At 38.7% G+C, this 137,166-nt stretch overlaps 1 protein-coding gene across 2 annotated transcripts; it reads left to right on the top strand.

The window, feature by feature from the left end:
• Window positions 1-31,823: 31,823 nt before the first annotated feature.
• On the top strand, window positions 31,824-123,109 carry LOC124394864 (roundabout homolog 2-like). Of its 2 annotated transcripts, none has more exons than XM_046863346.1 (27): window positions 31,824-32,384; window positions 38,927-39,253; window positions 70,659-70,816; window positions 71,212-71,332; window positions 71,451-71,589; window positions 72,332-72,459; window positions 82,272-82,396; window positions 90,290-90,461; window positions 92,358-92,563; window positions 96,982-97,063; window positions 97,689-97,857; window positions 106,679-106,845; window positions 109,524-109,645; window positions 109,734-109,950; window positions 110,634-110,752; window positions 110,860-111,037; window positions 113,258-113,473; window positions 113,825-113,867; window positions 113,949-114,088; window positions 115,231-115,470; window positions 115,889-115,991; window positions 117,554-117,766; window positions 120,868-121,016; window positions 121,139-121,282; window positions 121,384-121,521; window positions 121,761-121,891; window positions 122,352-123,109. In XM_046863346.1, the coding sequence occupies exons 1-27, from the start codon at window positions 32,324-32,326 to the stop codon at window positions 122,361-122,363; spliced, it is 4,020 nt and encodes a 1,339-aa protein (XP_046719302.1). In that variant the 5' UTR covers window positions 31,824-32,323; the 3' UTR covers window positions 122,364-123,109. The 2 variants fall into 2 exon arrangements, with proteins under 2 accessions (XP_046719302.1, XP_046719303.1); XM_046863347.1 differs by having other exon boundaries at window positions 31,825-32,384; window positions 121,139-121,255.
• The last annotated feature ends 14,057 nt before the right edge of the window (window positions 123,110-137,166 follow it).

Here is a 137,166-nt window from a genome sequence, read left to right as displayed (position 1 = left end):
TCTGTATCTTCTACTTAAGTAAAGGATGTGTGTACTTTTGCCAACTCTGCAAATTTCACAAAAATCCAGTCTAAAGTCAGAAATAAAATAAATACTTACTGTGTGTTGCTGTCTGTGTTGCTGCTTGTTTGGTGTCTGAGTCAGCATAAAGAACTCACAAATGATATGTGTAAAATTATATGTTTAAAATGAAAAGAAGATGTGCATAAGGTCCGAATTATGCTCTTTGTCATTCTTATTAGATAGACAGACAGACAGACAGATGATCTATTCAAACCCTTCCAACCAGGAAGTGGGAAATTTCCAGTTCCCTCTTGGTTAAAACGTAGCAATAAATGAAGCAGAAACGTTTATATATTCTTTATTACAGTATGTGTCCCTTACTAGTTTTTATTCAACATATTTCACGCCACCATTTTTACCATTTTAGATTTTGACCAGTAGATGGCAGGCAAGTGTTCTGGTTGACTGTTGAATTATTTAGCAGCAGACACATGATGACTTTGGATGTTGTGATTTGTGGTGAGAGTAGGGAGCAGGCTAAGGTGAGCCTGGATAGGTGGAGGTACACACTGGAGAGAAGGGAAATGAAAGTCAGTAGGAGTAAGACCGAGTACATGTGTGTGAATGAGATGGAGGGCAGTGGAGTGGTGTGGTTGCAAGGGGTAGAGGTGGTAAAGGTGGATGGGTTTATGTAACTGTGCAGAGTAATGGAGAGTGTGTTAGAGAAAAGAAGAAATGAGTGCAGGCAGGGTGGAGTGGGTGGAGAAGAGTGGCAGGAGTGATTTGGGATAGAAGGGTATCTGCAAGGGTGAAAAGGGAAAGTTTCAAAGACTGTGGTGGGACCTGCTATGTTGATGGTATAGAGATAGAGGCATTGACCAAAAAAATTGTTTTTCTTACCCCTAGGTAACATGTCCCTACCATTGGTAATATAATTTTTATAACAGAAAACTAATTTGAAGTCAGAATCAGGAGCCATTATATTGTTCTGTGGTGGTAAGGGTCTGAGAAGTGTAGAAAGAGTGATGGTGGTACATGCCAGCTCACTGTCATCCTGTTGTCTAAAACAAAGTAAGCACTGGTGAGCATTCAGACCTGTCTTGGTTTCTGCCGAATAGAAAGAGAAACAGGTTGCCTGAAGTTTAAACTTTTACACTTTTCTGGATTCTCAAGGAGGGTGAGGAGCTGCCACTGTCATCAGAGGAGACCAGCGGTGTGCAGGTTTGGTGCCTCACCCCATGAACATGTGCTCCTGTGTTATTCACAACAACAGGGGTGTTGAAGTGGCATTGCCATTGAGTCCCAGATGATAATCATGTAAGAAATGTGTGAAGAGTTGCAGACCCACTTCACACTGGTCTGGTAATGTTAAATACAAAATGTCTCACCATGATAATACAGTGATTCAAAAAGTATTTAGATTTTTTTTTTTTTTGCACATTTTACACCAGTCTGTTTTTCGTGCCATAAAATGATAAAACAAAGACCAAAACTTGACTTTTGCAAAAAAAAAATGTACTTAGAAATTGCATCACATAGAAATGACTTGAATATTCATTTGGGTCAGCCTTGAGATGTTTTTTTTACATTTTGAGTCTGCCTGTGACTGTATGAGGCTAACAGCTGAAAATACATATTAGAGCAAATACCAAGCCATTAGGTCAAAACTGAACCGAAGGTAAAAAAATAAAACACTGACCCTGATCATTTCTCTGAAATAAAGACTAGTTTCCTCATGACAAGAGGGAATTTATTTCTTTGACCTTATTATACATCTCCTACAAAATGTACCATGTTTATTTTAATCCACCTCAAGCTCTAAAATGTGCTTTTTATTCTTGTTATTCACCCGTAGTGTCAACTTACACACTGTAATTTTAAAGAGCTTCAGGTGGTATATTTTTAGGTTTTGAATCTCTTGGTAGTTGTGATAGAAACGCAGCATCTGTCACATTTTCAGCTGTCCAGCTAGACTCAACCTTTTGACTTCGGTTAGTTCTGCGTCCCACTTTACTGAAACAGACTGATTATTGTGTAGTCTGTTCATAAATCTTTCTTTTATTGAAGTGAACACTGCTGAAATTAAAATGAATCAACACAGTTTAAATCTGTTAGTGGTGCACATTTCTTCTCGTTTTATTTATAGACATGGATAGCTGTGATCATTGCTAAAGCACAGAACAAACATTCTGAAAACAGCGCTAGGTTTAACAGTGTTTCATGTTAAGTATTATTCATTTTTGGTACTTGTATCAACAAAGCTGTAAGCTTGGGTTTTCAGTGTTTTTCTATGATTCAATAAGATCTTTTAAATGACAAAAGAATATTTTTTATTGTCTTAGATTTAATGGGACATTGTGTAGCTCTAATAGTAAATGCCCAAATCTATATTGAACATTATATACAAATATAACTATAACCAAATATTAACAATATGCAAAACAAATGTAAATTCTTTAGTGATCATGTACTAATAAATAGCAGCTTATTTGGCCAGAAGATTTCTATAAATTCATATACAGTTTATTTTTTTAAAAACAATATCACTGTACTATACAAAATAGTCAAAAAGGTCATGTCATTAGGAACACAAGAAGAAGTAGAAGATGAACAAGAAAAATATAAAGTGAAAATCAGTGATTTACCTTTTCAACTGTTTTTCATTTGTATGCAGTTCAAAAAACACCACTATACCTTCAGAATTTTTGACAGACTAATATTACTAACATCTTTTCATCATCATCATCTGAAATACTAAAACAAGGGATTTAACCATAGAGTTTAGTTCTAATTTGTTTAAGGAGTGTGAGACATTGGATAAATTCAAGGCAGAAGAAACAGCAACACAACACAATACTTTCACACCATCCTCAATATGGCATAATAAAATCTCTTGAACTCACTGCTAATTAACTTTGGTCTTTGCTTAAAAAAACATGCCAGTTTAACTAATTAAACCTCATAACACGCTGGAAAGTAGCAATGATAATTAAAGATCATTTCTGCCAGAGCATCCCAATATCAGAAAATAACACAAGTGAGAATTTAGGATGTTTTCTCTGCCAAATCTATTATCAGCCTTCAGCTACACAGAGTAATCTTGTAAATGTTTAGAGTCATACAGTATCATAACTTGCATTAACAACTCTGTGTGTCGTTATGTTGGGTGAAATAGAATTCTGTTACTATTTTTGTTACTAATTCTAGTTATATTACTCTTTTTTGCTTGGATATTGAGACTTTACTGTTTGGAAATCACATTACCTGCAGCATTGTGTGTAGTTGTGTATTTATTGGTAATTTAATACTTTAAAACCAACAATATCTAATTCATGATTTATCTATTTTCTACCAGTTTAGTCAAAACAAGAATACTTCCCAAACCAAACACTGGGAAAATAAAATAAGGCCTCATTTCTAGTATCAATAATTTCTAATATGGCCTATTTAGACCAAAGTTAATAGTTGAATGGGCAGCACATTAGTCATATCTAACATTTGGCAACTGCTATGAAAGAAGAATTATTTTAATATATTTAATTTTGAGTACAGTACATAACAGATTATATGAATTATTTAGCTACTTATATACCTTATACTACACATGCTATATGCAAGTTTGACATACTATTTAGTAAGAAAAGACGTTTCTGTATGCAGATGGAGCTCTAGAGCTGGACAGTCAATTGTCATAGAAACACATGTGGTTTAGAAGTCTGCTCATTAGGATTCCTTAATTACTATGTACTGAAAAAAAAGAAGGATAAAGCATACAGTAAGTGTAAGTGGTCTAGTTGATTAGGCGCTAGCCTGTAGAATTTATTTTTATATAGGGAGTATATTGGTAAGACTGATTTCGTCATACCTTGCAGAATGTTGTACAAAACAGTACTTTGACCCAAGATTTTCCAACAGACATTTGCCCAGGGCATCACCATCCAGCAGTTTGCCCTATTCCCATAGTTATAATTTCTTTCCCAGGTTCCCTCCTCACCATACATTAGTAGCTGAGTTTACTACCGCTTTTGTGGCTGAATAAATCTCACAAATCTCTACAAGCACACCTCAAAATCTAGTGAAACATCTTCCCAGAATAGTGCAGGTTACATAAAAAATAGTGCAGCAAACAAGGACTAAATGAAAATGGTAAAAAAAAAAAAGTGCATATATATATATATATATATATATATATATATATATATATATATATATATATATATATATATATATAGTGCATATATATATATATATATATATATATATATATATATATATATATATATATATATATATTTGCTATATATTTATATTTAATCGTAACTTAATCGCACATATTTATCTGTTCCACGTCCCATATCTTAAATTAATACTTTGCAAGTTTTTAATACTCTAATTAACATGGAAATGGACAATGGATGCTTAATGCAAATGTATGTTTAATATTAGCCAAACCAAACTCAACATAGCATGAAGACAAAATATTCTTGTAAATGTTTCAAAGGAATTATGGTGTTTAAAATGTTGTAAATCATCAGGACACCAAACTGGACCTTTGCTATGTTTCCACGCGGACGGTTTATGAGGTGATACCAGACAACCATTGATTTTGTGTATGGTCAAGTTAGAGTACATCTGAATTTTCTCCCACATCTTTCTCTCACTCCCACTAGGAAAATCTGCTGCCCATGGCCACACTGAATAATTCATCTGCAGTGCTTGACCTAGTGAGAAAAACTCTCTACAGTCCAGGGTTGGCGTAATTTCCTCACTCAATCTTGCTAGCACATACAAACCATTTCTCGTTCGAAAAATTGCACACAAACAGTTATCATATACAGTATTGTAATGTATGAAATAATATTAAAAAATATAACTTAACTATTTTAATATATTGCTATAGAATGTATATTCTTCCTATCTTAACTCGATCTAAAGCTGCATCACAGACAACTAAGAGAGATACTGTTCAATTAAGCTACTGTATATTCACTTTTTTTGAATCTTGAGGTCTACTTCTCACAGATTAATGAATGGCGTTGTCTTTCTGTCACACACAAGTCTGTCCTGCCATCTAGTGGTATTTTATTAATTTTTTCTCTTACTATTTACATACAATAACTTTTTAGATAAAGGGGACTTGATGTCCAAAGGAAAATAATATCCATATCTAATTAAAAAGAAATTCAGCACCACTATGCATGTATATAACATCTGTGATCATCATTATATCTGAAAATAGATTACTCATTACAGATTACAAAGCTCGAAGGTCTTTTTTTTCTCATCTAGCTAATGACCTTATTCTACAGTGCCCATCACTACCATTAGCACCCTTAGTAAATATAAGAAAAAAAAAATAAATGGCTGGGGAAAAAATGGTCTTTTGTTAAATAAATTCACAGAAATACTCTAATGGCTATCAAATAATTGCAAATACAAAACAGTCTTATAAGTTTTATGTGTGCGCCACACGGGCGTTCCTCCGAGACCTGAGAGATCACCACGTGCTAGTCCGTGTGGACAGCATGTCGGTGGTCTCGTACATCAACCGCCAGGGGGTCTCTGATCTCGCTCCCTGTACATGCTGGCGCGCCAGATCCTTCTGTGGTCCCAGGGGAAACTCCTCTCACTGAGAGCAGTTCACAATTGGAGAGCAGACGCCCTTTTGAGGCAAGGGCCAAGGCCCAGGGAATGGATGCTCGAATGGACCCCGAAGTGGTGGAGCAGATATGGCAGAGATATTACAGAGCCAGGTAGATCTGTTTGTGTCTCAGGAGACCTCGCACTGTCCCTTTTGGTTCTCTCCCTCTCACCCAGCCCCACTGTACACCTCCCCTTCCACCTTGACTTGCCTATTGGCCGGATTTTACACATGATTCAGAGCATGGACAACACGGTGCATTCCCAAAGCGTTTCGTCACAGCGTCTCATTCCCTCAGGGAAATAGGGTTACATACATAACCTAGAGACGTACTTTTCAAACATTGTTTTACTTCTGATTAATTCTTTTACCAACTTTGTGAGCGCTAACGTGCCCGGGATGCGTACGACAAGCAAATTACCAGAGAAGGAAATGTGTTCTGACAAAATAGCCTAGTTGCTTATAACAGTTTTAGATTTTGTGTAATTATGTATAATTTCTCAGGACCTTTTCTAACTCTGGTAATGTTGAGGATCTCATTGTTCAGGGCATTATTGTTACAAGAAAAACCCACAGAAAGATCCTTAAACTGCAGGACATAATATTGGTGAAATACAAAATGCTACAAGAAGAGAATTAAAAGTAACTCTTGAATGCCAGCACCATGGTTGCTGAAAAAGATGTTTTCTGGATCAACAAGGCAGGAGGATCACTGGATCATTGATTTTTGCTCTTGTCAATTGTGCACAGAGATTTCTCCAGATTCTTTGACATTTTTTTATTATATTATGTACTGAGATATTCAATTGTTTTGCAATTTGATGTTAAGGAACATTATTCTGAAATTGTTTTACAATTTATAGACAGTCTTTCACAGATTTGTGAAACTCTGCCCATCTTTACTTCTGAGAGTCTGTGCACCTCTGTTAGGCGGAAGTGATACAGGCAGAAGCCGAATCACCAGCAAACAATGTTTAATGAAAACTTCAGCAGACTTCAAACACACAAAGTCCAACAAAGACAATAACGGATGCTGGAGGGGAGCGAGTGAGTTGTTTATATAATTGTGCGCGTAATGAGGGACAGGTGTGTGAAATCAGTATGATGGCGAGGAGCTTTGGACGGGCGGGGCGCACGGGAGAAAAAGCAGGGTGCTTTCTGACACCACCCCCTCCCCCAGGGGTGGCAACAGACGCCCTGACCAGGCCACGCGGCCAGGGCGACGCAGCCAGGGCGCCAGGCAGCGTGGATGCGAGGCATGGAACTCCACCAGCAGCGCCGGGTCCAGCACGCCCTGCCACCCATGACCACTCCTCCTGACCATACCCCTCCCAGTCCACCAGGTACTCGAGGCGACCCCTGCGCCGTCTGAAATCAGGTCCTTGGTGGACAGCCACACCAGGTACCTGGGACGGAAGTGTGGAGAGTCCAGCCATCGTGCATCAGCGTGTTGGCGGGTGTTGCGGAGGGCCCGACGGGTGTGTGCCGATTCCCAAACCAGACTGCTCTCCCGGAAAAAAAATCCACTGGGGGCACATTGCTTGGCTCATCTGACCAGGGAAACAGGAGTGGCTGAAACCCCAGCACGCACTGAAACGGGGTGAGTCCTGTAGAGTCCTGGCGAAGAGTTCTGAGCATACTCGGCCCAAGGCAGGAACCGACACCACTCCCCTTGGTCCTGGCCACAATAGGTTCTCAGGTAGCGGCTCAACTCCTGGATCTTATGCTCTGCTTGGCCATTGGACTGCGGGTGGTAACCCAACGTCAGATTCACCGACACCCCCAGGAGTTTAAAGAAGGCTCTCCAGACCCGAGACGTGAACTGAGGGCCCCGGTCTGAGACAATCTCCTCCGTGAGTCCGAAGTTCCGGAAGTCGTGATGGAACAGGGCTTCTGCTGTCTCGAGGGTGGTGGGCAGGCTCTTCATGGGGATGAAGGGGCTTTAGAAAAGCGGTCCACCACCACCAGAGTGCAGGTGTGGCCCTCCGACCTGGGCAGATCCGTCACAAAGTAGATTTCCAGGTGGGACCAGGTGCGCTGAGGAATGGGGAGCTGCATCAGCTTGCCCACAGGCAGGTGGCGCAGGGCCTTGGACACAGCGCAGGTTGGACACTCCTGCACGTAGTGCCTGACCTCCTCCGTCATTCCTGGCCACCAGTATTGTGCTTTGATGAGCTGGACCATCCGTTTCTCCCCTGGGTGACCCGTGCACGGTCCCTCGTGGACTGACCTGATGAGTCTGTGCTGGCAGGAGGTCAGGACAAAAGGTACGCCCCTCTGGGCACCCCGCAGGAGCGGCCTCTTGGCATGCTGCTGTGCGTATCTCCCGGTCATTCTCCCAAATTAGGGTGCTCGGCTCCCTCCAGCCAGTGTCTCCACTCATCCAAGGCCAGCTTGATGGCCAGGAGCTCGCGGTTGCCGATGTCGTAGTTCTGCTCAGCGGCGGAGAGCTTGTGTGTGTAGAAGGCACACGGGTGGAGCTGGGGAGGTGTTCCCGACTGCTGGGAGAGAGTGGCCCCTACCCCGGTTGAGGAGGCGTTAACCTCGACCACGAAAGGCTTCCGGGGTCGGGGTGACGGAGAACAGGGGCGCTACAGAAACGTCAGCGGAGCTCGTGGAAGGCTTTCTGAGCCTCCTTGTTCCACCTCAGGGTTCGTGCCTTAACCCTGAGGAGCCAGGTGAGGGGGGCGGTGATCCTGCTGAACCCTGGATGAACCTGCAATAGAAGTTCGTGAAACCCAGGAAACGCTGGAGCTCCTTGATTGACTCAGGGACGGGCCATTCCCTCACCGCCTTAACCTCCCTGTCGTCCATCTGGATCCCATCCGCACTGATGATGTAACCCAGGAAGTGGACCGTTGGGTGGAGGAACTCGCACTTCGAGAGGTTCAGGTAGAGCCGGTGAGAACGAAGTACTTTCAGGATGGCACGCACGTGTCTCAGGTGTTCCTCCAGATCTCGTGAGTAGATCATGATGTTGTCTATGTAGACCATGACGAACTTCTGGAGGTAGGGCCGAAGTACTTCATTCATGAGAAAGATGGAGAGGCCATACGGCATGACCCGGTACTCATAGTGCCCCGAGGGCGTGATGAAGGCCGTTTTCCACTCGTCTCCCTTCCTGATGCACGTATTCCTCCATTGCTCAATCCTCAGGAGCGGAACGGCCCTTGGGTAGCTTATTGACCAGGGAGCAGGTCAATGCAGCAGTCCCAGGGTCGATGAGGGGGGAGACGGGTGGTGGCCTGCGCACTGAACACGTCCTCGAAGGCCCGGTACTCTTTAGGGATATCCACCTACGTTGTGGTCTCCTCCACCTGGGTGTCGCCTATCTAGTTGAGAGAGACAGTGCTCCTTACAGTGGGGACTCCACTCCAGGATGTCACAGGGATCCCAGGAACACGTGTCTTTGTAACCATGGTCTCCCCAGGATCACTCTGACGGTGGAACTCTCCAGGACCAGGAACCGGATCTCCTCTCGATGAAATAACCCCACTTGTAGCGTCACCACCGGCGTGCAGTACTTCACCCAAACCGCACCCAGTGGGCGTCCCTGGATGGTTTGAACTGCTAGGCACTGAGTGACGGAGTGCCCCTGTGACCAGCAGTATAGGCCCTTTCTTCTCCTGGACAGCCCTTGTGAGCCCAGCTGCATTGGTTCGACATTCGGGGCAGTCGTTGCGCCTTGCAAAGCTTCTGGTCGAGGTGGAGTTGGGTGACATGCTGCCAAGCGCTGGGAGAGCCCGATGGATTTTTGTATAAAGCTCTCCAATCCCACTGTGTCCTCATGCACCGCTGGTGAACGTGGGGGAGGGTATTGCCGAGCTGCCGCGGACAGGAAATCTGCTTCGAAGCGCGGCGATGAGGTCCCAAACCGAATCGGATGCCGCACTGGGTTGCTGATCCATCGCGAGGCAAGAGCCGAGTAGATTCTCTCTCTTGTCGCTTTTCTTTTTTTTCTTTTCTTTCTCTTTTTTTTCGGTCCGTTATTCTGTTAGGCGGGAGTGATGGAGGCAGAAGCTGAATCACCAGCAAACTTCAGCAGAGCAAACACACAAAGTCCAACAAAGACAATAACGGACGCTGGAGTTGAGCGAGTGAGGTGTTTATATATGTGCGCATAACGAGGGACAGGTGTGTGAAATCATTATGATGGCGAGGAGCTTCGGGCAGGCGGGGCGCGCGCGGGAGAAGAAGCGGGGTGCTCCCTGACATCCTCTAAAATACACTATTTATAACCAATCATATTACTGTCCTATTGTTAAATAACCTAATTAGTTGTTAAATATTTCTTCAAACGTTTGGAGGTAATTTTAATAATTTTAATTAAATACTTTTTTTGCCCTGTCCTAACATTTTTGAGACCTATTGCAGTCATCAAATTCAAAATGACCCTATTGGTACATTTCCTTAATTTAAACATATTGATATATTTTCTGTGGTCAGTTGTGAATAAAATGTGGGTTTATTAAATCATTTAATTCTGTTTTTCTTTACAGTTTACACAGTGTCCCAGCTTTTTTTTTAAATTGGGGTTGTACAATAATTTAGTTAATAAACCTGAAACAAGGATTTCGTTTAAAATGTTCTATTTTAGTTTGATCCTCTGGCAATCTTAGATAAATATGGGTATAGAAAACTTCAATTTCTCCTTGTTGCAGGTGTGCTATCCTCAAATTTACAACTTTCATACCATAGTATATAATTAATGCCTTTAACTTATTTTTCTAAAGTAAACATATGCTACTTGTGTGCTTTATAACAACCTAGACCCTTCTGGGAATGGCATTTCGGTACAACTGTATGATTTATTAGTTTGTCTCAGGAGTTTAGAGTTGACCCCCAGAAGTTTGATGGCAAGGTGTTATATAGGTACTTTTTAAACTGCATATTACGGTACATAATTAATATACATAAAATCTGTATGTACCATCCAGTAAACAGAGTTATCTGTGTATATAAAATACTATAATAGAGCAATTTCCTCTTCAACAAGAAAAATCTCTCTAGAAAAAAAGACTATACCCTTGCTATTAAACGCTGCTCCCTTTGTCTCTTTGTGTTCACCCCATGACTGGGTTCCCATATGCCACATTCAAATAAATTATATGAACACCACTTGCTCCAATTTGAACACAATAGCAGCAGGTGTAAGAGCAAACACAGACAGAAAAGAGTGAGTGGTTATCTCCATGAGGAATGTGCTTGTATTCTCTCACTTGAAGATGAAAAAGACGATTAACATGGATAAACCTAAAGAAGTTATTTTCTGACACAATCTTCAACATAATGATGATAAATGAGTCCGTTCAATATGTACAGAGACATGTTTGTGTACAGATAAACATGCACTTCAGTTACATACTTCCACTGCAGTCAGTGCAATCGTAATGGTAGATTTGTGTTTAAAGAAAGTGTTTTGGCTTGTATATACAGGAATAAAGAGAAAACAACACCTGGTTATGTTTCTTACAGAAAGTCTAACATTCATCTGCTCGTGGTGCAATTTTTCCCCCATTAATTTCTGTTGATGGCTTTCTGGCAAAATAATTATGCCGGCATGATTGTAGCCAATAATTTAAAGACTTCACTGAAACAAGTCTTAGGCTCAGTCTGGAAATGTGTAAATCGATATCTTCAAACAGCCTGCAGGAAGAAGTGCTCTTTGATTGAATTTCGAAAGATCAGGCGTAAGACATTGACGAGTGGAAAAGCCAATCTATCTACAACAGTGTGCTTTATCGACTCCTGTGATTGACTAATGAGTAACCAATAGACTTTAAATTGCGGGGGAGCAAAAAGCATATTAGCTACAAATAACAATAAAACAAACCTCTGTTTTATTTTATTTTATTTCTATCTGTTTAGTTTTTAGCTTGGTTTTAATCTACGTTTAAGCTGTCGGTCCAGAGAACAGGAGAGTGATACAGTAAGTGGAACACACAGATATAATGATTAAGAACCAATTAGTTGACCTTATTAATACTGTATGACCTTTCTGGTTTATTTGGATTGTATGACTAAAAACCAAAAGACAGTTTTACTCAACTATGAACATTGCACCCAATTTTATATTTGTATCTATTTTAAGTGACCAAGATGGTACACAGATGGCTGCCTCGTTGTGTTGGTGCGCTACTATATTGCAACCCTGCACCTTGGACTTATACAGAAAAGGATAATTTCACTACCTCATTTACATTATTATTTGCACTATTGTCTCATTTTACACACCCTGCACAAACTATATAGTTAATGTCTTTATATTTGTTTATTATTATAGCATTTTTATTTTCTTAGTTTTTTATATTTTTATAGGACCAGCACATCATGGCAGATTTCTTGTACATGCAACCTATGGTACTTGCCAATAAAGAGTATTCTTTATTATGGGACAAAAGAAAAGGTCGAAATCTAGAAGAGAAGAGAGCCATTGTCCAAAGTTGCTCAGATTTAATTAGTGAACTCATTGGAGGAGTCTGGATCTCCACATGTATGTACAGTATATACAGTAGTATCTGTTCTTATACTTCACTTTGTGAAAGTCTTTTAATGAAGCAATATCTGCCTTTTCACATTTATATTATTCAGAATATCGCCCAAGTTGTAGATCGTGAAACGTTACTGACACCAGCCTTGTCAGCGCTCACTTAACAAAACAAGGGAGGGTTTACATTGAGAAAGAAACTAGCTTTTTTATTTATTTGACCTTCTCCTTATTGCATTTGAATCTACCACATACTTCTAAATGATCTCTGACAGACATATTATACAACTGATGATTGATAAACAATTGTTGATTTTCCCTCACTTATGCAAGATTTTTAATGGACCTGAAACTGAGACAGCAGCAAAGATTTAGTGGTGTGATGTTTTGGATTGGATTTACCTTTGCTACCTGGTGAGTTCATGAAGGGTGTAAAATTAACAGCAGATGCTTCTTTTGAAAAACATAACTATGCATAATATGCACTTGTAAGCATCTGGCAGAATGATGAACGGGTTCCATGGAGGGCATGGTCGCTTAGTGGCACTATTACCTCACACCTCCGAGGTTGGGGGTACAAATCCTGTCTTCGCCTTGTGTGCATGTTGTTCTCTGGGTATTCAAGCTTTTTTCACCTAGGCAACTAGGCAAACTTTTCCAAATATACTAGACAATTCAAGCTACTATGTCCTAGCAAAGTTAACTAACTGTTTTTTTATTGTAACATCATCCCAATAAATTGTCCAAAGCATCAAACACTGTCCATCAAAATTCAAATGACCTAAACCAAAATTGTCAAATCCAAAGATATGCACCTATTGTGGAAAGTGGGTATCTTGGTAAATTGCAAATATCACTCATAACATTGCATGGAATGCCTCATTATGTTCAAATTATAGTTCACTTTAACTGATATATATATATATATATATATATATATATAAATATATATATTCACAATTTTTAGTGAAGTTGGATTTACTAGCTTGACATGCACTCAATGTGGCACCACATATTCTAGCATTCTTAATGAATAAAGCAAATAATGATTAATGGGTGACAGAAACAAGCAATTTGCATGCCACTCTATAAGATGTTACATAACATGAATCAGCTATTCCTTTAAAACACATTTCCCCTGCCAAGTTTCAACGCTTTCGATTACTGTACAAAAAATAAAAATAAACACTGTAAAGTCAACACCGTTGAGCCAAACGTGAAAAACATAGATATTTTTGAAGAAAATCAATTAATCCATTCTTGTTTACTGTTGCACTTAAATGCTTATCAAGTCCACAAAAGCCTTAGCTCATTTCATCCCTGGGATAAAAGAAGCCATTGTTGGAGTGATTTATTTTGCCTTCAGACGATCGTCTTCTCCTCATTTGTTTTAAGTTATTAAACTCGTAAGACTAAAATTCCTCTCATAATTCCTCCTAACACCTTTCCTAATACTGAATAATTCATAATAGTAAGAGAGAAAGAAACTGTTGATCATTTAAGGGGCTAAGCTTTTCTGACAGATCGTCCTTTTCCTTACATTGATATGTGGATTGTAGGTACAGCTCTGTAAGAAACTGTATCTCCAACTCATCATTATTGCATGTTGATTTACTCAAATTCACTTAAATTGACAAAAAAGTGTCACAGTGAATGTCCCTTTAAGTCTTCTGCACCTTATAAATATGAATGAACTATATTCAGTGTGTGCTCCTCTGCTGTCAGGGCTCATTACATTACTCGAGAGAGGTAGCGAGTGAGACAGTGAAGTGATTTAGATAGATAAAGACAGAGATAATAAAGGAATAAAATCCTTTCACAATGTGTTTCTTTTGCAAAATAAAAAAAACGCTTTAATCAGTTCAGTCATTCTACGTTTTTTTTTAGCTGAGCTTTGACAGTTTGACAATTTTGGTTTTGGTCATTTGAATTTTGATGGACAGTGTTTGATGCTGTGGATAATTTATTAGGATGACATTACAATAAAAAACAGTTAGCTAACTTTGCTAGGACATAGTAGCTTGAATTGTGTAGTATATTTGAAAAAGTTTGCCTAGTTGTCATGTCACCACTGAACCAGTGCAAACCAGGCCTGAACAGTTTATTGAACATGAATGAATGATATAAATTTGCATAATTCAACAATTCAGTGCACTTTTCGAGTCTGGTTACATTCCTTTAAGTTTTCTTTCCTTACGTCATCTCAGTGACTTCTTCCTGTTTTTGTGACAATTTGAAATGCAGTATAAAAATTTTATAAATTGAATTCAATATTCTATATAATTAAATATATATAATATGAATTCAAAATATAATAAGTGCTTTGGTTTACATTGAACCAAATGTTTAGATGTACGGTATTTCTTTTCTATTTTTATACGGATAATCCACATGCACAACCTTCTGTACTGTACTGGTAGGCGCTACAGTGTCTGTGCATTTACTGTTTTTGACAGTTACTGTGTATACTGTATCCTCGTCTCAAGTTTTCTTTTGATTTTTTTACTAAATGTTGTACACTTTGTGTTCTTAGTTTGTACTTCTGTGTAGTTCTGTGTTAGTTGTTAATTTAAGTTATCTGATGTAGAACCTTGGTCCTGGGGAAACATTGTTTAGTTTCACAGTGTACTACACTGTATATGGTTGGAATGGCAATAAAGCCCAAGTTTACTTGTCCATACAAGAAGCAAATAACATTTACCAGGCAGCCTGTAATAACGTTCGAAAGAAGAACGAGTGAGTACAGCATACACATTTAAATAGCATTGAATAAGTCCACAGTGGAATGGTGTAGCAGGAAGTCCTGGGTTCAATCCTGGAAAAAGCACTTATTATATTTTGAAATGTTTCCCTAGTTGTCATGTCAACGCTGAATTCGGCATCAGACTCTATTTCTCAGAATACACCTCCGCACACAACTGGACTCAGTCAACACCACCATAACACACAATACTCAAGCACACTCAGTGCACACAGGCTTTTCACATTTGCTCGTTTTGGTTTTGACCCACTTTTTTTGTCTCCTTGTTTATTGATCATAGGAGTGTCTTTAGAATAGCTGTTCATTCATCGTCTGACCTTTTGGATTTTTACTTGGATTTGTTTGTGCTTGCCAGTCTCTATTTTTAATAAAAGCATTCACTTCTACCACTGGCGTCTTTTCTAAAGCATCTCATGCAGTTTTTTCACCACCTTTATACAAAACCTGCTTCTAAGACTAAAATATTAGGAAAAAAATGATATAAAAGGAAAAAATCCAATTATTTTCCATATTATCAAATGGAATATAATATAACATAAAAGCAAGTGACAACTAAAAATAATAGATTATAAAATACAGATTATTATAGTGACATGAGAATGTGATTATAGCAAGAGATCAAATTATTAAAATGTGATATATTTCCTGTATTGCTAAATAAATTCCAAATGCCTAATTCTAACTACTGTATAATTTGTTGAACATTTGGTTTCATTTTGCAACATTATTCAGAAGATTATAAAAAGGTGATAAAAATCCATGATATGAATTTGTATTCCACAGCTTGCTACAAGTCACATTTGTGTTTACAGTCTTATCCATAAACAATTTAATTCAATTGATGTTATTAATTGAAGCAGCTTGACAGAATGAAATAGATGATAATATAGCATTTTTAAATTAGTCCGTATTATAAGTTTATAGGGACTAATTTCCACTGGCATGGAAAAACTCCAGATGGTATGAAAAGGACTGAGATGGTATGAGAGGGAAACCTTTAAAGAAACCAGACTCATTCATTATATATTCATCAATATTAAATTCTCAGGATAAAGAATTTGATTTACATGTCCATATTAGAAATAAAACCCTGTAAATTGATGGCAATATGAATTTCATTAAGTCATTTTATTATTTTGATCGTATTTATGTATTTTATACTAGCCACAAATGGTATTTCCGACTGTACTGTTTGTTAAGTGTATTTACAACCCAAATCCAGCATGGTGTTTTGTGGTTACATCACACTGTCATCATCCATTGCTGCTGGACTCAACGCTTCTCCTCACTAGAGCTGAATCAAGTTTGAGTTTATTTATATTGCGCTTTTTACAATGTACATTGCCTTAAAGCAGCTTTACAGAACAAAAGAACAAACATTTTTTATATGTGTGAATTATGTGTGTTTAACCCTGATGAGCAAGTCAGTGGCAACTGCAACAAAGAGAAGGTCCCTGAGATGTCATGAGGAAGAAAACTTGAGAGAAACTAGACTCAAAAGGAGAACCCATCCTCATCAGAGTGACATCAAATGTCCATTCATTACTGTTCCTTCATTGTTTAGGTGCAATGTGCATTGATAGGTGCTTAAATACAGAATTCTTCATGCAACATGAGCGTTCTGAGCCTTTGTAGTAGACTGTTGATATTAATTACAGTCCAAATCCATTCTCAAAGTTCTTGAGTTGCTCAATAATTTCATGGATCTTTAGGCTGTTGATGTTTAGACAGTTAGTACTGTTTGCCTTCACTTTATTTTCAACGTTTTGATTTTCCATTTTAATGGTGAGCCCAGTAGAATTGTGGGCACCTTTGCTACCTCATAGCTCCAGGGTTAGGTTTGATTCTGAGGTCAGGTTCTCTGTATGCAAACTTTCACATCTTCTTTCCCTGTTTACAGTACATTAGTTTTATACAGATTCTCAGGTTTTCTTCAAAAAGCCTTGTGAATTGTCTACATTGTTGATTTGACTATGGTAGCTGAGTAGATAAGATATTGGTCTTCTGACAGGAAGTTTGCAAGTTTAAATGTGCCAAGCTGAGTAACTATTATCTTTAAATGTAAATTATATTTAGAAATGAATGATTCTGTGAATGTGTGTGCATTACCTTTGTGTGCATTAAAAAAATCAACATGTACTATTTTTTATTCTATTCTAGTCTTTAAGAGCTTTTATTTATCCATACATGAAGTAAACAACGTTTACAAGTTTTAATTACAAATTGGAAAGCAGCAGAAACATTAAAAAAAACACTAAAAAGCATTGAATAATTCCATGATGCAGTGGTGTAGCATGTTCTCCAAGTTCCTACTTGTGGTCTACTACGTTTCCTTCCCATTCTCTTATTCCCTCCCAAAAACCTGCCAGTAGGTGGGAAGCCAGTAAAGAAGGAAACATTTTTATTCATGTTTGACTGGTCTTACACAAAATGCTGCTGCTGTCAGGCACAATGACATGTTTTTGGTATGCATGAACAACCACAAACTATTGCTTATAATGACACCTTCACAAACTGTGAAAGCTGCCATGCCGTTGCTATGGCAGCAACAGAGACATAGCCTGACAGGCTGATACGTGAGAGGAAATACCTGCGAGTCATTTGTAAACAGCCACAGGAGTCACAAAGGAAATAGCTTTATCTTACCTGGTTATATACTTTACCAGATTGTTGTCATGTCTCCTCATTACAAGTGCTTGATACTAAACCAAACGTGTTTCCAGACACATCCTCAAAATGATGGTATGTGTCAAAGTACATCTAATCTATATTAGTGACAGCATTTGCAGGGTTTTTTTTTTTTTTTCAGATTTAGCTTTGGGTTTGCTTATAAGAATCAGAGGTATTTTTATATCCATCCCATTTCAGGGGATTATAAGTAAGAGGATAGTTGTGAGGTTTCACCCTGATAAGAATGATTTCCCTTTTAAATCTGGTTCTTTTAAAGTTTTTTTCAGTTTTTTCTTGCCAACATCGCCTCCAGATTATTCATTAGGGATGACATTTAATTGAAAAAGTCTATTGCTAAAAGCGAGATATTAAAATTGAATTGAATAGTTAGATGTTACAGATAGATAGATAGATAGATAGATAGATAGATAGATAGATAGATAGATAGATAGATAGATAGATAGATAGATAGATAGATAGATGTTAGATTGTCAGCTCAGTGGGTAAGGCATTGGACTTTGGATCCGAAGGTCACAGGTTAAAATACCACCACCACCACCAAGCTGCCACTGCTGGGCCCCTGAGCAAGGCCCTTAACCCTCCATTGCTTAGTTGTAAGTCGCTCTGGATAAGGGCGTCTGCCAAATGCCATAAATGTAAATGTAAATGATGAAGATTACCTCGAGAATGGAATGTTTGTTCACAAGTATACATGGTTTGCATGGCCAAAAATCAAGAGGATGATATTTGGATATTTGTTGTGCTTTGTGGGTTGGAGGAATGGATTACCTCTCTCCCCTATCAGTCACATATACAATAACTAATCATGAGCTCATGTATGTTGAAGAGGGCAGATAGACCTCTCATCTGAGTGTGTTGTAGCATCGGGAGCAGATGAGGGGAAAAAATTATATTTCAAAGAGGATATATTTCTACCACCGGTTCTGACAAATAAACTAACAAAAGAGAAAATACTGTATAAAAATATGACCTATTAAAAATATCATATCTTTATATAAAAAATTCAGTATTTTGGTTTAAAAAAAAATAAAACTGTCACAGCTGCAATTACAGTCAAACTATTTATAGACTGTACTGAGGATATTTGAAGGAGACTGTTGCTGTTGTTTAAAAAGAAAGAGGGCCAATTTCCAGTAGACATTCTAAAGTAATTGCCTCTAATATGCCAAGTGAGCTTTGCTTTGATAATTCTAATAAAAACCAATTTTGGAAAAAAGGTGTCATAAAAAAAAAGAAAAACAATCATCGGGAAAGAAAGTGGTACCCTCTGCTTCATTTCCAACTAAGTTTCTCCTACTGGAGCAACTGCAGCGTTCTGACCATCTGTTCATCTGTTCGTCAGTACTATTATCTATTCATCTTCTGAGACATCCAAATGGCCTCTGTGAATCATTTCATACATCTTTTTTTTTTCTTTTCTCATTTTGGTGCTTTGCTCTAACAAGCACCACTGTCCTTCATTTTAAATATGCTTTATGGTCCATAATAATTGTACAAAAAGATGTTTTGCAACAAAAAAAAAAAAAGACTTAAAAATCCTCTCATTGAAGACGGTTTCTTACTGCTACATATAGCATTCTGCTAAATCCACTAGATGGCAATGCTCCCTAGAATGGAAATCTTAATGAGGTTGGCATCTTTCTCAAATGTACACGACTGGCTATCTTAAGATATAATGGAAATAATTATGTCTTGTTTGCAATATTGTTTGTAGAGAAGTACTGCTTTTATTGTAGCATTTCATTGCAGATTGTAGCATCAGTTTTTTTCCATGAGAGAAAATCTATGCCTTGAAGCCAGTGTTAAGACTAATAGAGGTCAAATGGTGTGGGTTTTATTGTCGCTGAGCGGGTATGAGGTACACTCACTCACACACACTCTCCTTTTCAGACATCCTGACTTTATACATCCATGTGACGCCCCTGTTTCTGTTCCTCCATAGAGCCGTTTATTGCTTTTGTGCCAGGCAACAACAAATCACTGGGTGAGCTTTGTCTTCTTTTGATGGCTGTGTCTTGGCAATTGTGCACACGTGTGCCTGGCCAGCTGGGCCTTTTGTTGCACATAATGTGGATCATGCCCTCTAGTGACCTGGAGCTACAACAGCACTGGATTTATAGAGTAAAAGAACAGGTTTGTGGAGCAGAGCAACATGGCCATATGGCGCTACAACTGGACTGACAACAGTCTGAGAATTGCTTTTAAAAGTTCTCAGCCAGCAAGAACCCTAAGCCTGTTTTACTGTTTTACTTCTCTAGTCTATTAGTTAGCCATTTTTACATTTGTGGGGATTTTGAACCATAGGACAAACTCTAGAGGTCAATCTTTTAGTTCCCAGAATGGAGATTGTTGTGCTAATATGTCCCAGCTGAGCTGTGTTTAAAAACATCACGCAGTACTTTCACAGAATGTTCTACTGCCTGTCTGTGTCATCTGTTGTTTTTGATTGTAAGTGCTGACTCAGTGGCACTTTCAGAGTGTGGGGAGAGAATAGACACACCGGTAAAATGTAGGAACAACAAGAAATATTGCTCCTGTTGTGTTGTTTTGTGTTGTGTTGATTAATTGGTTCTGATTTCTCCGAAAAACAATTGTGAACTTGACTGCAAATCCTTAAACATTTGGGTAGTTAATACATTTCAAATAATAAGCGAAGAGAACAGTGCATTGTTTCCTGATGTTGAAATGTGCTTCTATTTTGCAAGGAGCTCAACAATTAGTAAAGTTATTTTAAAGTAGTTTAAAGTTTAATAACTTGCTAAAGATTCTGTCCTGACAGCGGCACAGCAGCATCGTAAGAATTTGACAGCCAGTATCTGATTACAAATGAAATTGATTAGGCTCATTTTAATTTCTCTATTACACATACTGGAGCTATTCATCAAGTTGATCATTGCACTGTGAGAGAAAATCACACTTGCTGGCAGAGTTTTAGAAATATTTATAGAGTTAGACTCTTTTGTACCACAGTATTTGTTAAACTATAGCTTTTTAATGTGAAAATAGAGTATATATCGAAAAGTTTGTGTTAGCATGTTTAGACCTTTCACAATCTGTTGCTACAAATTTGGAAGCACATAATTTAATTAAATCTCTTTATATGCAGCACTATTACAATTTTCCGTCACTGCAATTAAGAGACACAAGTATGTTCCATGCTTTCCTGTGCACAAAGCAAACTCCATGAAGACATGGTTTGCAAACAAGGTGAGAGAGGCACGACTGAGATGGTTTGCTCATGTGGTTAATCGGTTGAAGACTGCTGAAGATGGAGCTGCCAGGCTGGAGAAGAAAAGGAATGCCAAGGAACTTTATGGATGTGGTGAGGGAAGACATGCAGGTGGTTGGTTTGAAAGAATCAGATGTAGAGGACAGAGTGATTTGAAGATGGATGATCCGATTTGGTGACCCCTAATGGGAGCAGCCTAAAGCAGAAGAAGAAGAACTTTTGGCTGACTGAAGATCTCTGATTAATGCTATTTTTCTTTATTTGGGGTAAAAAGGGTGTGTAATACTAATATCAACTAATATGTAAATGTTGCAAATTTTAACCCAATGGGCAAAAAGGCTGTGATTTATTCATACATTAAATTACAGATGTCATTATGTAAAATGCAACTCATTTCAGCAAGCATTTCAATTCATCGCAGCGTTCAAATGTACGTAACGTAATAATAAGCATAATTAAGCTTGGCTGAAACAAACAAAATTAAACACGCTCTGCCAAATCCCTTCTGTGACTTCCTCACTGTTGACAAACGCTCTCTACTTTGCCCTTTTGCGTGCAGTGCCAGGGTCCCGAGTGACCCTTTCATAGAAGTGCACTTCACTTCGGTTTATTACTATTGTTGACTGTGACCTTGGCCGTTTTATGTCCTAGGCTCCTCCATTGTATTTTTTGGGTCACGGGGTGGAACAGGATGCCTGTTTCACATAGAGAGCCCTCAATTATGTTAGCCCTTCACAGCAGACACAAAGTCAATGGAAGAAAAAGTGTAGCTGTTTATAGAGGGAGAATAAGTGAAATAGGAGTCTCACCAGAGAGTCACCTACTCCAGTATGAGGGGGAAAAATGTGCAGTGCAGCTTTTCCAGGTGTTGAAAATAAAAACACACTACTCAGTAACCCCCAAATCAATCCTATTTCTTTCATAACTGTCATTACTCATAAATAAGATTGGACTTAGTTGTTAAAGCTTCTGTAAGTTATGGTTTAAATTATACCTTCTTCAGTTTACCCTCTCTTTACAATTCTATGCCCTCCATGAAAAACTCTCTCCAGATCCACTTTGTATTGAATTTAAAATGGAACTGATTTTAGATCAAGAAATGTTGCAAACACCAGACTGAAAAACTAATGCTGTAGGAAATTGGCACTTACAACAACCTATATCTAATAGATTATCTTCATGGGAGTGTCTAATTATTGTGCTTTGTCTCACCAATTACATAATAAAAACAAAGATATTGGGACACCTGACTTTTCCAGCCATATGTGGTTCTTCCCAGAGATAGCATTTACATTTACATTTGCAGCATTTAGCAGACGCCCTTATCCAGAGCGACGCACAAAAGTGCTTTGAGTCTCTAGCAATGAATAAATCTACACTGGTACGCAAGATTACAAAATTAATGTAAATATAACTCTTGAATTCTACAAAGCAAACTTGGAAAGTGCTAATTTGGGTGTTTCAGGAAAAGGTAGGTCTTCAGTCGTAGCTTGAAGATAGCCAGAGACTCCGCTGTACGGACATCTAGGGGAAGTTCATTCCACCATCTCGGTGCCAGAACAGAGAAGAACCTTGAAGTATACTTACCTCTCATTCTAAGAGAAGGTGGTACCAGTTGAGCAGTGCTGGAGGATCTCAGACATCGTGGTGCAGTGCGAGATGTGATGAGGTCTCTGAGGTAAGATGGTGCTGGTCCATTTTTGGCCTTGTAGGCAAGCATCAGTGTTTTGAATCTGATACGTACAGCTACTGAAAGGCAGTGAAGGAAGCGCAGCAGTGGGGTGGTGTGGAAGAACGTGGGCAGATTGAACACAAGTCGTGCAGCTGCATTTTGGATCATTTGCAGTGGACGAATAGCGTTCAGGGAAGACCTGCCAGCAGAGAGTTGCAGTAGACAAGTCTTGAAATGACAAGAGACTGAACAAGCACCTGGGCAGCCTGTGTGGACAGAAATAATCGAATCCTTCGGATGTTGTAGAGAAGAAATCGTCAGGGATGAGCCACATTAGCAACATGTGGGAAGAAAGGACAATTCATTGTAGCAAAATTACACACATCCCTCACTCAAGTAGAAGTACAGATACTCATGTTTTAAAAGTTCATGTTGGTAAAAGTTGAAGTACTGACTACACTTCACTCGAGTTAAACTAAAGAATTATGGGCTTTGACGTGTACTTCAGTAAAAAGTAGCTAGTAGCCTAATAAATGTATCCAGGCTAAACAACCACCAAATTGAACACAAGCAGAGCAAAGATAATGATGATCAGGTGATCAGAAATGTCTCTGTTCTTAGTCATGTTTACATCACTGACTTCCTCTGTCTAATCCACATTAGATTTACTGCTTGTTACCTTCTGCCTTGTATGTTGTTAGCTTTGTAGGCTAGTCTACGTCTGTGGTGCGTGATAGCTAGGAAATGATACACCAGTGGTAGATTACAAAAGCCGCACCATGCCAAGAAATAAGTTGATGGGCTAAAAACGTGTAAAATAAGCAGAAAGAATATTGATTATGTCACCAAATAGATTAAAACTAAAGTAACAAGCCTGGTTTAAAAGTGTAAGAAGTAGAATGTACAGATATTTGTGTAAAAAATGTATTGAGTGAAGCAAGAACTGATACCAGAAAAATGTACTTAAGTACAGTAAAGAAGTATTTGTACTTTGTTACTTTCCATCTCTGTTCTTCGCCAAACTGTTACCGCAAAGCCGGAGGCAAGCAATTGTGGCGGATGTCGTAGTATACAGGTAGCATAAAATATTTCTTCACTTGAACTAGGAGACCCAAACCTGCATGACAATGCCCCAACTCACAGTGACGTTAATGAATGTGGTCGTTATCCAGAGAGCCTCTGACCGCACGCCCACATGAAAGTAAGCACCTTTTACTTGCTTAACTTTTCTGCTGCATTCCTAGTCCTTGCTGAATATCATTTCATATTCTTAACCCTGAAGCTCTGTAGGAAAAAAGTGTCTCTATTCAGATTGGATTGGAGCACATTACCAGTTCATTCCGAATAATTTGGTTGCATAAAACATAGCTATATATATATATATATATATATATATATATATATATATATATATATATATATATATATATATATATATAGAGTCAAGACTGGTTTAAGCACAGTGTCACAGCTATTGTTACTTCATTGCAGCAACATTGCATGTAAGCAAGAAGTTATTTCTCTGTTTGTTTTAAGTGTTTAAGTTTTAATAAAAAAAGAACCTACCTATTTGAACCAGTGTTGATTTATTCATAGCTAGAGTTTTAATGCACTTTTGTTAATCGCTCTGGATAAGGTCATCTGCTAAATTCCGTTAATGTAAACGTAAATGTAGTTATATTTTAAATGTAGGTAATTTAATCAATATTTCCTATTTTAATATGATAATAATCCAAATATTTAACGTTTATCAAGCCATTTGTACTGATCCCAAGTTCATTTTAAACATTTAGAAATACACTATATGGACAAAATTATTGGGACCCCTGACTTTTCTAGACATATGTGGTTCTTTCCCTTACCACAAAGTTAAAGGCACACAATTGTATAGAATACCTTTGGATGTAGAGTACAGTATTAGCATTACAGGAGACCCAAACCCATTTCAGCAATCCCCTGTGAACAAAGTCAGCTCCAAGAATATATAGTTTACATGTAATGGAGTAGAAGATCTTGAATGGGCTACTATAGAGGGCTGACCTCAATCATACTGAACATTTTTGGGATGAATTAAAATGCTGACTGCACCCCAGGCCTCCTGACTTAATTAAGACCCTTGTGGCTGAATGAGCAGAAATCTAAACAAGCACACTCCAAAATCTAGTGGAACATCTTTCCAGAAGAGTGGAAGTTATCATAACAGCGAATAGGGATGTAAAATGGGGTGTTTAAAAAAGCACATAATCTTATTATATAATCTTATTGTATACATTTTGAGTGCAACCCTATAATAATTAAAGAATTATGGGCTTTAAAATGTACATAAGCAAAAAAAAGCCAGTAGCCTAATGAATGGGTCCAGGCCAAACAACCACCATATAGAACAGCTGCAGAGCAAAGATGATGATGATGATCGGGTGATCAGGAATTTTTCTGTTCTCAGTCATGTTTACATCACTGACTCCCTCTGTCTCATCCATATAAGCTACATTTCTTGTTGCCTTCTGCCTTCTTGTTGTTAGCTTTGTAGGCTGGTGTGTGATAGCTAGGAAAGGTACACCAGTGATAGATTGCAAAAGCTGCCCAATGCCAAGAAATAGGTTGATGGGCTGAAAACAAACGCAATGAGCAGAACAAAAATATTGATTATGTCACCAAATAGATTAAAACTAAAGTAATGAGCTGGTTTAAAAAAGTAAAAAGTGCAGATATTGGTGTAAAAACAGAAAAATCTACTTAAGTACATTAACAAACGAGTTTGCCAAACTGTTGCAGGCAATTGTGTCTTTGAATACAGGTAGCATAAAATCTTTTCATAATAACAGCGAATAGGGACTAAATGTGGAATGAGGCATTCAAAAAGCACATAATATTATTATTATATAATATTATTATATAAATTTTGAGTGCAACTCTATAATAAGAAAAATACAAAATTAATTTGAATATATTAAAAAAAAATTCACTTGAAAAAAAAAAGTAAAATTTGCAGTTATTTTTAGCAAGACATTTATAACTTGTATTCACAAATTTTAGTTTTTGACAAGGCACAGAAACACAGCCATATACATACAAATGTTTTTTAACCAAAATTATATATGTATATATATATATATATATATATATATATATATATATATATATATATATATATATATATATATATATATATAGAGAGAGAGAGAGAGAGAGAGAGAGAGAGAGAGAGAGCCTATTACTTTGTTATTTATGCTTTCCATTTTCACTCCATAATGTTTTTAGACAGCATCACTGTACCTACATAATTTCATATCAGTGTTTTCCACACACACTATGCAGTTTATAGTATAGAGGGTTACATGGCGTCATGCCATATCTTGGATTTATTTCAATAATATTGGTTATTTCATAGTTATATGTTTAAAAACATACTCCTCTCCTTGTGTGTGTATGTGTGTATGTGTGTGTGTGTGTGTGTGTGTGTGTGTGTGTGCATGCGTGTGTGTGTGTGTGCGTGCGTGCGTGCATGTATGTGTGTGTGTGTGTGTGCGTGCGTGTGTGTGAGAGGTCTAATAGCTTTCAAAATGTACACTTTTATAATAGGAAGCCTACAAATACAGTAACTGAATGCCAGAGACCGAAGTGCCTCAGATTGATGACTAAAATGTCTTAAACATTAGAATGTAAGCGGTTTGGACTTGTTACTGGCATTTAAATGTTTTGAATTCCTTCACCAGTAAATCATGTAAATTAAAATTTTAAGCTCATAGAAACAAAGGTACTGACATCGTTGTTAACAAAGCTCTTTGAACATGAAGAAACTTCGCTGCCAGGTGATCATAAATGTTATTGTACTGAAGTGTTAAAACATCACCCAGTACGTTTTACACAGTTTTCAAGTCAGTATCATCTGTTGTTTTTTAAGAGTAAGTAATGACTCAGTGTGAACAGGTTTTGGCAATGCTGGCATGCGAGATCTAAATAGATATGCGATTGGCTTATTTACAGCTGCTCAGGAATCCTGATTCCCATAATGCATTAGTGATGCCCTGTACACTGCTGTAAATGATGAGGCCAGTTTTGAATCAGTGCTACACTACTATTAATTATATTCAATACCCTGCCCTATTTCTAGGTTCCTATTTATATGTAAGCAAATTTGTGATATTGATCATGTTTATACAAAAGATCTCTTGGTTTTTTCTCATGGCTAATCTCTTCTGTTGTGCTCAATGAAGTGTGTTTAAAGAACACTTCGATAGGTTTGAGCTAAAAACAGATTGAGTGCATAAAAGGGGCCAAAGCAAATACTAAGAAGCTCTCTATTTGTGAATTCATGCAAGTAATTTAAAGATTCTACCTTTCAATGTGGGGTTATAATTATTGTATTAAATGTAAAAAAGAATGCAAAATAGTAGCATTTGTTGTTTATTATTCAAGGAAAACTAATGATGAATGGATAAACCCCTTAGGACAGTGGTTCTTAACTTGGGTTCGATCGAACCCCAGGGGTTCAGTGAGTCAGGCTCAGGGGTTCGGCGGAGGTCAAAACACACACCTACTAATATGATTCGTGATGACACGCCCCGCTTGGCCATCATTGGCTGCAGGTGATCACTCAACATCGCTTGGCCTATCTGTGCTGCAGGGAATTTGGTGCGTTCAATAGTCGACTTGTGACTGTTGTGGTGAAAAACAAAGAAAAGGAATAAAAAACATTGTTTTTTAAACATTGTTGTATAAAAACATTTGATTGTTATTTTGTAATCTTCTGCATTAAAAAACATCCATTTCTAACTGTAATAAATAAAAGCTAGGTTAGCCAATAATAAGCTACAAGGCATTCAAATCAGCCATTTTTAATTGCAAGCTTTCAGTTAATTTAACTATGAAGTCAGCCATTAGCAATCCTGCTTTTTTTATCGGGGAGGCATGAATATCATTTAACAAATCAGGAGGCAGATCATGTGGCTCTACTATTTTCTCTCACGGTGGTACTCAAATTTAATGCACTCTACTGACTTCAGTAGTTGAATTGAGTGCATTCCACTGGCTTCAATCACATTGGCAGTTGAATTACATTCAATCTATTCTCTTCACTTACTTTGGTAGTTGGATTACATTCACTCTACTGTCTTCAATTCCGTTGGTAGTTGGATTACAGTATATTCTCCTCACTGTCTTCAATACAGTTGGTTGATGGATTAAGAGTGCTCTATTGTCTACACTCCAATCAATAGTCACCGCACCAAGTAGTTGCATAACGTTAAATTTTCACTGGACGTACAGTACCAACATCCCCTCACCAAAATTTGCTGTTGTTTATGTTACTAAAAGTTACCAGTTTTTGTTCAAAATAAATGCCCTCAAGCATGCTGTTGCTGGCAGTCGCTGTATGTAGGAACCTAGCATAGTTCATCTATTCATTTCTTACAATTTTTTGAAAATCTCATGAAAAGAGATCAGTCAATTTTAGAGCAATGAAAGGGTCTTGTTTTACACTATGGAATATTTTTCATATGTCACTGATGACAAAGCAAAATGAGTTTAAGTACCTGGGATAAACAGAGCAAAGTAATGGAGTGTGTGTTAGAGAAGTGAAGAAAAGAGTGCAGGCAGGGTGGATTGGGTGGAAAAGAGTGACAGGAGTGATTTGTGATAGAAGAGTATCTGCAAGAGTGAAAGGGAAAGTTTATAGGACTGTGGTGAGACCTGCGATGTTGTATGTTTTAGAGACAGTGGCATTGAGGAAAGACAGGAAGTGGAGCTGGAGGTAGCAGAGTTAAAGATGATTAGATTTTCATTGGGAGTGACGACGATGGACAGGTTTAAAAATGGGTTATTAGAGGGACAGCGCATGTAGGACGTTTTGAAGACAAGGTAAGGGAGGCACGATTGAGATGGTTTGGACAGAAGACATGGGAAGAATGCTGAGGATGGAGGTGCAGGAGGAAAAGAGGAAGGCCAAAGAGGAGGTTTATGGATGTGGTGAGGGAAGACATGCAGGTAGTTGGTTTGAAAGAGGCAGATGTAGAGGAAAGAGTGGTATGGATGATACAGCCGAAAGAAGAAGAAGAAGACGACTGATGACAAAGCAATATAATTTGTGTTATTGCATTTCAAATTCTTTGTGCACCACTCTTACATGTGAAACTTGTAACATTTGTGAAAAATTTCTTTATCACAAACATGCCATTTAATCCCTAAAAAACAACCCCCTGCTGTTTGATTTTTATTTACAGAGAAATGCAATAAAGTGTGGCATGATGTCCACATGGTACAAGTAAAAGCATTACTGGTTATGTATTACATTTCACAGTTTCACCAAATATGACAGCTTCAATATGATTCGGAATCTTCTTCATATGCATTACTGTCTCCTTCACCTGCAATCTTCATGTCTTGCCATGGTTCTGTCACTATCTACTGACATTTTAAGGTGAATCACAATGTGTTTGGTCTTATGAAAAGCTTCGGGGAAAGGAATAAATGAGAATACACACGGGTTATATTTAATTCCATGGTGTAAAAGTGTCAAAAGTGCAAGTGTAATTTATTATTTTATGGTTTTATTAGCGAGAAAAGGTTAAGTGTGTATACTAGAATACTGAAGTGAACCAAATACTGCACTCATATTTATTTATGCTTATTTAATGCTTACTCATGCGGTACATGCTTATTTTAACTGTCAGTGGCATAAACATTAATAAACTGCTGTAGAGAAAAACAAAGACACTGTATCTGTAACATTAGCAGCATATCTTAGCATACAGCATACAGTGTGCCGGTTTAAGCGACTATGGTATCACGTTTTGGCTTCTTTTCCCATTCATTTGTAATCGTACATGGGCTTCAACTGACTTGCCATTTTTAAACTGCTCATAAGAATAGGCACTCGAGTCACGCATTAGATGGGAAAGATATCTATCTGGATATCTGGAAATCTAAGAGGAGGGTGGCATGTCCAGATCATAATTCCTATTCTATTCCTATTCCTAATCTCTCTGGTTTCATGTGATCTACAAGACTACATTTTCACAGATCTCTTTGCTTGGTATTTCTCTGGGGACCACATTTTGTGGTCTGAAACATGTGAATTTGTGAATATGTTGAAAACAAGGGACCGAACATAATTAAAATGGCGGAATGATCTCATTCTGGAGTTCAATGTGACATCAATACTCTGTGGCATGGCACTTTTTTAGTAAATGTTTTATTCTGATCAGAGTTGCAGTAGGTCCAAAGCCTATCAACAAGGTAGGGACTGAAGGTGATTGATTCAACCTTACTGTTATGGTACAGTACACATATACAGACAAGGAAATGCAGCTGACCTCCTACCAAAAGCACAAAATGGAAATAAATATTACAAGTGTACATGAATGTCTTATTCAGTCATGATTCCCTGCACTGATTCTCATTGGTTCTTTTGACATTGGACATACCTGTATACATCTGCTACAGGGGTCACTCTCACTCCACTTTTTGCAGCAGCTGTCTTTGGACTCAGCAGCATCAAAAACTATACGTCATTCACATAAATAAAACTCTTGCTATCGTCATCCCAGATAGTTCAGACAGTTGTAATGGCTGAAAAGTATTTACAGATTAAGTATTTACAGTGCAAGATAATAACCTATTGTAAAATGTTATGCAAGTATATAAAATGTGCAATTATTTTAATAGTCATTGTGCAAGAAAAAGTGTTTGTTAGTAGAGGAAAGGAAGAGATTTTTAAGCCTTTTAGTGCCTTCCTGATCTGAGGAGGGTAAGATTGGTCTGAGATTTGGTCATGACAGTGGCAGGCCATGCATTTTACATCTGGGTCTTTGGTAGTGTCCTACCTGAATCAATGCACCTCCTAATTCTATAATCATGGGATCATTATGAACCCATGATTATAGAAACCATCAATATTATACAGAAACGCAGTATAACAGAGCATTGCATCACAGACAGGTATCTGATGCAGTGAGAGTGAATGCCATCACTAAAGCAATGAAACCCAATGAACACATTTCAACAAGTCTCTATTCACTGCAGCCACAGCTGAACTTGACAACATTATTATTATGACAACATTAACCTCAAAAAATGAACAATTTTGTGCATTTTTCCAAGCATTACAGTTTTCCTGGGAAATGAAATCATGGCAAATTCTATGAGAAGGAAAACTTATAAATGAAAATCCCTAAGATCAGTTTTGAATTGTTTTGTCTGACCTTTCTTCATAATATCCAGCTTTTCTTGAATAGCCTATCTTCTAAATGTCCTTGTAAGTGTATCTGTAACCAAATCAATATCTTTTCTTTTGTCAGCCATCGTGTAATGAAAACAGCTCTTAAAACTACACAAATATATTTGAGGCTGCACAGTTTGCCAAGTCTGACTCTCTGTGCATCCAATCAAAGGAACTGAACATGCTGACGTTATTGGACGCCTGCTAGATGGACCCAGTGTCGGCAACTTGAAACAGCTTAAAGCAACACATAGTGTACGCTGCAGGCACCAGGACTTTTAATTCTGAAGGATCTAGGCAGATCCCTTTGACCCTGGCAGCATGTAATGTGACCGCTGAAATCTAAATGAATAGAAATTCGAAGGTAAACAGACACTTCTAGCAGCAGTGCAAGCAAGAGAAACAGTATGAAATGAAGAGAGTATACTATTGGGAATATTTTCATATATACATGGAAAAAATATACTAAAGCATAAGTTTGTGATTCTGATAGTGTTTAAGTCAGAGGAGAACTCCCTCGATGCTCTGCTACTGGTCCTTGATGATGCTTCTCACCATCCACAGGCAGCATTTATTGTAGATTGTCTCAGGAGCTGGACACGATGATATACTGGGTCGAATCTATTCTTAATGGGACTCCAACACAACACTGCTTCACACCACACATTCACACACACATTCACACGCTCATTCACTCCAAGGGGGGTTTTGGCATAGCCAGTCCACCTACTGGCATGGTTTTTAGAAGGTTGGAGGAAGCCCACATAGGGAGGACGTGCACAGAAACTCATCAAGGATGGTGACTCATGCTCAGAATCCAAAAGATTGAACCGTGAGATTGTCCATAAATGTTCATGCATGTTTGCAGATTGTTAATTAAGGGTACTTTTGTGGAGATCTTTGTAGGCCAAGGGAAAAAAATACATTTATTACATGATATTGATTACTATAATTTCAAAAGTCTTGTACACTGGAGCAAATCTTTCAAATATATATATTTTTCTCAGCATGCGAACAAAAAACTGTTTCACGTCATAGATGACGCAAACGAGGATATAAAGGGCTAAAGCTGGAGGTGAAGAGGAGGGTAGTTTGCAGGATGGGCGTGTAGCGTGGCAGGGGCAGGGGCAGGGTCGTGGTCGTGGTGTGGGGGGATTTTTGGTGGCGTCCCTGCGCGCGCTGTCTCTTTAAGGTCGGTCTCGTGTCGCGCGTTGCTTGTGCGCTGTGAGCTCGCGCGCGTCGCGTCGCGTCTTAATTACAGCGCGGACCGCGCGCGGAGCAGGTGCGTCTCGAGTCGGTGCATGCATCCAGGCATACAGAATGCATGCAACTGAAATGGATCAGAAAGTCAATTTTCTTAAACAAATATCTGCCTCCGTCCACTTTAACGACACAGGGCTCTGTTACAGTCTGAAGACCGAACTGTACTGGTTGTAGTAGAAAAGATGCGCTTTTTCCAAACGCGACAGGTTCTGCATGTTTTTGTTTTTAATTTGTTAACATGCACACCTTATAACTATTGTGCTTGATTTTTTTTCTGGTACTGTTCACTCGTTTATTCTACAAACTGCATGCAAAGATCATGTCTTTGCTATAACAGTCGATACAAACACACTGGACAATGGCTTTGCTGGTGAGCAAAAGCTTACTCCTGGTTTTGATGCACATCTGCCTATGCACAGGTAAGTTTTAAAGTATGTTCTATAAAAGTTTTGAGGTGATAGAATAGTACAGTATGTGTTTAACATATATAATTGTAAAGAAAAAATTTATAGAATTATTTATATAATGATAAATATGATGTGTCACGTGCAATTATTGGACATTAAACTAATTACTGCACTATTGGTTTGTTTTTGTTGAACATTCCTTTTTTTTCTTTTTATTGCAAGTAATCTACAAAACAATGCACATTTCTGTGTATCACTGTAGCCTCGATTTATTCGCTTCACTTACTTTATTATGCATACAGACCTGCCTGCCACAAAGGATGCAGACCCCTTAAAAACATGTGTATAATTTAACAAGAGTGCTAGAGGCATCTGACCTGATAATCAGGGATATTCATCTGATCAGCTGTTGAATCAAAATCCCTGAAACTCAGAGTCATCGTATTATTGTCTTCCCGGGTAACACCGGGACGGTGCAGCTGCATTATATGTATTAAATCTATTTATTTATTTATTTTTCATTTTAAACAGTGAAACAGTCAGTGCTGCTGTTTAATCCACCAAATGGACCCGAAGTGTTAGGGATCATTTAGTGCTCTGGGTGGGGTGTAAGCGCAGTGTAAAGTAAATTCAACAATGTAGGTGTAAACAAACAATTTCGGGGAAATCTAAATGATCTCACAGGAGTTGACTTTTGATAAGAATTAATAAATACGGCATAATGTATAATTAATTCAATGTACACACTGATGTATTAACAGCTGCATTGTTGAATCGACTCCTACAGAGCACAATTAACATCTGTTCTAATTTATATTTTGGTGTTTATTTCTAACTTTTGGCTTTGGTGTGTCCAACGCAAGGATTTGTGACAACCGATTTTTACACTTCCCTCAAATGAAGCTCATTCATCTGTAAACACCGGTGTCCAGATTTTACCTCATAGCTGTGTAGTAGACCTATAAATTTAACATAGAAAATATTAAATATTGGAAGTTTATGACCACTACTTTGTGCGAATTCCACAACGCGAACTCCGTGCTTATAGCAGCTTGAAGCGGCTGTCAGATTATCAAGTTCCTTTTACAAAAATCTGTTCCGCTTGAAATTACTTGCTCTAATAATAACCTCCACTCTTCTGAAAAGATAAATCTTTCACTGGATCTTCCACTAGATTTCAGAGTGTGCTTGTGGAGGTTTGTGCTCATTCAGCCACAAAAGCTTTAGTAAAGTCAGATACTGATGTCGGTGAGGTGAGGAGTCCTTGTGTATAGCCAGTATTTTAATTCATCCCAAAGGTGTTCAATAGGGTTGAGGTCAGAGCTATTAGCAGGCCGTTCAAGATCTTCTACTCAACCCATGCAAACCATATCATCATGGAGCTTACTTTGTGCATTCATCATGCTGTAACAGGTTTAGGTCTCCTAGTTTAAGTCAATAGAAAATGTAATTCTACTTCATCCAGAGATATTTGTGTGTTCTGGCATTCTAATATAACCAAATTTATGTTTTCAGTTCGAATGAATGAATGATGGCATGTTCTAATGGTGTGAAGTGAAAATAAGATATTTTAAAATATAGCTAAATTTAATGAAAACACTTTAATACGCAAAAGAACGGAACACTGGCTTGGATGGAACTGATGGAACTGTAACGAATGGACATTCGGTGCCACCCAGATGGGGATGGGTTGCTTTTTGAGTCTGGTTCCTCTCAAGGTTTCTTCCCCATGCCATCTCAGGGAGCCTTTTTCTTGTCACAGGTGCCACTGGTTTATTAGGGATAAACCTACAATTATAAGGAACAAACTTATAGGCACTAAACTTGTACATTCTTTTATACAACTTTATGTCCACTTTATTTCTGTAAATCTGCTTTGGGACAATATCCATTGTTAAGAACGCTATTCAAATAAAAATGAATTGGACTGAATTGCGTAAATAATTACAACATTGTCCTCGTCAATCAGAAATGTTTCTTTCGATACTTGAATACATTTAAAAGCGAGTATTTATACTTTTAATCATGCCAAGATATGATAGGAGTACTTTTACTGGAGTCACAGTTTAAAAAAAGATAAAGTATTTCATTAGTGTCCACCAGTGCACTGACAAATGAGTGATCATTTTATCATGCAGGTCAGCATTCCTATTTTGGCCTTGTGTATTAGGTCGAGGTAAAAAACAGCAGCACATAGCAGGGATTTTTAAATCCACATTAAGGGCTTGCCTCAAGCTCTTTACTGTAGACAGCCTTGTTAATGCAATGAAAGAGCTGTAAATATAGAACGTTGTGGTGTCTTTTTCTGCCCTGGCTTGCTGCCTTGTTTGCCTGTTAAATAAAAGTAGTGTGCGGAGTGAATGTGTCAGTTCTGTGGGCAGTGTGAAACATTTGTTCGCTACATTTGTTGGTTGAACTTTAATACAGTAACTGAGTAACCTTATTGTTGCTTTCTAACAATTGAATGATTGAAGTATTTCTGAGCAACGGAGTTTAGGTGAATTCTTTTCATCTAAACCTGAAAAGAAGTGAGCAGTGATTTGTGCTCCCTTTGTTATGTTCAGAAATGCTGCACTATAACGAGCAATGTGTTAATGCTATACTCTTTTCACATCTGTTTTTAGTGTGGGAGTATGTGGTTTTAGGTTTTTTAGCAGAAGAATTTATTATTTTTACACCACTCACTTTATAGGTGCACACAATCTGCGTCAACAACACCGGAAGCTGTCCTCTAGAGTTGAGTTCAAGCACCTGCCAGATTCCTTAGTATTTCACAAAATTTCTGCATCATTTCACCTCCAACACTTGGGTCCTGAGGTGTTGGTCTACTGCTAGTTCCTAACTGGCTTGAAAGTAGAGCAAATTGTTCAATGTTTGGCCTATAGACCCTGAAATGTGCTTTTGTGATGCCTTTTGTGTATTTTAGGTTCTGCTTCTTGATTCACTTTCAGGCCTCAATTAAAAGTGTGCTTTTTTCTCAATATGTTCACATTTTCTTACTCATGTAGTAGTTAAAATATTTTAAAATGTCTCTAAAAAAATTATGTAAGAATTTATTATCCTTATCTGGGTATAATAATATATTTTTAAATATTGTAAAATTGTTTAAATAAAATTAAAATGCTACAACTTTTACTACTATTACTATTCTTACTACTACTACTACTACTACTACTACTAATAATAATAATAATAATAATAATATTAATAATAATTGATAATAATAAAAAGTGATGTGATGAATATTTTTACTGTTGCATTATTATTAATAATGACAAAGTTACCAATAACACTACTACTAACAATAAAGAAAAAAATTAATGTGCATTAATACACAATTTACCTTTTTGTACTAATTATTATCAGATCAGATGCCATTGTGGTGGTAGTGTTGTAGTTCTTGTCATTTCTGCATTCTGTATATCAACAAAAATCATGTATTTCATCACAATACAGTAATGTTTAAGGTCATGCCACAAACAATGCCAGTCTCAGTGGGGTTTTTATTTTCTCCTTTTCTCTGTTGAAATGTAATGCTTTATTTAGTTTTCAGCTGTTCATTTAGCAACAGTCAAATATTGTTTAATGGCAGTCATTTAAACTGGAGTTACTCATTCCACCCAAATTGATTTGTGTAATATCGGGAGATTAAGCTGATGGATCACTGCAGTTTTTTTTTCTTTTCAATCAAGCATTGCATCGGGGGAAGTCTTCCTGGAGGCATTAACATATTAGGGATTAAACAGTGGATAGACAGAAAAATCTTGCGTGGTTTGTGACCCTCGATGGTGTGATGTTGTCCATGGGGAAACAGACCACTGTGGGTGAATGGAGTAATAAATGGCATTACATAAGCCGAACAATCAGATATTACATAATGTAATATGTATGTGTTCTTGTGTTCTAGTGGTTGGCTATAAACGCTCTATTGCATTCGGCCGTCTTTTTGCCTTAACACTTTCTTTCTCTCCTTTTTTTAATTTTAGATCAGTATCAACCGTCGCATAAATTACACTCCTTATTTGCACGCGTTCATTTGAGACTATCATATTTATTTACAGAACCCTGAGAAAGTGGAAACACTACCCCCTCTGACCCTCATCTTCAATCAATTAGTCTACAAGATCCTAGTTAGACTCTGAGGAGGCATCAGGAGATGCATGTTTAATATTTGTACATATTAATTAATGGGAAGCATTACATAATGGTGGAGCTCATAGACATGCTGTAGATACAGCTTGTACAAGTGGTATTACAGGAGAAAAAGACTCAAGCGTGTCTTGTCTTGCACAAGCACTGGTCTTACGCTCTGGCGGAGCCGCGTGAAAGCTTTGATCGAACAACAATTGAAGTTAACTTCTGACACTCAAGGCCTAAGGATTAATCCCAGTTTGTTCTGCTCTGGTAATTCCTTCCAGTGTTATTGCTTACTCTATCCCCAGAGGAGTGTGTCTAAAATGGGCAGGAGGGAATTGATGAAGGATGGTGGGTGTGATGGATAGCCTGCTCTAGGTTTGGGATGATGTAGTCTTATCTTGGGTTGCTCCGCTATTCGGATCATATTTATACACCACTTACCAACGCCAGATCGGAATTTGCGATATTTTATTGGCGAATTAAAAGGCAGTAGTTTGTTGGTTTGGAATCTTAGCCCATTATATCGCTCTAGTATTGTATTTTACATTTTTCCCATCTAGAGATAATTGTTTTTCTGTGGAGATGTAGAATGTTACATTGTACAGTACACATAGAGCATTTGTGACCAAATTAGACTTTCTGAAAGAATCATGTCAGCTATGTATTTACTCTATATTCCTATGAAAATAGTTATAAATGGTTCATATTCAAAAATGTTTGGCAAAAACTCTTTTGTAGAAGATAAGCAAAATTTCTGTTCCTTATATATTTTTTTTCTCTGAAAGACCTGCTTTCTTTTGTCTGTGTGCGAGCTGTCAGGGTATGAGCTTATCCTTGAGATGCACAGCAAGAATAATTATCCGGTGCTCCTTCATTAGAGGCTGTCGCACACTCCGCTTTTACCAAAAGCACAGAGAGGTGTCTCAAGCATTCAGCTTCATGGAAAGCAACCCATTATCCTTGTTTTGATTAAGCTGCTGTAGAACATATTGTCTCTCTTGACATTTTGCACTGCGATCATAGTGAAAAAAATGGATAATATTTGTTTACTAGTAGCTATAATTGTCATATGGTTTCAATTTTAATTCAACTTGTGGTTTTCTTGCTAAGTAATGGAACATTCAAAGAAAATTCATAATAATTCAACTATCCTGAAACAAAAAAAGTATGTAGTCTTGCAGGGGTTTTGAGCTAAAACATCTATTGCTGTGAAATATTGCAGGAACATGGTTTAATGAGCAGCAGTTGAAACAAATACTTATGACTTATGTAGTTTTTGTTTCTGTTCCAGCTCTAATTCCTTTCTAACATAGTTTTATTTTGGTGGTATTCTTAGATCCTGACCAATTTGTACAAGCATTAGGATTTGTTTTTAATGAAGAGTAGAAAGCACATACTGTATGTAAGTAGCTTTAGATAAGAGCATCTGCCAAATGCTGTCAACTACAGTAAATTAGTTAAAATTAAGAGCTTGTAGTACTTTCTCTATATTTATGGGAACAACAACAAAAAAACATACTTTCTGAACTTCTCCCTACAGTGTTACTGAGTTATTGATACTGTACTTTGATGATGAAAGCTGTCTTTGTAACATTTTTTCTTTTTCCACAGCCTCGTTTTCAAAGCCATTATCCTCTTTTCATTGATGCCATAGCAACACAACTCAGTCAGCCATGAGGTGCTCATTTCCTGGAATATAAGAACATGAGATATGTTCTATCTGTGTCTGGCTCTTATCTGCATCTCCATCTCCATTCAGTCCCACGAGGGGATGTGCGGTTCATTTTCCGAGCTTTCCTTCCCGACAGCAGCCGTGCCAAACCCCAACGTTAATGTCAGCTTTTTTCCCTTTTTTTTTTTTACCTTCTCCTTCCTTCCGTCTGCACTTCCAGACTCTTCTGAAGCCTAATAGATGCTGAGTCATCAACTCTTCAGACTCGCTCCATCACCAACCATTAAACGTCTACTCCATTTCTGTTCTGTGTCTGATGTCATCTGAAGCCCAGCCGTTTATTCCTTTATTTATTTATTTTATTTATTTTAACTTCAGCACAAATGCAGTATTGACTTTGAGGCTAATAAAAGCATCTTTTTCACCTGTAGAATCCACATCTGATTTAATCACTACCTGTCAGGCCGAATGAAAGTTAAAAGCTTTCTGGATGAGCTGCCTTGATTTTGATCATGTGCTTGTCTTGTGTTCCTGTTGATCAGAAATTGGTAATTGTGGAATAGCATCCGAAAAAACGTTTGGTCAATTTGCTTTATTTTTAATTCCTTGAATTTTAAAAGCTTTTGGACAGTCAAGCCAGGTGTGATATTTTTTTTTTTTTTAAAAACATTTACACGGAATGTCTAGACAGGAACATCACTAAGCACTTTGAACAGTGTAAGCTGATTACCTTAATTTCCCATAGGCTCTCGGTTACGTCTGGAGGACAGTCCGCCTCGGATTGTAGAGGACCCGTCCGATCTGATGGTGTCTAAAGGTGAACCAGCCACGCTGAACTGCAAAGCTGAGGGACGGCCAATGCCGAATGTGGAGTGGTACAAAGATGGAGAGCATGTAGAGACAGATAAAGATGACCCACGTTCACACCGCATGCTGTTGCCCAGCGGCTCGCTCTTCTTCCTGCGAATCGTGCACGGCCGGCGCAGCAAACCTGACGAAGGTGTCTACACATGTGTGGCCCGCAACTATCTTGGGGAGGCAGTGAGTCGCAATGCCTCTTTGGAGGTGGCCAGTGAGTCTCTTATTTTATTTCGGACGTTATTCTCAACACTACCGAGGAATTCATGCTTTAAAATTTTACAATCGATATTTGTTTGCTATTGGAATATTGAGACCTTGAGTTACACTACATGCAGTGGAATCCTGGTAAACGAGATGAATTCGTTCCAAAAAAAACGCCTGTGTTCCCATATGCTCGTGCTCGCACGTTAATTTTTCAATAAGAATTAATGTAAAAGCAATTAATCCCTTCCCAGACCTCACGCGATCGCTTATTTCAGCCCTTAAAAATGTTTTATGCATAATTTAACAGACAGATATACTTGTAACAAAGTAGAAACAAAAATAAATAAATAACTTCATAAATAACTAATAAAATGTAATAATAAATTAACTTTAGAGTAGTTAACTTTTACTCACTATTTAACTCAATAATTAATTTTGGAGGTGGAGGAGATGCCAATCCAATTTTCCCAATTCCAACTTAAAACAAGGTCTATGAAGCACCTGAGCATGAAGCGTGAGGGTGGAGGTGACAAGCGACAAGCAGAATGCGAAATATGCTTACCGAAATATGCTCGTACACCGATATTCTCGTACTACAAGGCACTTGTACACCGGCTTTCCACTGTATTATGATAACATATACAGATCTGACCATCACACTCATGAGCTGGTTGAATAAACTTTTCATAGCAATTATGATAGGATTAGTTCCCCTCTTTTGGGAAGTCTTTCCAATAGATTTTTTAAATGTGGCATTGTGTATTTGTTCTCATTTAGCCACAAGAACATTACTGCGGTCAGGCATTGTGGGTAAGCAAGAAGGCTTGGCATTGCACAGTGCTATTTCACACAAAAACATTCACAAGTTTGTCTCTAAGATTTTTTGGACACATTTTGGAAAAAATTGTTCACGCATAAATGTTTGTGCGCTGTAGATGGTTGTACACTCTAAATATTATAAGTGGAAACCAATGCTAAGGGTCAAGATTAATATATACAACCTGATGCCTGAGCTACTAACTTTTGAGAACAATAGATTTTGAAGTGTGCTTGTGGAGATTTGTGCTCTTTCAGGCACAAGGGAGTAGTAAAGTCAGGTGCTCATGTAGAGTGAGGAGACCTGGGATGCAGTCAATTCATGCCAGAGTTCCTAAAGTTCATCCCAATGATGTTCAGTTGAGTTGAGGTAAGCGCTCTATAGCAGGCCACACAAGATCTTTCACTTTAACCTACTTTATGTAAAGAATATCTTTATGGGTTTGTGGCTTTGTGCACAATTGTAATGCTGGAACAGGTTTGGATCTCCTAGTTCAAGTGAAGGGAAAATGCAATGCTTCCTCATTCTAAGAAATCCTATATTACTTTCTGGCAACAGTTTGGGGAAGGATTTTTGTCTGTATCTCACACAGGGCTGAAACTGACAAAATGACAACTGAACAGTGTAAGAACATATAAAGGCTGCAAGAACTAAATCCATATCAGTCCAAAATCTCATATTCTCTGACTAAGAAAAAAATGATTGGGAAATTTGGCTTTATATCTAGATACACAATTTCTTTTCTGGATTTGCACTTCTAATCCTGGCAAGTCTTTCTCTAATTTATGATTATTTTATTCAGAAACATTTAATTATTTTGTTGATCAAATTGATTGATGAGTTGAATTTATTTATAAAATAAATATATATATATATATATATATATATATATATATATATATATATATATATATATATATATATATATATATACAAGCTAGCTTTCTTTCTTTCTTTCTTTCTTTCTTTCTTTCTTTCTTTAGGGTGGTCTCCTCATCTGCAAGTTCCAACAAGTTGCATTTCTTTTGTCATAATTTATTGGCTGAATGTTGTTGAAATATATATTGGCATGCCATACACTATTACTCATCTGGTTTCTTGTTCAGGGCCGTAGAAGGATTGGGCATTGGCCTATGAACGCATGAGTCAAATTTCTTTACGCACTCAAATTCAGTTCCCGCATCACTTCACCCACTTACAGTATTTCTGAAACAAGATAATCCTATTCTTAATATCAGTGATATATAATAATTTTTTTTATTGGAAACAGTAGCAGTGAAGATGGTTGAAACATAGAAGACTGTATTAATTGACTCTTGCATTGATACTGATAAATCAAAACAATGTGTGCGCTAGACTAAGCAGTCACAGACATTTTTAAAATAGAGCAAATGCCATGTACGTTGTATTAGTACTAAATAACTTTTGAAATGGCAGTTCATGTTAGTAGACTGTGCATAAAAAAAATTATGCGAACTTGCGAAAAGAGAAATCCAAGCTGCTTTATTAACAGGCTCTACTGATTATTTTATCCTTTAAAAGAACATAACAAGTAACAAGTCTGCTCTGTTTTGCATGTTTGCCTTAGTGAATATGGAATTTGGGATGTTTCTGCTGTGTAGTGCAAAATACAGGGTGGAGTCAATGGAAAAAGATTTATTTCTCACTGAGAATGTGATTTATTAAACCTGACAGATACTCTGGGATCACAAATTATATGTCAGAAAAACGTTCAAGTTCCGACAGAAACACAGAGTTTGGTTTATTGAGCAAACGAATAAGATCAGAAAGTGGGCTGAACTTGAAAAACACTGGATGTAGAACTAGGCCAAAAATTCAGACTCCATCACCAACCATTAAATCTACTCCACTTCTGTTCTGTGCCTGATGTCATCTGAAGCCCAGCCGTTTATTCCTTTATTTCTTTATTTTATTTATTTTAACTTCAGCACAAATGCAGTATTGACTTGAGGCTAATAAAAGCACATTTTCACCTGTAGAAAAATAAATAATTAAATAAATAAATAAGAGTCAGAACTACACTGTCCAATCACAGGACTACATGATGTCATTGACGGAATGCAGAAGTGAGACTTCTAAACATGAAGTGGGAAACTGGTTATTTAAAGGAGTCAGTGTAAATGTGACCATGTGTGGATGAGTCGGAGTGCAGATCCTGTGAGTAGCATTATAATGCGTGCAAGTCTTGTGATATAATTTGTAGTTTACTGCCTGGCTCGGAATCATGGGAAATGTAATTTAGGCATATGCAGATATAGACGTGTAAATGAAAACATGCTCATTTATTAGGATGATCAAGGTCTCTAAGGATTAGATGCTGGACATTTTGGATGATGGGTGTGAAATTGTCTGATCGTGACATGCAGTCTCACGCTAAGACCCGCAATTATTCTTAAAGCCATGTCCTTCCTGTCAATCAGCGTCTAAAATTTACCACCAAACGCCTGGAACTGAGAGTGGCTTTGATTGTGTGGGCGAACTGTCCCTCTAGGTACAGAGTTGGTGATGGAGCATGAGGAGCCATCATCCAGAGGACCAGAAATTAGAGCTTAGATGAGGGGGGCATTAAAGGTACTGTAGGTGATAGACAGTACCAGCATGGTAAAGTTTAAACATTATGTCCCTGATTTGGTGGAAAATCAAATGGTCCAGTGTAGTGATGTATCAGTAACTGCTATGCTAATTGTCTGCTCCAGTCACCTGGATTCCCATTGACATGTTATTTCCCGGTGGAATCGAGTGGCATGTTATTTACATGCTTTTGACAACCTGAAGACCATTAGTTTATCTATTAAAGTTTTCCAGACTTTTATATAAAACTGTATGAACATGTCAAAATACCTGAAAAATGTTTGAAGTTTTAAGTACAATAAGCGAAGCAGAAAAGTAAATCAGGACTATAAAAAATCCTATATACAGGTAGTACCCAAGTTCCGATGGTTCGACTTGCAATTTTCCGATCTTACGATGATGAAAGCATTACGTCAATATTGTATAAATATTTTACATTTTGTGCAGCAGACAAATGTAGCAGCATATATGTGATACGATACATTGGGATGCTGCCAGGATCTCCGCCTTTTCGTGACCTTCGTGGCCAGCAGTCGACAGAATTTAGTTCTCCACCTTCACTCTTGAACCAGCTCTTGTCCACGTGCTCGCTGCCACATACTGTAAAGCAGTGGTTCTTAAATTTTTTTTCAGGAGACCCCTATTTTAACATTGACCATTTAAACGGAGGAGTGTCTGATGCGCCTCATGTTCACAAAGCTCCACGAAGATTCGCTTGTTTACCGGATGTGCTTTAATAACGTTAAAATGGGTGCATCTTTAACTTTTCAACTGACGTGTTCTCAACATTATTTGCCATTCTGCCGATTCCATCATTAATTGTATTATTGGACAGAGGTACAGTTTTTAGTTTCAAAGCTACCTGTGCCCTGCACATTTTTTCTGTCATTTTTACACATGCGGGTCTAGGCAGAGTTTCCCCAATAGTGTCTGGCTTTTTTGAGAGTGCTTTTTAATTATTAACAAATTGCAGTATACTACCCCATACTGATCACCATTCTTCAAGATTCCTGGTAGGCAGGTCTCGACATACGATGTTTTCAAGTTATTATGGAGTGGTCATAATGTTATGCCAGATCGGTATATAGTGTAAAAGCAAACCTGAATGAGATTAGTCTAATCAATAGTGCGTAAACTAGATTGACAAGTAGGGGTAGGTAGAGGTGGGGAGTTCTGGGACTTTTCACAGAGTGGTTGTTATGACATGGATTACAAAACTAATTGCTAGCCCTAGTCGAATATGAACCTGCTTAAGGGCTTCTGTTGGTGATCAAGAGTAAACTCAGGCATTATAAAGGTCAGCTACACAGTAATTATGGTAGCGCACATACTTGCTTAAAACACCAGGGTTAAACGAGTTAATGCACTGCCACAATTTTTTCCCCAAGTTGAAAACCAATAATTTTTTGTAACTGCCTTTTTAATTGATCATTTTGAAAAGATTTTTTTAAATAATTCTGTAACTGAAAGTGTTTAGCACAAATATTACGTTCATTGAAATTCTTTTTTAAGTAAAGTAATGGATTATTTCTATGAGAATGTTGATGGGGAAGTATAGAGAAGGTCAGAAGGAGTTGCATTGTGTGTTTGAGGATTTAGAGTAAGCATATGACAGGGTGCCAAGAGAGGAGTTGTGGTATTGTATGAGGAAATCAGGTGTGTCAGAGAAGTATGTGAGGGTGGTGCAGGACATGTATGAGGACAGTGTGACAGCAGTGAAGTGTGAAGTAGGAACGACAGACTGGTTCAATGTAGAGGTTGGACTGCACCAAGGATCAGCTCTGAGCCCTTTCCTGTTTGCAGTGGTGATAGACAGGTTGACAGACGAGGTCAGACAGGAGTCTCCATGGACTGTGATGTTTGCGGATGATATTGTGATTTGTGGTTCGAGTAGGATGCAGGTTAAAAAGAGCCTGGAGAGCTGGAGGTATGCGCTGGAGAGAAGGGGAATGAAAGTCAGTAGGAGTAAGACAGAGTACATGTGTGTGAATGAGAGGGAGGGCAGTGGAGAAGGCGGATGAGTTTAGATACCTGGGGTCAACAGTGCAAAGTAATGGAGAGTGTGTAAGAGAAGTGAAGAAAAGAGTGCAGGCAGGGTTGAGTGGGTGGAGAAGAGTGGCAGGAGTGATTTGTGATAGAAGGGTATCTGTCAGAGTGAAATGGAAAGTTTATAGGACTGTGGTGAGACCTGCAATGTTGTATGGTTTAGAGGCAGTGACATTGACTGAAAGGCTGGAGGTAGCAGAGCTGAAGATGTTGAGGTTTTCGTAGGGAGTGACGAGGATGGACAGGATTAGAAAGGAGTTTATTTGAGGGACAGCACATAAAGGATGTTGTGCAGAGGAGGGACATGGGGTATATCGATAGGAGAATGCTGAGGATGGAGGAAGGAGAAAAAGAGGAAGGCCAAGGAGGAGGTTTATAAGTGTGGTGAAGGAAGACATGCAGGTAGTTGGTTTATAAGAGGCAGATATAGAGGACATGGGGGTATGGAGACAGATGATCTGCTCTGGCAACCCCTAATGGGAGCAGCCGAAAAATCAAGAAGAAGAATTTAAGATTCTATAGTAACTAAGGCTCAGTGATACACAATTAGTAGTATTGGGTAAATTCCTTGAATTTCTTTCTCTGATCACTATTATGATCTCTTATTATGATTAAATGTTGGAACCAGAATAAGGGGATATTTGGTTAAGGAGGTTTACTGGGGAAATAAAATTCTGTATGGAGGGCAAATTCATTGGAAGTCATATATATTTAAATTTATGGCATTTGGCAGACACCCTTAACTAGACAACCATATTCAAGATTCATTGCCATACGTACAGTCCATTACACCATACAATGGAATTCATACTCTGGGAATCCTCCAAGCAGACTATGACAAATGAAGGACATTAGGAAAACAAAAAAAGACAGAAGACATAAATAACAAATTGACACAGTTATAAAACAACAAATGCAAAAATGCATGTATAAATTGCGCAGTGTAACACTGAGAAAGGCACGCGCAAAGTCCTGCAGAGGTAGATTGGATCTATGTTGGTATTCCCATTGTGAAGGGGTGTGTGGGTTGTATGCAGAATTATCTTCTGGCAGCTATACAATTGAGCTTGAAGGACCACGCTCAGCAGCCTAGCCTCTTTGGGGTGTTGGGATTTTAACTCATAACTTTCTAATTAGAATTTCAAAAGGCTTTACCACTTAGCTACCAGTCTATCAACGATGTTTGTCAACTTTGTGCATAAACACACCGAAAATTCAAATGCTATTTTTTTCTTTGTACATATATGTGTATATTAAAGAGTGCCACTGACCACTGAGGCATGTGCTAATGTAGATTTGTCACTAAATATACAGTAAAAACCTTTTAATACAGTTTAAATTCTGTTTTGCATGTGACATTCTAACATGCAGTATAAACACTAATCATCAGTGGTGGACAGTAAGGAAGTAAAAGTCGTTACTGTACTTAAGTGGTTTTTCTGTACTTTACTAAAGTATTTCCAGTTGGGGAGACTTTAACTTCATTTCATTTAAAAGTTATATATCTTACTTTTTACTCAACTTCATTTCGCAAAATTATTTGTTCCTTTTTATTTAAGAGTGGATAAAAACTTCAAGCACACAGCACCCACCATTTTAGGTATTTTGGCAAAATTGGTCATCAATGCAAAAAAAAAAAAAATACAATTAATGCCCATTTTCACGGTCGCATGCCAATGAACCTGGTTGCGACTCAGAGTGTGCACCCACCCTCACTCATACACTCAAAGAGGAGAGGTGGGGGTTGAGTGTTGAGTCACGTCAGTAAGGTGAGCTGAATCCAAATTAAAATGATATATGACAAAAAAGGTCCAAACCCTCAATAGCCCAATTTAGAAAAAAAGAGGAAAGAAGTAGGGGGGGAATCGTGCAAAAGATAAAGGTGTGTATGCAGCTCTATCACTCGTTATGAGGATAGCGTATGATAAATGCATTTAATGAAATAGGCTTATAACTGTATAGCACTTGGGTTATGCTGTGTTGCCTAGCTGCATAACATTATAATTTATAGTATGTAGTTTCTAGTTGGATTGTAGTTCAACTCGCACTTATTGATTAGATTACCTTTAATCGAAGTGATGTCATAAAGATTTTCTGTGATTGAACTGAATAGATCCTGAACTGAGTTCAGTAAAGGAAAACATCGGTGCAGCATAAAAGGCTCATTTAAAAGACATATAGATGTTATATGTATTATATGGCTGTAATTATCCAAGTTTTATGGTTCTTGGTTCTGAGAGTTTGATAAAGTGTACACAATGTTGTGAATTTTATTGAGATAAATGCATTTGTGTGATATTTATACATAAAATGGAGCTCTCGGAAATGTGTCCAAATTTGTAGACTTCTCTGAAAATATGTCTTGCTCATCCAGTGACGGTAGCTGAAGCAGAGAGGAGCTTTTCAAAGCTGGAACTTATCAAAGGGGAGACGTTGGGTCATGGCATGTTTCACCCAGGGTGCCATTCAAGCTAGAACCACCATTGCCTCTTGGTGGTATCTATTAAGCAAGAACATGCAGTTCAGTGTCAGTTCAGCATCAAGCAGAGCATTTTAAGTAGAATAAATGATGGGAGAAACTCCTGACTCGAACTCGCCACAAACACCCTTAGGTTCATCCTATTTTTTTTTTTTTAAGTCATTAAAAAGAACGTTTTGGTCTCATGATAATTTATTAGGTTTCAATCAGTGTTTGACTCATTAATATCATCTTATGAATAGATTGGTTTGCTTAGAGTTACATCAGAGTCTTTTTTTTTTTTACATAAACTGAGTTGATTAAGCAAGAATCTTGTGATAAAAATGATAATAGGAACATTATAGCCAGAATAAATCATAGTACTTGGATACTTAATTACATTTGAAGGCAAATACTTTTGTACTTTTACTCAAGTAAAAGTTTAAAGAGCAGTTTTACTTTTGCCGGAGTCATATTGTACCAATGTGTCTCTAATCATGCACACTGTACTGTAGATTGAACCTGAAATTCAGTGCTCTTCACTCCAGATCCAGGGAAAATTTCAATCTTAAATGATTGGACCCTGCTGTAATTGGCATTGCATATAATAAATTGAATTGATTCTAAAGTAAAGTGCTATAAGATTGTAAAAGATTTCAGAAGCTTTTTATTTATTAATTTATTTCTTTATCTTACTGGAACATCAAACACAGTCAACATTTCCCTCTTTTCTTTTTGATATAAAAATGATTGCCTTTTCACTCATCACACTACTGAAACCCTGAGCCTATGCCACAGAAACATCCGAGTCACAGTAAGTGCATTGATTTGCAAAGAGGCATAACAGATTAGAGTAGCTTCATTAACAACATTAAACAGCAATTTAGTATCAGCCCATTTCCTTGGCTGGATCTAATTCTCAGTTTTAGTCAATAACAGCTTGTAGCTGAATGACCTCATCATGAGATTGCACCAAAGATAATTATGTATTTATGCTTAAGCAATGCTTATGTACTATTTACTTGCTTAAGTATTCACTTTTTTTCTCTACATTGACTCCTGTTTGTGGCAGCAGTTTAGCTTGTAACCCTTAAATTTGCAATAGGATCAGAATATACCAAACCCAATAACTTTTGAATGGATGAGATGTAATGAGGGAAATCTTCTACATGCCCTTAGTTATGCATGATTTTATTTTTTATTTTTTTACTATCTACCTACACATCTACTTATTCAAGCCTTGCCCAAATCCAGTTTTGAAACAATGAGGTAAGCAATGACGCTGGTAACATTAGCATGATGGATTAAAAGGATGATTGTATCTGAGGTAAGAATTGCAATCGGTGAAGGAATCCTTTCACCTTGAAAGGGTGTGTTTACTTGTAAAAAAAAAAAAGTAATAATAATTAAATCATTTATCTATGAGGACAAGGCTGCAAAAAGAAATCGTTATATACATACTGCAGATAGTAAATTATTTATATTTAATATACAAATACAAACTAAAGGGTGGGCTAGGTCATATTTCATCTTTGTGTCACATTCTGTATACATATCTGGAACTTAATGGGCTCTCTGCTGTATTAGTACGACCTGTAATGCACTTAGGGATCAAGCGCTTGTCCTTGTGGGTGATGAAATCATGAGAGTGAGGTCATAACAGTGGGATCGTACACTGTTGCTAGTCTGCACCCTGTTAGCTGTGATTCATATGCTAATTAGCGCTGGCCTGCTGCCTACGTTCTGCCTGGTTGATCTATGAGCAGAGGACAACAGGTGGAGGAAGGCGAGGATGTGGGCTGGCAATACGACCTCACTGCCTCCTATGCACCTCTTTTGAAATTTGTTTACATCTGCGAGAGTTGCGCATCCTGCAGCGTAGATTACATGGCAGGGGGGTAAATTATGCAGCCGTACACCGACACACTATCTGTTGATAAGTGTACAACATTTGGAGTGAAAATTCCATTTTCCAACCTTTCATGGATTAGGGGAATAATGTGGCGCTGTCCTTCCTTTGTTATTCTCGGGAGTGCAAAACGTGTGAAGTTATCACTGAGAAGCTAATTACTGTTTGGGCTTTACAAAGTAGAGCTAAAAGATCATAAGAACGATCATCAGGAATATTGTTAACTCCTATGTAAGCAAAGCATATTTGAGCTTTTTGGTGCGTTACATAAACCATTACATCATAAAACCAAAATCCTATTAGGGAACATATTTGTCACATACATATTACAGCACAGTGAAATTCTTTTCTTCGCTTATCCCAGTGATGTAAGGAAGCTGGGGTTAGAGTGCAGGGTCAGCCATGATACAGCACCCCTGGAGCACAGTGGGTTAAGGGCCTTGTTCAAGGGCCCACGAGTGGCAGCTTGGTGAAACCGGGGCTTCAACCCTCGACCCTCCGATCAGTAACCCAGCGCCTTAACCACTGAGCTACCAAGTCCCAAAAAAGAGCCAAAGCAGTAGGTTTGACCAAATTTTATTATATCTTTGGGATATATATATATATATTTTATTCCAGTGATGGAAATTAAATCCTCTTAGGGGACCAGCAATAAGGCATAACAATATGACAACTGCCTGATTATGTTGGTCCCCTTTTGCTGCCAAAACAGTCCTGATCTCTTGAGCATTAACAGTATTAACTTTTCAGCAATTTAAGCTACAGTAGCTTTGTCTGCCTTCGCTCTAACTTGCATCAATGCTCCAACCTTGGCCACCCATGACCCTGTCACTGGTTCACCACTGTTCCTTTTCTTGGACCACTTTTGATAGATACTGACCACTGCAGACCGGGAACATTCCACAAGTCCTGCAGTTTTGGAGATGCTCTGACCCAGTTGTCCAGACATCATAATTTGGCCCTTGTCAAACTCACTCAAATCCTTACTCTTGCCCATATTTCCTGCTTTTTACACATCAATTTAAGGACAAAATGTTTAATTGCTGCCTAATATATCCCACCCACTAACAGGTGCCATGATGAAGAGATAATCATTGTTATTCAATCACCTGTCATAAGGTCAAAATGTTATGCCTGGTCGGTGTATACTTTATGTATTCATTTCATTTAGTAAATTTAGATGAGATCATTTCCAAATAAAATCTCAGGGCAGAACTGCAGAAACTCAATCAGATTTGTGGGCTTTCTTGCATATACATGCTTTTTTTTTTTCTTTTCAGTTCAGCCCACAATTATTATTATTTTTCTTTATGAAATTTAGGTCAGAGGTTTGTCATGGCTATTTCAATACTTTGTCTTTTTATGCCATTTTGGATGGATGCATAAGATCACTCCCTGACTTGCTGGAAGGTCTTATTCAAACTTTCATTCTGTCTTGACCTGTTGCAACAGTATTTCTTGATAATCATCCTTTCTTATGATATAAGCTATTTTCTGAAGTGTACCAGTCTTTATTTCCAGCAAAACACCCACGACAAGATGCTGCCACCCCCCCATGCCTTGCAGTTAGAATTGTATTATTCAGATATAACACTTTTTCTTCTATTCTTATGGTTTCAACAATTCTTTTGGAGTTGTCTTAAGGGGGTTAAGATTAACCTTTCGGGCCATATTTTGTTCATTCATGGGAGTTCATTTGTGCCTCTTTGCTAAACGTTTCTGTCTTTATTAATTTCTCTTAAGAACGGGTTTGACTTGTGGAGGTCTGCAGTTTTTTTCTTAGGGCTTGGCTAAGGGAGATTTCCAATTGTATCATGTTGTAAATACAGACCACTTCTACTTACTTCTACTAACTAAGTATAACGATTGGACAAATAGGGAACTTTTACAATATCATTTAAGTAGTTTTCTAAAATCTTCTAGAGAGTCCACTGGAATTCTGATATAGTAAATTAAAGATAAACCTGTGTTTAATCGATTGTTTTAAAATGATCTCTGTAGAGATGCACTAATTGGCTTGTATAGTAACATTAATTTTTGTGTAACTCATGCAAATTATTCTTAAAAAGTAGTAGCTCTGTAGTTAGAGGTGTTGGCCTTCCAACAAAGGTTCTGAGTTCGAATCCCAGCACAAACAGTTAAGACAACAGTTAAGCCTGATGCCATCTTTCTGTCAGTAAACACATTAGCAAAAACCTGTGTACTCTTAAGTATATATACTCGTATAATAAATAAATAGGCAAAATATACACACTGTACATATTTAAATACTGGCTTATTGTTAGTATAGTTGTATTATGCTAATTGACACCAATGTGTATGGGCTGATAAACAGAATTTAATTTCACAACTAAAGGGGCCCCTAACTTAAAAAATTTGAGAAACCCTGTTTATAATATCCGGATGTATAATAATATAGACATTATCATAAGTATTTCAAGAAAATGTGTATTTTTTTCAGCTGCCTGGGACATTGTTCTTTATTCCTGAAAGACTCACTGTAGGCCTCTTTCTATGAAAGGAAACATGATATTCATGTAGGAATCCTGACAAAAGCTGAAGGCGACTTGCTGAGCTCACTAAAAACCTGACAAAACCGATTCTAGATTTGAAGGGAAATGTATGAAACCCATCTGGTTTTCCCAAAATAGCAATGCTATTCTACTGTCTAGTGTATGTAGGAGAAAATCTGAATCTGTTTTAAAGCACTGAGTGTGTGTGTGTGTGTGTGTGTGGGAGAAAAATGGCAGTGCTACCTAAACTAGGATTAGGATAAAGTCGGACAAACAAAAAAGTAATCAAACTTGCTTAAAAGGCATCAGAGCCAGCTGTTCCTTTTTCACTCAGTCTGGGATTATGGAGTAATGACGCTCTGAGGGCAGTATTATTACAGCTCCTTCTGCACCTTCACAATGGGCTGGATGGATGGATGGATGGATGGATGGATGGATGGATGGATGGATGGATGGATGGATAGATAGATAGATTATATATCCCAATAGGACATTTACAAAACATAAACAGTTGGTTCTGTAGTCCTTTACAGCTGAGTGAGCATGCAACAAATTCACAAAATATACCCTGAAACTAAATGTTTTCCTGTTTACAATCACCTCGTACCTCACCTGGCTTGTTAAAGCCTTCTCAAAGTGGTCATTAGGCCTACAGTTGATCAGCATTTCTAGTTCTGCACTAGTGACAGGATGGTGTTGAATTGAAATCCCACACCTGTCAGAAAGCCTGACACACTGCCTTGGGCAAGGACCTTAAACCTGCACTGCTCAGGAATATGTTAGCATTGTGTAGGCTCACTTAGTTTAAATTGAATAAATGATCAGGTTCATAAGATAATTTGGGCTTGAGCTCGCACATCATCACATTTCATCAGCAGAGATTCAAATTAAAATTTTATTGGTTGCACATCGGTCCAGACATGCTATTTAATGCAGTGAATTTACTTTTTATGACTGACCCAGTGACATAAAAATGTATTTTATGCAAACCATGATGTAGATATAAACAAAAAAAAATCGACAAATATGATATGATGCTATAAAACAGGGGTCCCGGAACTACGGTCCGTGGGCCGAACACAGTCCGTCCCCACATTTGGAACAGTCCTCTAAACAATGCCAGAGACATATTTTAAAAATTGTATTTAAAATATATGTTTTACTCATCATATCTGTATTTGATAATAATGTTTGACTTTCAAACTAAATTTTCTCTTAGTTATTAACATAGCCCAAGTATTTGTTATTCACTCACCAACCAACAGAATGGTAAATTCAACATAGAATAAATTTAATGTTTTGATGTCAATAGCAATGAATGTAAAAAAAATGTCATGGTGATATTAATAATTCTCTTTTAATAGGCTATATATCTTTTAAGAGGTAATGCACATTTGTCTCTAATGTCTCTATAACAAATTAATAAATCTAGCATTAGGAGGCATCATAAATACATTTATAATCCTAATAAAATCTCCACAATAATACTGCTAGTCGCTCTGGCCTATGTTCATATTTTTGTTACAGACATGGCCCCCAATGAAGAAAGAAAAGTTTATGTGGGTCTCACAGAAAAAAGTTTGGGGACCCCTGCTGTAAAACTTAGAGAGGGGATTTTGGCTTAGCACATCTTAAGGTTTTAGGGGTTTAAATCCTGACTTCACCCTATGTGTGCGGAGTTTTCGTGTTCTATCTGTGCTTTAAAGGTTTTCTCTGGTTACATTAGTTTCTTTTCCCAGTCCAAAGATTTTTTTGTAGGCTGATTGGCATTTCCAATTTGTTCATAGTATGTGCGATTATCCCCTGAGATGGGTTGGCACCTAGACAGGGTTTCCCCAGCCTTGTTCCCAGAGTCTCCTGTGATAGGCTTCAGGCTCCAGGCAGGATAAAAGGTATAGAAAATGGATAGGTAGACAAAAGATAGTTGACTGCAACACTGTAGACTAGGTGATGGCCAGTGTCGTTTTGGACACATCTTTTTTCCCTTTTTTTTCAAAGAGCCATTTACTGGCCAGTGGGTTGGATTGAGTGTTTGTAAACACCGGCTATGTGGAGATGTATCAAGTCTCTGCTTCCTGCAGGCTAAGCTTTCATTTGCTAAGACTTGTGGGTGGACAGAACAGTTATGTTATATTAACTCACCTCTGGAGTGGATTTATTTATACAGTCCTTTCTCTTCTAAAGTGCGCACCAACAATGTGCTGAACTATTTCGAGCCACCAGATACATCTTGCATTCAGCCTGCTTGCCTCTGCTTACAGAGTTGTCAAGGGGGTAGCTATCATGAATCCAGCTTTATCAAATATCCAGAGGTTGTGCAAATGTTTAAAAGCTGTAGCGCATTTTCTTTACACACACACACACACACACACACACACACACACACACACACACACACACACAGCAACCCATGGTTGTTTTTGTTTTTGTTGTTTTTTTTTTTTACACTAAATTATAAAGGTCGAAAATAATGTGTTTTGGAACCTGCCATCTGTGTGCGAGTTGGCCTTTTTTTCACATTTGAGATACCCCTTTAAATGTAAATAAAAGACAGAAGGAAGAAGGAGGAGCTCGCCAGAATTTGGCAGTGGCACATTAATAATGCACTGCCCAACAGGCTTGCCATTTAGCGTCCCTTCATGAGCCCTACAGGAAGCCAAGAAGAAAGCAGCTCTGGCCTTTTGAAATGAGATCAACCTGAGTGAGGCTCTGCAACAGAAGTGGCCTTTTATTCTTTTCATTCATAGAATAGAGATTCAGATTGGGTTTCCACTCCCCTACCAGCCATGACTGCTGGTTTTCAGTAATGAAAGCTGCATTGATTTGGAGCATAGCCTTAGATCCCCAAATAAATAGGGTCATTTATTACTACTACAGTATATCATTCTTAAGTTCTAAGACAAAAGCAATGGCTTGATTGTCTTTGAGAGGCACAACACACGTGATCATGTGCAGAGTAAACATTTCAAAACCTACTTGTCTGAGAGTTTTATCTAAGAAAATATGTTCAAAAATGTTATTCAGCAGCTAAAGCACATACTGTACACTGAACTCAAAAATCAATTTCCTCATATGTAACAAAGACGCAAATACTGTAGTTTTTTTGCAGTAGTAGTAGTGGTAGTTTCCGTTGCAGTAATTGTATTAGTTTGCTCTATATTTAACTTTTTAAAATATTTAACATTTCCAATGTAGTCCTAAACTTTCTGATATCATTGTGGATGTGGTTTACACAGCAAGCTTATCACCTATGTTAAAATGGTATGTCATTGTCATTTAATTTTCTTTAATATTCTTTATTAAAAATGAACATTTCTACATTTCTATCCACAATTTTATTGATGAGTTTTTTTGATGTAACATGTCTTTTAGCTTTAGTGGCATTGTCACATCAAGTGGCAGGTGAATGGAATGCGGTTAAGGTTTACTCTAACAGACTGGCAAACAATCCAAATTGTAAGGCAGAATCAAAGGCGTGAAACAGGCAATGGGTTGGCAAACAACAAAACAAGTGCTACAAAAGAACATGAATGAGAAACAACAAAGCAAAGCTAATCTGAGACATTAAATAAACAGCTTGGTATTCGGCAGAAAATGGAATGTAATACTGCATAGTTGTAAAACAATAACAATGGGATATATATATATATATATATATATATATATATATATATATATATATATATATATATATATACTCACATTTCTCTTGATCGGTGGTGAGGTTTTTCTACACCTTGACTGAAGGCCTCTCAATAAAAGGCCTTACAGCTGACAATGCATATCAGAGCAAAAACCAAGTCATGAGGTCAAAGAGTACAGAGCTCAGAGACAGGATTGTTGCAAGGCACAGGTCTGGGGAAGGCTACAAAAAATGTTCTGCACTGAGGATTCCCAAGAGCACAATGGCCTCCATAATTCGCAAATATAAGTGTGGCACAACCAGGACTCTTCCAAGAGCACGACCAAACTGAGCAATCGGGGGGAGAAGGGCCTTAGTAAAAGAGGTGGCCAAGAACCCGATATGAACAAGAGCCACTCTGCAGCATAAACTTGGAAAAATCAGGGACTTAGAAACTGGTCAGGGTTGAGGGAAAGTTTAATGAAGCAAAGTACAAAGATATCTTTAATAAAAACATGTTCCACAGCACTTAGGTTCTCAGTCTTGTCTGAAGTTTTACCTTTCTACATGACAACAACTCTAAGCACACAGCCAAGACAACACAGGAGTGGCTTAGGGACAAGTCTTTGGCTGTCCTAGAGTGGCTCAGACAAAGCCCTGACTTGAACCCATTTGAACATCTCTGGAGAGACCTGAAAGTGGCTGTCCACTGATGGTCTCCATCCAACCTGAGCCAGCTTAAGAGGATTTGCCATGAAGAATGGCAGAAAATCTGCCAATCCAGGTGAACAATGCTTGGTGCATCATACCCGAAAAGATTTGAGGTTGTAATTGCTGGCAAGGGAGCTTCAACTAAGTACAGACTTACATTCTGTTTTCACTTTGTCATTGTGGGGTGTGTGTATATTTTTTAGAGCAAAAACATTTAGATAAGCTTGACAGGATTTTGTAATACATATTTCATGACGAAAAACAAAAAAAGAAAAACATTATATATATATATATATATATATATATATATATATATATATATATATATAAATAACTTTCTTTTGTCTTCTCCTGTTAGGGGTTGCACAGCGGATCATCCGTATTCATGATCCGCATGTTCGATTTGGCACATGTTTTTACGCTGGATGCCCTTCCTAACACAACCCTCCCCATTTATTTGGGCTTGGGACCGGCATTAAGAGTGCACTGGCTTGTGCAACCCTAACCTAGGGTTGGTTCCCTGACCGGGGATTTTACAAAATCCTGTCAAGCTTATCTACATTTTTTTGCTATATCACACACCATCCTAGGCATAGGCTGTGTGATGAGCTGCAGTCTTAATGTTATTATCAGTTTATGCTTTGCACCAACCCATGTACTGTATATATAACCTGACCCTCTGTATTAAGAGCATCCCCACTGTTGGACTGAAACATGAGACAAGACAGCAATTGATGTGGTGGGTACAGAGTATTCGGGTGCAGTGCTGATTTATATTTAAATCCATTTTTAAAGAATGCATGGAATAAAGAGAATAAAAGTATTACTGATGAATAATGTAAAATTATTGACTAAAACGATACGCATAAAATGCTTGTGGGCTTGTGGGCTGTTTGCAATTAAGCTTGTGATGTAGCTCACGATTGATTGCGAGTTCATGTCAGAGCGACACATAATTGCCGAAATGCAAATACGCTGTCTATTCATGTGCTGTTACCAGACTCCTTTGACAAAGCTCTCAGCTCATGTTTCTATCTTGGATCGCTAAAAATAATACTACGGATTCGTTTCTTGCTGCTTTCTTTCTATACCTTCTGTACTTTGTAGAAGGGGACAAAGAAGCAGAGGCTTGGGGCTAGTGTCTTATCTGCCTGGCGCAGTGCCACGAAACAGGAGCAGGGACAGTGTCGAATGTGTTTTTTGCTCTTCACCTTAACTAGGCTTGTGGTATTGCTACAGACCTTATGGGCCAGCTGGAGGTAAACAGTGACACTTTCCCCCCCTGCTCTTTTCTCTTCCTTAAGCAGAGCTCATGAATTACTCATGGCTCTTGTCTCCTGAAAGATGCAGCTTGTTTTAGAACAGCTTGTCCTTGTCCTTGCTTGTTCATGGGTCTTGTGCAAGTTATATTTAATTCAGCAATGCGATTGGGCAGTGTGTAAGGAAGGGAGAGTGACAGAGTGGGACTGTGTATGAGTATAATGTGTTTAGAATGCATTTTGGGACAAGGCACATTGGCATACAGCTATTCAGCTTGGAGTTGTTTATCAGACCGTTAGTGTAGGAAATGCTGGGGAAACTCTGCGTTGTTCCTAGGGTTCAGATGGATCTTTATGTTCATCAGTTAGCAGTTAATATATAATTTTAGCATATGGAACCTAATCGTACCTTAAAACCTATAATATATCAGTATTTAGTAATTTCCACCAATAACAATATAAACAATAGTTATTAAAAAAACAAAACAATCCAAAGCCACTGGTGTGTGCTTGCACACGAAGTGGAAGGGCAAAATCATAAATGCGTAACCCCAGTGGGCAAGTAAAAGCAGCAGTGAGCAGGTTTTGTTTTGCCTGGAATCCTATTTTGAATGTGAGATAATTAGCTGGTTACAGTAAGTGCATTAACACAAGACTAAGAGAAACGAATGAGTATGGGATCACAATCCTCTTATAACAGAATTTCTAATTTTAGCCCACTGTTTAAACTCTCAAAAAAGTCATTAGAGAACTCATGTATGAGTCGTAGTGCTCCATTCCTCACATCGCACACAAAAGATATTAGCTTGGGCTTTTTCTTGTATGTGTAACTGTGAACCGACTGGGCGTTTTTTCTTGCAGTAGAAGCTTTTGTGTTTTATGGTTATATGGCTTTACATTAAACTTTTATATGTTTCCACATTCCCAGATACTCCTGATTCTAAAACGATCTTCTGTCTCTTCATGCATAAACACGATACCAGATAAACACCAAAAGAAAACGTTTGTTTGCAAAATCGATAGTAATATGTATTTCTTTATTTCCTTTTACCGATTACAGAACCTGCTTATCCATCAAACAACTGCAGTTATAAGACAAATAGCCTGGACATAATATCTGTTTGTCCCTGAGCACCTACAGCTTCATGTCAGATTGATCGCATAGTAGGGTGCCAGGTGGAGTAAAAATTAAAAAATGATTCATTTCGGCCAGATACAAAAGAGTTAATCATTCTCAGTGTGAGCGCATTGTCCTCTTGAGGTACTTGAGAGAGAAAGAGGTTGCTGGGTAGGACAGATGTCAGCATAGCACATCCTTCTTTGCCTTCAGTTTTCATGCCGCTGGGTCTGTTGGGTCATCAGCTCAGCTCAGCCCAGCTCTGTCTTTCCTTTTCTCTCTCTCACACATGGAGAGAGAGAGACAGACAGAGAGAGAGAGAGTCACAAACACACCCGAGAGGACTCGTTTTCTTTCCGTGAACATGGTCATAGAGAACAGCCTGAGGGACACGGTGGACACTCAGTCAAGCAATGACCACCAACCACAAGGGAATCAGTGGCTTATGCACCCAACGGCAAAAGGCAAGACTGAATATATATGTTACACTTTAGTGGTTTTATTATTGGCCCTTGTGGTCATGGAAGAGAAAGAACACTTTTTCACTCTAAGCCCATCCGGACTCTCTAGTCCAACTGCTTTTTTCTAAAGATTATGGGAAGATTTGAGAAGAAATGACTCCTGATTGCAGTATAATTATGGATATGAATACGCATGACTTCTGTCATTCTGTTAATAACTATTTAGTTAACCGGAGAAGAGATGCTTCATGAGAAGGGACGTGACAGATTGTGCGTGGCGCACAAAGGCCGCGGAGTCGTGCAAGTTTTGCCGTGTGTGTATGTGTATATGTGTTTCACAGTCCACAGGCTGACAGATGACCACTTCGAATGTTGCTGTTCAATCTGACAAATGAACTGCTCAGAGGGACAGTTCCCCCACCATTTGTCCCTGCTGGACCGATTTGAATATTCATACTATAAACAGAAAAACTGACATTTAGAGCTTTCACAGAAGTGGTAATGTGCCATGAACAAGGACAACAAGAGCAAAGAAGGAATCATTATATCCAAAGAAGACTCGTGGGAAAATAGAGAAAACCCGAAACCGAAATGGTGGCGAAATTGGTATCATAGTTAAGAATTGGAGTGATGATTAATGTCACTCAATTCAGTTTTCATTCAATTTTCATTTGCAAACACAAAACGATTAGATTAAGCTTTGCCATGCTTCATTACGCTGATACAAATCTATACAAGACAAGCAAGGCAGTATGGTTGCTAATGTAATGATTATTCTATTCTGCTGTGTGTAAATTTCTCTAATAGAAAGGTAACAGGTTCAAGAGGCAGAGGAGGCTGAATTTTTCATTTTAGGTTTCCTTTTCAGCAAATACACAGACACAGTAATCCCTGACAGCATTATAATGATTATTTAAATTCCAGGACTTCTTGAAGGTTGCAAACTTCACTTACTTTTGTTACAGCACTTGATTAAATGGTTCACTGGACTAGTATTTTTTTTTTATATAATATCGGAGTGCTTTTACTAGAGTCTTTTTTTGTTGTTGAATAAAACATTTGCTATCTTTTTTTTTTTCTTTTTTAATCAAATAATAATGTGTTTAACCTCAGAAGTCTGTATGCCAATTAAAGACAGTGTGCATTTTAAATGATTCTATTTTAATACAAAATTAAGCGTTTTTTTTTTTTTTTTTTTCTTTCTTTTGAAGGAAGTTTACACACCAAATGCTGACTCAGCCAATATCTCAGGCTGCTTTTTCAGCGATCTTCAGTTTTAAATGATTTAGGGGAAGCAGTGTGATAATGATTTGCAAATGATACAAGCCAAAAAATATCCTGTCAGCATTTCACAGGTCAGCATCTGATCCGAAACATGTACAGGTTTGACATTCTTGTGTGTTCGCTACAGGAAGCACATAAGACCAATTTCTTTAGTCATTCATTGCAATGGGTTATACCAATGAATATAGCTGTGATGTGTGGCAAAAGATTAAGCTTTACAAAATGGCAGGTTGCTATAAGAAAAACATAAAACTGGACCACAAAATCAAGGTTCTACAATATCCATTCCCATTCCCTGACTTGAACCCCCTAGAAAACGATGGGTTACTTAATGTAATCCTGGGTTCTTTGATAACAGAGTGAGGTGTTTCACTATGGGAATTGCTTAGGGTGTGACTAACTACGGAAGCTTCTATGACATCGCGTCTGTTTTGACATAAAGTATCATCTTACAATATCATTGTAGCAAAATTTCTTCCCGTTCTTGTGCAAGGAGGGAAGTGCTGGTGAAACACCTCACTCTGTTTTAACGAACCCGCAATGTTAAGTGACCCATCGTTCTTTTTCTAACTTTGCTCAGAGTTTCACTATGGGAGAAATCGACCACTCCCGGATTGCACGTGATTCTGCTATACCAAATTACATGGGCTCTGACCTTCTGGCTCCTAGCACTGCATGTGCTAAGGATGACTTAGACACATTCAGTCTATAAAACCGCACAAAAGTGTGTGGCATAGCCCAAACAGCTGATGCACAAATCTTCTGAACATAAACTCCATTAAGTAGGGCCCATGATGTCGCCATCCCTCTAGTAAAGTGGGCCCTTAGACCCTCAGGGGCCTGAGAACCTCTGCATTCATATGCTAGAGATAAAGCCTTAACAATCCAGTGGGACAGCCACTGTCTTGACAATGGCTTCCCCTTGTAAGGAGCAGCCCAAGACACAAACAGCTGGTCATTTTTCCTGAAGCCTGCTGTTTTTTTTACTTATGTATGGACAGCCCGCACCGGACACTAGGAATTCAACCTCTCCTCCTCCTGAGAAGAAAATGGAGGAGGGTGGAAAGCCGAAAGCTTTGCACTGGAACATCTATAAGAAGAGTCCATTACTTTAGGTACAAACAGCGGGTTAGGGCAAAGGGAAACTTTAGAGAGCCCTGGGGCAAACTGTAAACAGGATGGACTGACAGACAGGGCTTGCAGCTCAGTCACACGCTTAGCTGTCACCAGAGACACAAGCAGCACCGTCTTAAGAAAGAGAAATTTCCACCCTATGCCATCCAATAGTTCGAAAGGGTGTTGAGAAAGGGCCTCCAAAACCATAGACAGATCCAACAGTTTAACCAGCTGCCTAGACACCGGCCTCTTACGGCGTGCTTCTTTCATAAAACGACTTATTAAAGGGTGCCGACCTGCCGGACGTTGCCAAACCCAACATGACATGCAGAAATAGCGGCTAGATATACTTTCAAAGTAGAAAAATCTTTTCCTTTGTCCAGCAAATCCTGGAGAAAACATATGTCTCCCACTGAGCACTGGAAAGAGGCAATGTGACTACAGCCACACCACTCTTCAAAGACTCGCCATTTGTTGTTATAAAGTGTGCGAGTAGATGATGCGTTGGCACTCTGAATAGTGTGTATAACTGACGAGGGTAAACAGCCAGACTCAAGGTTCACCTTTCACGGGCCAGGCCCAGAGAGCTATCCTGTCTGGGTGTGGATGATAAATCTCCCCTCCCGCCTGGGGCAGGAGGTCCCTCCGTGGAGAGAGTGGCCATGGCTGATCTGACAGCAGTTGAACTATCTCGCCGACCCAGTGTTTGGATGCCCAGCATGGAGCTATCAGAACCAGTGAGTGGGGGAAATCAAGTTTGGTGGAGGGAATGCATATAGAAGGACGTTTGGCTATGGGTAGGCTAAAGCATCCACACCCAACGGTGCATTTTTGTCCTTTAAAGAGAAGTACAGATGACAGAGTTTTCTCGCGAGGCGAAGAGATCTACGGCAGCGCGGCCTTTTCTCTGCCATATCTGCTCCACCACTTGGGGGTGCAGCTTACATTCCTCGTACAGGGGGTTTCCCCTGGACAATAAATTCGCACCATTTTCCATACGCCTAGGACGAGTGGCTTTGATAGATAAGAACCTCGTGTCGCACAACATTATCAGTTTTCTTGCCAACGCCTCGATGCCGGTTGATGTAAGCAACCACCGTGGAATTGTTGGTTTTCACTAGGACAGGTTGGCCCTTTATGAAGGTCAGAAAATGTTCCAGCAATAGAAACACTGCCAACAACTCCAAGTAGTTTCTATGTCTCAGGATCAGCTGTGGAGGCCAAACGGCATTCACAGCTCTGCCCAATAGTGTCGCTCCCCAGCCCACTAGGGATGCGTCCATCATCATAGTAATTCTTGATGACACCACCCCCAAGGGAATCCCTGCCTGAAGTGTCCCAGGGTTTCCCTATTGGTGGAGCGTTTTGACGCACACATGCGTTATTCTGACCTGGCAACTGAGATGTCGCCGGGGACACAACCGCATACGTGCAACCCATTGCTGAAAATTTCTTTTCATGAAATGTCCCAAATGTGATCCAGAATTTACCGAGGTCATTAAACCCAGCATTCGTAAGCACACTCTGAATGGGACCATAGTCCCCGTCTGAAAACGGGAGAGACACTGTATGAGAGATGCAATTCTCCTCTTTGTCATTGTGACTCAATAGGAGAGGGAATCTATACTGAGCCCCAGATAGTCCGCGCAATGCGCAGGTTTTAGGCAGCTCTTTTTCCTGTTTATTCTGAATCCCAAGTTGTAGAGATGTGACCATGCTCTTCGCATCTCTGATTGCTCGCTCTCTCGATTAGGAGCATATCAGATAATCGTCTATATAAGACAAAATTTGTATCCCGTTGTTCCTCAATGGTAAAAGAGCTCCACAAGAGCTCCACACATTTGCTGAAAGTTCTCGGAGCTAGAGACAGTCCGAACGGTATAGTTTGAAACTCGTAGGCAGTGCCTCTGTGTGCAAACCTCAGATATTTCCTGTGAGACGGGTACATGTCTATGTGAAAATACGCGTTCGATAGATCGATTGTTACAAACCAATTGTTTGGGCGAATCGACCGACAGAGCAGTTTGTGTGTCAACATTTTGAATGAGTATTTCCTTAGGTGCTTGTTTAACACACGTAGGTCTAAGATCAGACGAAGAAATGTACAGATTTTCTCCTCCTGCACAACTCTGATTGCCCTTTTGTTTAAAAGAGTGTCGATCTCGGCCATTAGGACATGAGCCGGTGAATTGAAGCTTATACCCCCGTAAAATAGTGCCTAACACCCAGGATTGGGCAGCGCATGCATGCCAGTTGAAAAGGCACGCAGAAAGAGGACCCCTGTATATATTTTCCTCTTCCTCTTTGGTCACACGTTGATGACATCACCACCGTCGCCATACTGGGTTCCGCTGTAGGAGCGAGCACTCCCTCCAGCGTTAAGACTAGGAGATTGCTTGATACTTCTTTGGTATTTTTGCAAACTATCGCCCTCAGCTGTCCGCCTGGATGGAAAAGTGCCACATTTATTGTTTTTTAACTTGGGTTGCATATCGCCTTCAGCCCGCTGCTTGGATGCGATGCTGCAATCTTTATTGCTCAGACGTCAAAACTGACTGGCGTCTGAACACATTCTGTGAGTGCTGTTGACACTGAACAGTTTTTCGAACTTGAGGAGAGCTTGAAGAGTGGAAGGAATAAAGACATATGTTAAAATCTGTATTACCCAAATAGGGTCTAATAAATGTCAACTATTACATTTTTAAATTTTTTTAATTTTTTAATTTGTGCCAATTCAATTGATTACTCAATTAAACTCAATTACTCAATAGAAGGTTTTTGCATTAATTAATTTTATTCTATTTTATTGTCAGAAAATATTGTTAATATAACACGTTAATTATAAACTGCATTAATAAAAAAAATAAGGCAATTCTATGCTTTGCATTTCTTCCTCCTAACTGTACAGAAATTTAACTGAACTGTAATTTTAAAACTGAGGCACCTACCCAACCGTGACTTAAAAATCAAGGTATCTTGTGTATAAGTTCAAATTTGATGCTTAGAGTGCAATTCTCTCATACTGACTACTGGATATTCAACATGGTACCTCATGGTAAAGACTCTCTGAGGATTTTAGAATTAGAATTGAGAACAGTAAATCCTATACAAGCTACACATTGTCTACTCTAAAGTATATCCAGGTATTATTTCTATAGTATTGTCACATGAGAACATAAATAACAGAAATAAAATGGTTGCTAAAATGTGAGAGGTGTACTCACTATTGCGAGATACTATATATATTTACTACTCTTCTCTCACTTAAATGGATACTTAGTACAAATACTCATTTAAGACAATGTTTCCTTTGTGACATAGTCTGGTCCAATAATCAGGCTAGAAGTAGCCATCAAGGCAGTTTGGGTCTATGGATTTATGCTGTTGGTGCCAAATTCTAAACCTAGAATCTGTGTGCCTCAGGAGAAATCGAGATTCATCAGACCAGACTTTGTTTTACCGTCTTCAAATGTTTGCTGCTGTGCGTGAAAAAATCCCAGAAGATCAGTAGTTTAGTTGCTCATAACAGCCCATCTGGCACCAACAATCATTCACGGTGATATCACAGGTTTATTTTTTCATTCTGATGGGTGATGTGAACATTACCATGAAGCTGCTGGCTTGACTTTATGCATTACACTAATGCTACATGATTAACTGAGTAGGTAAATGCATGAGAGAGTAGGTGTACAGGTGTTTTTTCTTTTAAGTGATCTGTGAGTGAAAACAGGAATAATCAACATGTGGACCTTAGGGACTGTTTTTGAGTTAGATTATGTGTTTGCTTTATTTATTTTGCTGACATGCTTATGTGAAGATTTTTTTAACTACATTGATTAAGCTATTAATGTACTAGTTTATCTACTTGGAAGTCAGCAGAAAGCTTTTTACCTTGTTTGTTCATATCCATGAGTTGGTCATATACTACTTAGCTGTTTTCAGGAGTATAAAGGCAAAAATGTATTCTTCTGCTGAAGTGCACATACTCTAAGTAGCCTCAGATTTTTGGATCCATCTGTGTGCAGTTGTATGAGAGATAAAAAAAAAACCTCAACAAGAATCATGGCATGTTTTGCCTCTCACACACACAGCCGTCTTCAAACGAAACGAAGTCAGTTTGTGCACCCAGTCACAGCAATTCTAGTAAGCAAATAGGAACACTAGCAGGACTGTCACTTCCTCTAACTGTTCTGAAGTTTGTGGTGTTGCAGGACTCATGCACTGACTGCAGGTTAGCACATAGATGACTCACTCTGGAGAAAAAACACAGTGTGTCATTACATTTTTTCCAAACAGATGTGCTGGCAAAGAAAAATGTCACAATAACATTAATTCAAAAGATTTTTTTTTGTCATTAAATAAGTGAGGCATGAAATCAACATGCATGCTTTTCACATCACACAAGAGCAGACAAATGCTTTTTATGTAATAGCTTTGTTCCTTTAAAAAGTAGTCACCTAGGTGCTGAAAGTACCTTTACTATCTAGTCTAATATTTAACAAAACAACTTGGTTAATTAGGTGGCATTCAATTGTCAATATGTTTAGCCAAAGACTAAAAGAGATTACAAATATAATTGCTAGTTATATGCTGCAGATCACAACAACTTTAAAAATACACTAAATTTCCATAAACAATCATTTCCATGTGGACATAACCGAAAGCTGTTTTCTCATGATGTCATTTTATGAAGAGAAACCCTTATACCTTGTGAATGAGACCGGTTGTAGGCATGCTAGCATCTTCACTATGGCTATCATTAATTTAATATTGATTTATCTTGCCATTAAATGATCATTCCTATAGTACTGTACTCTACACCAAGGATTCTCAACTTTTGCAAAATCACTACTACACATAGCTACTGTATGTAATGAAAATAAAATAACACACATAGCTATGTAATTAAGTGTGCATCAAATAATAATGTATTGAGGCTAGTTACTGGAGATTGTTTATTGTTACATTTTCCATTCTTAAAAAGTACAATAGTCATTAGAGTCAGGTGATAATTATTTATATGAACTTCATAATAGTTGTCAGTTTCAGCTTGCGCCCCTGATCAAAATGTAAATGCAATTTGTTAAAACATAATGCTTCAGGAGTTTGATAAGCTTTAGCTAAAATGTGAAACGCTGTGTCGAGCATAAAACTTTTGTGTTGAGATCATGGGAAAATTACAATGAGATTTCAATCAAACAAGGAAGAAAAAGGTAATAATGCATGGCCACTTACGACTTTTATGTGAAAACATGAAAAAAATTAGTTTTGTGCTTTGGCAGTCTTTGAGGATTAAACAATGGATTAAATGCAACAGTATTTTTTTTTTCCAATGAGTTTGTTGAAATATATATATATATAATATATATATAGTGGAACCTCGGGTTACGAGTTTAATTGGTTCCATCACTTTACTCTTAACCTGAAAAGCTCGTATCCCGATACAAATTTTCCCATAAGAATGAATAGAAACTTCAATAATTCGTTCTGGACAACCAAAAAGTGTTTCTTAAAAAAAAAAATAACCTGACTTCAACGAAACATTCATCGTAACACCTCTTGCAGTATCTAGATCAACTATTTTATCCTTATTTTTTAGTATTGTGCAGATAGTGGATGTTGGCCTGTTATAATGGCTTGCTATATCAACAACACGCATGCCATCGAGGTGTTTCTTGATTATCTCCTTCTTCATTTCCACAGTGATGGCTTTTTTCTTCTTTCCACCTTCTGCATCAGGCTTCTTTGTTGGCGGCATGGTGATAGGAATACGTTCAGTATTTAAAGTTCAGTAATTCCACACTGTTAGAGCGACGAGCGGATGTGTATGTGCTGCACGAGAGCGCAGCGAGAGCACGTGGCGATACGTAAAAAAACTAACCTGCCTGCGATTTTTCCGTGCGCAACGCTCGTATCCTAAAAAATTTCTCGTAACTAGAGCCAACATTTTTTATGAATTGAGACTCTTAACCTAAATTTTACGTATCCAGGGGCGCTCGTAACCCGAGGTTCCATTGTGTATATATATATATATATATATATATATATATATATATATATATATATATATATATATATGTATATGTATATGTATTTTGCTTTGGGAATGTTGATGGAGAACTATAGAGAAGGTCAGAAGGAGTTGCATTGTGTGTTTGTAAATTTAGAGAAAGTGTACGACAGGGTGCCAAGAGAGGAGTTGTGGTATTGTGTAAGGAAGTCAGGTGTGTCAGAGAAGTATGTGAGGGTGGTGCAGGATATGTATGAGGACAGTGTGACAGCAGTGAAGTGTGCAGTAGGAAGACAGACCGGTTCAAGGTGGAGGTTGGACTGCACCAAGGCTCGGGTCTGAGCACTTTCCTGTTTGCAGCGGTGATGGACAGGTTGACAGACGAGGTCAGACAGGAGTCTCCGTGGGCTATAATTTTGAGGATGATATTGTGATTTGTGGTGAGAGTAGGGAGCAGGTTGAGAAGAGCCTGGAGAGGTGGAGGTACATGCTGGAGAATAGGGGAATGAAAGTAGGAGTAAGACAGAGTACATGTGTGTGAATGAGAGGGAGGGCAGTGGAGTGGTACAGCTGCAGGGAGAAGAGGTGGGAAGGTGGAGGACTTTAGGTACCTGGGGTCAAATGTGCAAACTAATGGAGAGTGTGTTAGAGAAGTAAAGAAAAGAGTGCAGGCAGGGTGGAGTGGGTGGAGAAGAGTGGCAGGAGTGATTTGTGATAGGAGGGTATCTGCAAGAGTGAAATGGAAAGTTTATAGGACTGCGGTGAGTCCTGCGATGTTGTTTTAGAGGCAGTGGCATTGACTGAAAGACAGGAGATGAAGCTGGAGGTAGCAGAGCTGAAGATGTTGAGGTTTTCGTAGGGAGTGACGACGATGGACAGGATTAGAAATCAGTTTATTAGAGGGACAGCACATGTAAGACATTTTGGAGACAAAGTGAGAGAGGCGCAATTGAGATGGTTTGGACATGTGCAGAGGAGGGACATGGGGTATATAGATAGGAGAATGCTGAGGATGAAGCCACCAGGAAGGAGGAAAAGAGGCAGGCCAAGGAGGAGGTTTATGGATGTGGTGAGGAAAGACATGCAAGTAGTTGGGTTGAAAGAGGCAGATGTAGAGGACAGAGACAGATGATCCGCTGTGGCGACCCCTAATGGGAGAAGCCGAAAGAAGATGATGATTTTATATATATATATATATATATATATATATATATATATATATATATATATATATATACAGTGGAACCCGGTTATCTCGCCCTTGATTACCTAGACAACCCTATTAAGTCGACATTTTTGAAGTGGAACCGGTTTTATGTTGCCGAACCCTAATATCTCGAGCACAAGGGGTGAAAAATTTGCCATTTAACGTCGGTTATCTCGGTGCAGCCGCAGAAGAACTCGCGGAAGTGGCAGAAAAATCAAGTCTTACAGCTGCTGCAGGTGTTGTATTGTATACTGTTGAATCTCTGCTGTTAGTTAGTGCTAGTGTTCGTAGTGTTAGTAGGGGCGCGGCGCGGCTTTGGGAAGAAAATCGCAGCCGTTGAGAGAGTGCCGGTGGGAAGGCACGTACCGGGATATGCATGCGCGATAACAACGACCACCGTGAACCAACATATACCAACAATAATGGAGAGTGAGAGTGTGGAAGTTTAAATAGGAGCTGGTGATGGTGATAAATGAGCACCATATGTGCGCAATGAAGCCATGAGCTTCAGAGAAAGCGGCCGAGAAAGCACCTGCCACGCTGAAGGGGGCCGAAGGGGGCGTGGCAGGTGGATTCCTGACAGATAAACATGTACTGTATGTATTTTTATAGCATGCCTTCATCAAACAAATCGCGGCAACGCTGTTGTGTAAAAAAACCCTTCAAAATCATCATCATCTTCTTTCGGCTTCTCTCATTATGTGTGTGTGTGTGTGTGTGTGTGTGTGTGTGTGTGTGTGTGTGTGTGTGTGTGTGTGTGTGTCCATACTAAAGTATTATTATTATTATTATTATATATTTTTAGTATTTTCTTTTTCAGAATCAGAACACATCGGTTGCAGTTGCTTACAGTAAAATTAATGTAAAAATCTAAATAATGTAAATGTAAAAATTGTATTTTAAATACATACATAATATGTTATATATTAGGTATACTGTTAATGCTGTACAATCAATGTTTTTTTACAATCTTATTAAAATATGTGTAGCAGCAGTAACATGGAAGGCAGAAAAAGTCAGACTACAATGATATATTTGTTACATGGAAAGTAAACATTTACTTTTGCGATTTTGGCAGTGTTGCTACTGGCAAACGATTGTTTTGTATTTATTTACTATTGAATTTTACTTGTCCAGCATTAATAAAAGTAAAATCTCAAACATTAAACCACTTTTTCTTTATAACCAGTTATAAATATAGTTTTTTACAAGCATCAGACATCATTGATCTAGTTGATCTGAATCTTTTATGTCTTTTTAATTGAATACGTATAGTACATTTAAGAGATTATCCGTTTTTAATTTTAGCGAAAAATTTGTTCCCAAAGATTTCTTGTGATGAGTAATTGCACGTTTTTTTTTTTTCTTTTGTATAGGACTTTTAGCACCTCTGGTGCAATCCAGTGTTAAGTGTTTTAGCATTTTGGATGTCTCCTAAAATAATTGACATTCCATTATTAACACTAAATGGAGGTGATTCATTCGTTGGGCAGGAGGAAATAGTGCATACAGGTGAAACTGATAATGGGGGGACATGACAGAGCCAGAGCTGGATTGAACAGGAACAGAAGAAGGCGCTGCGACAGCTACCAGGAGGAGGCTAATGACGAGCCGTTTCTCTCTGTGTGTGTGTGTGTGTGTGTGTGTGTGTGTGTGTGTGTGTGTGTGTGTGTGTGTGTGTGTTAATGGGCTGGGGTGATTTCAGCTCCAGAGGGATTCTATTCTTTGATATGATCACCCTTAGGCTCCAGCCACAGGGCACAGGACATTCTTTTAATCTGTCAGTCATCCACTCAGGATTCATCGTTTCCGTGGCATTTCTGTTCCTGTCTTATCTGTAATGCTGTTAGATGCAGTGTACAGGCGATATTTCAGTCAATGTCTACTTCATCATTTCTCTAGAAAGGAGCTTTCTTTTGCTTCACTTTTCCCTTTTGTGGAACGGTATCATGTCATGTTGGAAATGGTGAAGAAGAAACCATGTCAGGTCGCTTGCTTTGTCTGCAAAATTGTTTGTTTTTGTTTAAAAAAGCATGTGTACAGTCATGAAAACACATTATTGCTACGTTCTTGAGGCAGAAAGACTAAAAACGACAAATAAAGACAAAAAAACATTGATCAATTTATCTTATTTTTGCAAAAGAACTTTTTTGTTCTAATCTGTCTATGTTGTAGATCTATATTAACGGACAAGTCAAGGAGAGTGAAATACTCTGTCGCTCTGTCTGCCTCTCTCTCTCTCTCTCTCTCTCTCTCTCTCTCTTGCTCTCTCTCTCTTTCTCTCTAATAGCCCTGAGAGATGATTTCCGTCAGGCCCCGAGCGATGTGGTGGTTGCAGCGGGGGAACCTGCTGTGCTGGAGTGTGTCCCACCGCGCGGCCACCCCGAGCCCAGCATCTTCTGGAAGAGGAACAACGTCCGAGTGAGCGACAAAGACAGCAGGATCTCTGTGAGTCTGCAGCAATCTATTGATTGGAGCCTGAGGGAATTAGGGGTGGAAGAAATAAGGCTAATAGCAGTGAGTGCTGATTGCCAAGTACTTATTGGAGCTTGACCCTTGACCTGGAATGACATCAGCGGGCCGGCTCCCAGTGCAGTCAAGATTTTCTCGAAGGATGTGCATCAGCATCTTTAGAACCAATTCGTGTCTTCTTTGAGTTAGATTGCTTCGGACAGATGTTATTGTCATTGCTGCTGTAGGTGCTGCATCCAAATCAGGAAGCAAATTGCTTTGAGAAGAAAGAAGGACTGATTGATGCTCCCAAGCTCTTTGTCGATCTGAAGTGTGAAGCGAAAATGTAACTGTCAGCAAGCAGAGTGTGTGATTGCTTTGTGTTTTCTCAGATGCGCGGCGGCAAGCTGATGATCTCACACACCCGGAAGAGTGACGCAGGCATGTACGTGTGTGTGGGCTCCAACATGGTGGGAGAGAGGGACAGCGATCCGGCTGAGCTGGTGGTTTTTGGTGAGGCCTTCAATCCTCTTCACATTTATCAATATAAACATTTCATGTAAAAGTGAATGAATGTCTGTGTGTGTGTCTGTGTCTGTGTGTGTGTGTGTGTGTGTGTGTGTATGAGCAGAGAGACCAGTGTTTATTCGTAGGCCGGTGAATCAAATAGTGCTCGCAGATGAAGCAGTGGACTTCCTGTGCGAGGTCCATGGAGATCCGGCCCCCACCATCCGCTGGAGGCGTGAAGGCGGAGAGCTGCCTCGTGCCAGGTCGGAAACCAGACATAAGGCTTTTATAACACTTCAAATATTTTGTTAATTATAAAATAAAAAAGGATTAGACTAATTACCCATATGATTACATGAGTAATGATCTGATATATGTTATGAAAATTTTTATGCGATTACAATATGCATAATAAACACGATTATACAAAATGTTCTTTTTTTTTTATAGGCACAGGGAAAAATCTCATAGCCATAAATTATTATATCGCATGTACCATGGCCAAAAATTGTATATACATGGTTTTCAGTTAATTACTTGGCAGGAACAGGTAAAAAAAATCCCCTCAGCAGCTCTAGCACACGCACAAATCCACACGCCTATGTCTTTAAAATTCTTCGCACAATACACAGACTTGGGTGTTGACATAAATGTTAGGCATGTAGATAATTTAATAAAGATAGCAAGGATTAGTTGTCATGGGGAAGCAAATTTCAATAAGCAAAACACTTGAGATGTCTGCCATTGGCAAGAAAATTGGCTTGTCACTTGAAATATTTTGAAGTAATTATTTGATGCAATTATTGAATGTTCTGCAATCCTGTTCGAAATGTTCAGTCATGGTAAAAGGTTAGAACGGCTCCATAACGCTGTGAATGGACAGAAAATATGAACCGTTGCAGTATAACACAATGGTGTTAGAGGTGAGGACTGATGAGTGAGTGTATGTGAAATTCCTCACACCTTCAATAGCAGCGATTTGTTCTTTTCTTCGGGTGGGTGTAGATTTGAGATCCGCAGCGACAACACGCTCCGTCTGGTGAAAGTGCGAGAGGAGGACGAGGGGACGTACACGTGTGTGACGGAAAACAGCGTGGGCAGATCCGAGGCTTCGGCGACGCTGCAGGTCCACGGTACACAAATAAAATGCAGGGCAACACGTTTTTTAAAGACACACACACAGTTCATGAAGACGCACATGTGGGCACTCTGCAGCACTCATAAAATATAAAGCAGATGTCTGTGTTAATGGGTCTGTGTGTACACTCATCCTTGATTTCCATTAAGCTGATCTGATTACGGCTCTTTGGGCCTGTCGGATGCCATCAGTGTTATCTTGGAGAATTCAGATGGAAGAAGTGTGTTTCTAAGCTTTTTGTTCTCCGTCACAGACACTACACGCCGCTCGTGGTAAAGCATATGGATTACCACATCTGACGGCCATTAGGGAAGCAAGGCTAAGAGATCGAGAACAGAGTATTAATAGAATTTGTCTCTCTCTGTGTGTGTGTGTGTGTGTGTGTGTGTGTGTGTGTGTGTGTGTGTGTGTGTGTGTGTGTGTGTGTGTGTGTGTGTGTGAGTGTGGCTTAGTCTTTCTTTTGTGATTAGGACAAAATATCCCCACGAGAAATTTCTGAAAGTTTTGACTTTTTGGGGACACTAAGCGTTTCCTCATGAGGAAAAATGGCAGCGTTTTTAATTAAAACAATAAAATAGTCAAAATGCTTTCTGGTTTGTTTCTAAGGTTAGAGTTTTACAGGAACAGCATCAAATAGTGTACAAAGTGCATCTTTCCTGTACTTCAGTAATACCCTGTTTAAATATCCCTCCATAAAAATTAAAAGTATTTGTTTGACATTATTACCGTAATTTCCAGACTATTAAGCGCACCCAAATATAAGCCGCATCCACTGAATTTGCCAAAGATTTTTATTTTGATCATAAATACGCTGCACCTGTCTATAAGCGGCAGGTGTCTACACTGAAACTAATGAACTTTACACAGGCTTTAACGAAAGACAGTGTCTGTTACACGGCTTGTATCTAAACAGTAGCCTACCAAGAAAGTATTTGTTCACTGTCTTCCTCCTTCCTTTCACAACAATTTCTCTCAGGAGTTTATCTTTTGGCATCGCCGTGTGTTTCAAAATCACCATCGGTGAAGCTTTTCTCACGATGCCGTGCAGCTCAGAACACAGGTGAAGTGTGTTTTTTCATGCCCGGTTGTTTTCAGTGTGACGAATGATTCGCATTTCCTGTAGACAGTCCGAGTGAGCGGCAGGTCAAACGTCAGAGGAACGTCATCCATATTTATGATGTGGTGCGGCCCGATTCAGTGGGAGCGCATCTGATTTAATATAAAGAGTTTCATTGGTTAACCTGAACCCGTTCGGCAATTTCATTGGTATAATGTTATGGGGTTCAGTTTTTTGGCTTGAAGTTTGTGAAACCGGGAAAAACCCAGGAAAAATCCATATATAAGCCACTTTGTTGTTTAAGCCACAGGGTTCAAAGCGTGGGAAAAAATTTGTGGCTTATAGTCCGGAAAATACGGTACTTGTGCAAAAGTACAAATGTACTTGATTTTGGAATGGACTTAAGTTTAGAAAATTACAGATCTATGAGAAATATAGTTTGATAATTGATACAATTAATAGTGTTATATCGTCCTGCACATCGGGGCTTTTTAAAGAGAGTTCCTTATCCTTGTATGTTTATTTCTAATCAACAAGCCAGTGGTGATTGTGACAAGGGAAAAACTCCCTGAGATGGTTCGAAACCCATTCTCATGTGAGTGGCACCGAATTTTCATTCATTACAGTTCCATTATTGTTGAGGTGTGCAGTTATAGCTACCTAACTGCAAAACTGTTTATGCAACCTGTGGTCCTGAGCCATTGTAGTAGACAGTTGGTAGTAATTACAGTCCAAATCCATCCTTAGGTTGCTCTGGAACTTCTTGGATCTTTATACTGTAGAGGTAAAACCATCCCCAGCCGCACAGAGTGGTCTCCAAATGAAGAGAACTCCATCCAGTGGACCATGGAGTTACGTGTGAAAAGTAAAAGTGAAAAGTACACTATCACCCGCTCAGATTAAAATTTCCCCAAAATGAAAATGCTCTGAATAAGTACACATACTTGAAAAATGTGATTAAGTACAATATGAAGTACAAATACCTTGTTACTGTCCTCTATCGAATAGCATTAATTAGCTGCATTAGTATTCATTTCAGTTAGTATTAGTAAAAAACTAAACTTTCTGACAAAAAATGCTTTTTTCAGCACTTTTATCCCAGATTAAAGTTAGGTGTCGATTTGGGGATTTTTAACTGCAGTTAAACACAAAACAAATGATAAATTGCGAAAGCAATAAGCATTTGTGTGTGAGAGAGAGACAGAGAAACTGGAGGCTTTTTGAAACGGTTATGAGGCTTAATGAGATAAAATCTTGTTTCTTACTGTACTTCAGTGCTGTAGAGAAATAAGTTTCAATTAACATCCATTTGCAGACAGACAGAAAGTGAAACAAGCTTTTGGAAAAGACAAGCCTTTTCTCCTCGTAATAGACTTATCTCGGTCATCTTTAAAAGTGTCCTCTGCTTGCTAAGATTTGGAATTACCTAATGTCCTCCAGATTAAGGCTTGGCCACCCACACATCTGTTGTTTTTCCATTTATCAAGTGAGAGTATCTGTTTAAAAGCCAGACCCAAAACCCTCTTATGACTTAGTAGTGACTCAGTCATGTGACTACTAATGAACCCCAGTGTCTCGATCATCTAAAATTTATTGGACATGGACCACAGAATGGGAAATGAGGCAAGGAGGTGATATTAAGTTCAAACTCTAAATATTTCATCCTTCAGAGGAAGCTTTCTTCAGTATGGCTCATTATCTCTAAATCTGATGTACACTTTCTGCTCCTGTATATGGATGACTGAGTTAATTGGTACGGCTTTTTTTTCTCTCTCTCTCTCTTTCTTTTTTTTTTTTCTCTCTCTAGAGTGTTGTGGTAATCGGCCGCTTTATTTCATTCTCTTTTTGTCTCTGGATTGCTGTGGTAATCGCTCACTTGTCACACTAGACAATTGTGCTCTTGGAATTCAGTTTTTCCTGGTTGCCTTTGCAGTGCAAGTACTTATTTGCGTGGGCGTATGATAGTTCACTCAAGACTCTCTCTCTCTCTCTCTCTCTCTCTCTCTCTCTCTCTCTCTCTCTCGCTCTCTCTCTCGCTCTCTCTCTCTTTCCATTTCTTTTTCTCACACCCTCTGCAACATGACTGCTATGTTTATATGCCGGCTGTGAAATTTCTTGAGCAGCAGGATAGAAGACTGGTTATCAAAACAAAGGCCCACACAGCACTCAGATCTGTGGCTTATAAATCCATAAGATGGCTGTGAGGTGGATTCTTCACAGCTTCCCAATTGGTGAGATTACAGATCATCTCTGAGAACTTGCGAAAAACGTAATTTATTAAATTGTTACTGTTTTATCAGAAAAAAAGCAGCTAATACAGCCTGGTTTGATATCATTTTGCTGCTGGCGAAACAAGTTCCAACATTGTGTATAAGCAGAGGATAAATTAGATGGAAGTGCAGAGGACTGTAGCTCCTGTGCTATAATTTGATAGAAATGTAAATTATAGCCTGGCATAATAGTAATAATAATCATTTTGATGTAACACAGTTTTGTGCTGCTTTACAGAGGGAGGCATTCATTATGAAATTGTAAAATGTTTTCCTTCATTCAAGGCAATGACTGTAAATAAATGTGTTCATTAAAGAAAAAATGTGTTAATTTTGCTGCTTTAACTTAGGCTACTGACAGTTCTGGTTGCAGTTAATAAAATGTAATTAAAGCCCTTTGTGGAAAGAAAAACAGTGGTTAAGAAATTTGTTTAGTTTTTGCACATTTTATTGTTATGTATTACTTTTAAATTTGGCCACAGACTATAATTTATAAAGCCAGAGAAAAGGTATGTTGTTGAAATTTTGCAAATATATTAAAAATCTTTCATTTCAACAAGTATACAGACTGTCTGCTAAAGCAAATTATTTGCATCCTATTTTCATTGAATATTTTTAGATGTCCTTTGAACGTGACTGGAGTTCTCCTGTAGCAAACATCTTCATTTGTAAGCTTCCATGATTCTAAAATACATGTATGTTCAAAAATCAAAGTCATGGTGGTAGCGTTACGTCAATGGAAACCAGCGCAGTAGTTAAAATGTTGGACTTCTGATTAAAGGGTAGTGAGTTCACATCCCATACCACGAAGCCGCCACTGCTGGGTTCTTAAGCAAGGCGCTAAATCCTCAAATATTAGTTTAGATAAGACACGTTATAAGGCATTCTGGATAAGGGCAGCTGCCAAATGCTGAGATAGATAGATAGATAGATAGATAGATAGATAGATAGATAGATAGATAGATAGATAGATCAATAGATCAATAGATCAATAGATCAATAGATCAATCGCATTTCAGCAACCATTTAAGTATTTCTTCTCAAGGGACAATACTATAGAAATGAAACTTGGATATACTTTAGAGTAGTCAATGTGCAGCTTGTATAGCAGTATAGAATTCCTGTCCTGAACGTACAGCCATCATTCTTAAAATAGCTTCCAACAAAAGTCAGTACACCTTAAGTACCATATTTTTCGGACTATAAGCCGCTACTTTTTTCCTACATTTTGAACCCCGAGGTTTAAACAACGAAGCGGCTAATTTATGAATTTTCCCGGTTTCACAAACTTTAAGCCAAAAAACTGAGCCCCATAACATTAGACCAATGAAATTTCAAACGGAAACAAAAAAACGCACCTCACCTGTGTTCTGAGCTGCACGGCATCGGGGGAAAAAAACGTTTTTTTTAAACGCACGACGATGCCAAAAGATAAACTCCCGAGAGAAATAGTTGTGAAAGGAAGGAGGAAGACAGTGAACAATGACTTTCTTGGTCGGCTACTGTTTAGATACAAGCCGCTGTAACGCGATGAGTCTGGGTGAAGGGAGAGCTCGCTAACTCAGGTTTCCAAAACTCATGCTTTTTTATTTTTCTTGGCAACAGCGTTAAGGGTTAGTCAAAGAAACTTAGAAATGAGCATCAGAAAATAATAAGGACATAATCCTCGTCTTGAACACACGCAGTAATACTGGAAAAATGCAGTGCCAGGCTATTCCCAAAATACCGCTATGCTCTTAAAGGAAGCGCAACATGTTTCACCCGTTACACCGTGTGTAACGTGTCTTTCGTTAAAGCCTGTGTAAAGTACATTAGTGTAGACTTATTTATGTTAAAAACAAAAATATTTGTAAAATTCAGTGGGTGTGGCTTATATATGGGTGCGCTTTATAGTCCGGAAATTACGGTAAACATGTCAAAACTGTGTCCAAAGTGTCAATATTGTGTGTGAGCACCATTGTTATATTGCATTGACTTAATCTTCCTGGGCATGAAATTCACCAGAGCTGCATAGGCTGCTGCTGGAATCCTCTTCCACTTCTCCATAATGGCATCACTGAGCTGCTGGATGTTAGACACATGGCCCGTCTCCTCCTTCTGCTTGAGGATACCCCACAGGTGCTCAATAGGTTTTATGTCAGAAGGCAATCTTGGCCACTCCATTACCTTCACCTTCAACTTCAGCAAGGCAGTTGTCACAATTTTCTTGGTGCTCCTCACCAGGGCATTGCCACACATGCTGGACACCATCTGAGCCAAACAAGTTTCTCATCAGACCACAGGACAATGTTTCCAGTAATTCATGCTCTTGGACAGGTTTGTCTTCAGCAAACTGTTTGCAGGCTTTCTTGTAAGCTAGATTCAGAAAAGGCTTTCTTCTGGGACAATGGCCATGCAAACAGGCTTGTTGGCAGTGTAATTTGCACTGCTCCTCAGAGGCTGTAAGCCAGTGGTAACGCTAGTAGGCACTGGTCTGGAAGTGCTGAACAAACGCTTTCTCTCTCTACGCTAATTTCTCTCCACTGCTTCTCTTTCTCTCCCCATCCCGAGGCATCCTGAGGTTTGGCCAGCTCCAGTCACATCCCACCTCATGAAGATTATGGACCTTTGAAGAAGTAGATGCCGAACTCGCAAACATACCGTACCATCTAGAGACGTACCAGTGCCAATTGGATCCCACTACATGTGTGGAGATTTGACATTGGACCTCCTGGAGTGTTTAAAGGCTCTGGCATGGAGAAACCGGTGCTGGATCTTTGATGATCACAAATGTTGAGCTCAGTAGCTCCTAGTTTTATAACCATAAAGACTGTAGAAAGAACATTACTTATAATCTTATACTCCAGTACTCATGTTAGTTCTCTCTCTCCAGTGTTCTGTATTGTTGAAAGAATTGTGATCAAACTCTTGATGTCACCCAAATGAGGATGGGTTTCCCTTTTGAGTCTGGTTCCTCTCAAGGTTTCTTCCTCATAACATCTGAAGGAGTTTTTCCTTGCCACAGTCACCATGGCTGCTCATCAGGGATAAATGCACACCATTCACTTTGATGTTGATTTCTGTAGAGCTGCTTTGAGACATTGTCCGTTGTGAAAAGCGCTATAGAAATAAACTTGACTTGACTTTCCTGGGCTGAGACAAGCTAGCCAGCTTCGGGCTTGGGCGATATTTCCTCACAATGTCTAACTTTTCTTGAAAATGTATTATTAAGAATGATTAGGAATTAATTTCTCTTTCTCTGTAGGCATAAAAAGTCTAATTAAGATGTATTTATGTGTGTAGATCGCTACAGACGTGTTTTAGCAGTCGAACTCGGTTTAACAGTCTGTACAGATTTCCCTCTGACCAACCAATCAGAGGACGAAAAAATGCTGATGCTATTCTGGGCCAGCTAGCTTGCCCTGTGAGGCGAATATGAAATCTGATTGGTTAAAGTAACAGATTTATTTCTAATAGAGACAAACATAAAAAGGCCAGCAGTACTGACTTTGAAGGCTCTGGGCAATTTGGATTGACATGGCAGCACATAAAGGCTGAAATCTGATTGGACAAAACATCTAACATCCACATACACGTATTGGAAGCAGTGCAGCCAAGAAAAACGCAATAAATTATGGGAATAAATTAATAAAATTTAATGGAACAAATATTAGAATTTGGGTTGTAAATGTAGGTCAGTGCTTCTGATGGTGTTTAGGCCAGCAGAGAAGGCTTTGCTGGCCCTGATCGCCCACCACTAAAAAACATGAGCTTGATGAATAGGACATGTGGCTTTGCATGGTTACATGAGGTACAGCTGTTATCACCCTAAGTGCATATACTGTAAGGGGTGTACTCACTTTTGTGAAATACTGTATATATACAATATATATAGAGGAATTTGGGATGTACATTATATGTACAACTGTACAAAAGTTATACACGGTGTATATACAAATGATATATTGATATGTAGGAGATGATCTAGGATATTCTATGAATTTGTAATTATATACAGTATTATTATCTAGAGATGATTTAGAAGGACAGAGTGAAGTTGAACTACATAATAAATACTGGCAGTAAAATTAGTAAGCATCAGTGAGCCCTCAGTGTCCTAGCGGTGTAGTGTAGGTGCGATAGTCGATAGAAGAAAGCTGGACCTGAACCTGCTGGCTCTGCTGTGCATGTTCCTATATCTTCATAGGCTGATTTATTGTTGTTGCTTATTTGGCTGACCATGGCGGTGTCATCTGCATACTTGATGATGTTGGAGTTATACAAAGGAACACAGTCATGGGTGAACAGGCAGTAGGTGTCCCAGGAACTTTCTACGGAGTCAAACATTGTTGAGACCTAGACCTGAGCACGTGTTTTAAACATAAAATGTAATATTTTCATTGAGAATTGAAGGAAGATTGGAACCACTAGGACTCTTTCTGTGTTTCTAAGCAAGCTGAAAGGGCCCAGCGATCACTTTAACAGAGAATTATCAGTCCTTCACAGATATGGAAGAACCTGTCATAAGAACAAATATACTTCATCAATCAGACCTTTATGGTAGACTGACTAGACAGAAGGTACTCCTGAGTAAAAGGTATATGGAAGGCACTTTAATACTCTAAGAGCATGAGGAAAACATTCTCTGGTGACTATAGTCTTTGGGCAGAACTCCAAATGCTATGTCTGGAAAAACTATTTTGCTTATCAGCTAGTAATGCAATCCTTATGAATGGGAGACTAAGAGGATTTACCCATGTACAGAATAGAAAGACCTGTCTAATAAGACATGGGGCTAAATTTGCTCTACAAGGTGCTTCTAAAAATTAATGAATACATTTCCATGATATTACTGTTGAGAAAAATGTAACACTACTGTCCGTACATTGTTGGCACCCACTAAGACCCATTTCCTAAATCCCAATTTACCCCGTGTAAACACACACTACTATCTTGAGACACAGCTTTGCCACATTTTTCCAGAACCACATTCTCTGATCTGCATTCCCCATTAATTAATTGCCCTAATCCTGTATGACTGGAGGTTAAATTTAATTTCAACATGAAAATTACAACACTCAGGGGCTCAGGAATAAATAAACTTATCTGAGCTCTTTAAAAATACAACAGTCATTGACTTTAATAGGAACGTCTGTACACCTGCTCATTCATACAATGATATTTTCACACACGTGTCTATAGAGACTAAATACAATGGTATGTAAAACAAAAAGAAGAATATAGAATTTCATTGGGGAGAAATGGCTTGCCTTATAAATGAGCGACATTAATAAAGCCATACCAGTTGTAGCTTACAGAACTATACAAGTACTTGTAATGCAAGTAAAACTATTAATGATTTAAATAATAAACTATTAACAGTAAATTAATAATATAAATAACTACTCTTTAGTACTGTGGTGAGCAGAAAAGCACCTCATCATGCACAACATCTTAAACTTTGACATGGATGGATTACAAATGCAGAAGTCCACGTTGGGTTCTATTTTTTTAAGCTGAGAACAAGAATCTGAGGCTATACTGCACACATTGTCACCAAAAGATATTTGAAGACCAGCCAAAAATGCTATGATTGGCAGATTGAAGAATTTTATGAATAGCAAGTAGAAAAATTTACAGATTCCTATTAGTGGCAGTTGGGTGTATTTTTATTTTTACATTTTATTTCATATTTTTGCACTTGCATGGACAAAGCACTTGTTACGTTTTTTTTTTCCAAAAAGATAAACAGGGATGGGAAAAAATATATTAAATAGGCCTACAATAAATTGGCAATTTTATCAGTGGTAATGGTCGGAATGTTTAGTTAGGATGTGATTTAAAAAGTCCTAGTTTTCTTTTGCTCACATGCACCAGTCAGCGGTGATGTGTTCAAACCGTTTGGACAGCAAATAAACAGAAATGTCAGCTGTGTGGAAAGATTTCACAAAATTCTATCAAGGACATTAGATAAGAGATTTATAATCATGGCACATGCCAAGTATGATGATGGGATACAATGCCCAAGGACTTTGATGCACCACTTGGAAACATGGCATCCCTCGGAATGTGCATAATGGAGCACAACAACAGAAGCAAAAAGCCATCTGCAGCCACAGAAAAACTTACAAAAGATAGTGCTAAAGTACAAAGTGTATTCAAAACTATTGTATTTCAATGATTTGGTATGGCCAAGTGTTTCCTGTTCTCAAGGACATAGGATTTAATCAGAAAGTTGGAAGAAGGTTGCTGTATTTTTCAGATACGTGTCTACTGGACAAACATTCCAGTGGAAAACATTATGTGGACATCTGATCTTATGTGCTTTTTGAACATGCCATTACTTCTATTTGTGAGGTCAGGCTTTGAGGTCAAGCCATGGGGTGCAGCCAGTATTCCAATCAGTATCAACATCAATAATAAAAATGCATTTTGTAATGCATGAATGTAAATTTGATCTCTCTCCTCTCCTCTCCTCTCCTCTCCTCTCCTACTTTGCAGTCCCCCCACAGATTGTCCTCCAGCCCCAGGACCAGGTCTCAGCCCAAGGACAGACTGTCACTTTCCGCTGTGGCACAAAAGGCAACCCTCCTCCAGCAGTTTTCTGGCAAAAAGAAGGGAATCAGGTACAGATGTATCTCTGCACTAGCTAATGTGGCTTTGTTTTGTTTTTCAGCTCTACTTCATGCTAACTCTCAATAACAACACAGCGGTATTTGCTGATGAGCTATTATGTGTGGGTTACAGAAGCCTAAACATTCAAAGCTCTTGTTGATCATTTCTTTCATTTTTGCATCTCGTCGTGTTCATCCATGATTCATTAAGTTGTTCCGAACCTGCCAACAAGCCAGAGCCTCTTAATAAGCAGTCCCTCTGCCCTCCCCCTCACCAATGCTGATTAGGTACGTTGCGCTGATTACACTGAAGTGGTAAATCAAAACCTCAGCTCATTTCATCTCAGCAGATATAAAGAGGCAGATCTGCATTGGTATGGGAGTGCATCATGAGAAGGGGGCTTTTGTGGAGAAAAAAATGCATTGGCGGGTGAGACGTGGTTGCGAGGAACATCAGGTGCCAGTGCTTTTCGTTCAGACCTACACAAGCTTGCTTTGCACACTCTCTTGCCTGATGGTGGTTTGGACCAGGCTACTATTCTATAAATAGACAACAGGCCGAATGAATGAGAAGAAAGCCTCCTGGGAGGCGTAGTGCAGTGCTCTTCCTGGTGTTGTTCGCGCAGGCATCCAGTGAAGTAAGCTTTAGTCATTTTACAGTCAGCTGGTGTATATGTGTGTACAGTTCGTGTGTGTGTGTGTGTGTGTGTGTGTGTGTGTTGCACACATTCTACTAAAGTTAAAAAGCACACTGGCAGCTTAAAAGGTGTTTACAGCAATACTGGATGAATCATGCAGCAACTAAGAATTCATGGGATTTCACCCGTTTTCAGTGGCACACAAGTCACTGTTAAGTATAACTTTTCGCTTGGCGAGAGACAGAGCACAGAATATTAATGGTCACTACATAGAAGATCATTGCTTACTCATTTATCTGTCCTTTTGTTCTAAGAAGTATGAGTCACTATTTTTGAGATTTCAATTATCTCTTTTTCAACACCCACAAATCACTGCATATAAATGAACTGGAGTTTTTGTCTGCAATTAATATTGATGGGACGGCATGGTGTCACAGCAGGTACTTTATCCTTGCTGCCTCACAGCTCTGAGGTCCCGGTTCAATCCTGTACTCCGGTTACTACTCCCCATGTCTTCATGTCCTCTGGGTTTATCAGTTCCTCCCCTATACAAATGTGTGAAATGCCATGCAATAGGCTAGCTTCTCATCCAGGATGTATTTCCACCTCACACCCAGTGTTTGCCGGGTATGGTGGATCCACAATGACCCTCAACTGATAAATGAATGAATTCATTCATATATCATTCATTAATATTGACCTTACTCTGGTAGATCCTGAAGGGCTTTAAAAAGGAGACTTCACATAGGGGAGAGATTTTCATATTATTTATAGTATAAATTTGTTTTTAATGAAACAGGCACAGTTCTATAAGCACTGCCTAAGAAAGGTTAAAAACCTATTGCTGTATAAGCATCATTAGATGCCTTGCTCCCATTAAAGCTGGCTCTGCACTTCTGTATGCTAGCCAGAGGTTTTCTTACAAATATGGAAACAGTCCCAAGTGTCCTCTGGCTAATTGTATTACTCTGTAAAAGGCAAAGGTTAGGTTTAAATTTGGATATTTTTTTTTAGCAAAGTTATTGACAAATGTTTAATGTCCATGTATTCAATGTTGTCAAGCTAACCATAGACAGTGAAGATGTATTCAATGTCTATGGTTTTCCTGTTTTGGTACTGGAGCTAAGTTGCTAAACATTAAGGTAAGCTTATGGCTAACAGCTTAACATGCTGAAATCTGCTCACACTTTCCCTGAAAGAACTTTGGTGGTAGAATTTGAAAATGTGTGTAAAATTTGTTATTACATAGCAGCATTAATCAGAGTTAATAAATATACAAATAACTTTAGGGTGGCACAGTGATGCAGCAGTTAGTATTGTTTGACCCTGTATAGACATGAGTAAAAAGCTCATTTTTGTATTTATCAGGAACTAAATAACCATTGTGTGGTCCTCACCAGATTCTATTAATGAACAAATAACATCTAACAAAAAAATACAGAAGATTTTAAGATGTCAAATGTCATTAAAAAAATCCCAAAATAAATTAAAAAGTACAATTAAAGAGAAATCATTAAAAGAGTAATTAATAGCCAGCTACTACTAATAAAATACACAAGATTAGTTAATCATAAACACGCCCATCTTTATAAATGCAGACTTTTGTCATTTTGGTTTTCTGAGCATTCATGTCTGTGTCTACATCGTGCGAATAAAAAAGGATATCAGACATGACATGAAGCAGTTGTTGCTGAACATGAATCTATATAGGGTTATAAGGCCATTTTCACACAATTTGAAAGCACAATCAGAAAAAGATTGAAGAATGAAAGGGTGGCTTAAAAAAACCTTCACACTGAAAAAGCATGGCATAGGTTTGCAAAATTGCATCGGAATACCCACAAAAGTTCTGGAGCATATCTTTTTTACTGATAAGACCAGTATGATTTTTGGACATCATGCATAGTTCCACGGTTGGAGAAAACACAGTGTATTACCAAACACCTCCGAGACAGGATTGCATTAAGACGGATCTGGGAAAGGGTACAGAAAAAATTTCTGCAGCATTGAAGGTCCGATGAGCACAGTGGCCTCAATCATCCATAATGGAAGAAGTTTGGAACCACTAGGAAGGCCTTAGTCAGGGAGGTGACCAAGAACCCGATGGTCAATTTGAAAGAGCTCCAGTGTTTCTCTGTGGAGAAAGGGGAACCTTTCAGAAGAACAACCATCTCTGCAGCACTCGACTAATCAGGCCTTTATGGTAAAGTGGCCACTCCTTAGTAAAAGGCACATAAGTCAACCTGGTGTTTGCCAGAAGAGAGACCTGAAGGCCTCTCAGACCATGAGAAACAAAGACTGAACTCTTTGGCCCGAATGCAAAGCGTCATGTCTGGAGTAAAAACGGCACCGCTCATCACTTGGCCAATACCATCTCTACAGTGAAGCATGCTGGTGGCAGCATCATGTTATCAGGTTGTTTTTCAGTGGCAGGGCCTGGGAGACTGGTCAGGATTGAGGGAAAGGTGAATGCAGCAATGTGCAGAAACATCTTGATGAAAACCTGCACCAGAGTGATCTGGACCTCAGACCGGGGCAACAGTTCATCTTTCATCAGGACAACAACCCTAAGCACACAGCCAAGATAACAAAATTGGGGCTACGGGAAGACTTAGCACCCAGACTTGAACCTGATTGAACATCTCTAGAGATATGAAAATGGCTGTGCACTGACTCTCACCATTCAACCTAATGGAGCTTGAGAGGTTCTGCAAAGAAGAATGAGAGAAACTGCCCAAAAATAGGTGTGTCAAGCTTGTAGCATCAAACTCAAAAAGAGTTATCTGTAATTGGTGCTAAAGGTGCATCCACTAAGTATTGGGCAAAGGCTGTGAATATTTGTACATGTGTACATGCACATTCCTTTTTTGTTTTTTAATACATTTGCGAAGATTTCAAACACATTTCTTGCATTTTGTCATTATGGGGTATTGTTTGTAGAATTTTAAGAAAAATAATGAATTTAATACATTTTGGAATAAGGCTGTAATATTACATGTGAAAAAAGTGAAGCGAGGTAAATACATTCAGGACACACTGTACCAATGCCTGTATACTTATACCTGTATATATATATATTATTTGTATCCAATGCACACTTTTTTAATCGCTGCATCACATCATTACCTTTTATGCTGATGCACCGATGCAAATCCTAATATATTACACACACTGCATATCATATCTTCAGTGACAGGTTTGAGGAATTTGCTTGCAAAAATCTAAGTTAAGGTACTTTGTCTGCCAACGGAAGGCCCACATTTTTTTAATCAAGGAAACTAATCCCCTGATTCACAACAGTGACAGAGAAACATGAGGGATTGGTACATCCTAAATTGAGCCAGCTGTAATAACACCCAACTGCTATTAAAGACATTGCTTTAGGCTAATGGACAAACATTACACCTTGCCACTGCAAAACATTTCTGCTATACCCCACATACAGGACTGTAAACAAAAACAAAATTTCAGGGTGATCTACTTGCAGAACTGTGGCCCACTGCATATTTATCTAGTATAATAACAAATGCAACTGCCTTTACCTGTCAGTGAACCAGTGGCAGACAGACAGGAAGGCATCCTAATCAAGACACGGATCCACAAAGTCCTTTAGTTTTCTGGGAACAATCATCTGCCAGAAATGAAGTGGGACACTGACATTTAAGTAGGTACAAATTTTCTCAAGGGCTGCTTACCCAGTTCTCCTGAGCTGTTATTGAGTCCTCTGTCCCCAATTCCATCACGGTCTGGTTTGGCTCTGCCACCAAGCAAAACAAACTACCCCCAATAGTTGAAACCACAGAACATCAGCACATACCTGTGCACTCTTCAAGACTTGTACTCTGCTTGAGACAGTAACCAAGTAGATAAAATGATCATCGCCCCCTCACCGACAGGCGCTACAATATCTGTGTGGCAAAAAAACAGTCACAAATACAGTGCTTGATAATGATTTTTTTATTTAATTTTTTACATACAGGACAATATCTGTCATTTTGAATTCACATTAAATTGTATCATGCTGTAGAGCTTTCCTTAAATATTTAATTTAATTATAATTTGTTCAGGCATATTGGCAAATAAAAGTGATTCTAGCTATGATAATAGCATAAAAGTTATTAATAATAATAGAAGTAAAAATGCTAATGAATTATGAATAATAATTATTTAAGAATTGTAATTAAATTTTTTATATCAATGGACTTTTATCAATAGACATTCCCTCAAAGCAGATTGACAGAGATAAAGCAATTGTAAAGTTGTATAAAAGAGTGTATACATTTGGTACCTATAAGTTTGTTCATTACAAGTTTGTGGCAAGGACAAAAACTCCCTGAGACAGCATGAGGATAATCCTGATCTGGGTGCCACCAAATGTCCATTCATTACAGTTCCATCATTGTTGAGGTGTGCTGTTCGGTGATCGGTGCTTTTATGCAAAACTGTCCATGCAAACTGTGGTCCTGAGCCATTATAGCAGACTGTTAATATTAATTACAATACAAATCCATCCTCAAGGTTCTTGAGGTGCTTGGTAACTTCACTGGTCTTTAGGCTATTGAGTTGCCACTATCCCCAGTTACATTCCTTTTTATAATTTAAAATGCTAATTCATTATTATTATTATTAGTAGTAGTAATAATAATAATAATAATAATACATTTATTTTGGTTTGTCCTGGTTCTCCTTGTAAGGCATATCTTTTATCTCTGGAAGCACGGCATCTTGAGCCTTGAATGGAAGTTTGTGGACGAATATTCTAAGCTGCTTGACCGGTCAAGAAGCAGTCAAGACAGCTGTTAGTATCTAAATGCATAATAGACTATAGATTTCCAAAACTACCATGGATCAAAAAGAGACACAAACAATGAAAATGCAATAGATATAAGAAAAATCTAGAAAACTATAATTCAGAATTGGGAGGCAGTGCAGACGGCAAAGCTTCACAAATTCAAGCCAATGCAGACAAGTCAATCAATAAAAATCAGACAAGGGCATGACGATGTGAAGAAAAAAAAAACCTGCATGCTATAATCATTGCCATTATGTTTACCATACCACCCATGCGCTGCTCAAAGTTTATGATTGCATAACAACATGACCTAGATAGGGATGAGTGTGTAATGATTTAGCATGCAATTTACCATGCTACCATTCTTCATAGAACAGCATTTGCATTGTAGCCCTGATGCAAAACTAAGAAAAACAATTTTTATCCGACCAGACAAAATCTTACATTTGGATATAAATGCTTTTATACCAAGTTGTAAAATCTTAATCTGTAAAAATAATCCTTTTAGAGGATTAACTGCTAAAAGCGTAACACCATTTGTTTTGTTTTTTTTAAACATTTATTATGGAATTTTATTCAGCATCCCAGTCAGTATTTATACACAGATCACCAATTTCCCAGTAGTGTAAGGAGTTTTACATATCTTAGTATCCGCAGTAGGCACTCTGTTAATAGGGAATAGATTTGAGAAAGGTATTTTATCAGGGAGCCCAGGGGTAATGATTACATTCCATTAAATGGGATTATGGGACAATTATATAAAATAGATTAATCCCATTGCTCCAATAGCCCGTTTTCTGATTCGGTCACCTTGGGTACAGAAATACAGATCAGGCACACCAGTCTTATGTGGTGACCAACATTTAATTACGTTAAACGTTCTTAAAAGTATGTGTAAAGAATAAAAAGATATGTAAAGAAAAAATGTGAATTAAAGATTAAATAAAACTGACAATAAAAAGAAAAAGAATAAAGATAAATATAGTCAATCATGCTTAACAAATCCATTTGGTGTGATTTGCTTTTGTTGCTGTATATTCTGGGCAGGAACACTTTTATGTAGTTTTATTTAAAAGAGAAAACGTTTCATGTAAATGGTACATTTTTCCAGGCATCTTGGACAACCTGCTACAAGGCTGCTTCTTCTACAGCCTTTGGCTGTCACACTTGCTTCTGTTTCTACAGATAAAACCAAACAGCCTCCATGCTAAATTACTTTCTATGCCATATTAACAGTGTACAATTCTGGATACCATTTAATTTGATATCTTTTTCTGGCACACCATTAAAGAAGCAGAACTTTGAAGATGATTTTTCTAAAAAAAAAAAAAAACAATATATATATTTAGTATATGTATATATGAATATATGTATGTATGTATGTGTGTGTGTGTGTGTGTGTGTGTGTGTGTGTGTGTGTGTGTGTGTATATATATATATATATATATATATATATATATATATATATATATATATATATATATATATATATATATATATATGTTTAGTTGATTCTTTATTCCAGAAGATAAAGAAGGGAACTAGTGAAAAGAAAATATATATATGCCAGTATATGCATGTGTGTTGTCTGTTTTTTCATTGTTATGGACCCGTTGTAATTGTAAGTTGGGATTCGTGCCAATCTTGGTCGTTTAATTTAATAGTGAAATTTCAATAATAAAGTTATTTTCCGTATTGGATCTTTTGAAGCAAAGATATCAGCAGTGGGATTTATTGCTTTTTCATAAAAGCCCTAAAAAGGCTCAATGGCTTCCAGAGACACAGTCAGACAGGTTTAATCGATGTTGCATCAACAATTGTGGTGATGTAGCATGTAGCGGTGGTGCCTCACAGCTCCACGTTTCATGGTTCGATCCTGAGCTCTGGTTACAATCAGTGTCTGAGTTTTACATGTTCGTACAGTATCGATGTGGGTTCCCTCTGGGTTTCTCTTGCACATCCCAAGTGAAATTTGATTGATCACTTCAAATTGCCTTGTTCAGGTAGGTGTGTGGGGGTGTGCATGTGTGCATATGATACCCTGCAGTGGATGGTAAAACCATAAAATTGATATAAAAACAGATTTCAATTTAGAGATAAGTAACGCAAGTAAATCACCTACTTCTCAAAGTCACAGGAGAAATATAGATTTTTGAACACGGAGTAATGATGCCCTTGATGAACAAGACAAACAGAGGAGCTGGTGTGTGTGTGTGTGCATATTTATATCTTGATGGTGACCAAATGTTTTACGAGGATAAGCATATCTACATTCCCCACAAGGTCAAACTGTTTTCATACAAAAACGTCAGATTTTTTGAAAAGAGCCAAAAAGCTTTCCTTTTACTGAGGATCAGGTTAATGTTACATGTGGGTAGGCGGCACATTAATTAGCTGCATCAACAGTTTTGTTCTATAGAAGCAACTCTCAAGTATATTAAAACAAATATGTGTTTGTGTGTGTCTGTTGTATAGATGCTCCTTTTCCCTGGGCAGCCTCCCTCTCAGGCTGGACGCTACTCTGTGTCCATGAGCGGAGAGCTAATCATCACTGCTGTCCACAGGGAAGATTCTGGGTACTACATGTGCCAAGCCATCAGTGTGGCAGGCAGTACAGTTTCCAAAGCCTTCTTGAAAGTAGTTAATGGTAAGTACTGAAACTAAAAACTGATGCAGATATTTTGACCACTCTAATAGACAATATATATACAGTACAGACCAAAAGTTTGGGGACACCTTTTTATTCAAAGAGTTTTCTTTATTTTGATGACTATGAAAATTGTAGATTCACACTGAAGGCATCAAAACTATGAATTAACACGTGGAATTATATACATAACAAAAAAGTGTGAAACAACTGAAAAATGTCATATTCTAGGTTCTTCAATGTAGCCACCTTTTGCTTTGATTACTGCTTTGCACACTCTTGGCATTCTCTTGATGAGCTTCAAGAGGTAGTCACCTGAAATGGTCTTCCAACAGTCTTGAAGGAGTTCCCCGAGAGATGCTTGGCATTTGTTGGCCCTTTGCCTTCACTCTGCGGTCCAGCTCACCCTAAACCATCTTGATTGGGTTCAGGTCCGGTGACTGTGGAGGCCGGGTCATCTGGCGCAGCACCCCATCACTCTCCTTCTTGGTCAAATAGCCCTTGATGACTCTACAATTTTCATAGTCATGAAAATAAAGAAAACTCTTTGAATGAGAAGGTGTGTCCAAACTTTTGGTCTGTAATATATATATATATATAGTATATTCTCACAGAACAATATGGTCAGATTTGAGTTTGTTTTTCAGCTTTAAATCCAAATGTAGATGCAAACACTAATAAATACTGCCTATTGAACAGTATGTACAAATTTCAGAATTTTGCATATTGAAAGTTTAATTGACTGTAAACATTACAGTCAATTACATTCCATTCCACATTAGGTTCACACTTATACACAAATAATACTTATCCAAAAGTATTTGAACACCGGACCATTATATCCGTATGTGGGTCTTCCCCAAACGGTTTGCTACAACGGTGGAAGCACGCGATTACCCAGAATGTCTGCACTGTAATGTCTGACTGGTATAATTCTGCAATTTTTTTTTCACTGTAACTCAGAGTTACAGATCTGTTCTAGCATGACAGTGCCTTGTGCATGCAACATGGATTGCTTATACAGTGTGAAAGTATAAGTTTGTGATGAATTGGAATCCGTGTACCAGGCCTTCTTACCCAGCAATCAGTGCTCAAACTCAGTAATCCTTTTTTTTGGCTAAATGGGTAAATCCCCCTTGCTATGCTCGAATATGTAGTCATGAGCACATACTGTATAAGTATGATGGTCAAGTGAAAGGTAAAAAAAGGTGAAAGGAATGTTACTTTATACTTGTCACATGTTCTTCACAGCACAGTGAAATTATGATTTTGTTTGTGAATGTGTGTATATATATATATATATATATATATATTATCAAATATATTAGCATTAGATACAGCACCCCTAGACCAAAGAGAGTTAAGGGCCTTGCTGAAGGGCCTCAGGAGTGACTGCTTGGTAATACTGGGGCTTGAACCCCTGACCTTCCTAATCCAGAGCCTTAACCTTTTATCACTGCAAATTGCCAGACACTGTACTCTAAATACTTCATTAGGCTTTCCTGAACCACAAATCGGAAGAGGGTTTGCTTTACGGTTTTCACTCCAAGATGTAGTCACTGCACCACCAAATCACTTTTTAATGTCAAATCAACGGACATTCCTACATCAGTCAACAATAGTCGGTGTCAAAACATTGTCTCTTGCTTTTTTTGCTGCTAGTAGCTATATATCTGAACATAGCATGAGGATGTATACTGTAGATATGGTGCTTTGGAAACTTTGAAATATAATATACATCAAAAAAGGCTTCATCAGCATTCAAATGAGTTCCAGTCTTTGTTCTTGCTCTAACATTATTATCTGATGCAAGACAAAGGTAACATTTTTAAATGACAGTAAAAAATAAAAATAAAAATAAAAGAACGCAACAACACTGCTCTATTTATTTTGCAGGGCCCTCAGACCTTGTTCCCCCAATCATCCACCAAGGTCCAGGTAACCAGACGCTGGCACGAGGCTCCAGTACCAAGCTCCATTGCCATGTAATGGGTGTCCCACTTCCAAGCATCAGATGGGAAAAGGATGGGCAGAGACTTTCAGCAGACAGCGTCCACATCAGTCTGATTGAAAACGGCACTTTGCACATCAGCAGCCTGCAGGTATTTGACAGACAGTTAAAGACAAAACATAGATTGCTGGCTTCCATTAGTCGGTTGGAAATTGACAGCAATCAAATCGAGTGTAAAGTTTAAAAAATACAATAAAATAAAACACCCAGGTAAAAGACGCCGCTCTAAACATGAACGTTACTACACTGATTCGCTGTTATGGAACGTAAAGCAGATCACTTGCCAGCAATTGTACATTAAAGGCAGTGAAATAGAAGTCAGATTTGACCAAATACATCAGTACTGTTATTATAAAATCTTTAGAGATTCAGCTAGTATTGTAACAAAAACCATCTAACAACTACCATTGTGTGCCAAATGCATCAATATAAGGATGTAGCTTAGAATTTGTCCTTAAAAACTCAAATCTTAAGAGAGAGATAGGGTTAGGGTAGGATAGGATAGGAATTGAAGGAATTGCTAATATGAAAGACAGGATTGATCCCAGGTTTGATTTTGTGACTGTGGATGAGTTTTATGAATATTGCAAGAATTGAAGTATCAGCTTAAAAGTAGTTTATACTAATTGTACACTGTATTGTATACTGTATACTTTAAAACACCCTGCTATACTATATATGGTGTATGAATACTTATACCTTTTTGATAATTGAATGCTTCTGTGAGAATGTAGTCTACTTCCCTGAATAACGGCACAATCAGGACAACATCCTCGCCTCAACACCCGAGAACTTTATCTTGTTCATCTTTAAATATTTAAAGGGTGTATTTTCAAGATAGTGCATGCACACAAACAGGGCATGGTCTCGTATTATAATTGTCATATTTTTTCATGAATATCAGCACCGGTGGAAATGGGACTTGCAACAGAGCAAAGTTTGAATAAAAAAGTATTTATAAGGTATGGTTGGTTTAGCATGGCATCCAATCAACTCAGTTCATTTCCTCCCCAAAAATCGTTTAGTTTCTGTGCAGTATTTATCACCATGCTCAGATATCATATTCAGTATATCAATATTCAGAATATCTTTCATGCTCGTTTTCTTGCCTTCTGTTTTTCCACTGAGTCAGAGTCACTTGATGTTGTCTTGCAACTAGCGGAGGTAGATAGATGGAAAAGATTCGTTCATTTTTATCGCTCCTACTCCTACGCGAGTACACCGTGCCAGGATAAAAAAAAATAAAATGACAGAAAATAGCACAAACACTCCTAATTGAAATGTGGCTTGGTTGTAGCTGACTTTCAGTAACATTTTTCTTCATATTTACAGCGATATTCGTAAGATACATTTGTAAAGGAATTGAATAAAACATAAGATATGATGCGAGTTTCTCTCATTTGCGAATAGAGCTTGGTCACAAACTTTACTTTGGGAAACCTGAGCATCAGGTTAATTAAGAAATCGAAGATATTGAACAAAGCGAATGCAGAAAGTCTGTGATAAATATATTTAAATATAACTCTACAAATACAACATTCAGGCTATATTCAACAGTCTCTGCTTCCAAACTGAACAGTATCTGAACCATATTTAATTGTTTATTTAAAAACACCAATTCAGACTGGTGTATTTATCAATGGAACTGATTGCTCATGAGTCACTACACACTTATGCGTAATAATTATGTCTGATCACACTGCAAGCAAACACATGTTGTGTAAATGGTTGTAATATGAGTGTAAATAGATTAGTCTGGACTAATTGCTTTTTAATACTTTTACAGCCTCCAAAATTGCAATACATTCTTGGATTTGTTAAGCATAACAATGCAAATTTAAAAGGCTTATATAATATAATAATTATTATTGTTTGTATTTCTAGCACATCTCCAAATTGAAATCAGTTCTGATAGCAACTAATAAGCAATTTTCAGGTGAAAATCAGTGTTACGTGTGATGAGTCACTGGTGAGCTTTTAGTGAGACTATGACTCACTCATACCATTCATTAATTGTATACATTTAGTCATTGTTTGTTTTCTAATTAAGGAGCTAAATAGTTATACAAAAATATAGCATGTTTATTTAGGACAAATCTTTCCATTCTTTTAGCAGGTAGGTATACAATGAATATGAAGAAATAGTGGCATTCTGATTTGTGCAGTTGCTAAGTTTTCTGCATTGCAAAGCAAATTCAAAATGCAATTTTAATAAAGGTTAGTGCAGAATTGTGCAGTGCACAATTTATTTTTCTTTTACCAATTTATCTGTGCCAAAATAAAAACAGTACAATGATGATTTTAGTATTTGGACTGGTACAAAAAAGTGCCCATTAACTTGACTGCATTAGAATTGCTGTCATCGCCATTCTCTCTTTATGACAGGACTATTCTAGACCTGCAGGTTGTTTCTTGATATGATTTTGATACCCAAATTGATATTTGATTGTATTCGACCACTGCTAGTATATGATTTAATCCAAGCTGATAAAATAATCTGTAGAAATGCGATTTGACCAACATTGTTTAGGATCAAGGGTAGGCTTACTGTTAATTTGTCAAAAAAAGATTGATTGTTTCACATCTATGTCATAGAATCAGACTGCTGGGAAATTTCCTAAACTACATTGTTTTACACACTACATTATTTTAGAAAAGCATTTTTACACCTCATCAGTTTATTCACTTTTTCCATTTCTGACTATTGCACCAATTCATTGTAGCGATTATCTTTTAAATCTGTTCAATGAGCCAAATCTTTGGAACGTTACACTTAGTTGCAAGTCTTGGAATAAATGCTAAAAGGTTTATGAATTGCTCCTAGACTGAGAATGTTTGGAGCCTTTTATTTAATCTGTAGTATTTTTTGTAACAATAACCTCAATCACTAACTTTTACCTTTATATATTTAACACTTATGTAGAATCAGCTTTCATCAATACTGTGCACACAAAGTATTCAAGGATCTGAAAAAATACTTTTAGAACTTTTACTTCAACCTTTGTATTACTTGTTTTCCATTTCACATCAAACTGTTGTACATGTCTCAGTTCCATACAGTTGCTTCAGGCAAAATCCTATTAAGCAAACACAGTTGTATTAGTAATTAATGAGCTCATTTAGAAATCTACATAGTGGCTTTGACACAGCACCATTTTTTTTTATTATTTCTTGTCTTTTCTTACCTGCTGTTTGCAGCATTGAACAGAGTGAATTGGCTATAGTAATTAATTCCAACCGTATGTGATTTATAGTCCTGGGAATTCTAATTAGAAACTGTCAGGTGAAGAAATACTTTAAGCTTTGTCCCTGCAATAGGGTTCAGTCACAGTGGTAAGCTGTGTAAAAGAGCCTTCTTCATGCCCAATACATCAGCGGAGTGAAGCAAATCTGTCACGCTGTGATAGTGTTGAACACGGTAGATTCATTAACCTATCAAGGGTTTAGATAGTATAAAGAGATATTTACAAAAGTAAAATGTTTCATTTACATTACTCTGTAAAGCTGGATTATATCCGAACGCAGTAAGCAGCACAGAACAAGCAACTCTCATTTTCCAGGAGGTCTTTCATATGACCTTTTGCAAGCCTAATTTGTCGTCACTGATACCTGCTGAATTAATTTTTTATACAAAATCCAATATTACATCAACTTGATGCAAGATAAATAGCAGATACTAGAAACGGTATACCATATATTGATACACCAGCCATTTTTTAAAACACCTGCTTATTCATGCATTTATCCAATCTTGAGGCAGTAGCATGCAGATACAGATCAAGAGTTCTGATTTCTGTGACTTGGCTTGGTTAGGCCATGGTTGTTAGTTCAACTCTTGAGAAAAAGAAAAAACATCCAAACAGCAGCAGTAAGTCATTGTCACTGTGCAGATAGTCACAGTTTTGCAAGCAGAAGTGCCTTGCTAATGGAAGAGGTGAATAGCGTACCAAAGAAAATAGCCGGTGAACAATTGGTTCAAGCTGTCTGTAACCCAAATACCCAGCTTTTGCATCCGTGGTGAGCGGAAACACATATTCCCAGTGGATCAGAAGGTTTTTTTCGAAATCTGATTTCTTTTTTTATTTGAAGCTCTTTGTATTAGCTTTATTTTGATGTGTTGCATTCATGTCAGATTGGCTGATTAGATAACTGCATGAATGATCCTTATAAAGTGGCCAGTGAGTGCATAACCAGGGTGTATGTGTCGATATAGATTGGCATCACTTCCCCATCACATGGATCAATGAAGTGGTTATGCTGTTTCAAAAGCTGCCTGTAGATGATTTAAAGTGGCCTGTATGGCCTGATTTCCTGCTGTTCGACAAAGTCATGTACTCATGCTGAAATGTTTTGTCAGTAACTTGGGTGACCTCTAATTCTAAGCAAACAGGCTGTGTCCGCCCAAATGTCCCATTTGATCTGCTCCATTTGGATACAGAGTGCTGCTTGCAATTATCTCTGCCTGCTTTCATCCATAAAGTGAGATTATTTGGCCTTGACTGTTGCTAGGAGACCGACTCAGGGATGTACACTTGTGTAGCCTCCAGTTCGGCAGGAGAGACAAGGTGGAGTGGCACCGTCACCGTAAGAGGTGAGACAACAAAGAATTATTCACAATGATAATTTTTTTTATTATGTGTCCTAGCACATGCCTTTTGAAATGTTATCCATGCTTTTAGGGTGCATGCTGAAAACAAGTGGAAGGTAATAATGTAAAATGATACATATTAAAAATATAAAAGAAAGAAAGTCCACTGAGAGAGAAGGGGCATGTCAAGTGAAGGATGAAAGCAGGTAAAAAAAAAAATAATTATATATATATATATATATATATATATATATATATATATATATATATATATATATATATATAAGTCATTTAAGCATGCCCATGGTAATTATGTAAAATTATGCACTTGGATGGGTTTGAATTTCCTGGATCTTTGGGGCATACAAACATAAGGTTGAGTTCAATGAGCCATGTGTGTGTGTGTGTTTGTATCTTGGTAGTTTGGCCCAAACAAGGATAGGAATTTGACAGCTTTGACCTTATGGGTACATTTTGCTGGCCCTCATGAGGACAGATTTATTACGAAAATAAATAAAACTGCAGCTTTATTTAAAAAGAGCTAAAAGGTCAGATTTAGTTGCCTTTATAATTATGTCACTTGAAGGTCCTTACAAGAATAGTGAAACAAAGCATGCCTGCATTACAGATACAGCGACATCGTCCCTGGTCCGGCTCTCTCAGGCCCTGCAGCTGCCCGGTCCGCCTTTGAAACCGGCCGTGACGGACGTGAGCCAGAGCAGCGTCACGCTGACGTGGCAGCCCAACCAGCACGAAGGAGGCGCTGCTGTCACCTCCTACATTATCGAGGCTTTCAGGTAAACCTGCTAAGATCTATTCTGGTACTTTCGCACAACTTCGCACCTTCTGTGTGTATTGTCTGTCTGCGAGCGTAATGAGTAGTGTGACGTTGCGACTGTGAATCACAAATGTTTAAATGTTGTGGAAATTTTTTTTTTTCGCCTGTTCAGTTCAAGCTCTAACAGTCTGTAAAACTCACAGCACATCTGACAGAAAGTGTTTAGTGTCTGTAAATCAATTCCCAGGTTCATATTAATGCACTTGTTCTAATACATTATCGTTCTGTAGTAGAGTAACAGCTCATTCACAGGGACTTGTATGGCAGATGCTATACTTAATCTAAGCTTAATAAATTGCTTCAAAATGTGTTAATATTGAGCAAACAAAAACATACATGTAATGTTGATAAGAGGGAAGCGTTCTGTAAACATTTATTTAACATGTTAGATGTCTCAGACGTCTGTGTTTTTTTCCACCATGGCAGAGTCTTCAGGACAGAAGGCTTTTTGTTTCCATCTTCCAGGGCTTTTTTAATTCAAGAGGAAAAGAAAACTTGTTGCACTATTTATAGCTATTACATAAGTGATAACAGGAAGTTACTTACTTTGTGGATTTGAAATGTAACTATACATTTTTAGACAGCATGTGTCTGTGAAGAATCGCAGTCATCTAGGTGCGATTATCAGTAAGTTAGGTCATGTTAAGGACTTCTATATGGACTTCTGTATGGTTAGATCGAAACGTTTCACTTCTCATCTGAGCAGCTTCTTTAGTATAAGGGAAGGCAAGATTCCACAAAAATTGTATGATCCAGGTTCAATGATCCTCACCTCCCCGGATAGCCTCGTTAAGGGACAAGGGAGAGGTAAGTGTGGGGAGGAAGGTGTCAGGATGTAACGACCCAACAGAAGGAGAGTAACGGGAGAGAGTATAGAAATACAGTATAGGGGGTTTTGATCAGTTAGGTGTTGGGTTTGGCAATTTCTTGGTAGAAGTCTTGATATTCTTGGGGATGGATGAAGTGCAGTGTGTTTTTGCTGATCAATTAATAGTTACAGCATGATAGTTGCAGCATCAAGTTGGGTCACATCACGACACTTCATTGATTATTTTTCTATAAAAGCATGTCCCATAGTGTTTTATACTTAACATCAAATGTTAACTCAACATGACTCCTTGCAGAAATGCCTAAAGAGGTTTTTTCTTTTTAAATCAGTCACATTTATTGTACAATACAATGTGCTTCAGCCCAGCTTAGTGCCAAGATTAGTGTGCGCCCAAGAGAACACAGTAATGGTTTGGTTAAAATAAGCTTCTTAACCGGTCTCAGGGGGGTCATGGCAGTGCACAATGCTGTGTTTTCCTTGATTTAGCACACCTGACTCAGCTGAATGGAAAAATTTCCAAGCACCTCATTGGCATGAATTTGTTCTCTTTATTTTCTGTCTGTTTTCTACAATTGAGTTGTATATAAGCACATCAAGATATCGTTACTCAATTCATATAATTAACTTTAGCACCAAGTGTTGCGACACTGGTAATCAAACTCATTATTACATGCAAATCGGCTTTCAGTTACAAACACAATGCAAGAGGGCTAACCCCATCCATCACAAGTCATTGTGCTAGCTTGTTCAGTTGCTCTTTCACAATGGTTGCGTATTGTCGAAAAGGTCTCATTAGGGTGATGGCTGTTGGAGAAACTCTATTCAGGGGCTGTCATGCTGATGGAGGCTCTGGCTAAACTGGAGAGGCTTGGCTATTCTGTTGCATAATCTCTTTAAAGGCCATACTCTTTTGGTAAGTTCAGGTCTAAAAGATATTTTAAAAGGATATTTATGTTCTCGGTAAGGTTTTGATTTGGATGATGTATTAAAGGTAATATTAAAGTCATTTTAGTGCTGAGAATAACCGTAGGAGTAAAAATGGCTTCGAATTTACCACTATTGTTAAAACTAGTTACAGATTTCAAAACAAGATGAATATTTGAAGATGTATGTTTTGGTTGGATTTGCTAGAAAATCCACAGATATGGTCTGGGGCAAGAGTACATTTATGGTGGGGTTTTAGCAAGGTTGGGAACAGAGGTCAAGTCATTATTTAGTTTTTCTTTGACACCTTATTAAGGCTGTGCTCTGATTTATAGCGTGGCCTTCTCACACTTGTATTTTGCACAAACTTTGCACATACACTGCTGTCCTCAGTGGCACTCAGTGTGGTACAAAGACTCGCCACAAGTGTGTCCTTCATTCTCTTGTGGAAGTGTGTGTATAGATTCTTTCAGCGACCGTTCAGTATAGAGTTTGAGAGTTTTGAAACAGCAGCACTTTCAGTATGATTTGCCGGTCGAGGCTGGCTTGTTGCAGTTTTGATTGGGTGCAAGCCAAATCTTTTCATGTTTTTTCAAGGGAGAAAGTGAATGCTCTGGCCTGGTGTAGGTAAAGTGGTTCAAAAGGGACTTCATTAAAAACCTGCCAACTTACTGCCACAGAGACTTCTTTGTGCATTTTTTTTTTTTTGTCTAAATTTGTGCACTTGTTATCACATTCAGAAACACTTTTTCAGTCCAGAAGCAAGGGCTAGACACGTTTCACACCTAAAGTGCAACTTCACAAGTCTTATACAATTTCTTATAAGCAGTTTCATATGATTGCACATTAACATAAATGTTACCAAAAAAGAATACTATGAAAATCTTGTATTTTTTCCTCAAAATTGTAGCTAACTCTCTGTTATCAGTATTAAGGGTGTGGTGTAGTTTTTCTGACACATAAAGCCAGGCAATGTATATTTCCAAACTGCTTTTCATGCTGCACAAGGCAATGTAACATTGTTGGACAAAAGTGCTTTCTACCCTCTTTCACATACATGGTCTTACAGACACCCTTGTCGAATAAAATTAGTTGTGCTCTCTGGTTCTCTGAGAGAGTAATGTTTTCTCCTCTGTCAGTCTTCAGGGCCAGCAAGGCCTTCTGTGCTGGCCTAAACACTATCAAAAGCACTGACCTACATTTTCAACCTAAATTCTAATATTTGTTTCATGAAATTGTATTCATTTATTCCCAACAGTCTATTTCTCTTAATTTCGTAGTGTTTCTCTTGACTGCACTGCTTCCAGTACGTGTATGTGAATGTTAGATTTCAATCAGATTTCAGCCTTTGTGTGCTGCCATTTTATTCTAATCTGCCCAGGGCTTTCTAACTCAGTAGCCTGTTTTTTTTTTACCTTGGACTATATTAGCAATGGGTCTGTTTCTTTAACCAATCTGATTTCAAATTTCCCTCACAGGGCCAGCTAGCTGGCCAAGAATAGCGTCAGCATTTTTCCGTCCTCTGATTCGTTGGTCAGAGCGAAACTGTTACAACCAAGTTCGACTAGCAAAACACGTCAGTAGCACTCTGCACACATTAATACATCTGAGTTAGACTTTTTTACACCCATAATGGCTGACCAGAGAAAGAGAAATTGATTTGGTCTCAGACATACTTAAAAATACATTTTTTAAGCAGACTTTTCCAGAAAAGCTAGACATTGTGAGAAGAGGTCGGCCAACCCCGAAACTACTGTAACTAGGTTGTCTTAGGCCAGGAAAGGGTTTATGCCACTTTCATACCACTGCCTACTGGTACCACTGGCTTACAGCCTTTGTGGATCGGTGCAAATTATATGAGTAAGCATTATGACTATGCATCTCTGGTGAATAGGTTGTATTTTATTTGTGTAATTTTTTGTTTTTCTTATGTTATTAGACAAATATTGATTTTGAACGGCTTCAGATGATGTAGGTGGCACTGTTGTGGTTGTAGTGTAGAGGTTTGGAGTTGTCCTAACTGGGTTTCTTGCTTTAGTAAAAATGGTATTCACCCTCCATACGCAAAATGCCTTTCTCTGTAATGCCACGCATTGTTATATTGCGTTTTTGTATAGTATTTATGGTTTCTATAATTGCAACATGATAGTGGTGGTATTAAGAGGTGGATTAAGTTGGGTAAGTCCCCACTGAAGGCCCAGGTACCAAATTAATGGCCCGTCACTGGTAAATAGGCAAGAATTTCTTAAAATCACTTAGGCATTTATATACTTTCCGTCTGTCATGTAATGAGGCAAAGGTGAAACGCAAATGTCTAAAAAAAACTTTAATCAACGATAACACACAAACACATGGAAATAAAGCTATACAATAACGAGAAACATAACCTGATTGTGAAACAAGGACAGTAGCGAAAACCATAAAAGACAACTAAAGACAAAAAAGTGCAATGAACCTGACTAAATACTTTTGCCAATTACTGTGAATTTGAATCAGATGCCCAAATGAAAAATAAGTTATCTGATTAAATGTTGACATAGCCACCAAGGGTGTTAGGCTAATCTGTGTAGCATTTATCACTGGCATGTGATAAGGCAGAGCATGTTGGTTGGATTTGTCAAATGACCAATTTGAAAGAAAAAGTCTTTCAATATCTCAGCAACATGTTTCAAGGAGTCCACTTTTGCCTCTATCTATAAAACATGTGAATTCTATTTTTCTTGCTGTTGGAGTAGATTATTTAGTTACATTTCTCAATCATAGGGTTTTAAGTCTCCCATGATATGTAAGGATTTTTTCAAAAACAGATGTGGCAGAGATGGCTTTCTGCAAAGAAACTCAATTTCAATCATTGAACAACATGTTTTTGCTTGCAGTATGATGGGGGATAATTAGTATGCTATGTAATGACCCATGAGAATTCCGTTCCACTAATTTAGTGTGATTTTCACATTATTGTGTTTTGGAATTAAACTGCTGTTATTTATATTAAATAGTCCATATACTGTTTTTTTTTTTTCATTGCTAACACGGACTGCTAAATCTTTAGTGAATCTTAGATGTTATAGTGATCAGTGAACTTCTTATTTGCTAAGTGTGTTGATACAAACTCAGTCTTATTTTAAATTGTTGCCACTCTGTTCCTCATACCAAAAAATACAATGATCTTTTTTGTACATGCATTATAGTCATGAAATCCAATGTTTTTTTGCCATGAGAATAAAAAAATGGGCATTCATAAACATTTAAAATGCAACAACATATAAACGATATTGACAAAAGTATTTGGACATCCAAATACGTTGCTCACGCTCTGAATCACGAAATAAATCCGACCAATGGCAAGTCGGGACGTCACCACCAGGGCGGCATCACGAACCAGGAAGCTAGAAAATGCGCAAGCAATAGAGCGACACTAGCTTCTGAAAAAAAAAAATGCGCCGCAGTGATGCAGGGAATATGGCATGTTGTTACAGCATCTCGTTCCCTCAGGGAACTAGGGTTAAATATGTCATTTAGAGACGTTCCCTGGGGGAACGAGATCTGCGTCACAAAGCTTTGGGGATGAGTGGCTCTGGTGTTGAGGTCAAAAAACCTGAAAAAGGTCAGTGGGGTGGACCAGCCTGCAGCGTTGTAGATGTCCTGGAGAGATACTCCAACGAACCAGGCAGTAGAGGCCACCATACTATGGTAGAATGAGCACTGACTTTGAAAGGAGTGGCTCATAAGGACTCATTAAATGAGGAAGTGGCATCCACTATCCACCTGCTGAGAGTCTGCTTATTGGCAGGAAAACCTTCCTATGAGGGCCATAGCAGCATAACAGCTGCTCCGACTTTTTCCACTGACTCATCCTGTGGAGAAACACAGTCGATTTTGCTTCTCTTGGTTGGGGGCTAGGAAAGGAGGAGGGCAGAATGCCTGGTACATACCCAGGTTTAGGGTAGAGAAAGGCACTGGACATGCCAGGGGTAAACTCCAGGATAGATGGGGCCACGGAAAGAGCCAGGTCCCCGACCCTCTTCAGAGAGAATATTATCTCTATATGATCCAGTATCTGCCCCGTGGGCGGGGTACAATAAGCCGCTATAGCATACACGTAAACCTTCAGGGTTGACTGAGCCAACCCTGTGGCAAACTGTTCCTGCAAGAATTCCAGAACTAAACCGAACCGGGCAATTAACTGAGTCTAACTGGTGGTGCTTACACCACATGGTGAACAGGTGCCATCTAGCGGCCTACGACCTCCTTGTAGCGGAAGATCTGTAATGGAGGATGGTCTCCACTACCTCAACAGAGAGACCAGCAGCTAGAAACTGTGCCCCCCTCAGGGGCTACAGCCATAGCTTCCATAACCAGGGTTCCCCCTGCCAAAGAGAGGAGATCCCTCCTGGGAGGGATTTTCTAAGGAGGTCCCTTGAGGAGGGACACCAGGTCTGTTAACCATGGTCTGCCCGGCCAATGAGGTGCCACCAGAAGGAGACGGACTCTCTCTAGAACTCTTAGGAGCTCTCAGGATAGAGGAAAAGGTGTACAAGCATAGCCTTGGCCACGTCTGCACCATGGCGTCCAGCCATAGTGGGGCTGGTTGAGAGAGAGAGAACCAGAAGGGACAGTGCGAAGTCTCCTGAGTCGCACACAGACCCACCTGGGCTCTGAAAACCTTTGCCATATCTGTTCCACCACCTCGGGGTGAAGCCTCCATTCTCCGGGCCTCGGCCCTGCCTAGAAAAGGGGGACTGCTCTAAGACATCAATGTGTTGTCCTTACAGACAAGCACATGGTGATACCTCAGGTCTAGGAGGAAGTGTTTCAAGCCAGAAACACAGCCATCATCTCCAGGCATGCCTGAAAGGTGTAACTCGCTCCACCGACCTTGGGCGGTGTGGCCACTCATGACTGCTCCCCACTCCATGAGAAATGCGTCCATCATTAGCATTACGCGATGACAAGGAGGTCCCAGGATGGCTTGCCGTGAGACCTTGACAGTACGGAGTGGACTGCCCTTTTGGGAGAACCCTCTGTCTCTGAACCACCACTGGAGGGGTATATAGAGGAGGCCAAGTGAGATAACATTGGACGCTGCCGCCATGAGACCCAGCAGCACCTGGAACTGCTTCACAGTGAGTGACTGGCCTTCTCTTACTCTTCTGACTGCTGTGAGGATAGCTTTGATCCGGGCAGGAGACAGTTGTGCCCGCATCACGGTCGAGTCCCACACTGCACCCAAGAAGGTGGTTTTCTGTACTGGAGAAAGCACACTCTTCTTTGCATTAACTCTTAACCCTAGCTCCTTTATGCAGGCGAAAACAACATCTTGATGCCGGACCGCCTGATGCTCTGATCGAGCTATGTGAAGGTGCGGGGTGAGAGTGCTAGGACGAAAGGGAGAACCCGGTATTAGTAATCTTCGCCCCCGAAAGCAAACCTCAGGAACCTCCTGGAAGCGGGAAGGATGGCTATGTGGTTAAGTAGGCGTCCCTTAGATCTATTGTGACAAACCAAGTCCAAGGACTTGATCTGAGACACGACCTATTTGAGGGTGAGCATCCTGAACCTGAGCCTCATGAGTGAGCGGTTCAAGAAGCGCAGCTCTATAATCGGCCGCAATCCCCCATCCTTCTTCGGAACAAAAAAAGTACTGGCTGTAGGGCCTGACTCTCTGACTAAGCAAGAAACCACCTTGATGGTCCTTTTTCCTTAGGAGAGCGTGCACTTCCCATTCCAGGACCAGAGCCTGCACAGGTCCCACCAAAATGGGACACACCCCATTAAAACAGGGGAGGGGGGCCTGTACTGAATCAGGGAAGCCCTTCCCTACCATGCGCAGGACCCACTGAGACATGTCCAGCAGCCAGGCTGCCAGGAAGTCTCTACAGGAAGAACATGGTGGTGCTGAGAAGGTATGGGCATCCTGTAATGAGGTGTACACTGCCCTCCTTGATGTAGGGCGCCCTTGGGCCCTCTCGGCGGTTCTGAGTGGGAATGCTCCATTTTTGGGCTATGCAACTCGCAGCCTAACCCGCTGCCACGTAAGCCTTGCCTACTAGGACCGAAGTGCTCTCAATGGTTTAGTAGGCAGTACTGGGGCCTTAGCGATGTTGCTTTACTGGGGGAGAGATAGCTAGCTAGTGTCTCTTGCACCTTAGCATCACCCCATAGCCGCACTCCTTGAACCCCGGCATGGAGGCAGTGTCACGGGGCGCAGGAAACGCTCATCCAGATCACTGGGTGATCTAGCTTGGACTCGGCCCACGTCGCTACCTCCAGGAGCTCCTTATACAGCATGGGCTGTGAGGAGTCTGTTTGCTCACTAGCCTCCAAAGTTTTTTTCTCCTCAGAGTAAAAAATATGGAGCACCGTGCTCGCGCCAGGAGAAGAAAGCACCAAGGGCCTGCTTCCCAGCGGGGAACAAACGTCAAACAGACCAGGCAGGAGAGGCCAGAGTGGACTCATTTGTCTCCATGTCTTCTGTTAGATCTGCGAGCCCCATGACTTCCGGTCCCACTTTACCTTGGTGAGGAGCCGTGAGGGAGAGGGCTCTCCTCGGAGAGCGCTCTCCAGGAGCGCATAGCCACATGGCTAAAATGCTAACAGTTGACTCCCTGAAGAGCCGAATGAGAATGCTCCTAAGCTAAGCAAACAACACATCAGCTGTGTGCACAAAAATTCCATGTCAGTGCCCCTGTGCACAAAGCGAGCTTCATGAAGAAATGGTTTACATTGGTTGTAGTGGATTTTGAGTCACCAGTTATTAAGCTTTGATCTCAAGCCTATTTAGCTTTGGGATGAATTGGAATGCTGACTGCACCCCAGGTCTCCTCACCCTACAGTACATCCGTACCTGACTTTACTAACCACAATACAAAATCTAGTAAAACATCTTCCCAGAAGAATAGCAGTCTGGGGACTAAATGTAGTATGGTATGTTCAAAAAACACATATGGTCAAGTGTTTAGAAACATTTGTCCATATAGTGAATTTTGATTACTTGATTGATAATTTTTTTTGTTTTGTTTTTTTGCAGCCAGTCAGTGGGAAGCACGTGGCAAACCGTTGCAGATCAGGTGAAGCAAGAGAAGCACACAGTATCTGGTCTCTTCCCCAACACTGTGTACCTTTTCATTGTGCGTGCAGTAAACTCATATGGCCTAAGTGACCCAAGCCCGATCTCAGAGCCTGTCAGAACACAAGGTAAGTGTGAATGAATGCGGGAACTGGACATTTACTGCATTTTTTATATACGGCAGAGTTCAAAGCCCTATTTACACTTTCCATTAACAGTCATAATCAAGACAGATATAAATACATCTGACACCCGTTGCAACCAGAATATGATTGGCTTAGCAAGACCGATTTCATTGACATTGCACTGGGATTGGATGCCATGCATTATCATTATTTTTGAATCAAAAGTATAAAAACATTTCGGTATAACTGCTAATAAAAGTATACTTAATATGTGTATTTGGCACCCTCTACATCATATCACATATCATATTTATTTAAATTAAAGTTTATTGTCAGTTACATTTTGAAAAGCGCTTTTAAAGATGGTAATTTCTTGCAAAGATCAGGTTGTTCAGGGAGCCAGTTGAACAAACCCAGTGTAAAAAAAGATGTCTAAACCTTGCTAGCTAAGTGTGATTTCCTCACACATTGAATGACAGGCTTGATCAAGCTGTCACAGATGCATCACATAGCAAAACAGGCATAATCCTAATTAATTCAGTTTGTAATCAGATCCTGATGAAAAGTATATGAGAACGAGAGAAAGAGAGACACATAGATTAATATAGTGTATATGAAAGACCTCATTATTTGCAGTAGGGATTCATAGAGAACAATACAATACATGGAAGATACAGTATGAAGCAACTATCAATACAATTCACCCCATTACGATGCAGTGTGACCCCATTTTGATTTGATTCAACACAATGTAATTTAAAGCAATATAATGCAATATAAAAAAAAAAAAATGCAATTGTATAAGCAGTATGGTACAGATACTGTGCTTTTATTTCTTTAGTTTGTCTTTCAGACAGACAGCAAATCATGAATTTTCTTTTTTCTGACTTATAATGGAAGGCCCTTTCACAAGCAGGCCTTTGTGAGTGCAAAAAAAAAGAAAAAGATTAAATAATCCAGCCTTTTTTTTTCGTGTTTCATCTCCAGGAGGATGCAGCTCTACCTCTGCCATGTTAATCTATATCCTATGTGACTTTCACGACATGCCTCGGTCTCCATAGTGTCGTGACAACTACAGTAGCAGCAGTGGTTCTGAGGGAATGCGCTTGAGAAACAGTTTAGCGAGGAGAAATCATTCTACATATAAAATATTGTTTACCTTATAAATAATAAAAGTATAGCGCGCATCTAAGAATTATATAGAAATGAATACCGTATTTTTCGGACTATAAGCCGCTACTTTTTTCCCACGTTTTGAACCCCACGGCTTAAACGACGAAGCGGCTAATTTATTAATTTTCCCGGTTTCCCAAACTTCAAGCCAAAAAACTGAACCCCATAACATTAGACCAACGAAATTTCCGAACGGAAACGAAAAAAACGCACCTCACCTGTGTTCTGAGCTGCACGGCATCGGGAGAAAAAACTTCCATCGGTTGATTTTTAAACGCACGACGATGCCAAAAGTTAAACTCCTGAGAGAAATTGTTGTGAAAGGAAGGAGGAAGACAGTGAACAATGACAATGAGTCTGGGTGAAGGGAGAGCTCGCTAACTCCAGTTACAACAGAAATCATATAAGCACAGACAGGTTTCCAAAACTTGTGCTTTTTTTTTCTTGGCAACAGCGTTACGGGTTAGTCAAAGAAACTTAGAAATCAGCTTCAGAAAATAATAAACACATAATCCTCGGTCTCCAAATATGCAGTAATAGCGGAAAAATGCGGCAGCATGCTATTCCCAAAATACCGCTATGCTCCTTAAGGAAGCGCAACGTATTTCACCCGTACACCGCGTGTAACGTGTCTTTCGTTAAAGCCTGTGTAAAGTACATTAGTGTAGACATTAGACATTAGTGTAGACATGGGTGCGCTTTATAGTCCGAAAATTACGGTAGTTTTTTCAATGCAAATGCAAACTTGTATCCGATGCACATGCACGTTAACTTTTAAGAAGTGTGCAGGATTTTCTAAGCTTGCAACATGTTTTTTAAGCATGTTCCATACATGTGGTATAAAGGAAAGACAACATCTGTAGAATTTATATACTTGTAAATGATGTGGGTTTGTGATTTTATTCCATCGATTGTATAATAACAATATAAGACAGGACAATATAAAAACTGTAATGTTAAGGAACACTGTATGATCTTGATACTGCATAATTGAAGGATATATCATGTTATTTTGTAACTCTTGCAGTACACCAAAACTGTTGTATGTCATGATTCTGGAGTTTGTAGATCAGGGATTGTGAGGGTCAAATTAGGAGCTGTTGACCACTGGCCAGGTTTTGTCAAGTACAAACTCTGCCTTCCGGGCACAAAATGATGAGTAAAAAAATAATGGTGAAATATTTTTTTTTTTTTAATAAAGTAAAAACAATTCACTGAGGTGCGCAGGTCATCACTGCTTTAGGCTATTTAGGAAAGATTTTTTCCAATGCACCTTGGAAGTCAAGGATAGCAGACAGAAGTGCAAATCTTTCAAGACTTTTTGTAAGAATATATGCATTATGTACAAGTATGTGTTGTCTTCTTGGTGAGCCTACTGTGCAGCAAAATATAATTCTATATCAATAAATTGCTCTTAGTGTTTCCAAACAATCAAATCGTTTTTTTTCCCATTTTTATCAGCGAAGAAAAGGTGTAATCAAGTTTACACGTTTGTGTGTGTGTTTCAGATGGCAGTCCCGGCAGTGCACCAATCGATCACAGGCGTGTGCAGGCAGATTTAGCTGAGGTCACGGTGTATCTGCATCCTCCAGAGATCCTGACTCCCACCAGCATACAGATCACATGGACTGTAAGAACAGCAGCTTTATCATCTGAATAGCACATTTCTTTTCAGCTTAGCAAACTTTACATACACATAGAGTGTTTTGTTATTTCAGGTTGAGCGTGAGCCTTACTACATTCAGGGTTACAGACTGCTGTACAGGCTGTCGGGCGGTGCCTGGCTGGTTCAGGACATAAAGGCAGCGTCCAAACACTCAGCAGTGTTATCAGAGCTGCGCAGAGGCAGCGAGTACGAGCTCAAATTGAGGCCCTACTTCAAAGAGTTCCAGGGCTCTGACAGTGAGCTAGTTGTGTTTTGCACCCCAAAGGAGGGTAAGCTTTTTTTCATATTAACTAATTCCTTTTCTGGTTTTATTCAGCATGTACCAGATAGCCTCCAGGTAGAAACACTGTTTTCTGCACCTACAATGTACCGGTTCCTGTATTAACCATGCTGCCAACTCCAGTTATCTGACCCAACCTCATTTCTTGACAAAGAAATCTTGTTGGGAAGTTTTTTTAGGCCAGAGGTATCAAAACAAGCTCTGAACATTTAGTCTGACGCTAAGTCTCAATATGAGTTTAACTCAATATGGGTTTTGTAATGAACTGTTTGGGGCAAAAGGAGAATGGAACAAACAAAAGTAAAAAACAAACAAACTAAAAACCATGGACTTTTTTAGCGTTAGCTTGGCTCATTGCCTCGAATAAACATGAAAAGCTTTGTTACAATAGCAAAAATTTAATTAAAGAGCATTTTATGTCTTACCTTTATTTATAATATATGAATCTTTCAGTCCTCTGCTCTATTAAGCAGATTATTATTTTTTATTATTATTATATTGCTGATAACTGAGATGAACTGAAATTTAAGACATATTGAAAACTATAGCATCATTTTGACAGTTGTGTTGCTATAGAATTGAAATAGGTGAAGTGAGTCAATGGGACATTCAGTGCTATCCTGAACAATTACAGAGATAAACTCAGAGCTTCTTCATTTTCCACTTTCTTAGCATTAAGTGGCCCCCCTCAAGCTGTCAGTGTGGTTCAGTTGGACAATAGCTCGACAGTGCAAGTGTCCTGGGAGCCACCTTTTGCTGATATCCAGGATGAACCAGTTTTGGAGTACAGGGTAAGAGCCCTTGTCTGCTTTATCTACACACATTTCACTTTAATGCCCCATTTTGAAATTCGAATTGCAGAATCCTGAGCATGATGCCATTCTGGTGTCCTGTGCAGGTGTGGTGTGTTGGGAATGTGTCTGGACTTCAGATGCAGTTAAACCAAAGCGTATCTGGGGAAGTCCTCCACGTGCTGGTAGATGACCTGGTACCCGAGATGCTGTACAGCGTGCAGGTGGTTGCAGTGACCAAAGCAGGAGCTGGAGAACCCAGCGAGCCAGTATTTATTCTCATCAGTAAGTGCTTTTCGCTGACAGCTGCCTCTGGAGCTCAGGATGACATTTATTGGATGTGACAGATTGAATGGGAGAAAATTCCTCTCCAATTACAAATCATGTTCATAGTGCTCCAGAGCACAGATAGATGAACTTTGACAGATATGTGATATTAATGCTATTGCACTACAAGAGCCAGGCAATAGCGAGTCAAATTAACATAAGGTCTGCCTTCTATGATACCAAATATTAAGAACATTTTAGATTATAAAAAATATATAATAAAAATGATTGGTTGTTTTAAGGATTATTTATTTAGATTTTGGATTAACTTTAAGCAAATTAATATTTTAATCAGGTTTAGTTTGTAAAGTATATACCAAATTACTGTTTTTTATATTTTGCTTTACTACGGTTTAAATCTCACGCTCCTGGTTTATCGCGGATAGCACGATAGACCAAAAAGCTCATAGGTAATTGTTTTCATTGAGTTTTATGTAGAAATAATTAAATGTATTAATAAAAATATAATTATTAATTATAAAATGAAGTAAAATGTTAATACAGTACAGTACTGTATACATAAAATAGCATTTCTGGGGTGGCGTCCATTTATCATGGGGTTTTTTTGGAACGCCACCACCGTGATAAACGGGGGATTACTGTATTAATTATTTTTTATTTTAATTGAATGCATCCTTAATATTTTTATTATAGTTCCCTTGAAACTCCTTATATCTTGCAAAGTCCCTGTCCGGGGAAACCCTGTTTTAACAAATATAATTGGTCACTGACATCATCCATTACAGAGACTTGACATACAACTATAAAAATAAAAAGAAGACATCTTTTTGAGCAACACTACATGAATAGCTGCCAAGGGAAATAAGGTGCATTCGACATCAGGAAATCAGAGGTTGCTGGTGGATCATAAATATCATACAGCAGTTTTTGGTGAAAATCCTGCAAACTTTGCTGATTGTTTGTTGCTGATTATCGCTATTCTTTTTCAGTGGTAGAAACCCATGACCAAATCGTTTAATTTCTGCTTTAATGGGCATCCATTAAATACTTTTTAAAAAATGGATAAATAAAAATTGTCTGTATGTAAAATATTTGCTCAAGTCTGACAAGATGAACTGGTCAAGACCTTCTAAAAGAAGTTTGACATTTTTCTCCACGATGACCCATACTATTGGGTCACAAAGTATGATTGAAATGTCATTCCACTGTCAGTTATTAATTATGAAGGTGGTTAATCAGTCATGCGAGGCCATCTGTCCATCTAATGTGTGAAGACTGTATCTATTCAGATACCACTATGGGAAAAAAATCCTGATTGGATCATTTTTCTTTTGGCATTTCACTTAACATTGAAATAAAACGTTCACAGTAACACTTGAGATGAACTATATTAACCTTACTTTATTATTGAAGTGCAGACTGTCAGGTGAATCGTATACTGAAAAGCTGAGAAATGAAAATGTATTATCTGTCCTGAATCTTATTTCACATGCGGTTTTCTGATTATAAGTAGGTAAAGCTACACTCCTGAGCATGAGAAAAAATCCGCACATTTCAAAATATTGTGTTACGTTCCTAACAACAAATCACTGTTCAGGTAATTAGCAAGAATGTAACGAATACCGTGGATCGCTCCCTGGGGCTGGTCCTATAGGCTTGTTATCAGGCGCTTTTCTTTACAAAGACTAGTTTATTTCCAACTAATTGTCTGCCCCATTATTTGTTGTTAAAACCATAAATCCTATTTGCCCAGGAGTATATGTGTGCCATACCATCACTGTTATTTCATCTAACCAATACAAATGCAATCGCTGTCAAATTAAAGCTGACATTCTGCACTTTAGCATAATGAGTACTTAATTATTTATCAACTGAATTGTAATTTTACATTTTTTTTCTTTCAGTTTAGCAGTACCCATCATTAAACTGACGGATTTTGCTCCGGTGGTGTATGACATATCGTATCGCTAATTTGACACTACTGTTGTGATGTCAGTGCTGTTATCACATATTTTTAGAATCCCATATATCTGACAAATCTAACATTACATTCAGTCCTACCTTCTACTCGATGACACTGAACATCCAAAGTGTCATCCTCATGCCCCTCTCTATCTGTCTTTCTCTCTCTCTTTCTCTCTCTCTCTCTCTCTCTCTCTCTCTCTCTCTCTCTCTCTTTCTTTCTTTCTATTTCTCTCTCTCTCTCTCTCTCTGAAGCCCCAGTGGGGGAGCCCTCATTGCCGGTGCTGAACGATGACAGCAGCAGTCTTTCAGAGCACATCTCAGTACTGTTCAGACAACCAGCTTTTATTGCCACTCTGGGTTCAGCCTGCTGGATGGTGCTGATGGGCTTCAGTGCCTGGATCTACTGCAAACACAAGAGAAGGAAAGAGCTCGGCCACTATGCTACCTCTTTTGCCTACACACCTGCCGGTATCCTAAAATGAAATATTACTGCACTGCCATTATCTTTCTGCCAGAGAACAATTGCAGTATTTTAATATTTAAGCACGATTCTTAAAGTTGACCCAATTTTGGGGAACAGACACACTAATCTATTCTTATTTTGCACTTAAAGTTCAAGAACACTAAAATATCTGCAGTATTCATTTAAATATGTGCACAAAATGAAAGCCTGAACAAAGAGATTAAAGAGTCGTAATTAGGCACTGGTCCCTTGATTTTTGGCAGCAACATAATGCCTTAATTTATTTTCTGACTTTACTTACTCGTATTCTCAATAGAGCTAGAGATGAATAGTATTAACCTTCCTTTTTGTCCCAGTTGGCCTCTCTAATGGTGACGGATCAGCACTCAGCAATGGAAGGTAAGGAAATTCCATCTGCTTATACTTTAAAACACGCAAAAGCATTGTTGTCAAAACATTTATAATGACCTTTCTCTGTAGGCCTTGTATGCTTGGATCCAACATAGTAAACTATCCCTGGCTGGCAGATTCTTGGCCAAACAACAACTTCAACCAGGACAGGAAAGACTCTATAAATTGCTGCACTGGCAAAGATGACTCCACAGACAGATATTACAACAGTAAGAGTCTTCTCATATCATGACAAAGTGATGGTATTTATTTTTTACCTTTCCCAGATGGATTGGGCTGATGGTTTGGGGACATGCGATGGAGTGTGTGGGATTAAGGTTAATGTTCACCATCTAGCTAGCAAACAACTTATTACTGTAAATTAACAAACTAATAATGCATCGCAGATTTTAATAGTTCGATTTATTCTGTATATATTTCACATTGGTTAATGGATATTGTGTTAGGATTTAAACCCTAAATGGCCAATTCTTACTTACATTAAATACAAAATGTATAATTATGTCCCCAGAAACATTGGAATATGCAGGAAAAAACAACAAAGTTGTAAATGCCAGCACTGGCTGGACAGTTTGTGAACTCTGGCTTTGACTTTTTTCAACCTGACCTACATCATTCAAGTTTTAATTGGCCTCAAATAGATATGTATTCAGGATTTCTATTGTCATAGAAATGAACCAGGTTTTCTTGTCCTGCGAGCATCTGACCGCTTTCTTAAACTTACATGAAGTACAAACTACAAGTACAAACATTTTTCAACTTAGAAGCTGATAAACAAGTTTGAATTTGAATATATAGTCCAGGGGCAAAAAAAAAAAAATGGGTCTAAGGTCCAATATTTGGAAGAAAGAAAGAAACCATCAAGCAGGAAATTAGCAAGAATTTAATAAATCCTATAAATGTTTCCCTGCTCTGTCAAACCTGGCTCTATTTATGCATTTGTTATCAGGCTCTTGATGATCAGCATCAGGTGTTGCAGATTATCGAATAATGACTGACATTTTAAAGACAAAACATACCATAAGATTTATTTGGTATATACCGAAGTATGTGGGTTTTTTGTTCATTAAAGTTGAATAAAATATTTGAATCATCATGAGTGTTATCTTTTATCTACAAGTAAACAATACAAATTAATTTGTCTGTTCTCAGCTTCTCCCGAAACAGTTCTTTTATTCTTGCTTATCAGTGATGAGATGTAGACCATTAAATGCTTAATAATTCAAATTTTTGCACAGGGGTATAGCTAATAATTTTTTATAGATTTTTGTTTTCTTTACTGTGGTGTAATTTATAAATCTGACTGCCACTTTTGCAGATACCTGATTTTTTTTATTCTTTTGTCGTCAAGCTACAGGGACAAACTTCCTCAGGCAGGATCAAAAATTCAGCCCAACATCCAACGAAGGCGCCATCTACAGCACTATAGACAGAGATAACGAGTCTCAGCATGACCTAAGTAGTGTTTACTCACATGACCTTTACACCAGCTCCCCGGTCCTGTCCAAACCTGACCCTGATCAGTGGAGCTTTCAGTCTGACCTCAGTACAGCTGAATATGCCCAACTCCAATATCCAAAGACAGGAAACGGTATTGTAACTGAATTTCACCTTCTGTTTTAACACTCATGGTCTTTTTATTATATAGCATGCTCTATCATCTTGACTCAGGCAATGTTTAGTAGCAGTAGAATTATAGGCTTTGTTTTAGAATAATCAATATCCTGTTTTATTCTGTTATTTAATATTATTTATACATTTTATTAAGCTGAATAAAAGCTCATTAATTGCAAATTTTATACTCTTTCACCTTGTCATGACTTGAGCATTATCTTTATTTGTACTATATACACAGTTAATGACATTTCCTTTATGTAGTCCACAATAAAAAAAAATATATAAAATGAAAGTGACCTGAACGTAAGTTGTAGTTATTAAATACTAGCAGAAGCCAGTCTTGTCTATATATAATTATACCAATCTAAATGAATGATACTTATTTATTCCAGCTAATGTGGAAATGCAGAAGCCTTGTGAGTCAGCGACGTATAACTGGTCCAATGTTCTGTCCCTGCCGCCGCCAAGTACTCGAGATCAGAGACAGCAGTCCAGGTCAGAATCAACAGCATGTCTTACACAATGCCAACAGATAAATTACTAAGGCTTATATGGTAGAATAAGATTACAGCACCATGTTTTGAAATCAAAAGTTCAAAATGTAGCACTGTTTTGAGACGTGTATGAGTAGTCCTGAACGCGTAGATTTTTATAATTGTGTAAAACTTTGTATTCCCCGTATTTTAGAAGGGAAAATACCTGTAAATAGTTCTATACTGTAAAGTAAAATATAACTAAATAACTTTATATTAAAATCTTGCACAATTTAAACATTTTTGTAACTTGGGTGAAATGGTTTGAATGAATACTTGTGAATGCCTTCTTGGTATAAATTACATATGTATGTTTCTTATTATTCTGTATGAACTTCTGTGGACACTTGGCCATATGTGCTTGTTGAGCATCCCATTTTAGATTTAATACCCCCTTTGCCTGGAATGACCTTCATTCTTCTGGGAATGGTTTTCACTAGTTTTTGGAATGCAGCTGTTGGGATTTGTTCTCATTGTGCCATAAGCGCATTAGTGAAATCAGGCACTGGTGTTGGGTCAGAACGCCTGGCATGCAACCAGTGTTCCAATTCCTCCCAAAAGTGATATGCAGACCACTTGTGTTCTTCTACACCAGCTTTAGAAAACCATGGCTTTATAAACCTTACTCGAAGAGGTTTTGGCTTCTTGGAACCAGTGAATCTGATACAATGCTACAGCTGTGGTACATTTTAAACAATTTTTTACTTTCGGCAGTTTGGGGAAGCAGCACATATGGGTGTAAATTCAGGTGTGGACATCTTTTGACAGTATAAAGTGTTTGTGTACATGTCTTGGAAAAAGCTTCTGCACTCAACTGCATGCTGTACTGATATGTGCAGTCCTCTGAATATTCATTTTTATACGGAATTTTCCTTTGGAGTGTTTTTTTTTTTTTTTTTTTTTTTTTCACGATTATTTTTGACATCTTTCTTAATTAGCCAGCCTTGTGCTGGACTGCTCTCAGTGGACAGAACGCAGGTGGAGAGTAAATAAAGGACCCGTTTTATCTTCTTATAGTGACAGCTTATAACTTATAATGACAGGAGCTAATGAAGTTAGAGCCCAAGTCCAAGCTTTAGAAAAAAACAAGCAGCATGAGGCACAGGCCACCTGAGCATAGCCGCTTTCTAACAGCTGCTGGCAGTACACTGTACAATGAGACACATCAACTTAACTTACTCCTCTTCTCACATCACGTTTGCAGTATTGCCCTGTGTGGTGGGCTGGGTTTAAGAAGATTTTCGTTGCAGTGTTCAATATGTAATGCCCATAAATCCGCAAACAGCCCAAGGGTCTGTGGTCTTCTGATAGTTGATCCATTTATTTGCTGGGCTGCTTCTCCGTCATGCTCTGGGATAATTACCTCAGGTCTCAGTGGGTGGCCTGATATAATGTTTATTTGCCAATAGCACTTAAATGGGTCTCCAATTTCAGTGATCTAGGTCATTTCGATCTGTGGTAACTGGATCCTCTTCAGGATTATAATATGTCTACGGTACATGCCTTTGTCTCACGGTCCTGCAGGTGTGAGGACGAGGAAGACTGGTGTGCTCCTTCGCCAGAGAGGACTTATCAAATGGAGGGTTTGGAGAATGCAGCCACTTTGCCTCTGAGAGGAGAGCGCTGTGGGCGAGTTACCACCTACAACCAGCCATTCACATCCACCCTAAATCCATCTCCCAATGAGGAACGAATGCTAGTTAATCCATGTTTGCAGCGTCCTGACTTACTGCTACGGTACACATGCATACTTGCACACCTACACATCATGTCAGAACTAACCCCCATGTTTCCTGCTTAGTGCCAACATTTCCAGATGGCTAGCAAACTAAATCAGCATCCATTCTAATGAAAAAATTCATGACTAGAGAACAAGCAGGTCAGGTACTGGGTTTATGGAATATAACCTCTATGCATATTGACAAGGAAGGAATAATTTGCATTTAAAGACATTTATAAGAGATTTGCACTAATTATTCTTAAGGCAATACTTGATTTTATGTTCTAGCAGTAGGTGAGGTTGATCAGCTTCTTTTGAAAGAAGAAATTCTTGCCATCCACCTGAAAGTATTAGCGGAAAAGCTTTATATAAGTAAAGATTTTGGATTATGGTTTGACCAAAAGCAAGTATTTTCTAGCCCAGTCTTTTATCTCAGTGTGTAGATTGATGCAGCTGATCAGTGACAGTTTTTCAAGTGATTACCCAGAGTAAAGGACCCCAAGTGTTCACATCAGTGCTGATGCGAAATACAATTGAGGGTGTAATGAACCTGAATGGAGAGGGATATTTACGCTTTCATCATTTTCCCCAAAAAGATTTTCACCTGTCAAGCTGTTGATAAATATTCGATTTTAGTCTGTGGTCTAATATCACGCCCAGATATCACTAGGCAGAAATATATTCACAGGAATGCTAAGAACGTTGCAGTACAATATTTCCGATTCTTTAGCCTTTTATCTTGGTTTTTAAAAAAATTAGCACGTAGACAACCCATACTGTTATAAAATGGCTGGCTAGCTCTGATCCATCTTACTTATTCATGGGTCATTAATTGTAGGGCATTTGTTGTTATGCCATAATTCATTAAATGACAGTGACTGATGTTGATGTTCATTCAGTTTCAGAGACTGAATATACAGACTGTGGTCCCTTGTCATGTGCAAAGTGTAATTATTGGTAGGATTCAATTGAATTGCCAAAAATGATCCAAATAAACATGGTACACCAAGATGCTTTAATTTTATCCAAAAAAAGATTGGTGTTGCTGCACTCTTTCCTTCTAGCAAAGTTGGTGTCAAACAAAAAATTTATAGCATCAGTTAACAACATGAAAACCAAAGTGTTTTGTTTCTTTTTTTTTTTTTAAGTGACTTAAAAATGCATAAATGTTGCATGTACCATTAAGCACAATTATAACTGAGTTAAAATTGTTAGATCCTGTGTTTTGCAGGGTAAAAACACTGGCTTGCTCGTTAGAGATAATCTTTATATATTTATAGAGTTATATATTATATCCATAATTTATTTATTTATGTAAAGCTTTTTTGCGACAGTGTCAATTGTTGAAAATGCAATACATCTACCGTAAAATTGAAGTCAGGTGCACACAGTACTTAAAAATCATACCTAGCAAATGTATAGATACCTGTAAGGCACATGCGCAACATCTACATTTGCTCTTTGCAGCAGCAAATCAGATATAGTGTATGTAATTTGATCAGGTTGGTTTCGGATCCATTACGTTCTGATATGAAAGAGTAATTTGGAACAATTATAGTTATTTTATAGCATTTTAAATATATCTTTTTTTAATTGTTTGCTTCTATTAAAAAAAGAGCTTGAATAATTGTATTCTTCTGCATTTACATTTTTGCATTTGGCCGATCTACATTCAACAGCAGAGATGCTTAAGATAAGCACAAGGCTGACCTCTCAAATTCCTCTCTTAGAGTGCATCAATGTTGAATAGTCCCATGAGCAAAGTCTACATTAACATCTACTGTATGTGACACTATTTTCACATAGTAACTAATTCCATAACTCAACATAAGGTGTATCATATATTATGCTGAATTTTTAATGTATCATGAATGGTCTTACACAATATATTAAAGTGTATGCATCCTATATATGTACAGAAACATTAGATAATAAGGTTAAAAAAACGTTTTTCACATGTTTGTACATAGACTTTAGTAGATTAGAAATGAGTTTATTAGAAGGACAGCACATGTAGGATGTTTTGGTGACAAGGTGAGGGAGGCGAGATTGAGATGGTTTGGACATGTGCAGAGAAGGGACATGAATTATATTGGTAGAAGAATGTTGAAGATGGAGCCACCAGGTAGGAGGAAAAGAGGAAGGCCAAGGAGGAGGTTCATGGATGTGGTGAGGGAAGACATGCAGGTAGTTGGTGTGAAAGAGGCAGATGTAGAGGACAGGGTGGTATGGAGACGGATGATCCGCTGTGGCGACCCCTAATGGGAGCAGCCGAAAGAAGAAGAAGAAGTACATAGACTTTAGTATATATGTTTCCAGCAACCGATAAAACTTCAAATATGTACATATATGTTCACATATTACTATAATTTTATATATATATATATGTTTATATATGACTCTTTATCAGATTTCCATATGGGTCAGTAAAACTAGAAAGTAGCCAAAAAATTACTTAAGAACAATAATGAAGTACATTTACTCAAAAATTTACACCACTGAATGAATATTTTGCTTTTGAAAAAACATAGTGTTACAATTATAATCACTGAGTAAAAAATCAAAATATAGTAGCATCCATTGTATTGATTTTCTTCTTCCTTTTAATCTTTTTATTATCCCCGTTTATCCCCGGTGGCTACGTTCCAAATCCGCCCCCCAAAAAATGCTATTTTATGTATACAGTACTGAACTGTAATAACATTTTACTTCACTTTATAATTATTAATTATATTTTAATTAAATGTTTCATTATTTCAACATAAAACTCAACAAAAACAATTCCCTATGTTTTTTGGTCTATTGTGCTATCTGCGAGAGACCGGCAAAATCAGCCAAACAAATTTTATGTTATGTGGCCAATGCAATTCCATGATAAACTGAGCGCACGAGTTTGGAACCGTGGTAAAGCGGGGGATTACTGTATATATTTATAAAGACTAGAATGTTGAAAGTATTCACAAGTGCAGGCTGAAAAGAAACCACATTCCTTGATGTTCTTTCATCGACCTTGCTTATTTATGAGCTAATTCTTAAAGGTCTCAATGATCTTGATAAATACGCACAAATGTTATCATTGGGTAGTAATTCAGATGTTCTTGGGTTTGTGCTTTACCAGCAATAAGGGACAATGCACACCAAATTCCAAAACAACTGAGCCCAACCCAAGCTTATTTACCAACCTGGAATCACACAATGGTAGCCTGCCCCGTCTGCCAGGCCACTGGAGAGACATCTGCCAAGCGGAGAGGTCTCAGCACTTAAAAGGTAAACACTCGAACAATTATTTGTATTTAAACTTTATACGTATCATTGTAACCCATCATGGGCTAAAGGACTATTACACATTTTGTAATTATATTTCTATCTGTGATTTTATGCTTAAATAGGTGAGATTGGTTTATTTGTGCATGAGAGATCAATTGTATCCCCCACTGAGCAGCCACGGTCCAAGAAGACATCATTCAGAGATGGACCACGGAGAAGAGAAACCTTAAAAGCGGGAGGTCAGCAAACAAGATGTTCTGTTTTTGGTTTGTTTGTTTTTTTTTCTTTTTTTTTCTTCAAAGAATCAGTTATTGGCATGTACAGGGCACTACTACAGGGCATGTAGTAAATTGATTGGTTTGTATAGATCTGCCTCCTCCGCCTGAACCCCCTCCTGCAGAAGGCACTCAGGTGGACCTGGCAAGCATGTCAAAGGCCAGAACACATGATCCCAGAAGAGAATGGAGGGCAGATCAGAGAAGACAAAGCCAGTGCAGCACAGAAGGTTTGAAAACCTACTACACATTCACAAATAGGTTCAGTCACCCATCCTGTAACTACTGTCCATCAAGCACTGAATGGTTGCAGGACACCAGATGAATGTAAACAGGTCTATCCATGTTTAATGTCAATCACAAACAAAGGGATGCACTCGAACAATAAACAATTGTAATCTGCTCCTGTTGTTGCAGTTTGTGTGTAAAAGCTGAATGCTGTGTTATTTGTTTTTTGTTTTGTATACAGATGAGGAGGTGGTCCATTACAGTGTGAACATGCAGTCCAGGAATCACATGTCCAGTCAGTGTTCTCCTCCTGCATCCTCCAGCTCATGTTCTCGTCCCTCCACATCTTCCCGCACCAGGAGGAAAAAAGAGGTGAGCTGGGGACCGTAGCACAACTCTGCCTGTGACTGTCCATGTCTTCTTCTACGTGAAAGATAAACTAATCGAATCAGGCTTCTTGAAATCATGCATATATCAAAATCATATACACAAGAACATATAATTGAACATTTTGTTAAACCGTATATGGGTGTGTGTTTGTTTGTGTTCTCGTACTGCTTGGTTCAATAGGCCTAAATTAGTTAATTACAGCATTTACTACTCACACAGAACACACGCCGCAGCGTAACAGAGATCGATGTGCAGCAACACAACTGGTGCTTCAAACGCAAAGGCCATTTAATCACTAAGGTCATAATTGGCCTTTCATTGAAATAAAATATCATGCCTTTAAGAAAGCATAATGAAGATCTGATTAGCCAAAACATCATTATTACGTTTGTGGTGGTCCTGCGTTAGCAGTTTATGTAATCATACATTTGTTTGCTTGCAGAACGCAATGTGAGTAGAAGAACGATGATGCATTTCTTCTCGGTGTCCTGCTGTGCCATGTGTTCCAACAAACTTTTATTGCAAATGATGTCCAGTAGAACACAAGAGCCATACACTTGTATGTGATCCCCATCCACCTCTTTTATTTATTTATTTATTTATTCATTTATTTATTCATTCAATGTATTTTTTTTTTCTGTTAGTTTTTCCCTTCTTATGTTGAGCCTTTGCCTTTTCGCACGTCATATTTTTTGTCTTTGCTTCATTTGAGTGAACAACAACTGTATTTTTTTCGTCTGACAAAAAGTTCCTGGACGTCTTTTCTTTTCCTACAGTATTTATCTTGATACCTCGATGTTTGCATTTAGTTCCATGGGGTTTATGTTGTGTAACACTAGCGTCTCTGCGTCAAAACCCCATAACAGTTTTATGGTAGAATAGAACATCAGTTTAAGATCCAGCGTCACCGCTTCAAATCCGTCCACACTGCAAAACTGTCATCAGCGCCAGAGAGATGAGTCTTGCCTGCTGAGCTGCACTGCTGACATACACATAAAGAAAACCGTGCAAGCTGAAGTGCTAATGTTACAAACACTGAATGGAAGTACGCAGAGCATATTAATATTATACAAATGAGATGACCGTGTTGACCACGTTAGCATTAAAATTGTTTGTCCTTTCGTCGTAATTTGGATTGTGCAAGAAAACACAATAAAGCAAATGTTTAAATAAAACATTTTTTATAATTAAACAATGGAATTTGTCTGAGAAATAGTTTTTATTCACTGGTTTAAATTATTAAACTCTGACACTGTTACTGTTTACACTGTTCTCTTTTACGTTTAATTCCACTGCAGTTGGGTAGGTAAAAATAATATTTTTTTAGTTTGTTTGGGCACAAGGCATATTTTTTTCCGCCTTTACACTGATTCACTTGTATGGTCATTTGCTGCAGTAAGTGAAGTGGTAAAAGTTTTTTTAAGATTAAAAATCAGCCAACATGGTGGGATTTTTCAAACTATTTTTGGCCAGATATGTGTTTGCGTCACTGCCTCCAAAAATCCCTCTTGAGACCCTGAGATATTTTCCTTACTTCATGCTCAGTTATAGGTCTTTACTAGCAAGTCATTTTTGTGGATGTGTACTGCTTGCCTGTACCACTCACTTTAACATAATTAGGCCAGTTCATCCAAATCCTATTTAATTACAACAGAATTTATTATTACAAAAGACATAATGGTTTATGAAATTGTGCCTATGAAAGGTCAGTCTACAACAAAAGCGTTTACCGAGATTGCGTGAGGCTCTAAGGAATTTACTCGTGTGATGAATAGAACTGCAGCAGATTGGTTGGGTATGAAACGGGGACAGAGCTAAGGGGCTGATAAATCATTGTTCACTTTAAATTTCTATTCATGAAAATTCATCCTAAAAAGCATTTGACTTCTACAAGAACATTCTGTATTTACATATACTGAGACTCTGCAATGTGAAAAGTATCGAATCCATTGCTGTCTTCCGCTGGTGTTTCCTCATCCACCACAAGGTTGAATGTTCTGTGCATGCTGAGATGCTTTTCTATTCACCATTTATGTAAAGAGTGATTAAAGCACCTTGAAGCAATCTAGCAAATTTTTCCCTGATTTCTTTTATCAAAAAGGCATTTTCACCGACCTGTTACACATTAAATGTTTTTTCACCATTCTGTGTAAACTCAAAAGACTTTTGTATGAAAATCCCACAGGATCTTGCCGTTTCTGAAAAATGCAAACCAACTCATGTGAAACCAATAACCTTGCCATGGTTAAAGTCACTTAGATTCCTTTTTTTCCACCCAATATCTTTGATATGAAAATTAACTATAGCTCTTGATTTGTATATGCTTTGCACTGCTGCCACACAATTGGCTGACTGAATAAATGCATCAAGGAGCATGTGCACATGTTCCTATTAAAGTGGACAGTCCGTGTATATTGCATAATTGGATTCCTGCATGTTTGTCTTTATTGCCACCAGGCACATGGGAAATTGTTTTATGTAGGTCAGGCTGTCATGTGAATGTAAATGTGTGACAATTTTTTTTTTTTTTTTTAATGGTGCAGTGTAGTGGTTTCATTGCTTGTGTGAGCGTAACCTCTCACTAATAAAATTCAACATAAAGTTGTATAGCCAAGTTTACAACTGATTAATGATCTCCTTAGTGACTGACTCGATGCTTCAATGCAATATAAAGTTAAGCTAAGCAAAGTTAAACACATTTTCAACGTATCTTAATGATGCATAAAGCTACATACACACTAAAAAAAGCTGGATTAACCCAATGATAACCTATTTTGGGTGAATTTGGAAACCCAGTGCTACATCCAATATCGATGAACCCAGCATGGTTTCTCTTAATCCAGTAAATTTGAGCCACTTAAACCAAAATTGTTAGTGAAAATGCTTATTTTTCAAGTTATTATGGACACAGCGTGTTTTATAGGAGCTAGTTTTCTATTCATCAAAGGAAGCTGCAGGTTGTGCTTTTATCTACCTAGTGTGAAAGAAGCCTTAGATAAAATTTTATATTTGTATTCATGATATTTGTGTGATATTTGCCTCCACAGTTATCTGAGATAATCATTTAATTCAGCATTACACTCAGGTCTTCATCATTGAGCAGTTGGTAACTTCAGCAATGATAAAACTATTACAAATAAATATCCAGTGGCAACCAGATGAGGATGAAGGAATCCATCAGACTGGTTCCTTAAGGTTTAATGTTTTTCCTTCTCACTATCATCTCTTGCCTGCTCATTAGAAATAAGCTTATAAAGATAAATGTATAAAATTCTTAAGATTTGTATGTGCATTTTGAACATCCCATTCTATAATTAATCCGAATTTCCTATTAGAATAAACTCAACTCTTCTTTGAAGATGTTTTACTAGAAGATTGAAGTGTGCCAGTGGAGTTTTACATTTATGGATTTTGACAGATGCTCTTATCCAGAGGAACTGACATTTATCTCATTCATACAGCTGAGCAGCTATGGGGTTAAAGGCCTTGCTTAGAGGCCCAGGAGTGGCAGCTTGGTGTGGCTGGGATTTGAACTGAAGACTTTTAGATCCATTTGCCAAATTTTTAATCACTAAGCTACCACCACTCACAGGTTTGTGCTCATTGAGTCACAGGACCATAAGTAAAATTAAGTACTGATGTAGGGTGAGGTCTGTGGTGCAATTCATTCCAAAGATGTTTAATAGGGTTGAGGTCAGATCTCTATAGCAGGCTACTCAAAGTCTTACCACTCCAACTTGTATAAAGCATGTCTTCATAGAGCTGTCATGCTGGGACAGGCTTTGTTCACATAGTTGAAGGAAAAATGAAGGTCAGTAGGAGTAAGACAGAGTACATGTGTGTGAATGAGATTGAGGGCAGTAGAGTGGTGTGGTTGCAAGGGGAAGAGGTGGTAATGGTGAAGTTCAAATACCTGGGGTCAACAGGGGAAGTAATGGAGAGTGTTAGAGAAGTGAAGAAAAGAGTGCAGGCAGGGTGGAGTGGGTGGAGAAGAGTGACAGGAGTGATTTGTGATCGAAGGGTATCTGCAAGAGTGAAAGGAAAGTTTATAGGACTGTGGTGAGACCTGCAATGTTGTATGGTTTAGAGACAGTGGCATTGAGTAAAAGACAGGATGTGGAGCTGGAGGTAGCAGAGCTGAACGTTTTGAGATTTTCATTGGGATTGACGAGGATGGACAGGATTAGAAAGGAGTTTAATAAAAATAGACCGTGCAGGTAGGGAGAGAGGAGCGGTTGAGATGTGCAGAGGAGGGACATGGTGTATATCAGTACAATTATGCTGAGGATGGAGCCACCAGGCAGGAGGAAAAGAGGAAGGCTAAGAAGGAGGTTTATGGATGTGGTGAGGGAAGTCATGCAAGTGGTTAATTTGAAGAGGCAGATGATGAGGACAGAGTGGTATTGAGACAGATGATCCGATGTGGTGACCCCTAAAGGGAGCAGCCAAAAAAAAAAAAAAGAAGAAAGAAGAAAAAGAAAAAGCATTATAATCTAATTAGTAAAATTTTCTTGAAGCATAGGGTCCTGCATTCATATGAATGTTATTTTGACACATACCCTGTACCTAAATTGTTGCAGACTTAGGGTTAGGTGGTTTTGAGATTCTGGTTGATCAGTATATGTGTCTAAAAATATAATGAGTGATATTTAATTTCTACTGAAGACATCCAGTTTTTACCAGCACAGACTTAATAGTGAACTTTTTTGCTACCTTCAACTACATTTCTTTTTTTTATCTGAGTGGTTGTTCTTGTTAAAATGAATTCTTGTTAAAATGAATTTCTCAACTGCATGAACAGAAAGCTGCAGGTATAAAAGAATCTTTTAGAATATTTAATGTGCTAACACACACACACACACACACACACACACACACACACACACACACACTCACTCTCTCTCTCTCTCTCTCTCTCACACACACACACACACACACACACACACACACACACACACACACACAGAGGAACTGAAAACAAATAGCTGCTTCAAACACAAACTCTGTTAGCAGTGTTACCACCAAAACCCATTAGTGTAAGGCTACCTGCTATTACATGTCATGAATAAACAAACACTAACTGCACAGAGCTAGCAGTAGTCCCTGCTGTGAGGGTTGGATTGATTTCAGCTTTCATATTGTAAGGAAAATCGCTGGATGTCATGTTTTTAATGATTGTGGATTTTGGGCTGATGGTGTGTGTCCAAATCTCGACAAGTGTGACATACCACCAAAACACTGATATAAAATCCAGTTACATTGCTGTAAGTAAAATATGTTGACTGTTTTTTGACAGTTTGATGGTTGTTTCTGCTAATAAACAACATCTCTAAGTTACATATGTGATTCTAGTTCCCTGAGGGAACGAGACGCTGCGTCAAAAAACTATGGGTGTACAATCTCCGAAACAATGTGTGTAATCAGTCAAAATTTGACGCTGACCGTCAGCGGTGGGGTGACATCATGACCAAGAAGTATAAAACGCACATGGAATGAGGCAGCACCAGCTTCTGTAAAGTAGAAGAAAGCACTGCAGGGACGTCGGAGGTGTGGCATAGAGACGCAGCATCTCGTTTTCTCAGGGAACTAGGGTTACATATGTAACCTAGAGACTTTCCCTTTCAGGAACTCAAGCTGCATTAAAACAATTTGGGAACGAGTGTCCAATCACGCCAGACTGACCAGTCCATGCCTAGTGTGTATCTGTTCAAACACAGCTATAGAAGGACAGAGGGGCCAGGAGTGGCACTGCGGTCCAGGTTATAGAACCGCGCAAAGGTCAGCGGGGTGGACCAACTCGCAGCATTACATATGTCTTGGAGGGGTACTCCAGAGGACCAAGCTTTTGAGGCAGCCACACTCCAGATGGAGTGAGCTCTGACCTCAAAAGAAGAGGGGAGACCAGAGGACACATAAGATGATGTGATGGCATCAACGATCCACCTGCTCAGAGTCTGCTTATTAGCAGGGAGGCCTCTCCTGGGAGGGCTGTAGCAGACTTGCGGGTCGTGGGATGACCAAGGACACCTTGGAGATGTCACCCGTATGGGGATACAGGAAGGCACTAGCCATACCTGGGGTAAACTCCAGGAAGGAGGGGGACACAAAAGGGGCCTACAAGTCCCTTTTCCTTTAGCAGATGGCTAACAAAAACACAGTCTTGACGAAGAGGTGCCTCCAAGATGCCTCAGCTAGAGGCTTAAAGGGGGGCTCTGACAGAGCGAACAATGGTTTGCTCGGCCACCTTGGAGCTACCAGGAGGAGGCGGACTCCGTCCTGGCGAACTCTCTCCAGAAATCCCTGGGAAAGCAGTGCGACAGGGGGAAAAGCATACAGACGCAGCCTGAGTGGAGTGGAGTGGCCACTCATGATCGCTCCCCACCCCGTGCGGGACGCATCTATCGTTAGCGACCGAGGACTCCCAGCATGGGGCCTAGAGATAGGAACCCAGGGTTTCTCCAAACCTCTAAGGCATGTAGGCATCGCCGCATGACCTTGATGGTGCGGAGGGGATTGCCCCTCTCTGAGAACCAATGGGTCCTGATCCACCACTGAAGGGGTCTCATGTACAGCAGGCCAAGTGGAATAACACTGGACGCAACTGCCATAAGCCCTAGCAGTTTCTGGAACTGCTTGACTGTGAGAGGTTGCTCTTTTCTGACTTTCCTGATGGGCATATGGATGGCCACAATGTGGGCAGGGGAAAGCTGCACGAGCAAAGTAGTCAAATCCTATATGACTCTTAGATAGGTGGTTCTCTGTAATGGAGAAAGCACACTCTTTCCGGCGTTCAGCCAAAATCCCAACACCTTCATGTGGGCAAGAACGACATCTCGATGCCAGATCGCCAACTGCTCTGATTGAGCTAAAATCAACCAATCGTCGATCTAGTTGAGGATGTGGATGCCCTGAGATGTCCACAAATTTTGTGAAGGTATGGGGCGAAAGGGCACTCGATAGAACTCGATATTGGTAAGCCTCGACCCCCGAAAGCGAACCTCAGGAACTTCCTGAGAGAAGGCAGGATGGATACATGAAAGTATGCATCCTTTACATCTACCGTGACAAACCAGTCCTCAGATCTGATTTAAAGCACAACCTGCTTGAAGGTCAGCATCTTGAACCTGAGTCTCATGAGAGAGCAGTTCAGCTGACATAGATCTAACATGCAACCCTCCATCCTTTTTGGGAACTATGAAGTACCGGCTGTAGAACCCGGACTATTCTGATGGAGGGACCACCTCGATGGCCTCCTTTCTCAGGAGAGTGTTTACTTCCTGTTCCATGACCAGAGCCTCCTGGCTTTCCACCAGGGTGGGAAGGATCCCGTTAAAACAGGGTGGTGGGTACACGAATTGAATCCCGTATCCTCACTCTACAATGTGCAGGACCCACTGAGACACATCTGGAAGAGCTTTCCAAGCTGCCAGAAAAATGCCTTAATAGTGTCAGTCTCTCCAGTGTGCCTGGAGCCGGGTCAGTGCCCTGAAACATCTCTAGGGGCCTCGAAGGAGGCGGCGAGATCTCCTGCATCACTACAATGCTGGGTAGAAACCAAGGATAGAGCTCCCTGGATCTGGCCATGTCCTGAAGCACAGAGGGTGGTGTCGCAGTGGTGGGGATAACGAAACAGGTGCAGCACAGCGGTGTGGCGCACCCATTCATGGTCGAATCCCTAGAAAGTTTAGAGTCAGGATTTTTCTGTCAAAGCCCTCCTGTTGAAGATGACAGCTCTCAGATCTGTCACCTTACATGGCTTCAATGCTGAGTGCCACGCAGGATCCCTCACAGGGGGAGAGTGAGTCACGATGCTGCGTCTCTGTACCTCTCGATGGGAGGTGGAGGGTTGCGGTTGGGGCTGTGCCCGCCGAGCAGCCCAATTTGAGTGGCATGGGAGGTACCGCTGGAACACTGCCACCTATTTCTCATTCTTCTGAAACCTCTTGACCACTGAGCTTAAGGAGTTGCTGAAGAGGCCAGAAGAGGTTAGTGGGGCATCAAGCAGTACTAGCAGACATATCTGAGTGAGCCTCAGGTGCCTCTCTGTGGATCCCAGAGCAGCCATAGACCAGCCAATGGCACTAATGGTCTCTTTAGTGGATGGAGCTCATCAAAATGGCTGCCCAGGGCACCTCCCACATACAACTCATGCAATAGGTCAGCCTGATATGCCTGAAGCACCACCATGGTGTGCAGGGATGCAGCAGCTTGACCTGCCAAAGCATAAGCTTTACCCACGAGCACCGACATATTACGCAGGGGCTTCGTAGGTAGTGTTGGGGTCTTAAGGGAGGAGGCGATCCCAGGAGAGAGATAGCTGGCAAGCATCTCTTTGACCCACGGCATCGCTTCGTAACCATGTTGTTTTCACCCCATGATGTGAGAATACACAGTCGATCTGGAGGTTAAGGGGTACGCCGAAAAAGGCACCTTGGTGTGCAGGTCGGGAAAGAATGGAAGATCCCGACATGGAGGTTGCGACACGGGTGTCAGAAAGCCCTCATCTAGTTAACTCGGTAAAGGCACTCTCACAGCGCGTGTTACAACCTCCATATCCATAATATAGCGGGTAAAAGGAGGAGCGCACAACTGGAAAGTGTGCTTGACTTTCTTGCTTGCTTTCATTTCTTTATCTTTTTTTTTCCTTTTTTTTTCATTGAAACAAACAATTTGACAGACAACACAACACACAGAGCGCTTTGTGAACGAACAGAAGCAGGTGCTGCCTCACTCCATGTGCGTTTTTTACTTCCTGGTCGTGACGTCACCCCGCCGGTGACGGGCAGCATCTAATTTTTGACTGATTACACACATTATTTTAGAGTGTGAACACTGGGGGGCGTTCCCAAAGCATTTTGACGCAGCTCGAGTTCCTGAAAGGGAACTATATTATTTCTCAAGTATATCTTTCCCATTTCCTTCCCCAGGTTCTGCTCTAATGATTTTTTTTGTCTTTTCAGCTATTAATAGTCAAGGTTTTTAGAAAAGAATAGGAATACCTGATCATCTCTTTTCAATGTGAATTCCCCAAATTTTTTACCACAAACTTGAAAGCACAAATTTGTCTAGAATGCCCTTGTAGGCTGTAGTATACTAACAATTAAAAATAGCATTAAGAATGACCTTTTACTTAAACAAACAAGTCTGTATCTCTGTGCATGCTCCATGAAGACAAGGGCTGGCAAGGATAGTATGGAAGAATTCAAGTGGCCTGCACAGAGCTCTGACTTCAACCCCAATGACTGCCTTTGAAATGAACTGGAACTTACTGCCAGGGCTTCTCAACCATCATCACTTATGTTCTTCTGGCTAACAGAACAGCTACGCTCCAAAATTAAGTAAAAAGCCTTTCCAGATAAATTATTAAGTTATTATAACAGCAAAATCTAGAACTACGATGGGATGTTTAACAAGTACAAATGGTTTTAGCCACATAGTTAAATTCAATTCAATTCAAGTTTATTTCTATACAGCTTTTCACAATCGACATTGCTTCAAAACAGCTTTACAAAGAATTATTGAACAAAAATTTTAATATAAGTAAATTATGTATCCCTGATGAGCAAACCTGAAGCAACTGTTGCAAGGAAAAACGACCTTAGATGGTATAAGGAAGAACCATTTGGAGCAACCAGATTTAAAAGAGGAACCCATACTTATTTGAATTACCAACAAGAGTGTGATTATAAATCATAAAAACATTACAAACAATGGAGTGTGAAATACAAGGTGGTATTAAAAAGTTTTGAGACTAGCTCTGTTTACAAGAAAGCACTTTTTTTATTCTAGGTTTATATGCTGTCACCTTCAAAATAGTCACCTTGCACAGCAGTTAAGTGATCCCAGTGTTTCTATTACTTCTAAAATGTGTCCTGGAAGTCTTCTTTCCTAAGCATGTCAAGCACATTCTGCTATTCGTGCTGAATTTCCGCAATGATGTCAAAACGGCGATCTTTGAGCAGGATCTTTATTTTAGGGAGAGGGCAAAATCCGCAGGAGCCAAATCTTGTGAGAAGGGTGTGAGGAAGTGAGATCATTTTGTTTAGGGGGGGAAACTCATATGTGAGCAGAGCTCTGAGTGTACATGTGGTAAGAATAGCAGACGTGGTAAGGGACGTGGTCAAGTCGTCAAGTCAAGTCGAGAAGCTTTTTTTGTCATTCTGACAATATATAGCTGACACAATACACAGTGAAATGAGACAACGTTCCTCCAGAACCCTGGTGCTACATTAAACAACATAAAGCTACAACACAAAACATAAACTACATAACAGAACACAGAGCTAAGGGCTAAAGTAAGTGTCCCTGCCACATAAAGTGCATCATGTGCAAATAAATGCAAACAGTGCAGACAAAAACAGTGCGGACAGACAACACAAGACAGTGTGGGACAGATACACAAAACACAGAATACAAAATAGCGCAACCAGTAATAATGGTAAGAATAGCACCAGTAGCACAGCTCCCAATGTACTTTTAGCACACTGACTTATGAAGGTCTGTGCTTCCTGTGACTGTGTGTGCAGGAAAGTGCTGCTATCTTTTGGCGTGTTACAAAACTAGTCTTTGATACAACCTCATATCATGAACACCGTAGTGGGTGATTATGAGTAATGTAGTACAGTAGTATAACATATTACAGTATATGTATATGTTCATATAAATAACACAATCCAATCTCCTTATTATTACGCAATCCCAATCAGGAGAACATGAAAAGAGCAAACTGAATGCTAGAATGAATGCTTGAAATCCACAAATGAATTTGTATAAACTGAGTGCAAAGTACAAATTCCCAGTTATGTGTCATCTGAGAGAGAGAATTCAATATTTTTATAGAAATCTATCTTGAAAGTGAAATGTCTTAGTTATTAATGACCTGACTGGTGGTTCCCAGAAGGAAAACGTAGAAAAAGATGATAAGCGGGATCTAAAGAATCACAAATGATCTTCTTTGCTCACTTAGGAGTATTCTGAATAATATCAACGAATGATTCACTTTCATATGATGTATGAAATGGTATGAAATTTAAGAAAGGCCAGTTCCAATTATGACTTTGAAGTTGACTGAATACCTTAATGAACATATATTATTGAAAATGTTACTGTATATGAAGTAATATATGCACTCACCATTCACTTTCTTAGGGGCATCAGAAACAATTGTATTTCAGCCCATATTTTAGTTATCCATGTGACAACAGCATAATGCAAAATAAATCTTCCAGATACAGGTCAAGAGCTTTAGCTTTTAAATGAGTTAATGTTCACATCAACTATCAGAATGAAGAAAATATGTGAGATAGAGATTAGCACCAGTTGGGCTGGTTTGAATATTCCCGAAACTGATGATCTCTTGGGATTTTCACACACAAGAAGGGTGTAACAAAAAAAAACAGTAAATGAGCAAAAGTTATGTGGGTGGAAACACTTTTATAATAAGAGAGATGATGGGAAAATGTCCAGATTGGTTTGAGCTGGAAGGAAGGTTGTAGCTTTTACACATACAGTATAATCACCCATTACAACTGTTCTAAGCAAAAAACTGCAACTGTCAACCAAGTACAAAGTCAGGCGACTCACCAAAACAGTTTGCTTATCTGTCTTTATCTGTTTTTATTTATTGAGGTTGATAAGACATAATGTGTTTCTCAACCCAGACTCCTATTAGATTATTATATACTGTATTAGATTATAACCACCATGACCAACCACTACAGTTTCAACTATAACATGAAGTGTCATTTTAATATGAATCAATGACCGTGCCAGTGCTGGCAACGCAGAAACTTTTAGGTGATTATTGTTGTGTTGATGGCTGTGTAAAGATGTTGTCAGCATGCATCAGTGCATCAGTCTGAACAATAAACCAGATGGCAACCTTGGCTTTCAATGCGATTTAAAAGGAGGAAACAGGAGTGCAGTTGGCATCCGATAAATTGATAGAGACATGACAAAACAGTTTTCTGGCTTAGGGAATTAGGCATGGTTCGACTGAGTAGAAATGCTGAAAGTGTGTGCTTTTAGGATGTCCTCAACAAGTGAAGGACTAGCCATTCAAGGTCATGTTAGACATACAATATGATTGCGGCAAAAAAAGAATGCACGACTCTTTGTATTCGAAGCTATTGTAAGGCTTTATATGTTTACAAAAACTGAACCCACTGAAGCAGGATAAAGGCAAGCAAATAACTCTGAGGGATTTAGACAATACCTAAAGCTTGTTCAAGTGTCTTAAAAGGTCAAAGGCACAAATAAAGAGGTGAAAAAAATAGAAGGGTGAACACTATTCCTGCATCATAGCTCACACGGTCGATTTCAGAAAACTATTCAGAAACCACACAGGCGATTTCTCCAGTATTTTCGTATTTAAATCTATTCACGTCCTGCTCAGTGTGATACACCATGAACAACAGGGAGAATCAATAGGCTTATCCAAAGTGTTTAAAACACCTGTGAGATCAACTGAGGTTAGAAAGAAAATAATTTTTTCATGGTCAGTGAACAGAATGGTTCACAATGCTTGACTCTCTACAAAATTGTCTTCCTCTCCACAGAATCAATTGCGTGGTACGCGTCAATAATCTTTTAACGTCGACTAATGGAGCAGCCTATAGTACATCTTCATATATATGTCTTAATGGCTTTTATGTTGCATTGCCGAGGGAAGATGGCATCGCAGCATATGCATACGCGCCACTGCAGTACAGGAGTTGATTAACTGATTCCTTATAATCAGTCCTTCAACGAAATGGACCGTTTGTTGCAATGTGGGAGTGGTTGTATCGATCTAGGTTGTGCATTGAATAAGCAACAAGGTGCTGCAGTGTTTGGCCCAGAGGTATGTGTTCATCTTCAACATTTATGGCAAATGCTCCTGGCACATAAATTGTTATTTAATGCTTATTGTTTATAAAGTTTTATTTTTTCTGAGACATATCCAGTGACTTATGGTCCCCCAGTGCCAGAATAAAAGTAAAAGATGCTTTGAGAATTGCTTGCCACAAATCATTTGGCATTCCCTGCATGCCACTTTCGATTAGCTCTGAATGGTATAGAGTCAAACCGGATCTTACTAAAAGGCAATTAAAATGATCCTCCCCAAAGAAAATAGAAACAGCATCCCACAGGTATATATATATATAATAGTCACTCGACAGCTTGATAGATAGAAATGCAGTAAATTCTAAAATTATTTCCACACTTCAGGCTGGCAAAAATGGTTCAATATTTAATAAAATAAAATAAAAAAAAACCACTCACTGCCACATATTATAAACATAATGCACAATGTTATAAAGGTTTTTTTATTATTAAATCATAAGGGATTTGTAGAAGCTCTAACCCTAGCCCTCTATGAATAGTCCATCACATATTTAAACAATATAATTTTCTTTTAAAATGTGATTCCTGGCACATTACCACAACCATTAAGCACTCTGGCAGGAGAGATTGCTTTCTCTCTGTAATTCACAGCAGCACGAGTCAGCTACGGTATCTTTGAGTATGTATGCAGAAGCAAATACACAGCACTTTCCTTTAAGTGTGTTAAAAACGTCCTGTGATAAAACGAGAATGTGTTTAGCACACCCTCCCTGGTTAGTAGTTGTCATGTGATAGGAGGTGTTAGCTCATTGATGGGTAATGGCAAAACAAAATAAAGACAAATGAGACAAAATGGATAGGAGTGACAAAATGATTGAAACCTTAAAAAAAAAATAAGAAATAAAAAAAATCATAAGTGCATGCAAGCAAAATGTCATCAGTTTGAATCTATTGGTCCAAGATTTACCTAGTCCTAGACTCATTAAGCGGCTGCTTTCATGGGAGCACGAGTGAAATATGAAGCCCATGGGAATGAGCACATTCATTATTGTGAAGGAGAATTGCATACATTATAGGGAACAGGGAACAGGACGTAGTAAATCTCTAGTGTGATCAAATAATAAAGTCAAGTGATGCAGCTTAATTCACACACACTAAGCTGACAGTTCTTAAATTTTTATGTGTGCATCTTTTTTCGACTGTTTTTTCTATTGTTTCAGTATAAAGATCCATGAAATTACTGAGCAACATAAGAACTTAGAGGATGGATTTGGATTGTAATTAATATCAATAGTCTACTACAATGGCTTAGGTTGAACAACTGGATTAAAGCTCCTATTACTGAACAGCACATAATGGGACTGTAATAAATGGACATTTGGTGTCACCCAGATGAGGATGATTTCCTTTTTGAGTCTGGTTCCTCTCATGGTTTCTTCCTCATGCCCTCTCAGGGAGTTTTTGCTTGCCACAGTCGCCACTGGCTCCCTCAAGAAGCTTAAAATTATATTGAACAACCTTATAGACACTAAACTTATACATTCTTTTATACAATTTTATAGCTGCTTTATCTCTGTAATGCTGATCTAAAACAATTTCCATTTTTAAAATTGCTTTAGGAGTTGGTGTTGAATCTATAATTATCTTTAATATTGAGCTAATTTATGAGTTGCTTAGGAGCTCCTGGTTCTTACTTCAACTGACTGAATACGACATTAGGGAGGACATTACTCATATTCACACACTCCGGTGCTCATGATATTTCTCACTCTCCGGTGTTTGTAATGTTTTAATGATTTATAATCACACTCTGTCTCACCAAAATGAGGATGGGTTCCCCTTTTGAGTTTGGTTCCTCTCAAGGTTTCTTCCTCATAACATCTAAGGGAGATTTTCTTTGCCACAGTTGCCCCAAGCTTGCACGTCAGAGATGAATTAATTCACTTACATTTACATTTTTGTTCATACATTCTGTAAAGCTGCTTTGAGAAAATGCCCATTGTGAAATGTACAATAAAAATGAACTTGAATTGATTTATACAATCTAAATGAATTTAACTAAATACTGTTAGCAGGTATAGGCTTCATAGTGCTTCAGTTGGGCTTTAATCGAAATACAGAAATGAAAATATGGATCACTACAGATGGTATTTTTGTGCAACTATACTTGTGTCTCCAACTTGGTAAAATATTGCAGGAAGTGGCAGGTGCTGAAGATACAGTAAATATGAACCATCTGGGATGTCAATAACCTTTTTAAAAAAAAAAAAGACATTAACATTTAAATATCATTAATTTATTCATTTATATAAATTTCTCTTTAAAAGTATCAATCATTCTCGAGCTGATTTGCTGAAAATCACTTTATAATAATACTGATGTATATTCATGTATATTTGTGATGTATATATGTATATACATTAGTTTCTTCA

Source organism: Silurus meridionalis, chromosome 12 (assembly GCF_014805685.1).
Source record: "Silurus meridionalis isolate SWU-2019-XX chromosome 12, ASM1480568v1, whole genome shotgun sequence".
In the NCBI taxonomy this organism is placed as follows: domain Eukaryota; kingdom Metazoa; phylum Chordata; class Actinopteri; order Siluriformes; family Siluridae; genus Silurus; species Silurus meridionalis.
Note: the sequence above shows the minus strand (reverse complement) of the source record. Positions and strands in the feature narration are given on the sequence as shown.

Excerpts from the sequence above, each read along its gene's own strand:
- LOC124394864 (XM_046863346.1), top strand. The coding sequence starts at position 32,324 with ATGGCTTTGCTGGTGAGCAAAAGCTTACTCCTGGTTTTGATGCACATC. Across the intron at positions 71,590-72,331 it reads GGAGAGCTGCCTCGTGCCAG|ATTTGAGATCCGCAGCGACA; the intron begins GTCGGAAACCAG and ends GGGTGGGTGTAG. Across the intron at positions 110,753-110,859 it reads AACCAGTTTTGGAGTACAGG|GTGTGGTGTGTTGGGAATGT; the intron begins GTAAGAGCCCTT and ends TGTCCTGTGCAG.